General features: G+C 41.8%; 6 protein-coding genes and 1 long non-coding RNA gene across 9 annotated transcripts in view; 4 read left to right on the top strand and 3 right to left on the bottom strand.

The window, feature by feature from the left end:
- lratd2b (LRAT domain containing 2b) overlaps positions 1–749 on the bottom strand; it is a 1,699-nt gene extending 950 nt beyond the window's left edge. The window contains exons 1-2 of the mRNA XM_062464676.1: positions 595–749; positions 1–454 (exon numbers count right to left, since the gene is read on the bottom strand). The exon at positions 1–454 is cut by the window's left edge and continues 950 nt beyond it. Of these exons, the coding sequence (XP_062320660.1) occupies positions 1–247 (247 nt within the window). The 5' untranslated portion in view covers positions 248–454; positions 595–749. The remainder of the gene's footprint in view (positions 455–594) is intronic.
- Positions 750–22,159: 21,410 nt separating this feature from the next.
- LOC134023911 (uncharacterized) lies at positions 22,160–23,907 on the top strand. Its single transcript, XR_009930813.1, has 2 exons — positions 22,160–22,727; positions 22,973–23,907. It is a non-coding gene; the product is annotated as an uncharacterized LOC134023911 (long non-coding RNA).
- Positions 23,908–32,552: 8,645 nt separating this feature from the next.
- Positions 32,553–40,921, top strand: LOC134022935 (kelch-like protein 38). The gene is made up of 5 exons (XM_062464677.1): positions 32,553–32,724; positions 37,335–38,001; positions 38,092–38,778; positions 38,975–39,080; positions 39,271–40,921. Exons 1-5 carry the CDS (start codon positions 32,669–32,671, stop codon positions 39,564–39,566), a joined length of 1,812 nt encoding a protein of 603 aa, XP_062320661.1. The 5' UTR covers positions 32,553–32,668; the 3' UTR covers positions 39,567–40,921.
- A 2,030-nt stretch (positions 40,922–42,951) lies between these two features.
- fbxo32 (F-box protein 32) lies at positions 42,952–50,109 on the top strand. Its single transcript, XM_062464714.1, has 9 exons — positions 42,952–43,183; positions 43,621–43,736; positions 43,917–43,966; positions 44,067–44,159; positions 46,133–46,226; positions 46,568–46,752; positions 47,277–47,459; positions 48,619–48,762; positions 48,956–50,109. The coding sequence occupies exons 1-9, from the start codon at positions 43,071–43,073 to the stop codon at positions 49,043–49,045; spliced, it is 1,068 nt and encodes a 355-aa protein (XP_062320698.1). The 5' UTR covers positions 42,952–43,070; the 3' UTR covers positions 49,046–50,109.
- A 1,216-nt stretch (positions 50,110–51,325) lies between these two features.
- On the bottom strand, positions 51,326–112,576 carry prelid3a (PRELI domain containing 3A). Of its 3 annotated transcripts, none has more exons than XM_062464726.1 (7): positions 112,182–112,574; positions 101,864–102,032; positions 55,066–55,155; positions 54,866–54,936; positions 54,636–54,738; positions 52,169–52,245; positions 51,326–51,952 (listed from the first exon to the last, which is right to left on the bottom strand). In XM_062464726.1, exons 1-6 carry the CDS (start codon positions 112,211–112,213, stop codon positions 52,174–52,176), a joined length of 537 nt encoding a protein of 178 aa, XP_062320710.1. In that variant the 5' UTR covers positions 112,214–112,574; the 3' UTR covers positions 51,326–51,952; positions 52,169–52,173. The 3 variants fall into 3 exon arrangements, with proteins under 3 accessions (XP_062320710.1, XP_062320713.1, XP_062320712.1); XM_062464729.1 differs by lacking the exon at positions 112,182–112,574 and adding an exon at positions 111,493–111,506; XM_062464728.1 differs by lacking the exon at positions 52,169–52,245 and having other exon boundaries at positions 112,182–112,576.
- On the bottom strand, positions 106,508–107,402 carry LOC134023756 (uncharacterized). Its single transcript, XM_062466121.1, has 2 exons — positions 107,081–107,402; positions 106,508–106,857 (listed from the first exon to the last, which is right to left on the bottom strand). Exons 1-2 carry the CDS (start codon positions 107,349–107,351, stop codon positions 106,508–106,510), a joined length of 621 nt encoding a protein of 206 aa, XP_062322105.1. The 5' UTR covers positions 107,352–107,402.
- Positions 112,577–112,598: 22 nt separating the features above from the next.
- elovl4a (ELOVL fatty acid elongase 4a) lies at positions 112,599–118,107 on the top strand. The gene is made up of 7 exons (XM_062464716.1): positions 112,599–112,834; positions 113,801–113,883; positions 114,018–114,205; positions 114,548–114,628; positions 115,332–115,503; positions 115,764–115,891; positions 116,173–118,107. The coding sequence occupies exons 2-7, from the start codon at positions 113,817–113,819 to the stop codon at positions 116,491–116,493; spliced, it is 957 nt and encodes a 318-aa protein (XP_062320700.1). The 5' UTR covers positions 112,599–112,834; positions 113,801–113,816; the 3' UTR covers positions 116,494–118,107.
- Positions 118,108–141,000: the final 22,893 nt, after the last annotated feature.

The raw sequence follows: 141,000 nt of genomic DNA on the forward strand, positions 1-141,000 counted from the left end.
ACACGCACTCCTCCCTGTAGTATACCAAGCATTCGGGCTCATTCCGGTTGTCATATTGCCTCTCTTCCTGGTTTTGTTGATCACTGTTGGGTCCATCAATATTGTCCTCCTGTTCGTCATCGTCGTTTGAGAATATGTAGGACACTCCGATCCGAGGACAGTCATCTTTGGGCTCGAACCCGTTTGGGTCAGCGGTCGGAACTTCGGCATAACTTAAGTGTGTCAACTTTTCAACCTGGTTCCCCATACCACTAACAGGTGGACGGTAAGAAACAACTATCCACCTGTTCCAGGCGGAAGTGTAGTGGGGTGCGCTCACGCGGTAAACCTTGGCCTGCCCGTATGTAGCCTACAGTAGTAATATCAGCTGGAAATAACTCAAAGGCGAGGAAGGATTTTAATCCATAACCAAATTTAAAACGTCGGAAATGTGTCAGGAGGTCAAAGTGTTAACCTGTGAAGAGAAAAACAAACATTTTAGAAGAGTTTGACAGAATTCCCGTCAAAAATCGTGTTTCTCTAACAGGTGTAGGCTATAGGATACACCTGTGCTCTTTGAGCTCAGCTAAGTGCATTAGCAATAGTCAGACTCACCCGCAGTTCTTGCCCGTAGGCTAACCCTAAATAATATTCCCTACAACGATTATTCCAGTTGCAAATAAAGAGCTGTGTTAAGTTCCTTTGCCGATGTGGTGTCAGGTGGACTCAAACTGTATGTGGACTACAGCCCTTATTGCAAGGAGACTCACTTCCACGGATGTGGTCGTTTAAAGTGACAGTGTCCAATTTATTTCCACCAACAAGTTGAACCAGTGAAACCAATGATGTCCTGTCGTTTTGGTATCCTGTTTAAGACAACCAATGATAAGCCTAACGTAATTTAATTCAAATCATCACCTTTATAAAAACACACTTTATTGTTCTGCTCTTATAGGTCTGCTGCTACTCGAAGTGGGGATCTATGTAAATGTTTAAAACGACCGTTTGAATTCTAACAACAATGGGTATGGTAGTAGCCTATGTCTTATCTCTCCCTTTCATATAGGCTAAAGAAGGTTTTTATCTGATATCACATCACACCAACAGCTCATTCATGTTTTAATGTCAGTTTGACAGGGAAATGTATACTAAATAAATCCATAAATGTCTACTATTCAGGGGCGTTTCTTGCAAATCTGCCACCCGAGGCGAGATCGCAAGAAAAATATGAATGCCAGCTTTAGGGGAAATTCCACTTTGTATTTTACTATTATTTACAACCATCTCTCGATTTGTAAACAAAAATAATCTCACTCATAACAAACAAACAAGAAATGACTTAAAGATCCTGTAAAGTAAATTCCATGTTTTGCTTCTATATATCACTATATACGTGTGAAATGAGTTCCTGAAAGCATGTGCAAAGCGCTAAAACTTTGTCGCACTGAAATGTGGAGTTAGACCGAAGAACAGTTTCTCTTCCGTTTTCAGATCAGGTTTTAATGGGCGGAGCCAAAAAATGCCCTATCTACGTCATTTCGCCCTATCTACGTCAGATCACTGAATGGCTCCTCCTGCTGTACTGTTATTGTAGCCTACATCAGCTGACTAGCTAGCTTCAGGATGTCTCCCACCAACCGCAACTGCATCTTCCCTGGATGCAAGAACTCCAGCTGCGCTGCAACGCCATTTAAGTTCCCTATTGATAATTAAAGGAAAAATAGTTGGATAGATTTTGTGAAGAGCCACGCTGATGGAAAGCTTAGGATAAACTCCAACAGCCGCCTCTGCAGTGGATAAGAGAGTCTGCTAAATGACTAAATGCAGTGACCATTTCATAGCGGATAGTTTTAACATGGACCAGAGACAGACGGGGTTCGCGGACACACGGCTTCTCTTGCAGCTCGGAGCCGTACCGAGCATCGCCCTCCCGGCCGTTCCTCCTCCGGTCGCACCTGGACAATCCACCGCTGCCAGCAGTTCATCACTCTGTTCTGTGTGCTTGTTATAATTATACTAGATAACGTTTCCAGAGGTATCTCTGCTATGAGTTAGTGCAAACCGCTAAATTGATATTAGGCTACTCGGTGTAGAATGATGGTATTTTGGTGAAATGGTAGCTAATGTGTTAGAAGTAGCCTAGTTGGAGAGCTCACTGTCTGCTGTCTCCGGTGTCCATTTTTACTGTTACAGCTCAGGGTAACATTTCATTTATATGCATCTGTATGTTTCACTCATTGAACAAATAAATTCTAATTCTATATGGTTTTGTTCGGCTTGACATAGCGTCTATTATCTGGGTCGGAGGTAGGCACTAGGCAGCGAGGGGCGGAGCTTCAGCTCCTTCAGGCGACACGCCCCCCCAGTCTCAAGCAGAGAAGACTGCTGATTTTTTCACAATTTCAAAGCCTAATTTAACATACTTGTCGGTGTTATTTTTTCATTCGAATTTGGATGGGTAGTTAATAACACATTATTCTGTGGTGTGGCGAACTTAAAACTTGTTTTCAGGTCCACTTTACAGGATCTTTAATGTTTTATTAGTTTTAATTTTTACAATAATTAAAACGACATACCAAATTTTATTTTTTGAATGCTTATATATATATATATATATATATACTTTTATATACGCCCAATCAGCTCTTTTGTTTTATTTTACGCCCAATCGGCGCTCAACTGCAGCCTGGTGCCATAGGCGACCGCATAGTTGCCTAGGCTTAAAAACGCCCCTGCTTCTATGTACAGTATGCCTGTACATATAGAATGCTTGTACTTTTTGCAATACAAGAACGGTATTTATTCTGTGATAACTGACATTATAACTGACAATGTCAGTTATCTGAGTCAACAGCTGATCTAATCTCACATTCAACAGATCCTCATGTAGACAGACAGTCATCGAGACAGTCATTGCCATATTATTTAATAGTCCCAGAACTCTGCTTGCCTGCCAGCCAGCCATGGTAAACCAGAAGAAAGTTACAGTGCTGCTCTTCAAAGAACTAACTACAGGTTTCATCTCCAGAAAGCCACTGTAGTGATGAGTCCTCAGGTCTACCAGGCAGCTATCTCCAGGATAGATGACACATTCAAAACATTGGCTGCTGGCTGCTGCAGGTGGAATAACAATGCATTCTGCATTGCTGACTTACCAGGGCACTATATCAGAGACATCAAGAGAGGCCTGGCAGTCTGTTCTTTACCTGAGGTTATTGGGAGACCTCTCTCTGTCTTTCTGTACGAAAGCACCCAATAAACTATGACAGAATTCTGGAGGCCCCAGGTAAACAACATTTATGTTACCACCACAAAGCATTTTTGTGTTTCTGAGTGGCGTGCTCCTTACTCACATCATAAGAATTTTAAGCAGCTAAACGTAAGCTCTTTATAACCCCCCAACCACAGGTTTCACTGTGGACGTTACTCTCCATCAAAGGTGGATCAATGTTCTCAGTGTTGTACTGTACCAGGACATGTTTCTATTGTGTTTCCGCTGGATGAGAGAATAGCACTTGTTAGACCAAAGAGGTTTGAGGTTAGTGATCTAAGGTTTCCCACTGGTGTTGTGATTGCTTTGATGTGTTTTAAAAGAGGGATCATATGTATCTGCAAATTTATGCAAGATATTGATCTCATAGAGCATAAACTAAGTTGTGTGGGAACCCTGTTTACCCTAACAACTAAACAGCTGTAATCTTGCGTAATCATAAACAACACTTAATCCATTGTTTGTAAGTGCAAACACAAAGATAAATTCTCACAACAAACATTTTGTTTCTGTGGCTGTTTCTATTTCTAGCTTGAGAATTTAGAATAACTGACCTTGATAACCTCGCAACTATTACTGACCACAAGCTGTAGATTGGTACTCTTTGACTGCCATCTAGTGGATGCCACAATTGAAAACAGTAGGTTGTTGAAAACATTTGAATGTAGAGTGAGCTTTTGAATTCATTTAGAGACTAAGTCAAAAGAAAGACATAATATGTTAAATAAACCTTCCATTCCAAAATAAAACGGACAATCCCACCTTCTGCCCCTAAAATTTACTAAATGTAAAGTTCTTGAAGCACAAACATGGTAGAATCAAAGTTTTCTTGGAATAATTTTTTTTGTTGCCAGAAGACAAAAATAGGTCATGGTAGAAAAGTATTGTTCCCAGGATTCCTGATGGTTCAGTGAAGTGCATTATTCATGCTGAAATATACAGTGAAGTCTAAATAGAAGTGATAAACTTGTAAACTTGTTTTTGAATCAAACACGAATGTATTCTATTTTTATTTGGGAAGATAGACTTAAAATAAAAGGTTAGAAATAATTGGTTTCGGTGACTATCACGCTTGACTTTAAAAAAAATGTAGTAGTAATTATAGCTGATTCAACCCTACATTACTCCTTACAGTTTTTCACAATTGCTAAAACACATTTCTTCAAACAGTCACCCACTTTCTCAAAACTGTAAACACAAAACCTCATCTTCAAGCACTATTTATAAAACCTCTGAATCCTCTTGCAAAATGAAACTTTCGCCTCAAAACAGATTTACCTGTGCTCAAAATCAAACACTGCTCTCAAATCATAAACAAAGTGATCAAAATTATATACACAATCAAGCAGTCAGTAAACAATACACCAAAAAATAGAAAACACATTGTTCAAAACATTGTTCAAAACATTTTTACGTAATCTCAAAACAAATTTCATATTTATCCGTCGTTGTCTTTTGATTAACAAAAACATGTTATATCATAGTAGCTCAAAATTGATCAGAAATTACTACTCTGCTTTGCTCTTTGCAATTTTTTTGTTCTTTCTCCTCCTTATCCCTATACAGTACTGTACCCTTCATCTCACTACTCACAACTCACTCTTGTTCTTTGTTGATATGAACCTGCAACCAGTCAAAATCTATTGAGCAGTCAGTACTGTTACTGTAACAAATGGAAAGCACAATGTTCAGGGCCATACAATTTGTTCATTGTACAGTATACAGCCTACAATGCACTGTACTACAGTATACAATACTGAAAGGGACAAAAGTCTAAGGATTAAATACGTGATCAGTGTGCTTCTTCTTGTCTTTGGGCTGGGTTAGGCCAGAGAACTTTGTCGACATCACAAGCAATATTTTCCCACCTTCAACAACCTGTTTGCTCTGTGAACTGGCTTATATTGGTTGTAACATGTCATTGGTTGTCAATGACATGTTTTCTCTATTTGTACTTGATTGTTGCCATTTGTGTTTACCAGTATGGATGACATGTGCATTAGAGAGCAGAATGTGTTTTAAAAATGAGAATGTGTTTAGAGTTTTGCTGATCAGTAAGTGAGATCTGCAAATTGTGTTTTACCACGTGAAATGGTCTAAGGTATTGAAAACAGACAGGCACAATTAGCTACATGAGTTCAGGCAACTGAGAACTTTGTTCAGCCAATGGGTTTTAGTGTTTTAGCAATTGAGAAAAACTGTAATACAAACTGTTTCCAGCGTGTCATAGAATGGCTAGAAAGACTATCTTACCTTTAACGACACAGGGGAAGTGTCTGATTCAACGTTGTGGGAGTCACTTAAGGCGGTATTAAGGTGACAGGACACATAATCTCATATGAATATGAAAAAACAAAAGAGAGCATGCCTGAAGTCTTACTCAACTAGAACATTTACACGCAAACTCTGCCAACCCTGATGTGCTCGAAGATATTACAGTATTAAAACTAGAATATAATTCAATTCTCTCTAACCAAGTTAATAATATACTATTGAAAATAAAACTAAAGCAATTCGAGCTAGGGGACAAATCGGACAGGCTTCTCGCACGGCAGCTGAAGCATTCAAGTTACAGTTTTTCTCAATTGCTAAAACACTAAAACCCATTGTCTGAACAAAGTTCTCAGTTGCCTGAACTCATGTAGCTAATTGTGCCTGTCTGTTGTCAATACCTTAAACCATATCACATGGTAAAACACAATTTGCAGATCTCACTTAGAATTTTCAGCAAAACTCTAAATACATTCTCATTTTTAAAACACTTTCTGCACTCTAATGCACATGTCATCCATACTGCTAAACACAAATGGCAACAATCAAAAATAAATAGAGAAAACATGTCATTGACTAAACACAACCACTCAAAATTGATTTCACTTGTTTCAAATGATGTGACACAAACAGGTTGTTGAAGGTGGGAAAATTCGTTCATTTTGAACGAATCCTTACAAGGACTCGGGAGTAACGAGTCCTCTCAAAGAGTGATTAGTTCATTTTCTCGTGGCCGCGCATAGGGGCTGTTGCATAGGCTCGAAGGAAACGAATGATTCGTTCATTTCTCGACTCGGTTTTTCTACGAGTCTTTGGATCATTTTTCATGTGACCTGCATAGGCTCTGTACTGGTAGCTAGAGGAAACGAACGATTCGTTCATTTCTCGACTCGGTCTTTCTACGAGTCTTTGGATCATTTTTCACGTGACCTGCATAGGCTCTGTAGTGGTAGCTAGAGGAAAACGAACGATTCGTTCATTACCCAAATCGGTCTTTCTACGAGTCTTTGGATCATTTTTCACGTGACCTGCATAGGCTCTGTACTGGTAGCTAGAGGAAACGAACGATTCTTTCATTTCCCGACTCGGTCTTTCTACGAGTCTTTGGATCATTTTTCACGTGACCTGCATAGGCTCTGTACTGGTAGCTAGAGGAAACGAACGATTCTTTCATTTCCCGACTCGGTCTTTCTACGAGTCTTTGGATCATTTTTCACGTGACCCGCGTTTTATTTTTTAGTAGAGGAAACAGTTTCCTCATTCCCTTTCGCGTGGCCGCTGTTTTAGTAAGACGTGAATGATATTCGCTCAAGTCATCATACTGACTGGTTTTGTTATTTTCACTTTACATTTACAGTTTAGTGCAGTGTAATTGTTTGCCGTGATAATTAAATGCTAGTGTGATAATGAATGACCAAATCATACAAACTGTCATGATACATTATTTTAATGCAGGAATTTCTTTTAAAATAGTATCTGCTGGTGCACATGTCATGCACTAACCTACATGAGAATATGAAACGTGTTTGCAGTGGACGGATAGCCGCCCCCCCCCCCCCCCCGTTGAAATGAACGAATGACTCGAAAAAAGATTCGTTCATTTTACTGAACGAGATTCAAAGAACCGAATCAGTAAAATGATCCGAACTTCCCATCACTGTATACTGTACAATTAACAAATTGTATGGCCCTGAACATTGTGCTTTCCATTTGTTACAGTAACAGTACTGACTGCTCAAAATATTTTTACTGGTTGCAGGTTCATATCAACAAAGAACAAGAGTGAGTTGTGAGTAGTGAGATGCAGGGTACAGTATTGTATAGGGGTACAAGGAGGAGAAAGAGCAAAACAATTGCAAAGAGCAAAGCAGAGTAGTAATTTCTGATCAATTTTGAGCTACTATGATAGAACGTGTTTTTGTTCATCAAAAGACAACGACGGATAAATATGAAATTTGTTTTGAGATTATGTAAAAATGAACAATGTGTTTTCTATTTTTTGGTGTATTGTTTACTGACTGCTTGATAGTGTATATAATTTTGATCACTTTGTTTATGATTTGAGAGCAGTGTTTGATTTTGAGCACAGGTAAATCTGTTTTGAGGCGAAAGTTTCATTTTGCAAGAGGATTCAGAGGTTTTATAAATAGTGCTTGAAGATGAGGTTTTGTGTTTACAGTTTTGAGAAAGTGGGTGACTGTTTCAAGAAATGTGTTTTAGCAATTGTGAAAAACTGTAATAGAGCTGGCTATTCATTATCCTTAACGACAAATCCCTGAGACAATTAATGAATGTTTTAAGGAATTCTATGAAGTTTTGTCTGAATTCAAGACTTCCACTTTTAATTTATACTGCATAGAGGCACTAGACAAGGGTGTTCACTTTCACCCCTGCTCTTTGCCATCACTATCGAACCCCTCATGGCTGCTATTAGAAATAACCCACTTATTTCATCTCACGAGATAGGCCAATTAGACCCACCGCATATCTCTCTACGCCGACGACATTACTCTCTACCTTGTTGACCCAGAACGGTCCATCCTACCCTTATTAGATTTGCTGGATAATTTGGGGAAGTTTGCTAGTTACGCTGTAAACTGGCAAAAGAGTGAAATTATGACTGTAACTAACTATTTTGATCCAGGGTTCATACAAAACATACCTTTTAGAAATGCAGCTGATAACTTGAAATATTTGGGTGTTCTTAATGCCAAAAATATAAGCTAAAATATAGCTGCAAGCAGGGATGCGGGTTCCTTCGCAAAATGGCAAAATATTATAAACATGTACACTGTAGAAGATCGAGACTTGGACAACAAGAGAGCAAAACTACGTACTTAATGTTGAACTCATGAGCATAAGGTTACAAGTCAGTCTCTCTAGCCTCTCTGCTACACACCAACTGATGAGATTTTATGATTAGTAAGGGCTGAGTATTAACTTTTTATAGGATATTGAAACTCTTCTTGAGTTGATCTCTTTCCAGACTCTCAGTCAATGCACAACTAACAATAGTCATGTGGGCAACTGGGCTAGGGCAAAGCTCATATTCAGCTCCTTGCGAGAATAGCCTGAGACAGTACAGCAGCCGACTCTCTGGTCCCATTAAACTACACAACATGCACAATCAGGGTGACCAACAAGATTATATTAACTAACCAACAATAACATTACAAACATCTAACTGAACGAACACAACAACTGAAATCCCTCGCACGGCTGTTGTAACCAAACAATTTTCCACAAGTCTTTGCGTTTTTTGACATGCCGCACTGCATGCTGGGTACCCAAGGGTGCTGACGCTGATTATCTAGCTGTGCTCCGACTGCATGATATGAGTATTAGTTTTTGGTCAGCTTTGGGACAAAGGTTAAGAAACGGTTGACATTTCAAGGTGAAATTGCATGAAATTGCTCATGGTATTTCAGAATGATGTCTGCCTGTTTAACTAAACAAGTAATCAAAATTATGACAGGCCAAAAGACTGTGCCTGGATTTGAACCTGTGACCTTGTAGGACACCGTTTCAACCCATTGAGCTACCCTCAAGGATGAGAATAAGTGGTCAGTTACTTTACAAAAAAGGAAGCCGTTTCTCCTGTAGCACGGATTGTTCGATTCGGCCAAAGTTTAAACGGCTGTAATTCAATGATCTTTTAACATATCAAGGTGAAATTGCGCATGGTACTTCAGAACAATGTCATCCTGTTTAACTAAACAGATATTCAAATTTAAGACAGTCTCAAACACTGTGGCTGGATTCGAACCTACGACCTTATACTTTGAAGGTCACCGTCCCAGCCCATTGAGCTATTCTCAGTGTTGAATATTGTCATGTTCAGTTACTGTATGAAAAAGTAAGCTGTTTCTCCTGTGGTAAGCGTTGTTAGATTCAGCCAAGGTTGAAACAGCTCTAATTCAATCATATTTTGACACACCAAGGTGAAATTGTTTATGGTACTTCAGAGTGATGTCACCTTGAACCCTATTAGGTTTGAAAAACCATCATTCAAAATGACATTTGATTTAGTGACACAAACATATTGAGGCAATGTGTACATTTACATAAGTACAGCCCTTTCAGCCATTTTGTATTTGATTCAACTGTCTTAAGTAATGTTTTTATATACATCAATGATACATATCTGTTCAAAATTCCAAGTCAATTGGAACTTTGATTCAAGAGAAGAGGAATTTTGAAGGTTTTCCCAAATTATCACTGTACAGGAAAATCCATCATGGCGGACCTTATGGGTCCTTGAGGCTTTTTTGTTCCCCATGAGAAATGAAACATGTTCACCAAGTTTCAGAAGAATTGGAGCAATGGGGTGGAAATGCCATCACTTTGAAAATCGGACTTTAGGGCGTGGCCTGTGGCGCCCCCTACAGTCGAAAGTGTCCCATATTTGGTGTGGGGGTACCCACTCGGATGTAGTATCAATGTGCCGAATTAGAAAATTTGTTACCAATAACTTGTTGAGTTATTGTGGCGCAAGGAGAAAAAGATTAATAATACATGTCCAAATATTTATGGACCTAACTGTATGTTGACATACCAAGGTGAAATTGTTTGTGGTACTTCAGAAAGATGTCATCCTGTTGAACTAAACAGATAATCAAAATTATGACAGGCCAAAAGACTATGGCTGGATTCCAACCTATGACCTTATACTTATCAGGTCACCATCCCAGCCCATTGAGCTATTCTCAGTGTTGAATATTGTCATGTTCAGTTACTGTGTAAAAAAGTAAGCTGTTTCTCCTGTGGTAAGCGTTGTTAGATTCAGCCTAAGTTGAAACTGCTTGTACATTTCCTATAAAAACGGGACAACGGGATGACTGGGTTGCTGCTGTAAAGAATAACTTTCTCATCGTTTTTTTAACCCTTTCACACGTAGGTTCTAAATTCCTTGACTGGTCCCCCAGAGTGAGTTTTTTATGCGCGTGAGTTTGGATCAATCTCAACGTTCCAGAAATTGATTATGACGCATTAAAATCGAATTTCTATACAATTTAAGTATTTATCGGTTTGCATTTTCCATTGACCTAGTTTGCACCCCGTATTAGTGACGAATACTCCATTCATTGGTTGTTTTGTTTATCCACCTTCTCGTTACGTATTTCTTCCGCTTCAGGGGACTGGCGGAAACCTTCAAAGTAGATATTTTGGCTATTATTCTGGTGACTGAAGTATTTGTATAACTCAAATTATACCACCCATATAGTTTGCACGATACTGAGATGAAAGCATGAACTGTTGTATTTCACGAGGTGATGTTTTTGCCAAACTAGCTAGCTCGTAGTGTAGTAAAGAGTCAATCAACAAGTTAGCTGTTGCTAATTTACTAGGCTATGTTACGTTGTTTGTGTGGTCGGATTATAACGAATACAAAATAATTTGGATACATCCAGTCAGTCTAATTTGATTTCTATTCATCGTTTTGTTTTCTCTAGCTGGCTTCCATCTCGTAAACCTTCTGAGTTGGCAATGCAGCCAGTGTTCACAAGATAAGTTACTGGATGGAAGCCAGCTAAACGAAAACAAAACGATACATTACAATCCTAGTAATACGCTAGACTGACTAGATGCACTTGCATTACTTTGTTATAATCCTACTACACAAACTACGTAACATAGCCAAGTAAATTAGCAGCAACTGTTGATCGTCAACCAAATTGAGCTATACTGTAGGCGAGACTGGAACATGACTCCCAGACACCTCGGCGAAAGGCGATCAAGCAAGCTCATGCTGCTTGGATACCTTCAAACCTTTTTGGTTGGCTTCAATTTATCTGGGAAACTTTTCTGGTGAGTAGATTATTTATACCCACAAAATATACACATACCTGTGGCATGATATTGAGACGAAAGCATGACCTGTGGTTGTTTTCCACTATCTGATGTTTTTGCTAGCTAGCTCGTAGTAAAGGGTATTATTCAGGTAACTAGCGATTACTAACTTGCCATGTTTAGTCCAATTAAAGCAAACACAATAATTCAGACATCCATTCTATATTGATGGCTATGTTTTGTGATCTCTTGCTACCATCTACTGTCATTCATTTCCGTGTTGATAGAAAATGTATTCCTCATTTATTGTCAGGCCACAGTTCAAGCAAAAATGAGAGGCAAGTGTAATTTGTTTGGAAAATCTGGGCTAGGGCTAGTTGATGGACGACATGTAGAATAAACCAGACTTTATGCTTATTCAATCTAACAACCTATTGAAATGACAAGACGACAATGTATGACTGTAATGTTTCATAGGGTAATGAAACGCACCACTTGTCATACCACTTGATTGCCTGCTGTTGACCGTTTTCTATATCTTGAACATCTCCCTATAATTTTACAGGTGAATGTTGGCCCGCACAGGCCCCGTTCAAAGAAACATGACAGCACTGCTGTACAAATTGTCCATGTATAGTACATGGCCTTCTCTCAGGTGTCGAGCAAGTACGGTCAGCACAAAGTGACCATTCCTTGCTGAACATCAACGAGACCGTCAAACACCTAATTCCTTGATGTACCAGCAGCATGTTTATTTTTTTGCAAAGGCTGAAAGCCCATCTCCCATCCCACACCCTCACCACATTGCATAGAGGGACTGTAGAGAGCATCCCAAGGAGCTGCATCACGGCCTGCAGAGGACAGTGAGGACAGCTGAGAAGATAGTCAGGATCTCTCTGCCCTCCCTCACAAACATCTATACCAAATGCTGCATCCCCAAACCCACACGCATTGTGGACAAACCCATGCACCCCACACGCTCCTGTACATCATCAAACTCAATATTTTTGCATATTGCTGCTACCTCAATAACTGATGTCCATGTATTATGGTATTAGTATGTTATGTTTACATTCAGTTTCCCTTGCACTAGCTTACTTGTTTACATTCACAGTATCCCCACTTCTTGGTGTTTTGAGGCATTTGTCACAAATTTCATCTTGTCTTATTGGACCAATTTTATTGACCTAATTCCACACAGTTGTTGTAGTTGTCTAGGTTATGTCTAGGTCCTGGAAGAACGTTGTTTTGTTTCATTGTGTACTGTAAGTATATGATGACAATAAATACCAGTTGACTTGTCATGACAACAGATCCAGAAATCCCAAGCCCTTCATGATCCTGGATGTCCATAGTGGATCCTGTGTAAAGGATCATGTCCTAAACATAGCCAGTACATCACACAACTCAAACATGCTGTACCTTTTTGCCGATATGTTGACGGAAGCTTTGCCTACCCCTACACAGTGTCAAGGTTTTAAATAATTTTGATGTGATATTTTTTATAGCTGTGTGCTAATGATATTCATTGATATGTAACGTGACAATGACGAGATTGTACCCTTTCCTGGACATGTAATTAGCTACCTGAAATGAGTAAAAGGATACGTGTTAAAAATTAAGAAACGTGTTGGTGTGGGCTTTTTAACTTATTAAAATATTTATTAAAATAACTTAGTACTGTCATTACTGTTCCGATTTTTAAATATTCACACAGGCGAATCCACAGTGAATTGATATGATATATTATCGTAGTGTAGCTTTCGAGAAGCTAACTTGGCTAATGACGATAATGTAGGCTGCCATGTTTTTTGTTTTGATCAGTACTCTGCATTGTGGGTGTCAAATGGTCAACGAGATGACCTACTCTTCTCACGAGAAAATACTGAGGTGTACGGGGTCAAGGGGTACATCATCAAGGGTCATATTTGTTGCCGGAAGACAAAAAAATCAAAGATGGCCTCTAGTAGCTCAAAACGAGACGAAAGACAGACGAATGTCAGATGTTTTAGATGCATATTTGTGAACGTATATCTATTATTTCGATCTCTGGTTGGTTGTACAATAGTAAAATCTGTTGAAAGCGATAGCCAAGTCAAGGAAAACGGATAATATTATGGTTTACTAGGTGGCGTGAGTAAAGCGTGAGTTATTTTTGGTTAGCTGTTAGCTAACATTAGCTAAACTAAATTGTTTGAACGTTTTCTTATGGATAATAAAGGTAAACTTTCTCAAAATATACAGTAAATTGAGATTCATGTTTATAACATACGCGTAGGCTAATGTTGAAGAGTTTATTGTTACGTAATAAGCCAAACTGGACATTCTAAAGGACGCGTTCCAACACACCGGTGTGTTGGTACGCTCCAGGGACCAGCCAGGACTCAACACACCGGTGTGTTCGTACGCGTCAAAGGGTTAAACAGGTTGTTTGGAGTGCCATAACTTGTCATGGAAGGGAATTTTAAATCATGCCTAGCATCAGTGGGAATGTGTCCTGGCTTAAGTTACTGAAATGAATTTGTGCAACAGGCAAGGGATCCACCTGAACAGAGTTATCTCTACCATGCGTAGACTACAAGTAGCTAGCTGCTGTGGTGAACCTGGCTTGTTTTGCAGTGGTTTACACAGTCTCGCTTAACAGATGATCAGAGTGTTGTGATGGGCTCAAATAAACACGCATTGCTATGTTTTTACAACCGGAGGATTGATCGGAATACTAGAAACCGTTTTGTCAGAATAAAAAAATAAAAACTATGCCTCTGACTGGTATTGAACCTTGATTACCAGCACAACATCTCAGCCAATTGAGCCATTCCCAGGCATGGAATACACAAAGTTCAATAACTGGATAATTAAAAAAAGCTGTTTCTCCAATGGCGAGCATTGTCAGATTTGGTCCAAGTTCAAACAGCTGTAATTCAGTCATATTTTGACACATCAAGGTGAAACTTTGCATGGTACTTCAGAGGCATGTCACCTTAAAGCTTATTAGGTTTGAACCATCCTTCAAAAATACATTTGATTTAGTGACACAAACATATTGAGGCAATGTGGACATTTACATAAATACACCCATTTCAGCCATTTTGTACTTGATTCAATTGCCTTAAGTAACGTTTTTAAATACGTCAATGATACATATCTGTACCAAATTTCAAGTCAATTTCACCTTTGGTTCAAGAGAAGAGGAATTTTGAAGGTTTTCCCAAATTATCACAGTACAGGAAAATCCATCATGGCGGACCTTATGGGTCCTTGAGGCTTTTTTGTTCCTCATGAAAAATGAGGCATGCACACCAAGTTTCAGAAGAATTGGAGCAATGGGGTGGAAATGCCATCACTTTGAAAATAGGACTTTTGGGCGTGGCCTGTGGCGCCCCCTATGGTCCGATGTGGCCCATATTTGGTGTGGGGGTACCCACTTGGATGTAGTATCAATGTGCCAAATTAGAAAATTTATGACCAGGGACTTTTTGAGATATTGGGGCGCAAGGAGAAGAAAAATAATAATAAGAATACCAACAATAACAATAGGTTCCCTCCTACCGGAGGAACCTAAATATAGCTGCAAGCAGCGATGCGGGTTCCTCCGAAAAATGGCAAAATATTAACATAATATAAACATGTACACTGCAGAAGATCGAGAGTTGGACAACAAGGGAGCAAAACTACTTCATGTTTGGACAACAACAGGCTGAATGGGGATTTGAACTCATGAGCATAAGGTTACAAGTCAGTCTCTCGATCCTCTCTGCTACATACCAACTGTTGAGATTGTATGAATAGAAAGGGCAGAGTATTAGCTTTGGTCAGCTTTTGGACAAAGGTTAAGAAACGGTTGACATTTCAAGGTGAAATTGCATGAAATTGTGCATCGTATTTCAGAATGATGTCATCCTGTTGAACTAAACAGATAATCAAAATTATGACAGGCCAAAAGACTATGGCTGGATTCCAACCTACAAACTTATACTTTACAGGTCACCATCCCAGCCCTATTCTCAGTGTTGAATATTGTCATGTTCAGTTACTGTATAAAAAAGTAAGCTGTTTCTCCTGTGGTAAGTGTTGTTAGATTCAGCCTAAGTTGAAACTGCTTGTACATTTCCTATAAAAACGGGACAACGGGATGACTGGGTTGCTGCTGTAAAGAATAACTTTCTCATCGTTTTTTTAAACAGGTTGTTTGGAGTGCCATAACTTGTCATGGAAGGGAATTTTAAATCATGCCTAGCATCAGTGGGAATGTGTCCTGGCTTAGGTTACTGAAATGAATTTGTGCAACAGGCAAGGGATCCACCTGAACAATCAATTTACTTCATTAGAGATAACCATTAGAGTTATCTCTACCATGCGTAGACTACAAGTAGCTAGCTACTGTGGTGAACCTGGCTTGTTTTGCAGTGGTTTACAGTCTCGCTAAACAGATGATCAGAGTGTTGTGATGGGCTCAAATAAACAAGCATTGCTATGTTTTTACAACCGGAGGATTGATCGAAAGACTAGAAACCGTGTTGTCAGAATAAAAAATTTAAAACTATGCCTCTGACTGGTTTTGAACCTACAACCCATTGCTTACCAGCACAACATCTCAGCCAATTGAGCCATTCCCAGACATGCATGGCACAAAACTGGATAATAAAAAAAAGCTGTTTCTCCAATGGCGAGCATTGTCAGATTTGGTCGAAGTTCAAACAGCTGTAATTCAGTCATATTTCGACATATCAAGGTGAAACTTTGCATGGTACTTCAGGGGCATCTCACCTTAAAGCATATTAAGTTTGAACCATCCTTCAAAAATACATTTGATTTAGTGACACAAACATAGAGGCAATGTGTACATTTACATAAATACACCCCTTTCAGCCATTTTGTATTTGATTCAATCTCAAGTCAATTAGAGCTTTGGTTCAAGAGAAGAGGAATTTTTAAGGTTTTCCAAAATTATCACTGTACAGGAAAATCCATCATGGCGGACCTTATGGGTCCTTGAGGCTTTTTTGTTCCTCATGAAAAATGAGGCATGCACACCAAGATTCAGGAGAATTGGAGCAATGGGGTGGGAATGCCATCACTTTGAAAATTGGACTTTTGGGCGTGGCCTGTGGCGCCCCCTATGGTCTGATGTGGCCCATATTTGGTGTGGGGGTACCCACTTGGATGTTGTATCAATGTGCCAAATTAGAAAATTTATGACCAGGGACTTTTTGAGATATTGAGGCGCAAGGAGAAGAATAATAATAATAAGAAGAAGAAGAATACCAACAATAACAATAGGTTCCCTCCTACCGGAGGAACCCTAATAATAATAAAACTAACGAATACAATAGGTTCCCTCCTACCGGAGGAACCCTAATTATTTAGCAATGCTTGAGAGCTGAAAACATACTTTTTAAAGTTGGAGGACCTTCCCACTGTCTATGGTAGGTTGTGTGAATGCAGTCAAGATGGTGACTGCCCAGACTTCTATCCTTTTTTCAAAACCTTGGATCCAGTTGTATTGCCATTTGTTTGGGGCTATAAAGGGCACCATATTTCTAAACTACATGTATGGAGGTCCCAATGAAGGTCTCTGGGCGGATTAGGCTTGCCAAACTTACAGCATTATTATTGGGGTGCAAACTGCAGAGCTTTAAAATATTGGAAAAAATCCCACCCGATGGGGCCTGAAGGTTAGCCTGGCTCTGCCCTCCTACGTACTTCCGCTCAATTTTGATTTAGCTTCTGTACTAGGTCTGGCCATGAGGTAAGTAAGTCAGATGTCTCAGGTTAATTTTCTACCGGCCAATCAGCGAACAGAGGGAGTGGCTGAGAACAATGACGTTGATGTTAGTCAACGTCATACTAGTTTGTGTTGTAGTTCCGTAATGGCGGCGGAGAAAGATGCGAGCGAAGCCATTCGGTCCGTTGTGGCAACGCTGCTGAATATCTATAAGCTAAAGCCAGAGCAAGAACAAGTTTCGCTGAGTTTTGTTGGTGGCCATGATGTTGTGGCCCTCCTCCCCACGGGGTTCGGGAACAATTTGATTTTCCAGCTACGGCAGCTAGCTCTGTTACAGAAGTGGTGAAGGAATTGGTGAAAGCTAGCGATTGGTTATGGCAGATCAGAGTGGCTCTGGGCAGATCCAATAGTTTTAAACTTCAACAGAGTACCCACCTACAAGGAAGTCAACACTTGTCAATGGAGCGAGGCCAGACTCTCTGTACAAATGAAATGTACGAGAGTCTGGTTAGGACCAGGCTACCTGAAGGTGACATTCCATCTGAATGTCACAAACCATTCTCTCTGCTTTTTGCAGCGCCTGTGCCACCTACAAACTTAATACAAAGCAGCTCTCTTAAAATATGGAGTCAGGTCAGGAAAGCATTCAAGTTGCAATCTACCGCATTATCCTCTCCTATCTCTTACGCCTTTAAGCCATCACTTCAGGACTCCACATTCTCAGTCTGGTCCAGTAAAAGAATGGTCTCTATGAGAGACTTGTATGTGAATGGTAAATTTGTCACATTTTCTCATCTGACAGAGACATTTGACCATGGGCGTCGCCACAATATAACCAGGGGGGGTCACGTCCCCCCCACTTTAAAAAAAAGGTTGTTTGGACCCCCCCACATTTGCTATCAAAATATTAGTGCATGACGACAGGTCTACTAATCCAGCGTTCTTTCCATTGCTTCACAATCAAATCCGTTCCACTTTAACAGTAGGGGGAACACCCATAGCAATAGAAATCCATTCCGCGTTTTCCTGGTTCCTACAAATTAAACTAAATGCGAAAGTTTTGGGGAAATGTATAGGCTCATCTTAAGTGCCTCATTACCCCAATCAATCAGATCACATTTCTTTAATTGTGCCTGCTGGTATAGGCTTAATGGAAATTAATAATCGAATGAGATCTTGCTAGCGAAAATAATGATCTCAACTCTTTCAGAATAAGTAGGCTAAATAAAAACAAGGAAAGAGTATCTAATTGATACGAATTCATAGACAATTATGAGGATATATGTAGGCTACTGCGCTTATATCATGTACTATATATGTGTATATGCATGTAGGCATATGTGTAAATCCCTCTTTGACGTCATTGACTGGGACATGGCCAGGGAATATGATGAATTGATTCATCAGCTGGTTAAGCGCCAAGTACACTTTTCTTACAGCAACGCATGCTGCGGCTTTGCCAATGTTTTCTGCATCGCCTATACTGTATAAAAATGTAGCCTATAGCCTACCTGACGCAAAAAACCTCAAGGCTATGCAGTCTGAAGCACAGTTAAAGTTTCAAGTAGCTTTATTGTCAATTTCTTCACATGTCAAGACATAAAAAGGAATCGATATGACGTTTCCCACTCTCCCACAGTGAAACATATAAAAAGCACAGGCACAACAGGACAAGACATTTCGTAAAACATAGCGTTACATATTCACATACAGCAGCATAAGCTCATAATAAAGCATAAGCTTGCTGCGGCGTGTGATATTTGCAATGTGCGGCCCGAGAAGGTCTTGCAAATAAATGAGTCCATGTCGGCTTAATCGATATCGCTCAAACAAGAACTCATCCGTGTGAAATAAAGGATCTTGGCAATCGCGAAGAACTCTATTGGTATGGAAAGCTAATCGAACTAAATTATAGCTCCTTGGTCAACTGGGTCTCTCAAAAAGAGAGCTGCCATGTTATTTTCTGGGGGTGTGGCAAGCTTATCCAGCTACACTTACGTTAGCCTGCTCTGGAGCAGGTTAGTGCTAATTGATATGTTACTATGGTGATTTATCGAAAGTTGCTTCCACGAACCAAAAAGAGGGGCGTTTTTTATCTTAGCCTGAAAATTAGCTCGCTAAACCGCTTAGCGAGCTACGACGAATACCCCCCAGCTAGCACTCCAGGTATCGGCTGTTCGAGATGGACATAATACGTTTTTTTGTCGGAAGAGAAAAGTAAGTCAGAGTTGCCCAAATTTTCCCTTCAGTGGCCAAAGCACCCTTATGAGACATTCTCCGACTATAATAGCATTAAGTCACAAAGATCCTTCTGCAAACATTATGATTATAGCTAGCCTAGCTAGCTATTTACGTACAACTAGCACTAGGCAATACCATACTTTATTTACCCATTACAAGTGGAACAGCATTTGTTGATTTCTTAATCTAGGTCTGAAATATGTTGTGCTTTTGGCCGTGTTCAGACCTAGGCGTCTGTTTCTGGCAGAATGCGATGACAAGGATGTTTTTTTCCAAGTACCCAGCTAACACAGTTACGTTGCCCTTACGTTGCCGCAACGTCACTCGATGACCAAACATACGTTGCCGCAACGTCTTTGGCGACGTTGCGGGACCGTGCATCTGTGGGACGCCAGAACGTAACCGCAACGTAATCTTGTGACGTTGCCAGTCCGTAACCGCGACGTTGTGGCAACGTTATTTTTCCGACGTTGCCAGTCCGTAACCGCGACCTCCTAGCAACTTAATTTTCCGACGTTGCCAGTCCGTAACCGCGACCTCCTAGCAACGTAATTTTCCGACGTTGCCAGTCTGTAACCGCGACCTCCTAGCTAGTTATAACTACTAGTTATAACTAGTCTAGCTCTACAAAAAAAAATGCCATATATCATCTTAAAGCTTATACCCTCAGGATGTTATCTAATCTGAGACAAGAGACACGTCCTTCTCTCCATATTAGTATGCTGCCCATGCATAATAAATTGGGTATTGGTAAATGGAGTATATATGGCTGATACCTTTTTGGGCTGTGCCATTTAGGGAAACTGATTCAACCACCTAAACCATGTATTTTCTGAAAGCATCTCAGAAATCTTCATATGAACAATCTACATTGAGCTTATTTCAATTATCAATATGAAAGAATGCTTAATGCATACATGTCTCCTGATATAGGTGGTTGAGAGTGAGGCAGAGGCAGGGGCAGCATGCAGGGGCAGTGGAGACAGCTCTGTTGCTGAGGTTAGTGCTGAAAGGTGACAGGCAGTTAAGGAAGATGTCCCATTGCTTATTGGGAAGTTTAGTTTTCAAAATCTTTTAATGTCCAGTCCCTCAGTATATGTCTAACAACTATTGCACTATAAGGAATAATCTAGCATGCCTTACGTTTACTGTGAAATTATGAAAATTAATAATGAAATGCATAGCCAATTTAATTCATTCAGCCATTTCATCCATTTTCATTTCTAGGAACAAGAGACATTAGATAGGGGAGAGGGAAATATTGAGAGCACAGTGAGAGTGACCCATTCTGTTGGAGATGCAAGAGAGGGGGATGTTGAGGGAGACGAGGGTGAGAGGAGCCAGTCTGAGAGAGACGAGGGTGAGAGGAGCCAGTCTGAGAGAGACGAGGGTGAGAGGAGCCAGTCTGAGAGAGACGAGGGTGAGAGGAGCCAGTCTGAGAGAGATGACGGAGAGGATGTGTACCACAAGCCAAATCAGCCTGACCCAAGAGTCATTCCCCCCCAGCATCTGCTGAACAAGACTCTTACCTTTCAGGAAAAATGGTTTAAGGACTTTCCTTGGGTTCATTATGTGCCAAATGCAGGGGCGGTGTTTTGTTTCTATTGTAGAGAAGCATTCAAAAGGCAGGTAAGCCCTCTTGCTAAATGCACTGATGTAGCCTTTGTGGTTTCTGGTTTTAAAAACTGGAAAAAAGCCATTGAGAAATTTCGAGCACATGAAAACAGTCACACACACAAAGTTTCTATCACAACACACACACACTTTCACAGAAGCATTGAAACGCAGTTATCATCAGTTAAGATGCAGCAGCAAAGAGAGGCCAGATCATGCTTGCTGAAAATCATTAAATCAGTCCGTTTCCTTGCTCGTCAGGGTCTAGCATTACGTGGACATGAGAGTGATGGTGGAAACGTGGTTCAGCTACTAAAGCTTAGAGCAGAGGATGATGAGGTGCTGAAGCGTTGGCTCAGTAAGCCCTGCAACCATTACACAAGCCCAGAAGTGCAGAACGAGATTGTAAATATTATGGGCAACTCCGTTGTGCGTAAAATGTCAAAGGAAATACACGAGGTGTCCCCACTCATGTACTCCATCATAATTGATGGGGTACAAGATTTGTCTGGGAGTGAACAAGAGGCCATATGCCTATGTTATGTAGATCATGATTTGCTACCTCATGAAGACTTTGTAGGCCTTTATCAAGTCTCCTCAACAACAGGGAAAGAGTTGGCTCGGATGGCAACTGATGTCCTCCTTCGATTGAACCTGCCCTTATCGTGCCTTCGCGGGCAGAGCTATGATGGGGCAGCAAATATGGCAGGTGGAGCTAAAGGCGTTCAGGCAGTCATAAAAGAAACAGCCTCTTGCTCTTTACGTTCATTGTGGTCCTCATTGCATTAATCTGGTGACTCAGATAGTCTGTAGCACAAGCACTATTGTGTCTGATGCGCTGGATTTAGTCCACAAACTTGGCACTCTGTACCATCTATCTGGAAAATATAAGACAATCTTTAACCCTTGTGTTCTCCTCGGGTCGTTCTGACCCATCAGTCATTGTGACCCACCGTCGTATTGCGACAACTTTACCGCATACAAAAACAAAGTGAAGCATTTTCTTTTAACCGTCGGGCTGTCTCAGACCCCCCACATTGCGAAGGTTAAAAGAAAAGTATTTTTATTTGTTTTTGTATTGGGTAAAATTGGGTAAACACAATGATGGTTCGTTATGAACCTTTGGGTCATGTGACCCGAAGGCAGCACGAGGGTTAAGGAGGTTGCCCAGTCAGAAGCAGGGAGTTTCAGAACTCTGAGACCCCTCTGCCCCACATGATGGCTCATGAGGGTGGTAGCCATCCAGGCAGTTGTAGATCAGTATGAAAACATTTAGGTCAGTCTTGAGGAAATGGCAGCTGGTTCCTCCGACACTTGCATAACTGCAAGAGGGCTTCTGGAGAGGTTTCAGAAGGGGCAGATTTTGTTTAGCCTTGTTATGGCCCTTGAAGTTCTTAAAGAACTTGAATGTCTCAACCGCTCCCTTCAGAGCAAGACAGTGAGTGTCTCAGGGATGCTGGCTGCGGTTGATTGTGTGAAAAACACAATTCGAGTAAAGAGATCTGATGAAACATTTCATCATATATATACCAGAGCGTGTGATATGATCCAGGAGTTGGACATTGAGGCTATCCAGACTCCTCGCATCCGGAGACCCCCAAAGCGCTTTGCAGGAAATGCACCTGCATTTAGACCTACTTCCCCTGAGAAGTTCTACAGAATAGAATTCTTCAAAATGGTGGATGCAGTTGAGGTCCAGTTGACGAAGCGCTTTGACCAGAGCAGCTTCCGTACACTAAATGAACTGGAAAAGGTTTTAATCACTGGAAAGGTGGAGGATGTTGTCAGTTCTTACCCAGAACTAGACCGGTATTCATTAGAGGTACAGCTGGCAATGTTTAACCCTTGTGTTACCTTCGGGTCATTCTGACCCATCAGTCATTGTGACCCACCGTTGTATTGCGACAACTTTACCGCATACAAAAACAAAGTGAAGCATTTTCTTTTAACCGTCGGGCTGTCTCAGACCCCCCACATTGCGAAGGTTAAAAGAAAATGCTATTTATTTGTTTTTGTATTGGGTAAATACAACGATGGTTCGTTGTGAACCTTTGGGTCATGTGACCCGAAGGCAGCACAAGGGTTAAACTACAGTATCCCTGCAACACAGTAAGTGAAGTAGTAGATACCCTGAGAGCTATGCTGCCAGAGGTCTGTGGTTTATTCACACAAGTAGAAGTGTTAGTTAGGCTTCTTCTTGTTGTGCCATGCTCCTCAGCAGAAGCAGAAAGAAGTTTTAGTGCCTTGAGAAGGCTTAAGACGTGGCTCCGCTCTTCCATGACTCAACAGCGTTTGAACAATGTGGCTGTTTGCCACATCCACCAAGAAAAACTTGATCAAGTTGACATACGGGAGATTTGCCAGTCTTTTGTGTCTGCAAATGACAAAAGAGGTGCCACTTTCAGAGCCTTTGTATGATCTCAGCTAAATACTTTTGTTCTAATTATAAAAATCCAGCTGTAAGCATAATACAGAGAATAGGGTGTGGTAGAAGATATGTAAACAGAAAAACACTCACACAAACACCATCTTTTCACTGTGTGCCTCTCTATATCTCTCTAACACAAACACTATGCTCTATCACACTCTCTAACACATACACACACACTATGTTCTCCCTACCTCTCTCAAACACACACACTATGCTCTCTCTATCTCACTCTCAAAAACACACACACATTATGTTCTCCCTACCTCTCCCTCAGACACACACACACAGGCACACCATCCTCTCTCATGTGGTTGAAAATGGTTGGACAAAAAACTCATCAATAAATGTATAATGTGTAAATCCTCCTTTTAAGTCTTTTGCTCTCATTAAATGGAGAATAAAGTGCCAAAGCTGTCAGTGTCAGTCCTCTGTGTATTACACCAAAACATTATCCTGGCTATCACCAGACCAAGCTCAATCTTATTTAAGATTGCAGATCGAATGGGTTTACCCAGTCTACCAGAACATAATAGTAGCCAGTAATTGCAGACCATGCCGACTCCAAGGAAAAACAATGAAAGAGATTTTCTTTTTTATAAAAAAAAAAAAGGTAAATGCACCAGAATGCGGGAAATTGCATCTACATCTTTAAAAAAAAAATCTGGGGGAGAAACCCCCAGACTCTGCAAAATGTGTCCCCCCCACTTTCAAAATGCTGCTGACGCCCATGCATTTGACCTTTCAATATCAATTTCACTTAGATATTTACATTTAGCAGACACTCTTATCCAGAGCGACTTACAGTAAGTACAGGGACATTCCGCCCGAGGAAAGTAGTGTGAAGTCTCTTGCCCAAGGACACAACGTCATTAGGCACGGCGGGGGATCGAACCGGCAACCTTCTGATTAATAGCCCGATTCCCTAACCGCTCAGCCATCTGACCCCCTATATTTACAGCTGAGAAATTATGCATCCATCTCGCACTTTGATCTACTCACGGACATAAATGTAATATATCAACTACTTTCTGCCTCTTCCAATGCCCCTAATTAGATTTTCCATGTCCCATGTCTTTACTAGTCATCTTGAAGGGGTAATTGACTGTTTTTGGGGGGTATTTCACACTGTTCTTTAAGGTCTCCGAATAGGGTATGTAACATTGGTTGGGCTGAAAATGGCCCGGAAAAAACACTAAGTTTTCTCCTTTTATGATATGCTCATGAATAATGAGCATATCATATGAATGATATAGATGAGCTGCGCGCTGATTGGTTGGTTTACAACTAGTGAAGCTGAGCAAAGACGCAACACGGCCAACAGCACTCACTGAAACAAGAAGGTGGAGACTTAAAATAAAAACGTACAAATAAATCTATTGTGTTTACACAACACTGTTTTCAACAGATAGACTAAATAACATTTGAAATGATTACGTTAGTTGTTTCCAGTTCTGTTGTCGAAGCAAACAGGATCGACTTAGGTGGGTAACGTTAGCACTACAGCTTAGCAAACAATATCGTGATTCAACTCAGCTTCAGTTAGCTCTAGCTATCTTGCAGAAAAATATATCTGGATAAACATGCATCTTGAATTGTAGATTTACATGACAACACAGGTTATTTATTTGAATGAAACACAGTCAGGAACATGAAATAATGTTAGCCCTGTTGCCAATAAACTAAATCATCACACATTCTACCGATGCTAAATACAGGCAGGATACGTTAGCATTGCTAATAACTGTTAGCGACAACATCATACTACAGCTTGCGGTTGGGATGAACATAAGGTCGGAACAGCACCTCTTTTCAGCAACAGCTTCATAGCAAATCCTGCTTTACATTGTCCCAGGTTTTCAAAACTGTCCTCTGTGAAATAGTTCGAGCAAATGTGTAATTGAGGGTCAAACTGCACAGGGATCTTATCATAGACAAACATCACAGCCCGTCGAGTGTTTGGTTCCTTAGGAACCTGGAACACTGCATTTATCACCGTAGTCCATTTTCAATATGCTAGAAAAACGTTCTTCTTTGTAATTCTGTGGAAGTACACAGAGCAGCGCGCAACAAATTTTGGGGCGTGACCAAGGTAGGCCTACAGACCAGAGCCAAAAAAGGTGAAGCCACCGAACTGACTTCAGTCACTTTTTCAAAACCTACCGTTTTACAGGTACATTTTTTAATTGTGAGATTTGCATAGGAAAGATGTGTCAATGGAGGTTCACTGTATGTCCATTTTACCCACTGAACTGTCGTTATTCAACTGTGACAAGGTAAATTCGGTTCTACAATCAATGACCCCTTTAACATATCTACGATTCCTGGGAAAAGGATTTATGTATTCAGACAACCAACGAGGACTGAATAGAGTTTATTAATACATGTTCATAAATACATGTTCTATTAACTCAAGGCACCAACTAATTGGTGCCTTCATGTTACGTGTCCCACCCTGTTTGGTGTGTTGTGCGTGTGTGTGTTCTGTCTGTGTTTTCTTAGGCGATGTGGGGAGTGGCCTATACCCAGCAGCGAGTCATCATCATCACGTCATCACCAGCTCCCACCTGCATCCACTAATCATCCGTCACCAGTCAACCAATCGCATCCGTTTGTACTATGATTAAATAGGGCTGTTTTCTTTGGCAGTGGGGGGGGGGAGGGGGAGGAGGGGGGGGGGAGAGACCAGAGGCCTGTTCCATAAAGCGAGTTTACCGAATAAGCCAGACTTATGTCAGTTAGTCGGACTCATTTCTAGTTCATTCGGTTCCATAAAGCTAGCTCAACGTAGTTCAAACTCGGTTACTATGGCAACTTAGGCTGCGAAACTAGTGTGGTCCGGGGCAGGTTAACTGTCAGGCTTAGCGTACCTTGGTGCTTAACCAGACCTTCCTGTAACACTGACCCAACGGGAAAACGATGATTTACCACGGATAGTCTCATTTTCTTATTCTCATCAGTTCAATATGTTCAACATTGATAGAAAATCAACTTAAATAGCCTACATAGGCTACAACATTTAGCCTAATGTATTAAACGATGATGAACAATGATTTGATACACGCCTTGTTAAACGTAGCCTATGGCTAGCCTAGTTTGTGATTTCAAATGTTAAGGCATCAGGGATAGGCCTATCTAAATTATCAGAGTATACTTATCATAGCTATATAGTTGTTAACAGTAGTCTAAAATTGCAAAACAAACCTAAATCCATAGGCTACATCTATATCCTCCATTTTCCCGACACAACCATGTTAAAAAGTTAGGCTACTGGGTAATGTATTGATTAATAGTAGGCTATTTATTTAAAACAATGTCAAAAAAGTAAATTTACATGTGTTTAGAGGGTGTCTGTTTTTTAATCAACGAAGTGAAGGTCTAAAAAAGGACCTCGACCTACGTAGCCTATCGTTCACGTCAATCATGGCATGTCGTTTCATTTTGATGAAGCGATGGATGAGGGAGCTGTCATAGTACAAGGCTTAAAGGGAACGTTCTTTCTGGAAGAAGTCACGTGTCCGTGTGCATTGCTTTTGCCGTGGTGGATTGTATGATCCATGTTTTACCTCTCGGGCTGCTTAAGAATAGGGTGCACGCACAATTAGCTTGACTACTTAAATCTGACTTGAATTAGTAGGACTGCGTGAGCTGAAATTGGCCTTTATGGAACCGCTTTAGCCCCGCTTGACTTGTTAAGCTAATTCAAGTCTGGTTTGGGACTTTAAGTCCAACTTATTTGAGCGGCCTTTATGGAACAGGCCCCAGACGCTACACGTACTTTGATTTTGGATACACACACTTCAGCACACATCTCTAGCAGACACTGAGATTTTGATACATCCATTTCCTGGCAGGCTCATATCCTTTTTGTTTTGATCCATGTCGGTCTTTTTGGTCCATATGGGTATGTCCGTCTTTGTGTAGTGTGTCTTCGGTCCGTTGTTTTGTTACCTTGTTTGTTTGACTGTTTGGTCTGTTTGGCCTTTGTGTATACTATTTGTTTCCTCGTTTGTCCCAGGGAAAAGGGGAAAGCAACCCGGGAGTGTTTAGGCTAGGGGCCCCGGGGCTTACATCACCCGTAGCTAACCTCTGTCTAAAAATACTAGGTGAGACTTTGGCGGACCACCCCCTGTACTTATTTTAGGTAGTGAGCCTAGCAGGTACTGCAGGCTAGAAAGCTTAGGGGTCTTTTGAATCTTTAATTTCTTTGCTTTGGTTCCGCCCAGCCCATTTTCCCATTTACCGTGTTTTGGTTTGTAATAAACCTAGTTCTGAACGGTACCCCCTTGTTTGTCTGCTTGGTCTCCCGCACCACCTCAACCACATTGTAGAGTGCCAACGTGTGGCGGCGCGTTACGGTGTCCTCCGTCAGAAGGGGAGTGCGTAACAGATGGGGGCTCGTCCGGGATCGTTGGATCCCTTACCCGCCACTCTAGGCGCTTGAGGTGTGGTTGTTTGTGGGTGTGCATTGCGGGATTCAGTTTCGGATTGTGTTTGTTGTTTATGTGGGCGTAGTGCCGTGTTGGGTATGGCGGCTTCAGCCTTGTCCCGTTTCCTAGAGGCACCCACTATTAAAGATTTGGTGGGGTTTCGGAAGGCGGAGTTAAAGGCGATAGCTGTACACTTCCAGATCCCTGTTTCCAAACAAGCCCTTAGAGCTGAGCTGTTACAAAAGGTCAGGGATGGTTTAGTGGACAGGGGAGTGATGTCCATAACAGAGGAGGAAGTAGGGGCTTCAGGAGGGGGGACAGGTGGACCACCTTCTGCATCGTCTGAGGACGGCAAAGAGAAAGGGGCTCCTCGTACTCCCTTCACTTTGCCCCGGTTCGACCCGTTGTCTTCTGAAGGCACGGCTAGGCTCAAGGTGAGGCTGGCCCGGCTGGAGATGAAGCTAAAGGAAAAAGAGAGCATTCGACAGAGAGAGTTAGAAATTAGGAGACTGGAGATAGATAAGGAGATAAGAATCCGACAACTGGAGATACAGGCTGGCTCCCGTGTAACTCCGCCTCCTACCCAGCCTGAGGCTCGCTTTGAAGTGAGTAGGCATATTGCTCTAGTTCCTCCATTTAGGGAGTCGGAAGTCGATTCTTATTTCTCGCCTTTTGAGCGTGGCCACCGTGCTGCACTGGCCACCTGAAGTTTGGCCGCTTCTCTTACAGTGCAAATTGTCCGGGAAAGCCCAGGAAGTTGTTGCTGCTCTTTCCCTGGAAGACAGTCTACAATATGAGGTGGTTAAAGCCGCGGTTCTTAGAGCGTATGAGTTGGTTCCCGAAGCTTATAGGCAGCGCTTTAGGAACCACAAGAAGGCCGTGACTAAAACTTTTGTTGAGTTTGCACGAGACAAGGAGTCTCTTTTTGATTGCTGGTGTTCGGCCAGCAATGCTACGGATTACGCAGGTATCCGTGAGTTAATGTTGTTAGAGGATTTTAGGAACACCCTCCCCGATCGTATTGTGGTCCATTTGCACGAACAGAAGGTGGCCACGTTGGCACAGGCCGCAGTGTTAGCAGACGAGTACACGTTGACACATGAGTGTATTCCCTGCACCCCGTTTTGAGAGTAGACAGTGTTTTCCCTGCACACCGTTTTGAGGGTAGACAGTTTGTGCCGTCAGTGCCTCGTCCGGCTCGCCCTTCCTCCAGCGGACCATCTCCTACAAAGGAGGTACGCGAGTGTTTCTATTGCCACCAGTATGGTCATCTGATCGCAATGTGTCCGGTTTTGAGAAACAAAGACCGACATCCCATGCCTCTCGTCAGTAAGCCAAAAGGGGTTAACTTGGTTTGTTATGGTAAACCATTTACACCCCGTTTCTGTTAACTGGCTTGGTCTCCCTGACGGGGACACAAGCTGGTCACCGGCCCATACAGATCCTAAGAGACACCGGTGCGGCGCAATCAGTTATACTTACAGATCCGCTGCCTTGGTCTGCAGAGACGTATTGTGGTTCACATGTTATGCTGCAGGGTATTTAAATGGGGACAAAGTCGGTGCCCTTGCATTGGGTCCATTTGACGTCCGACTTGTGTCAGGGTGTTTCCGTGTTGGAGTCATGGACAGTCTGCCTGTAAGAGGGGTCGCGCTGCTGTTGGGAAACGACATAGCAGGTGGTGGAGTGACACCAGTATTAGAAGTGTTAGACAAACCAACCCCTGAGGCAGAAGAGGAGGACCTGTCGAAGACGTTTCCATATGTTTTCTCGGCTTGTGTGGTTACCCGAGCTCAGTCCCAAAGGCTCTGTGATGTAGTGAATCTGGCCGAGACCATTTTGGCCGAGATGCCGTAAAGGGTGAGGAGCCATGTGTCCTCCCTGAGTCGGCTGGTTTGAACCCGGCTGACCGAAGAGGGGACGCAGTAAGCCAGCCCAAGTTAGATGCGTTTCTTGTGTCGATCACCCCTGAGACAGTGATTGAACAGCAGAAAGACGATGTGACTCTTTGTAAATGCTTTGCTTCTGTTGTGTTGCTGGAAGAAGCGAGAGATGAGGAAACAGCCTACTTCTTGGAGAAGGGGGTTCTTATGAGAAGGTGTGCAGCACATACGCCAGACAGAGCTTGGAGCGCAGTATACCAGGTAGTAGTCCCTACACCGCTTCGGCAGCAGGTGTTGTCCCTGGCCCATGATCAGGATTGGTCAGGCCACCTAGGGATAACGAAAACGTATGATCGTCTCCTTCGGCATTTCTTTTGGCCGGGGATGAAATCCGACGTAGCTAAATATTGCAAAACCTGTCATACATGTCAGTTGATGGGGAAGCCTAACCAGACTATACCTCGGGCTCCTCTCCACCCCATACCTGTGATCGGGGAGCCATTTGAAAGAGTAATAGTAGATTGTGTCGGCCCATTGCCCAGAACTAGAGCTGGTAATCAGTTTTTATTAACTGTGATGTACAGTGCTACTAGATATCCAGAGGCTATTCCTCTTTGAAAGATCAATGCCAGGGCTGTAGTCAAAGCATTGATCAAGTTCTTTTCTACCTTTGGTCTACCCAAAGTGTTGCAAACAGACCAGGGAACAAACGTCCTATCTCAGTTGTTTGCAAAAGTGTTACAGACGTTGTCCATAACCCACAACATATCAAGTGCGTACCACCCGGAGAGCCAAGGTGCCTTGGAGCACTGGCACCAGACCCTCAAAGCGATGCTGCGCAAATATTGTGCGGATGCCCAGAAAGACTGGGACGAGGGTGTCCCACTAGTGCTGTTCGCCATACGCGAGACAGTGCAAGAATCCTTAGGGTTCAGTCCAGCGGAGCTTGTGTTTGGACACACGGTTCGTGGACCCTTGAAAGTCCTGAAGGAACAAATACTGGCTCCTAACACAGTAGGCTCTGCTAACAGAAGCATGGTAAACTACGTCAGCCAAATGCGTGACAGGCTGCATGATGCATGTGCGGTAGCCAAAGAGGCCCTGTCTGCCTCACAACAAAGAATGAAACACCGTTATGACATAAAAAGCGGCCGTGACTTGAATCCAGGGGATCAGGTTTTAGTCCTTTTGCCGATCCCTGGCTCTTCTCTGTCGGCACGTTTTTCTGGTCCCTACGTAATCGAGAGAAAGATTGGTGAGACAGACAATGTCGTTAAGACCCCAGACCGGAGACGTTCATCCCGCGTTTGCCATGTGAACATGTTCAATACCTACCATGTTCGAGAGTCCCCTTTTAGAACCTCAGGTATGTCGGCCCACCCAGCTGTCGTGCCTATGGCTCACGTAGGGATTAATACAGAGCCTATAGCAGATGATGAGCAGGAGGATGGGTTGGTGGTGCGTAACACTCTCCAGCAATGTGAACGTTTGTGTAACTCCCAGATGTTAAGGGCTCTCCACTCCCAGTTGGGGCATTTGGAGGTGGAGCAAACAAAGGACCTTATGGGTTTAATCACTGGTTTTCCCAGCCTGTTTGGGGATGTCCCTAACTGTACATCTGTTTTGGAGCATGACGTAAATGTGGGGAACGCTGCTCCGATCAAACGGCATCCCTACCGAGTGAACGCTGTGAAGAGAGCCACAATGAAAAATTAAGTTGGTTACCTGCTAGAACATCAGATGGCAAAACCTAGCATCAGTCCCTGGAGCTCCCCTTGTATTTTGATACCCAAACCCGACGGTTCCTTCAGGTTCTGTACGGATTATCATCGGGTAAATGCAGTCACAGTGCCCGACTCGTTTCCACTACCACGTATTGACCACTGCGTCAACACGATAGGTGCTGCAGCGTACGTCAGTAAACTTGACTTACTAAAGGGGTATTGGCAGGTGCCTCTGACCTCTCGTGCCTCTGATATTTCCGCCTTTGTTACTCCTGACGTCTTCCTACAATACACGGTAATGACGTTTGGGATGCGCAACGCCCCCGCCACATTCCAACGGTCAATATTGTGTTAGGCGACGTACCCAACTGTACTGCGTACTTAGACGACTTAGTCATCCATTCCGCCGCGTGGTCTGACCATATCTCCACCTTAACAGACGTGTTTCAGAGATTGGAGAAAGCATCCTTGACCCTCAACCTGGCTAAATGTGACTTTGGCAGGGATACGGTCACCTACTTAGGCAAAGAGGTTGGACGTGGACAGGTGCGGCCCGTGGCTGCCAAAGTGGAGGCTATCGTTGACTTTCTTGCCCCTATGACCCGTCGCCAACTACGCAGGTTTCTGGGGATGGTAGGCTACTACCGTACGTTTTGTCGTAACTTTTCCACTGTGGTAGCCGCTCTAACCAATCTGCTTAGCCCCAAGACACATTTTCAGTGGTCTCCCAGTTGTCTTTTTTTTTTTTTTTTGTGCGTAACACTTCATTACTCCAGGACTAAGCTTAATAAATTGTACCCCTCCTTTCCCAACACCATGTTCATAACAAACATGGTGTCTTGTTGTTGTGACATGAGAGCCTCACTACCCGTTTCAGTCATCTGCAGACATCTGTTTACCATGCTGCCATGGTAACACAAGCCAGGTCCTTTTCTGAGCGGTTCATGGACAGAACCTCCACTAACATAGCTGTGGTGTGTCATCCTAGGCTCTGACTGTCTGTAAACACTTTGATGCATGGGACAGAAGAAGGAGGGAGGATGAAGGGGGGTGGGGGACGTTCTGAGAAAGATGTGGTTACTTGAGAGAGGGGGGAAAGGTGGATGGGAAGAGAGAGCAAACAAAAGAGAGAGAGAGACTCACGTGTGAGTATTGCTAAAGAGTGCTCCTATTTATAGGGAAGGAATGTACACAGAGGCCTCTTGGAAAGAGATCATAACAACAACACCCTGTAACACGTCTACAAACACACAGCCCTGAATTCATCGACATAAAGCACCGACACCAAAGAGTGAAGGGTGAATTATGAATTATGCTGATTGCTGAGCCAAGAGACACCTTTGGAGCCATTGATAGCAGAAAGAAAAGGTAAGGAATACCATGCACTTCTGTATAGACGTACAGTATTTCTAATGATTTATTTGGTCTAATTGTTTCTTTCGAAAGCAAAATACATACATAATGTACATAATGTTCCGAAGACGAAGCTAGAAATGATCAATATTTGAAGCAGAGACAACTTCTGATCTCTTGAGTTAAAGAGACAACTGATGTTTTGTCGCTGTCATTGATGAAGAAGAAGATTCCTACATTCATTAAAAAAATGTGGCACACACAGAGACACATGCAGGGAGTGGCAACATGGAGCTGTACCTAATTCAGTTATTGTTACCACAATATCCTACTGTATGACTTTTTTTTATTACATTTTGTTAACGTAGCAGATGATTTATCCAGAGTGACGTACAAACAGTCAGTTATCTCAGACATGAACACTATTATTGGTTTGCCAACCAATCCATCTGACAACCGTGATTTGATGTGTGCATCAAATCAGTGCATTGTCCAGTATGTGCTTTGTAAAATAAAAAAAGTACTGTTTTCTACTGTCTGTCACTTGAAGCAGGCTGCATTAGTTCCACTGTGTGTTGAAGACCAGGCTATACCCTACTAGCTTAGTTTATGCTTCTGCGGGTCTGCATTCTTAATGTCATGTGCGGAGCTCAGCATTTTTGAAACTTGAACTTGAAACTTTTTAGTTGTGCAGCCTTGTTGTGTAGATAGACAGAATATTTTTTGCACTAGGTGGTGCTGTTGAGCAAAATGGTGGTTTGCTTTGCAAACCTTTGGGGGTTTTGCCAGAAATCCCTACTCTGTGTAACCCCTCCCTCCGCCATCCAACCAATCATTGGGTGTGCTTTGCCTTCGGCAAGGTCACAACCTTTTGTTCTCTGTCATATATATAACTAGAGAGGGTACAATTTCTGGGGAAATTGTAGGGTGTGCTTGCTTGCGTCGTTTGCACAGGGGTCAGTTTTTTAATGAAATTTTTACAACTGATATTTCTGTATATTTTATATAAAAATGCATAGGGCCTACTTATTATTTATAAAGATTACATAGATTTAAAAGCATCTTTTTTTTGCTGCTCATTTACAACTCAAAATACGATTGAAGTGTAGAATGAAATATGATGTTTTCTCATTTCCCCTGCAAGAGGCAGCCTCATAGCTGAATCAAAACGAATAAATTTGGCAGACCGGTGTAAAAATGGACCTAATCTCTATGACAACGCAACGCAAAATGCGATATAGCCCTGTGTGGAGAAGCTGACAACCATATCCATCCATGTTGACAAAAAGCAGCTACCTTATTGGTGTAGAAGGATCACATGAACCGTGCCACCAAAATCCTATTACGCTCTGAAGAAACTAGTTCTGCATAAAACATAGACGCATCGACAATTGACTGGAATTTCAGCGACAAACTTTTTTTTGGTAGCTTAGCAGGACTCGTTCTTTTTTATGAGCTAAAGATTGTGTAGATGCCAGACTGTGGAGCGGGTTGAAACGATAACAGGGTTCACCTTACAGCCTATACTACAGTACTAGACTACTGCTGTTTTCGTCTTGGTAGCGATTGCGTTGGTTGAATTCGATGTAACGTTCCGTTGTACGGTTTAGGCAGAAATTAATTATTTTCATGAACAGATTGACAAAGTTTAGGCTGTGGCAATGAAGTTCAGGTTAGTAGTCAGATAGTTTCACCTATTGAAAGACTTTTGATTTAAGTAAGGGGAGTGCCGAACATGTTCTGTTGCCGTTTGACTTCCTAAACAGCTGTGTAGATGTTTTTGTAGTGTGTCTCGCGTAGGCTACAGCGTTGCAGTGAGCAACACTGGTTTGAAACCACAGGTAATGATAATTTCACCAACAAATCGTTTACTTGTAATGTAATGTCATAATAAAAACTACAACGAAAATTTATTTGTGAGGAATGTTTATTTTAACGATTGAAAACAGATGCATCATAGACCACTGTAGTATGTGTTGCCCGGGCAACAGAGGCTTATGTCATGCTAATGCTTCAGTGAAATAGTAGACTACCGTTTCCGAAAGTAGATGTGGGCCTACTTCCTTAATAATATCAGCTAATATTGTACATTACATTTCACAATTGTGTTTCACATCACAAAGTAAAATGAGTAAAATAGTTATCACCCTGGCCTCTTTGCTTGTGGCGTTTCTGCAGCTGCCTTGCAGTAAAGCTATAGTTAGCCTAGCTATCCATAGATATATATATCTATGTAGCTATCCCCCAAGTTAACAGATGCGAAACGAATGTTCTGCTACAGGTAGTCACGCGTGTTTTCGTGACGTAGTGACGTTAGTAACGTCAGTGACTGTGGCTAGCAAATTAGCCACCGTTAGCTTCACTTTTTGCCACAAAAACTTAACTTGAGCCTAAACCATGCAACTGAACGTAAATAAAAATACAAGCAACTCAATCGCTACCAAGACGAAACTTTTGACACCTAGGAGCCTAAACCATGCAACTGAACGTAAATAAAAATACAAGCAACTCAATCGCTACCAAGACGAAACTTTTGACACCTAGGAGCCTAAACCATGCAACTGAACGTAAATAAAAATACAAGCAACTCAATCGCTACCAAGACGAAACTTTTGACACCTAGGTTGTCTATGTAGGCCAAATATTGACGAAGATTTAGGGGGGCAAAAAGAAATAATAACTAGAGAGGGTACAATTTCTGGGGAAATTGTAGGGTGTGCTTGCTTGCGTCGGTTTCACAGGGGTCCGTTTTTTAATGCCATTTTTACAACTGATATTTCTGTGTATTTTATATAAAAATGCATACTTATTATTTATAAAGATTACATAGATTTAAAAGCATCTTTTTTTTGCTGTTCATTTACAACTCAAAATACGAGTGAAGTGTAGAATGAAATAGATATCTTCTCAAGATATCTATCAAATATCAAAACGAATAAATTTGGCAGATCGGTGTAAAAATTGACCTAATCTCTATGACTTAAACGTCCTTTTAAGTTTTTCCCTTCTCGTGATATTTTCAGTCATTTAGCCTACTCATATTGCATTCATTCATTAATAAAGAACCCCCTTTGAAGATTATTCTACGACGTTACCGGCAGTAGAAGATGGAATCGCGATTCAAACAGTACCATCTGCTAACTGAAAATATGCCCCCAAAAACGTAAATAAGCTTGACATTTATTTAGTGGAAAATCGCTCATTCATAAAAAGCTCACTGGTAGCGATCATTGTCAGTAACAACGCAAAATGCGATATAGCCCTGTGTGGAGAAGCTGCCCCGGTAAATTGTACTACTACAGTATAGTACTAGACTACTGCTGTGTTCGTCTTGGTAGCGATTGCGTTGGTTGAATTCGATTTAACGTTCCGTTGTACGGTTTAGGCTGAAATTAATTATTTTCATGAACAGATTGACAAAGTTTAGGCTGTGGCAATGAAGTTCAGGTTAGTAGTTAGATAGACTTTTGATTTAAGTAAGGGGAGTGCCGAACATGTTCTGTCGCCGTTTGACTTCCTAAACAGCTGTGTAGATGTTTTTGTAGTGTCTCGCGTAGGCTACAGCGTTGCAGTGATACACTGAATTTAAACCACAGGTAATGATAATTTCACCCACAAATCGTTTACTTGTAATCTAATGTCATAATATATCCTACAACAAAAATGTTTATGTGAGGAATGTTTATTTTAACGATTGAAAACAGATACATCATAGACCACTGTAGTATGTGTTGCCCGGGCAACACAGGCTAATGTCATGATGCTAATACTTCAGTGAAATAGTAGACTACTGTTTCCGAAAGTAGATGTACTTCCTTAATAATATCAGCTTATATTGTACATTACACATCACAATTGTGTGTCATATCACAAAGTAAAATTAGTGAATAGTTATCACCCTGGCCTCTTTGCTTGTGGCGTTTCTGCAGCTGCCTTGCAGTAAAGCAGTTAGCTTAGCTATCTCCCAGAAGTTAACGAGTTGCTAAACTAATATTCTGCTAGAGGTAGTCACGCGAGTTTTCGTGATGTTAGTGACGTTAGTAACGTCAGTGACTGTGGCTAGCAAATTAGCCACCGTTAGCTTCACTTTTCACCACAAAAACTTAACTTGAGCCTAAACCATGCAACGGAACATAAATCCCAATAGAAGCAACTCAATCGCTACCAAGACGAAAATTTTGACACCTAGGTTGTCTATGTAGGCCAAATATTGACTGAGTTTTAGGGGGGCAAAAAGAATAATAAAAATAATAATAATAATATATATGTGAGAGAACAAAGGTTGTGCCCTTGCCGAAGGCAAAGCACACCCAATTAAGCTTAGGAAGTACAATGTGATGGTACATGAATAGCAGGTCATGTGTGCCTACTCAGTAATGATCCATTAAATATGCAGTTGTCTCCAGGGTAATCATACAGTCAAAAGCCAGGGTTGAAGGTAGCACAGTTGGATGGTGGCATGAAACATCTGCTACTGTCAAGGAGGAAATTACTATCCCTGCGCTTAGCTGAAACTGAACAGGGATGTGTCCACTCAGATAAGCTACAATATACAGCTTCATCAGGAGCACCACCGAAAATACGTTTGATACATCTTATAATGCCCTGTGTTCTTCTGTCTATAGCATCATGGAGTTCCCAGTTCAGGAGGTCTTCCATTATAAGGACCAGGACCATTTCCCTCAGCTGCTCTTGCAGCTCAACAGTTTGAGACAGGAGAGGGTCTTCATTGACTTGCTCCTTTGTTCTGACAACCAGGAGATCCCCTGCCACCGCAACATACTAGTCTCAAGCAGTCCCTACTTCAAGGCCATGTTCTGCAACAACTTCAGAGAGACCCAACAGAATAGAATCAACTTGAAGGGGGTCTCTGCCACCATCCTAAGCTCCATGGTGGACTATGTCTACACAGGCCAAATCACTATCACCATGGAGAACGTGCTGCCGTTGATGCAGTCAGCATCCATGCTGCAGTACGGCCACCTGTTTGAGGCCTGCTCCGTGTTCCTCCAGGGCCAGCTGAGCCCAGACAATTGCCTGAGCATGGTGCGTCTGTCTAAGATCCTCGATTGCACCAGCCTGAGGGAGAAGGCCAGGGAGATGGCCATGAGGAGCTTCTCTGATGTGGTGGAGTCGGAGGACCTGCGCGAGCTCTCGCTGCCGGAGCTGATGGGCTACCTGGAGGACGACGGCCTCTGTGCCGAGGAGGAGCAGGTGTTCGAGGCGCTCCTGGCTTGGATCCACCACGACCCCTTCTCACGACACGGAGCCATACACGACCTCTTCAAGAAGGTGATGTATTGCTTCTCGTGTGTTGCAACCAGCAACTGCAAATTGGTTGACAACTGAGGCGTTAATTACTAACACTGATCTGATATCCAGGTTCGTCTTCGCTACATCCACCCCACTTACCTGTTCCAGTTCATCGCCAGCGACCCTCTCATTCAGTCCTCCAGCTTATGCACTGAGGTCATCGAGTCCGTCCGCCGCCTTCTGTTCTCCGTCAGCTCCCTGGTTGCTGGCGACCTGAATGCCCTGTGGGGAGCTCCACGTCGTTACGCCTGCTGTGAGACGCTGGTCCTGGTGGGAGGAAGGAAGAACAACGAGCAGACTTCCAGGGAAGCCATTCTCTATGACGAGCATACTCAGCAATGGCAGTGGCTGGCTAAGCTGCCTGTCCCCCTCTACAAGGCCTCCTATGTCAGCATCCATAGCATTTTATATGTGCTGGGAGGCCTGACCATAAACACACAACCCATCCAGGTCTGCACAACCGTATACACGCTCTCCCTCAAGACCAACCACTGGAGAGAGGCTGAGCCCTTGCTGGAGCCACGTTTCGCCCACCAGAGTGTTTCCTACCTACACTTCATCTTCGTCCTGGGGGGCATCTGTCCAGACAGGAAGGTGTGTGACTCAGTGCAGAGGTACAACAGCATGTTTAACCAATGGGAAGCCGTGGCGCCCATGCCTGAGGCTGTGCTCAACCCGGCTGTGGCCGCCCACAATCAGAGGATCTACATGTTTGGGGGAGAAGATGCCATGCAAAACCCTGTCAGGATGATACAGGTACTTCTAATGGCATTTGCAATGTTTTACAAAACTCTCGCCTGATATGGTCAATTTACTCTAGAATCTACTCCATAAACGATAATTAATCAGCGAGTCAACCAATCAATGCAGGGAAATTGCAGAGCAAATACAGTTTTTAATTTAAAATGCAATTAACGATGTTCCATGTAAAACGTGTTTTTGTTTTCTCCAGGTGTACCATATTGCCCGAAATCTATGGTCTAATATCGAAACCAGAACAGTGAAGAATGTTTGTGCCCCTGCCACTGTTCTAAATGACAAAATCTACATTATTGGAGGTAAGTGGGATTAGGTGTACATTAGATTACGTGTTGGTGTGTTTGTGAATGTATGTGTTGGTGGTGAATGAGACTCTACTGAGCCAAAGAAAGACAACAAGGCATTGAACATCAGACTGTGGCTCAGCTACTAAACCAAATAAGCTTAACAAGACAATAGATTTTTCCTCATAACGTTGTCCTGTTGCAGGTTACACCAGGAGAATGATGGCCTACGACACCAAAGCCAACCGGTTCATCAAGTGTGCCAACCTGAAGGAGCGAAGGATGCACCACTCTGCTGCTGCCCTCAACAACAAGCTCTACGTGACAGGGGGACGCTACATTAATGGACAGGATGTTATCGAGGACTCTGACAGTTTCGAGAGCTATGACCCAAAGACAGACACATGGACCTCAAAAGGGACACTCCCCTACAAACTATTTGACCATGGCTCCCTGTCCATGATATCTATCTCTGACAAATCAAACCCTTCAAGGGTTTGATTTGCCTGTCAGACAGTCAGACAACACAGTGATAGCTAGCATTAGCTATCACATAAATCATTGCCTGTTATTTGAGAACGCCCGTTATTAATTAAACATTCCTCTTAATTTATGTTGATGACATTGCTGATCTTACAGTTAGCATTCATAGCTTACTTGATTATTAATTTAAAAATGAAATCCACTAAACAGAAATAGCACATGGATAGCATGAGCAGAAAATTGGTTATTACTGCATTGTTTGCTACCTTAGCAAACCTCTTTGTGTTGCCTCATAGATTTGGGGTGTTGTATTTATTCATTGATGTGATTTGGTATTTTTGTATGTATTTTCTGATTAATAAAAGCAAATTTCACCCCTAAGACTGTGATGGTAAGATATTGTAAGCCTTTCAACTCTAGCTATCACTGTGTGGCATAAATCATTGCCTGTTATTTGAGAACGCCCGTTATTAATTAAACATTCCTCTTAATTTATGTTGATGACATTGCTGATCTTACAGTTAGCATTCATAGCTTACTTGATTATTAATTTAAAATGAAATCCACTAAACAGAAATAGCACATGGATAGCATGAGCAGAAAATTGGTTATTACTGCATTGTTTGCTACCTTAGCAAACCTCTTTGTGTTGCCTCATAGATTTGGGGTGTTGTATTTATTCATTGATGTGATTTGGTATTTTTGTATGTATTTTCTGATTAATAAAAGCAAATTTCACCCCTAAGACTGTGATGGTAAGATATTGTAAGCCTTTCAACTCTAGCTATCACTGTGTGGCATAAATCATTGCCTGTTATTTGAGAACGGCCGTTATTAATTAAACATTCCTCTTAATTTATGTTGATGACATTGCTGATCTTACAGTTAGCATTCATAGCTTACTTGATTATTAATTTAAAATGAAATCCACTAAACAGAAATAGCACATGGATAGCATGAGCAGAAAATTGGTTATTACTGCATTGTTTGCTACCTTAGCAAACCTCTTTGTGTTGCCTCATAGATTTGGGGTGTTGTATTTATTCATTGATGTGATTTGGTATTTTTGTATGTATTTTCTGATTAATAAAAGCAAATTTCACCCCTAAGACTGTGATGGTAAGATATTGTAAGCCTTTCAACTCTAGCTATCACTGTGTTGTCTGACAGGCTCTTTGCAGTCAAGTGACACAAGAGGAAACTTGAGAAGCACATAGATCTCACATCCGAAGGCGAACCACTCGTGCTATTCATGCCCAGATGGGTTTAAGTGATATTGCAAAAAATCAAAATATGTGGAAAATGTAATATGATAACAAAACTGTAAAACAAGTAGCAGATTATGTATTCATACAATACACATTATACATAAATGGTCCAGCCCTTTTTATTATCAGCCTAAACCAAAGATTTACAAGATACTCCCAGTATTATTATGAATGTATACTTAACTTTTTTCAATACTTTATACAGTTTTAACTATTGTGCTGACAATGCTCATTACTTTAGCTTAACTGAATTGAGTAGCTACATGTTGGCCAGATAACATTACACAACCCTGTAAACATGGCTTTCATATCAAATGGAATTTGTTTAAGGGAAACGACAACGTGTCAGAGCACTAGTTATTAGTGAGAAGAGTTGATTTCTAGTTCTTTGGAACCCAGAACATACTCTACTAAAGTTTGCCCTTCTGAAATACTGTAGAAGGTGAAAGACGATGTTGTGTGTGTATTAGGGGTTACTGGAAATTATAGGTGATCCAATGTTATTTTGGGAAACAAACAAGGTATGAACATAACACCACATAAATCATGTGTCCCCACCAGTTGCTGCGCTGGCTGGCAGATGCACGAAGCGGTGAGCCTCATAACCTGAGCCTTGTTTCACAAGACAACCTGTGATAATTATGAAATTGGCCTAGGGACTGACAGCAACAGGTGTGTGTGTGTTAGTGGCTGTGCTATATGTGTGTGTGTGTGTGTATGTGTTTGTTTGTGTGTGTTTGTGTGTGTCTGTGTGTATGTGCACATGGGTGGGGACTACAGCTGCCTTCTGACAATCATAACAAAAACTCTAACATTATGACATCTGACAGTTATGCTTCAGTTTGAAACTGAAGTCTTTCTCACATTGTTACTGATTGCTTGTTGGGACTAAAAGTACCTCCTGGAAATAATTTCAAATAGACCCCAGGAGGTGCTGGACAAAGTACTCTCACATAACTCTCTTTCTACACATGCACTTAATCAGAATACATGATTTATTTAAATTAGATTTAAAATAGAATCATTTCAAAGTATTGGTGCTCTAGTCCAATCTCATATATGTTTACGTTTATCTTGACTTTGTAAGTAGGTGTGTATGTGACCTTTGACCTTTAATTTTGAACCAGAATAATCCATTGGCTGTCCATATATGAGGCAGTTAGTAAGGCACCTGCTTTGGTACTCCAGTTATGTAGCATCTGGCTGATGAGGCACTGCTCATTTGCTCCGCAGTCAGATACCAGTGGAGCCACTTCAAAGCACTACTTGTAATACTTTCAATTAGGCTATGACGTCATAAACATCTGCAGTGAGACAACAACAACAAACAAACAGCACAAACTCAAAACTGTCTATATTTGACACTGTTTTGGCTGCTTTGTGTTAAAACTTGAATACGGTTGATCTACACTTGAAGACAGCACTGAGAGACACTCAGTGTAGAATCAATTTGGTGTTTATTACATGATGTTCTAGGATGATTTACATGCATTCAAAACATTTTGTATGATTATTTATCAGCTCAAAATCATATCTCCAATAACACAATGTGACTGTGGCAGGTCAATCAGATATTATAGTGTAGGAGATACTTTAATGAAGGATTTTGACATTCCACTCTCTTTTCCACATCCAGTGAGTAAACAGATACTAGCTAATTTCTTCATAACAAATGTAATACAATTTTGACATGTGGTATGCCCACAGTCCACACAGGCCTCCTTATCAATTATACAGTACTGCCATATTTAAAGTTTCCACTGTGAAACTCTGCTCTCCTGCTAAATCCTCAGAAGAGTTTGGACTTTATTTTAAACCTCAATGATGCAATGATTCACTGGATTCTCAGAAACGAAGCCTTGACTGATATATTTTTTTACTTGAGATTAGTTAGAAATAGATAGGAAATGCTTTACTTGGAGAACTGATCAAAAGACAGAATGAGCACTTTTAACTGAGTTAATGAATACGACAGACAATGTTTTCCCTCAAACGGCATAGGGTGATAATATTCCTTCACTGGACAGTTTTGCAATACTGAAGATGATAAACAAAGCCACGTGTTGATGGATAGTTTCCAAAGAGGGTGGGCCCAAAGTATTTCCGGATTCTTCGCTGTAGGATATAAGAACAGCTGCGTATGCTGAGCATCAGACGAAACGTTCAAGACAATAGAGCAAAGGGATACATTTTAACAAAAAGCGGTCTGCGATACTGTCATCTGTAGAATTTTCTAAAGACATTCAGCTGAAACATGCCTTTTCTTGGACAGGATTGGAGGTCGCCTGGACAGAGTTGGGTTAAAACAGGAGGAGGATGGAAAAAAACATCAAATGAAGAAAAAAACAACAACGTTTCAGACGAGAGGTCAGTGAAGAGAATAAAATGTAGTGTTTCACATACATTCAGAGCGTCATCACATTAAGAAGCAACTCGACATCGAAAGTTTCATATAACCACAACCATCCAAGATGCTTTTATCATACTCCAGGAAATCGCTCTGCCGAGACTGCTATGGTGTATTTATTTTAAAACCAAAAGTTACCAAGGGTTTCCACAACAGCTGTGCGTTTTTGTGTGTGTGGAATTATCTGCCTGGAAATAATTGTGCTATTTATAGCAAAACAACAGTGACGCTAGTATTAACGGAATTGCAGCCATATTTAACATACCGGTACACATAACAATCGATGTATACTTTTCCCCCAAATCAAGTTCAACATATTTCAATGTAATGTTGAACAAAACATATTTACAAAAGCTTTAGAGATGTTGAAAATGTAAACTTTTGGCTTCCTCTCCAGCTACTGCAAAGTAGAGAAGGAGTGCTTTAAGGAGAATGTGCTGTTGACCATTAGTTACGACATGGCAGCCAAGAAAAGAAAAAAGGATTTAATCAACAACAATTCCAAGGTTCCCTGTAAGTCTAGATGCATAACAATCATACAACACAATACAGCAGAACTTAAAAGTTTTTACTAGGGACCCAAATTAGCATAATATAAATATGGAAATTATAATATATGATCATTTTATAATGCATACAAATAATAAACTGTTATATGGAATATTCAATATGTTTTTCAATGCCTCACTTTAGATTTCCACAGAGAAAAATGGATCTATGTTCACAAAGGAAGCACCAAAGAGGTAAGACGATTTTCCTATATCATCTCTCTCAATGTTTTATCTCTCTGGCCTGTACCCTGGACTACGGGCAATGATGAACTAATTCCCAATTATCATATAGCGTCATGGATATTGTACGCTGGGAGAAGCCTTCAACCGCTTGGATTTCTGCAGCGCTATCAAAGACACCAGGCGATTTAATTACATCGTTCGGGTAAGTTCCCTCTTTTACCCCGTGTCAGGTGGCACATCCTCTGTGGGAGGGTGTAGTTAGCTTTATCAGTAAAACTGGGTGAGCAGAGGCAGCAGGAACAAGTTAAAGTACAGCCTCATGGTGGGTTGGCTTTTTTCAAGGCCCTTATCACCTCACTACAGACTAGAGGAGATGTTCTGTCTCTGGTATTGGCTGTGTGTGTTTGTGTGCGTGTCTGTGTTGCTGTGTTTGGTGGTTTGTTTATGTAAAGTTTCTAGAAACAGAATGCATCGGCTGTCCGAAGGTTTGTTCATTTAAGCTAAGTTGTTCACCTCTCCTTATGTAAGTTTGTAGCATCCCTTGTCAATACATTTCCATTATCATAAAGTTCTCTGTTGAATATATTATAGTTGATATTTACAGAAGTGTTTATGCAAACAGGCTTACAGTACATCAGTTTTATGCATTTTAAAGGTCACATGTCCCAGTGAAATATTTCAAATCCAAACTTTTGACGTTGCCACCGATGTTACCACCGACGGAACTGTCCAGTCTCCCAACATGTACCTCCATGGGTACTCGTGCAGGATATATAGGGGGTACAGGCATAGACATACACCATTTAGAAGGCCATGAGGATGAGGAGTAAGGTCACTGACTAGGAGGTCTACACTCCGGTAGGTGTGATTGGAGTTTACCAGTTAGGCAGCCAGACAGTATTGGCCCCTCCTCATGCACCCTTGTTCACTCCCTCTCACTGATATGATAGGGCTGGGTATCTGTTTGCCCAGCTAGATGGTGATTGAGGGCCACCACAGCTCAGATATGCCCCAGTCAGATCTGTGGGAAGGGATGAAAGGTGACGGACATCTGTGCAGTGGGGTGAAATCACAGGCCCGGCCCTAATGAAACTGGACTTGAGTTTACTCAGTTTCTCTACACACCTCTACCCACTAGGCTCTCTACAACCCCCCCCCCCTCTCTCTTACTGGATGTGCAATTTCTGGGCTGCAAATGCAGAGTGTCAGAGGTACAATGGCGACTGTAACAGTAGACCTAGGTCTGGATGCATTGAACCCAGATTACTTATCCCTGGCCTCATTGCGTAGTTGAGGTTCTTCTCAGTTACACTGATTAGGTTTTCACTGTCAGTCAGGGCAGAACACATACACCGTTACTGTGAGGACATGTTATAACCTCAGTGGAAAACTTGGTGTGGCGTCATACTGCAGAGTTGGCCTCTGCAGTGTACTATTGGAAAGTGCATTACATTAGCCAAGTGGAAGTATAGTGCTGGCTCGATGGCTAAAAGTAGACACATGTCCCAGCCTGCTACTCCAGCTCAACACAGGCACAGGCTGGCAGACTATGCCACTTGATGGGATGAGAGGGGCTTAAAAGAGGAGGAGGGAGAGAGGGTGGTGAAGGTGTGGAAAGGGGGCAGAGACGGGTGGGCCGGGGGTTTTCCAAAGGGTGCTGACAATATTTTGTCACATGGTTGAGCAAAGTGGGGGTTGGGGTGGGGGCAGTGTTTCTCCATGATGTCACCAACTTTGTTGTTACATGCCATGCATGCTTGCTAGGGCCCTGGGGGCTCAGAGTTCAGACACCCATGCACACTAGAAAGCCGCCCCAAGCCCCTCATGTTATCTACTTCAGGTGTTATACAGTATGTATAGTACAAAAACTAACCTGAGACCTACCGGGATCTTACATAACATCTTTCTATTGGTTTCTTTGCGAATAACAAGCACATAAATGCATGTCTAGGCTGATGGTCCAATCAGGAATATTGTGCTTCCTACCCAGTGCATCTCCAGAGAGTTTTATCCAAATGGAGAAGTTCCAACCAGCTACATGGCCATCGTTAGAGGCCGCGATTTGTTTAGAATGGAGCCTAGAAGAGAGAAGCATAACAAGTGGTAACAAATGGTGGAACGGAAAGTCTCAGGGTCTGACTGCTTGATATTTATGTCTCTGTTTCTCTCTCCTAGCTGCTGGAGCTCATAGCCAAGTCCCAGCTCCCTTCCCTGAGTGGAGTAGCTCAGAAAAACTACATGAACATCCTGGAAAGAGTAGTGCAGAAAGGTACGCTTTCTCCATCTCTTTAAATTGCACTTGTCTCTCCTAGAGAAAGACTTTGCATCATACCGGCCATGCATGCAACAACTTTAAAGAGATGTTTGTGTGTTAGATCCAGAATAGCTTCTTGATGACTGTGGTAACAGATAATAGTTGTTGCATTGACAGAGAGGTTATTACTTGCGTAACAGTCCTTTTTTAAAATTGAGAACAACAGAACATTTTATTTTTTATTGCATTTTTCAAATAAAAGAAAAGTCAAATAGCCCCTGTCCCGTACTGTGTATAATCTGACTAAGGCTAGAAGGCTAGGACTTCAACAATTGTTCCATCTCTCCTCCCTCCAGTACTAGATGACCAACAAAACGTGCGTCCCATCAAGGAGCTGCTCCAGAGCCTTTACATGTCGCTTTGCAGCCTGGTCCAAGACATGGGGAAGTCTGTTCTGGTGGGAAACATCAACATCTGGGTCCACCGCATGGAGAACATCCTGCAGTGGCAGCAACAACTGGACAACATCCAAATCAACAGGGTGAGGACACTGGGGGTAGCTGGATCCATATTTAGCTCTGAAAAAATGACCACTGCACCTTTTTCTTTCATTTAAAAAAAAGTTGAGAAGGACAATTTTGAGTGAGGAATAGAAGGGTGAAATTGGCAGCGGCCTCTTAAATTTTACCCTTCAATTCTTCACTCAGAATTGCCTTCTCAACTTTGAATTGGTGCAGTGGTCTCTCAATGTTTTTCCAGAGCTGTATGTCATCAGTGGAGAGGTATTCTAATGAATCCATATGAAATCCATGATTTATGTTGGACTATGTTGCTTCAGCTGGACAACATTCAGATCAATAAGAGGACGCAGATGTACCTTAACATGATGTAGGTTGCAGATGTGCAGATTGACTTCAAGATCAAAGGAGAATTTTCAAAAAAACTGTGTGACAAAAAAATCAATAGATCAAAAAAATCTATTAAATGGAATAGAAGAAACACCCTACACCCATTAAAGCAGCTTCGTAGTTTTTTGTGACCCAGTGCATTTGTGTGTTGGCCCAGCCTGTGTCCTGTGGGATGAACTTGACTGACCTGCCCGCCAGCCTGCAGCTGAACATCATGCAGTGTCTGTCGGACGGACAGGACCTGGTGAGCCTGGGGCAGGTATGTCCAGACCTGGGGACCCTCACTGAAGACCGGCTTCTCTGGAAGAGTCTCTGCCAGTACCACTTCACAGACAGACAGGTATGCTGATAGTGAGAGACTTTGATTACACCATCTTAGGGCTGGGCGATAAATCGATAAAAAATATTATCGAAGTAATGACTTCCCTCAATAAAGATATCGTAACATTAATTCATTTTCAATAATGTCGATAGAGAATAATTAGAAACAGCAGTCCATTTAACTTCTGTGATGCAGCAGAGAAATGTTATACGCCCACTAAAATACACTGAGCACCTCGAGTGGAGTAGGTAATATTAACCGCGGAAAATGAGTCTTGTTGCCGAAAACAGTGGCAGCGATAGCCATGGCGAGGGAGCAACTTCCAATGAATAAAGTATTGATAAAAAGGTTAGTCTTTTTCAGTTATTTGGAGGTGGTTTGGCTTTTTGAAATCCAACAAAGAGCAGAGCAATGTTCGGTGCAAATTGTGTCGTAAACAGGTGGCTACCAAGTCTGGTAATAGCCTACGACAAACCTTTTTTTACCACCTCAAGCAATATCACTCGTTGGAACATGCAGAAAGTGTGAGTTTGCGCCAAGGTATTGATAAATAGCAAGGTTTTAAAAAGCTTAAGTTACTTGACCCCAGGTACGTGCTCCCTGGCCGCAAACATTTATCTCGAACCACGCTGCCTTATGCCGAGTGTAGGGAAAAAGTTGAGGAAGAGACTTATTTTGCTGCTACTACGGATCTGTGGTCTATCGTCTTAATTATCGTTATCGAATGGAAATATAAATATCTATTGTGATCATTTTTTACCCATATCGCCCAGCCCTAAACCATCTCTTTCTCACACACACACACCCACACCCACCAAGTCGCTGGTATTCCTACTAGTCCTCAGCCACAGTTAACCACACAAAATGCACTCCCCCTGACACACACAAAAGCTCAATTCATGCATTAGAAACTATGTTCTGATTGAACAAACACCTCAGTCCTGGAGCTTAACTTAAATCGAGCAGCACTCATGAAAAGCTAAACATAGCTGTTTTTGTGTGTGAGCTACCTTGAATGACTACCATGGCACCAATTTAATAGGTCAGCATCTCACCCAGCTAAGTGAAGACATGGGTCAGATTGTGATATACTTGTTCAAATTAAGCATTTCACAGGGGTCCATGTAAACCGGAGGGACTGGCTCATCCTTTACCAATCCTCTGTCAACCTTTACAGATCCGCAAGCGCCTGATCATGTCAGACAAGGGCGGTCTTGAGTGGAAAAAGATGTACTTCAAGCTGTGTAGGTGCTACCCACACAGAGAGCAGTACAGTGACACCTTGCACTTCTGCACACACTGCCACATCCTCTTCTGGAAGGTACAGACCCCAATCAGTGTCTTGATTTGTTTCATCACCCTGACGTCTCTCCATGCCTTAATTTTTATGTTGATTACAAGCTCTTCCCCGTCTCCCTGGGTTAAAGGTATATTAAAAGTGCCCTACAATATGTGAGCCTTAACCACTGTTCCTCTCTGCCTGTCTCTCTTTTTCCTTCCATCTCTGTTTCCAGGATACAAATCATCCCTGCACAGCCAACAACCCAGAGAGTTGCACCATCTCTATCTCTCCCCAAGAGTTCATCAACCTCTTCAAGTTCTGAGACATGAACAGCGGAACCTGACTGATGGATTGTACATACTGTACATACTATATTATTGTTGATTTCTCAAAAGGATTCCTGGACTGACAGACTGTGGGGAGTGGGACAGGGGATGTAATTAAGTACCTGCTCGAAGAGCGGAGCATTCTGGGGAGCTTTTCAGCAGGAAATGAAATTAATATCGTAGAGAGGGTGAAAATAGAGATACAACATGGTAGCAAAAGAAAACAAAGGTACTCTCAAGTTGATAATAGGTTAAAGAGTGGTTCATGACTGTTTGATTTGTTATTAATTAGAAATGTTTTTGGGATACATTTTTGAATTTCTTGGTGGAACATTAACTTGAAATTAAGCCAAAGGTATTTAATCAGTATTTCAAGAGTTGAGAATGTAATTGTCGGGTGCTCTGAGAAACTTTGCAAAATGTCCTTTTGTTTTGTCATATAGGGACAAACAGGATTGTGTAGATATTGAATAGATTAAATAGGTGATAGGAGTTACCATTTTGATACTCATTTATAGGATGACCTATCTTTTCTTAATTTATTTTTTTGCTTTTTCACTTTTATACGTTTTGATATCTAAAAAGATAGTGTATGAATGTGTTTACGTTTTCATAGCTGTAAGTAGTTACAACAGTATCACAGTATTACCAAAGATAGAATAGAAATACAAAATAATAATAGTGTGCCTTTTATATCATGACTGATGACAGTTAACTAATGTAGGCTGTTTCACAGGTCACTATATTCGTTCACATTTTTTTATAATAACTTAATTGACAACCTAAGATGGTACTGTCTCTAATTCAAGTTCAGAGACAAGATGGAACTTTAATAGCTTTAATAATTTTAAGATGTTTATTAAAGGCAACCTGCATGATAGTAACTTTTTCACCCACATTTTGTTCTGTGTTCTCATGTTCATGGGTATGACAGCGAGGAACTAGATCTTAAATGGTGCAATTTTGACTCAAACCCTCCCTCTGCTTTCACGTGAGAAGTCGAAGGACATGCTGTGCAATTGTTGTGTCATATCTGATAAATAAAACCTTTTAGAAAATACTATTCATGATGAAATTGCTCACCAAATCTCCAGTCCTTTACTGTAAATTCATATTTTAGATAAACTAAAATATGAAAAATAGCTGAGTAGCTATTTTATTAGGTACAGTACAACACCAAAAATGATGTCATCCAAGTATGAGAAATACTCCAAGACAAACACAATTTAAAGACAAAAATAAATTTAATTATGAAATTATGACAAAATAAATTATATTTCAAGTTCATATCTTAGAAATCTTTGAAAGAAAACCAGCAGATGATATGGTTTAGAACATGTTAATGCCTGCTTAATGACCTTCCCTCCTCCCACTGTCATGGCCGCGACACTTTAAAGTTTAGATTATGCATAGTGTGATTTACCTGACGTTTGCTTGCTCCTCAGTGTTAAAAACCCTCCACAAAAATATAAGCGGGATTGCACTTTTTTTTTTTTTTTTTTACAAAATGTACACAATCATTTCACAGTACAAAATATGTAGTACATCACCTTAGGTGCCATAATGTGGTAAATGTTAACTATTCCATCAGTTACTCCTATTAAACCAAGATAAGTAAAACTCAGGTTTACAGATGTCAGATTGTGAACATGCAGCCAACCAACCAACCACAGTTATGCTAAGTTGTGTCTGATGGCTCAATATTGTTGCCATGAAATGGTTTATCAAATAAACAATTGCAAAATAATTCAACATACTAACTGACTAGGAGTCATAACTTAATAGATACAAAGTGATTTTCTATAGTAACTGTTTCCACATAATAGTGGTAAATCATTTGAGGCAGCACATGGATTTCAAACTGCAGTATCTCATACTGCACCACCTTCATCGTCAGGGTTGGGGTCCTTCTCTGTGATTAAACTCTGGGATACACGTATGACCTTCAAAGCCATTTTGATATCTGTGGTGTTCCTTACTACAAAGCTGCAGGGTTACATAGCGGCTTCTTCCCTTTAAATTAGTCTTTAAAAGTTTTTTCCTATCTACTTATTTTACTATCTACACTCAACACAGCCTGTTATGTAGACCTGTCTGGTAACTCAAGCTCACATTCTGTTTCATTTAAAAGGGAAACAACATGAATGCAGGGGTCAGATGGCTGAGTGGTTAGGGAATCATGCTATTAATCAGAAGGTTGCTGGTTTGATTCCTGGCAGTGTAAAATTACATTGTGTCCTTGGGCAAGGCACTTCACCCTACTTGCCTCGGGGGGAATGTCCCTGTACTTACTGTAAGTCGCTCTGGATAAGAGTGTCTGCTAAATGACTAAATGTACTTGACCAGGCTACATCTAAGGTGATACATTCATATATACCCTCATTTTTCTAAGCTATTTACATGCAAACACGTATTTGGTGTGGAATGTCTCAATGAAAGCCTCTCTCTTGGTTCAACAAAAGGACAGAGTAGCACGTTTCTCATGATCAGGGAATGTCATGCTTCCAATGAGTGACCATACTTCAGAGACGCACCGTACCAAATGAGTTACGAAAAATAAAGATCAGTAATGGCTGTTGGTCTCTATAACACTGTTTCATCTTTTCAAAACACTGACTAGTGTTTGGTTACACATATTAACTGTTGCATGTACTGAAATCTGCTGTTTGGTGACTTGGTTGCAGATATTGTTTTTTGCATGATAACGCACAAAGAGTCCAGTACACATGTGGAGATAGAGACCCAGTTGTGCTGTACTCCAAGGCGGAGTTCAGAGTCCCAGCAAGTGGTTTGGTACAGTTGTCATCCATGATGTCTTGAGACCCTCTGAACAGGTGAGTGAAGATACCAAGTTGCTAGAAAGAGCTGTGGGTCTCTGATGGTGTTGTTGTCCTCATGGCAGCCTGATGTTTTAACAGATAAAACATGCGATTACTTTAAAACATGCGATTATTTTTTTGTGTGGTTGCAAACATGCAACCACACAAACATACAGTGAAGCCCCCACACATGTAATCCATTGCACAAACACACACAGCAGCAAAGATGAAATTATGTGCTGAAATGAAGGATAACAGGGGGTGCAAGATAAGGCAGCAAAGAAAGACTGAGGTAGTTACCAGAGTCAGTAGAGGTCACACATAGGTACGTTCTCCCTCTCAGAGTTCTTAATGATCCACTCAATAGCATCCCAACCCTACATTCACATGCAGAGAAGAAAAGGAGGACCGGAGAAATAGAAACTACTGTGTCATACATACACTATTAAGGGACAATTTCCCAAACACAGATCTTGCAAATCCAGACCTAACCCTGTAAGACCCCTTGTTGTAATATTACAACGTCACCTTTAGCTCTCCAAAAAACACATTTTCCCCCCCAAAAATTGGGGAAAGACCACATTTTCATAGCCATTGGGTCTTATTGTATTGCCTTGCAATGCCATTGGATACTAAATGTGTATATAGATCTGGCTATAAGGCCATGAACTCATTCCACCAGCCAACTTTCCTGGAAGCGAATCTCCTTGTTTCATTTGACTGGATATATCATCATTGAAGTAAATTCCATGAAATATTTTTTGGGGTGATTTTTAGAATATGTAGTTCATGTATATACTAAGTTATTGTGGAATTCATGCATCACATTTGATTTTCAGCTTGTTTTGTCTTTGTTGTAATTTTACAACGTTGGGTCAAAATGGTAGCTAAAATAGCAATTGCACCTTGCACTCTACATGGAGACATTACACTTCTCGAATGTTCATATACAGGATACATACTTACAAAAATATAATGTATTTGATGATTCACACTTTACAAATGGGTTATTTGTTATAATTTTCAGTTTAGACCAGAATTGAAGATTTCTAAATCAATGTTATTTCTATGTTAGCAGTGAAATATAGTCAACAGTTTTTTTAAATCTGGACTTTGCTTGTTTGCCCAAATATCTGCTTGTTGCACAAGGCAAATACTGTTTGTGGAATGCTTTCGAGGATGGTTGTTCAGGGAAAAGTGTAAATGTTTTGGAATGTGGGGGTTGCATGTATGGTGCATTGTTCAGGGACAGGTGTGAATGTTCTGCAATATGAGGATGTAAGAGGTCTGAGGGGTTGTATCTTCCTTTTAGAATGTTAAGTAGAGAGCACATTAGGCTAGCCAGACAGTATTGTGTGCCTTCAGTGGAATGTATTGCATGAATAAGATTCATTTGCATTGGCAGTCACACTTGTGTCATCCTTTGCTGGCATTGATCCTGTGCAAAAGATTCAATGCTCGAACTAAAAAAATCCTACATTGAAGTTGAGAGACCTCATATCGTGGGTGCATACAACAAATACATGGGCGGTGTGGATTTGCTGGACTCGTTTGGAGCCAAATACAAGTTCCTCGTGAAATTGCGCCGCTGATACAGTTACATCTTCTGGCACACTATTATCATTGCTGTGATCAACGCCTATCTCCTCTACAAACGGGACTGCAAGGCTCTCAATATTCCCAAGAAAAAGATGTTGAACAGGAGACTGTTTCAGGCGCAACTAGCTTCCTCTCTCATCCTGACAAACACAGCTGTCAACACACCAAGGAGAGGGCGGCCATCTTCAGTCAGTGGGAGCCCTTTGACATCGATAACTGTGACACCTCAGACACCTGTGACTGCTCAGAAGAGACCATCCTAAGGTAATGGGGGTCCACCAAATGGGGTTCCAGCCAAGAGGGCATGTGAACCACCAACGGATGTGCGCAGGGACATGGTCGCACATTTCCGGTGAAGACAACAAGAGGACACTGCAGACACTGCATAAAAGGATACTCTAATACGCTCTGCAGAAAGTGCAATCTCCGTCTCTGCTTTTCAGAGGAAAGGAACTGCTTTTGGGACTACCATTGAACGTGAACAATGGACCCCGGGGTCTTTGAAGTTTTCATTCTGTTTTTATAATATTTATCCAGTTTTTATTTTCTTAAATAAATTCTGATTCATCAAAATATGACTGTTGGGTGATTATTATTAATGAAATTTACTGTTATAGGGCTATGTAAGCAATCCACACTTCAAATTAACCATTAGTTGTTTTGTGTATTTGTTCTGACAGTTTGAGAGCAAATGCTGAAATTCTGCTCCCAACTAGGCCCAACGTTGCATTATTACGTTTCCCTAAAAACTTACAAAAACATATTTTTTTAATTCTTCATTATCTTCATCAGAAGACTATTGCAACATCATCTGACGAAAAAAAAATAAAAAATTATGTTTGGGTCTTACAGGGCTAAGACATAATGTGAGTTTCTGGTTTGTTACAGAGAAAAACTACACAGAGAAACACATTACATGACACAACATTGTAGGAAGCTACAAAATATCTGTGTTTCTATATCAACTTCATTCTTTGATAGAGACAAGACTCTACCGACAGTTTTCTCTTGAGTGGTGCAACCTATCTTCATGTAAGATGATCTCCCATATTCAAAAATAAGATCAGGATAAATGAATTTGTGTTGCATCCAATTTATTGTTGCATGTTCTAAAGAGAACATACTAAGAGAACATGCTCTCTGTGCAATATAAAGAAACGGTGTTCACTTTTCTTGCGTTGGCTGACATCCTCATGGCCATCATGCCCTCCAGATAGCTGCTTAGACTGACACCCTTCACTGTAATAATGGCCTCCTGGGTCAATATGGTTCTGCAGACAGAAAGACAGGTACAGTATTTAGTATGTGCGAGTGACAGGGAGATTGGTTAGTTATATGTGGTTTAAAAATATCTTATTTACACTTTCTGTTATATTTTTGTAACAAAGCCATACTTACACTTCAGGATTGTCTGGGTGAGGTCTGTAAACTAGTCTCTCATCAACAGAAACCAGATTTGTCAGAGTTATCTGAAAAAAAGGATTCATATTTGGATAGTAACTTTAAAACAATTAATGCATGAATATTCCAATGTATACTTCAAGTCAATTATAATACAAAGTTGCTATATAAAGCGGTCATTTGTGTCACTAACTCACATTAGTTGAGTAAAGCTCCATTTTTTTTCCCTCTGGGTCAACTATAGAATGTTCTTTCACATACGTGAGAGTCTGGCTGGTCCCCAGTATCTGTGGAGGAAATAAAGATGATGACTTAGAAGCATTCATGAACAGGAACACAGTGTATTCATTATAAACACAAGAGACTAAGAAGTTATTAATGTAAATCCTATTGACCTCTCCCTACTTGTATCAATTTGAAACATTTAATTAAAAAATTCAGTGTACTATTTAGCTGCTTTCAAATATCAAAAGATGTGGGTTAGGGTTAGGCCCCCCCCCCACTCTCACATATATATTATATTTTTTATTTCTTTTCCCACCCCTAAGGATCCCTCAATATTTGGACTACATAGACAATGTCGGTGTCAAAAGGTTCGTCTTGGTAGCGATTGTGTTGCTTGTATTTTTATTTACGTTCCGTTGCACGGTTTAGGAGCCTACAATGTTTTTGTGGCAAAAAGTGCCTTGTGTGCACCAAGGGACCTTAGTGCTAGCCTAACGTCACAACATCAGCACACGTTACACCGTGTCCTAACTGGATGCAAGCGTACGACTGTCGCGTAGCATCGGACGCTCTCTGTCCACACTGAATCCGTCAAATTCACTTCTGTACAAGTACATGTACAATAACCACGTTACTATGACTTCATGTGCTACAGAGCTTTCAATGCGAGTGACAAAAAATACATAAAAACAGGCGTCCGACAAAAAGTTCAGCGTCCAGTTAGAAAATGTAAACAGAAAACAAGGCAATCGAACTGCTCGCGCGTCTCGTCGCTCTCGCGCCCCGTCGCTCGCGCGCCCCGTCGCTCGCCGAAAGTTATCAGAACGTCGCAAGGGAACGTCCCCATTACGTCTTTTTGTAGGGTTCCCTAAAGGTCCTAGGGACGTCGCAGACAAATGTCACCGGGACGTCCATGTAACGTCCTCATAACATTTAGGGGACGTTCAGGGGACCTCCCCAGATTTGGTAGCAGAGGTTATGCTGGGGATTTTCACATACCAAATGCAGGATCAATTTCTCAACCTTAATTTATAGTCACATTTATGCATTTAATGGATATTTTTTGTAAACAAAGTATATAATGCATATTACCTAGTAAATTGTAGCCTATAGTGCAAAACTAAACTGAATGTGTTCAATTAAACTCAACAATTTAATTTAACTTCTTTATTTAAAATAAATCAACTTAAAGTATAACAGGCTGCTGCTAAGTATTGTGTATTGTAACTTATTATGTATATGCTTGAAAAAGAAAAAACACGATTTAAAGTGTAAACAAACACTTTATTGAAATGGATTTTAAAACCTGAATTAATTTTCTTATATTTTGATTGTGTCAACCCCTCCCCCTCCTCCACTTCGTCCTCGTCCTCCACCAGTTTGTCCGGATCAACACCTGCAACAATTAGCTACAGTTAGACAACAGAGCAATTTGAAATGCTTTTACCTAGTGAGAATTATAATGTAATGCAATAGTATGTTAACATGAATGTTATCTTATTGACTCTTATAGCCTACTTAAATTTGGTAAATAACGCAATTTGCAATAACGGATTTCCATATTCTGCTTAATCAACATCAATCAACTGTTGCATCAAAATTAACACAATCGAAACTAAATCGGTCGCATGGCAATAGCTGTTACGGGGTGGTGGTGGTGGACCCAAGTGCACAACACAGACGATAAAAAATTGAGAGATGGTTCAGAGGGGTTTAATGTTGGGGTAAGTGCAGAGGGGAATGATGGTGACGGAAAACACAGGACGGCAGGGTAGGCTGTGCAGGGTTTGGCTGGGAGGCAAGGTTGGTGATCCTGGAGGCACAGGCAAAAAAAAAATTCATCACTAAATGGTTTCACACAAAAAATACTAGGTCTTACAATCTCTCTTTGTAACCGGGAGTATACTACCAAGGGTAGACGAAACTATTATCCGGCGATGAATGACGTGAAAACCAGGGTTGATAAACTGCAGGGCTGATGAGTTGATGGGGGACAGGTGTGGAGACTGAGGCAGTGAGGCAGTGAGTGGATAATTGGAACTGGAGACCATGGCCACACCCACAACCGGGAAACAAACACAACAAACCGCCACTAGGGGGCAGAGGGCATGACAATAGCAAAATGCATTACAACGTTGCTATACATTTGCACCACTCCACCCCCTTCAATTGACTGATCCATACATATGTATGGATGAGTGTATATAATATGTGTACTGTATACTATTAGTTTATTTCCTCCAGAAACACAATGACACTAATTGTAACTGAGTTAACTACTTGTACCCGCTGTAAATTATATTATTGTTGCTTGCTTTACTACAGGTACACTCTTGCACTTTTGAGGTTCATGTTGTTTAATTTGTAACTTGTTTAACTACTTGCTCTTATGTTTCTTCCGATTGGCACTTGGTTGCTTATCACAATGAAAGCTCTCTCTTGGAAGTCGCTTTGGATAAAAGCGTCTACTAAATGAATACATGTAAATGTATATACCTGGTTAGTTGATCTGCGGTGGGGAGCACGTTTCAGCGTAATCAGAATGGCCTCCTCCAACTTCTGGCAGTCCACATTGGAAAAGGAACAACTGCAAGCACCTAAACAAAAATATTCATATGACAGAAGTAGCCTAGTTGGAGAGCTCACTGTCTGCTGTCTCTGGTGTCTATTTTTACTGTTACAGCTCAGGGGAACATTTCATTTATATGCATCTGTATGTTTCACTCATTGAACAAATAAATTCTAATTGGGTGTGCTTTGCCTTCGGCAAGGGCACAACCTTTGTTCTCTCACATATATATTATTGGGTGTGCTTTGCCTTCGGCAAGGGCACAACCTTTGTTCTCTCACATATATATTTGGGTGTGCTCAAGCCTTCGGCGAGAGCACAACCTTTGTTCTCTCACATATATATTATTATTATTATTATTATTTTTATTTCTTTTTGCCCCCCTAAAACTCAGTCAATATTTGGCCTACATAGACAACGTAGGTGTCAAAAGTTTCGTCTTGGTAGCGATTGAGTTGCTTGTATTGGGATTTACGTTCCGTTGCCACAGGCGACGCCCAAATGTCCGATTTTCAAAGTGATAGCATTTCCACCCCATTGCTCAAATTCTTCTGAAACTTGGTGTGCATGCCTTATTTCTCATGGCGAACAAAAAAGCCTCAAGGACCCATAAGGTCCGCCTGATCGATTTCCCTGTAGAGTGATAATTTTGGAAAAACTTCAAAATTCCCCTTCTCTTGAACCAAAGGTCTAATTAACTTGAGATTTTGTACAGATATGTATCATTGACGTATTTAAAAACGTTACTTATAGCAATTGAATAAAATACTAAATAGCTGAAAGGGGTGTATTTATGTAAATCTCCACATTACCTCAATATGTTTGTGTCACTAAATCAAAGTTCATTTTGAATGATGGGTTTTCAAACCTAATAGGCTTTAAGGTGACACGCCCATGAAGTACCATTAACAATTTCACCTTGATATGTCAAAATATGACTGAATTACAGCTGTTTGAACTTGGACCAAATCTGACAATGCTCGCCATTGTAGAGTAACTGAACATGCCAATACTCAACACTGAGAATAGCTCAACGAGCTGGAACGGTGACCTGCAAAGTACAAGGTCGTAGGTTCAAATCCAGCAACACTGAGTCTATCTTAATTTGAATACATGTTTAGTTAAACAGGATGACATCGTTCTAAAGTACCATGCACAATTTCACCTTGATATGTCAAAATATCATTGAATTACAGCTGTTTAAGCTTTGGCCGAATCGAACAAGCCATGCTACAGGATATACATCTTTTTTTCGGGGGACAGAAACTGATCAGAATTTCTCAGCCTTGCGGGTAGCTCAATGGGTTGAAGCGTTGTACTGCAAAGCATAAGGCCACAGGTTCGTTTCGAGGCACAGTCTTTTGGCCTGTCATAATTTTGATTACTTGTTTAGTTAAACAGGCAGACATCATTCTGAAATACCATGCGCAATTTCACCTTGAAATGTCAACCGTTTCTTAACCTTTGTCCCAAAGCTGACCAAAAACTAATACTCATATCACGCAGTCGGAGCACAGCTAGATAATCAGCGTCAGCACCCTTGGGTACCCAGCATGCAGTGCGGCATATCAAAAAACGCAAAGACTTGTGGAAAATAGTTGGTTACAACAGCCGTGCAAGGGATTTCAGTTGTTGTGTTCGTTCAGTTAGATGTTTGTAATGTTATTGTTTGTTAGTTAATATAATCTTGTTGGTCACCCTGATTGTGCATGTTGTGTAGTTTAACGGGACCAGAGAGTCGGCTGCTGTACTGTCACAGGCTATTCTCGCAAGGAGCTGAATATGAGTGCTGCCCTAGCCCAGTTGCCCACATGACTATTGTTTGTTGTGCATTGACTAAGAGTCTAGAAGGAGATCAACTCAAGAAGAGTTTCAGTATCCTATAAAAAGTTAATAATCAGCCCTTACTAATCATAAAATCTCAGCAGTTGGTGTGTAGCAGAGAGGCTAGAGAGACTGACTAGTAACCTTATGCTCATGAGTTCAAATCCCCGTTCAGCCTATTATTGTTGGCCAAACATGAAGTAGTTTTGCTCTCTTGTTGTCCAAGTCTCGATCTTCTACAGTGTACATGTTTATAATATTTTGCCATTTTGCGGAGGAACCCGCATCGCTGCTTGCAGCTATATTTATTGTTTATTTTCGCCCCCCTAAGGATCAGTCAATATTTGGACTACATACACAACGGCGGTGTCAAAAGGTTCGTCTTGTTAGCGATTGCGTTGGTTGTATTTTTATTTACGTTCCGTTGCATGGTTTAAGTAGAAATTGCGTTTTTGTGGTGAAAAGTGAAGCTAACGGTGGCTAATTTGCTAGCCACAGTCAATGACGTTACTAACGTCACGAAAACACGCGTGAAACATTCGTTTCGCATCTGTTAACTTGGGGGATAGCTAGGCTAACTATAGCTTTACTGCAAGGCAGCTGCAGAAACGCCACAAGCAAAGAGGCCAGGGTGATAACTATTTACTCATTTTACTTTGTGATGTGAAACACAATTGTGAAATGTAATGTACAATATTAGCTGATATTATTAAGGAAGTAGGCCCACATCTACTTTCGGAAACGGTAGTCTACTATTTCACTGAAGCATTAGCATGACATTAGCCTCTGTTGCCCGGGCAACACATACTACAGTGGTCTATGATGCATCTGTTTTCAATCGTTAAAATAAACATTCCTCACAAATACATTTTCGTTGTAGGATTTATTATGACATTACATTACAGTAAACGATTTGTTGGTGAAATTATCATTACCTTTGGTTTCAAACCAGTGTTGCTCACTGCAACGCTGTAGCTTACGCGAGACACTACAAAAACATCTACAGTACACAGCTGTTTAGGAAATCAAACGGCGACAGAACATGTTCGGCACTCCCCTTACTTAAATCAAAAGTCTCTGACCACTAACCTGAACTTCATTGCCACAGCCTAAACTTTGTCAATCTGTTCATGAAAATAATTAATTTCAGCCTAAACCGTACAACGGAACGTTATATCGAATTCAACCAACGCAATCGCTACCAAGACCAACACAGCAGTAGTCTAGTACTGTACCGTAGTAGAATTTACCGGGGCAGCTTCTCCACACAGGGCTATATCGCATTTTGCGTTGTTACTGACAATGATCGCTACCGGTGAGCTTTTTATGAATGAGCGATTTTCCACTAAATAAATGTCAAGCTTATTTACGTTTTTGGGGGCATTTTTCAGTTAGCAGATGGTAATGTTTGAATCGCGATTCCATCTTCTACTGACGGTAACGTCGTAGAATAATCTTCAAAGGGGGTTCTTTATTAATGAATGAATGCAATATGAGTAGGCTAAATGCCTGAAAATATCACGAGAAGGGAAAACTTAAAAGGACGTTTAAGTCATAGAGATTAGGTCAATTTTTACACCGGTCTGCCAAATTTATTCGTTGATTCAGCTATGAGGCTGCCTCTTGCAGGGGAAATGAGAAGACATCATATTTCATTCTACACTTCACTCGTATTTTGAGTTGTAAATGAGCAGCAAAAAAAAGATGCTTTTAAATCTATGTAATCTTTATAAATAATAAGTAGGCCCTATGCATTTTTATATAAAATATACAGAAATATCAGTTGTAAAAATGTCATTAAAAAACGGACCCCTGTGCAACCGACGCAAGCAAGCACACCCTACAATTAACCCAGAAATTGTACCCTCTCTAGTTGGGTGTGCTTTGCGTTCGGCAAGGGCACAACCTTTGTTCTCTCACATATATATTATTATTATTTTCTTTTTTTCTTTTTGCCCCCCTAAAACTCAGTCAATATTTGGCCTACATAGACAACTTAGGTGTCAAAAGTTTCGTCTTGGTAGCGATTGAGTTGCTTCTATTGGGATTTACGTTCCGTTGCATGGTTTAGGCTCAAGTTAAGTTTTTGTGGCGAAAAGTGAAGCTAACGGTGGCTAATTTGCTAGCCACAGTCACTGACGTTACTAACGTCACTACGTCTCTAACGTCACGAAAACACGCGTGACTACCTTTGGCAGAACATTCGTTTTGCATCTGTTAACTTGGGGGATAGCTAGGCTAACTATAGCTTTACTGCAAGGCAGCTAATTTGCTAGCCACAGTCACTGACGTTACTAACGTCACTACATCACTAACGTCACGAAAACACGCGTGACTACCTTTGGCAGAACATTCGTTTCGCATCTGTTAACTTGGGGGATAGCTAGGCTAACTATAGCTTTACTGCAAGGCAGCTGCAGAAACGCCACAAGCAAAGAGGCCAGGGTGATAACTATTTACTCATTTTACTTTGTGATATGACACACAATTATGATGTGTAATGTACAATATAAGCTGATATTATTAAGGAAGTACATCTACTTTTGGAAACAGTAGTCTACTATTTCACTGAAGTATTAGCATCATGACATTAGCCTGTGTTGCCCGGGCAACACATACTACAGTGGTCTATGATGTATCTGTTTTCAATCGTTAAAATAAACATTCCTCACATATACATTTTCGTTGTAGGATTTATTATGACATTAGATTACAAGTAAACGATTTATGGGTGAAATTATCATTACCTGTGGTTTCAATCCAGTGTATCACTGCAACGCTGTAGCCTACGCGAGACACTACAAGCTACGCGAGACACTACAAGCTACACAGCTGTTTAGGAAGTCAAACGGCGACAGAACATGTTCGGCACTCCCCTTACTTAAATCAAAAGTCTATCTAACTACTAACCTGAACTTCATTGCCACAGCCTAAACGTTGTCAATCTGTTCATGAAAATAATTAATTTCAGCCTAAAGCGTACAACGGAACGTTAAATCCAATTCAACCAACGCAATCGCTACCAAGACGAACACAGCAGTAGTCTACTAGTACTGTACCGTAGTAGTACAATTTACCGGGGCAGCTTCTCCACACAGGGCTATATCGCATTTTGCGTTGTTACTGACAATGATCGCTACCAGTGAGCTTTTTATGAATGAGCGATTTTCCACTAAATAAATGTCAATCTTATTTACGTTTTGGGGGGCATATTTTCAGTTAGCAGATGGTACTGTTTGAATCGCGATTCCATCTTCTACTGCCGGGTAACGTCGTAGAGTAATCTTCAAAGGGGGTTCTTTATTAATCAATGAATGCAATGAGTAGGCTACATGCCTGAAAATATCACGAGAAGGGAAAAACTTAAAATGACGTTTAAGTCATAGAGATTAGGTCCATTTTTACACCGGTCTGCCAAATTTATTCGTTTTGATTCAACGATGAGGCTGCCTCTTGCAGGGGAAATGAGAAGACATCTATTTCATTCTACACTTCACTCGTATTTTCAATTGTAAATGAGCAGCAAAAAAAAAAATGCTTTTAAATCTATTTAATCTTTATAAATAATAAGTATGCATTTTCATATAAAATATACAGAAATCAGTTGTAAAAATGTCATTCAAAAACGGACCCCTGTGCAACCGACGCAAGCAAGCACACCCTACAATTTCCCCAGAAATTGTACCCTCTCTAGTTGGGTGTGCTTTGCCTTCGGCAAGGGCACAACCTTTGTTCTCTCACATATATTATTATTTTTATTTCTTTTTGCCCCCCTAAATCTTCGTCAATATTTCTCCTACATAGACAACCTAGGTGTCAAAAGTTTTGTCTTGGTAGCGATTGAGTTGCTTGTATTTTTATTTACGTTCCGTTGCATGGTTTAGGCTCAAGTTAAGTTTTTGTGACGAAAAGTGAAGCTAACGGTGGCTAATTTGCTAACCACAGTCACTGACGTTACTAACGTCACTACGTCACGAAAACACGCGTGACTACCTGTAGCAGAACATTCGTTTCGCATCTGTTAACTTGGGGGATAGCTAGGCTAACTATAGCTTTACTGCAAGGCAGCTGCAGAAACGCCACAAGCAAAGAGGCCAGGGTGATAACTATTTACTAATTTTACTTTGTGATGTGAAACACAATTGTGAAAACACGCGTGACTACCTGTAGCAGAACATTCGTTTAGCATCTGTTAACTTGGGGGATAGCTAGGCTAACTATAGCTTTACTGCAAGGCAGCTGCAGAAACGCCACAAGCAAAGAGGCCAGGGTGATAACTATTTACTCATTTTACTTTGTGATGTAAAACACAATTGTGAAATGTAATGTACAATATTAGCTGATATTATTAAGGAAGTAGGCCCACATCTACTTTGGAAACGGTAGTCTACCATTTCACTGAAGCATTAGCAAGACATTAGCCTCTGTTGCCCGGGCAACACATACTACAGTGGTCCATGATGCATCTGTTTTCAATCGTTAAAATAAACATTCCTCACAAATACATTTTCGTTGTAGGATTTTATATGACATTACATTACAAGTAAACGATTTGTTGGTGAAATTATCATTACCTGTGGTTTCAAACCAGTGTTGCTCACTGCAATGCTGTAGCCTACGCGAGACACACTACAAAAACATCTACAGAGCTGTTTAGGAAGTCAAACGGCGACAGAACATGTTCGGCACTCCCCTTACTTAAATCAAAAGTCTTTCAATAGGTGAAACTATCTGACTACTAACCTGAACTTCATTGCCACAGCCTAAACTTTGTCAATCTGTTCATGAAAATAATTAATTTCAGCCTAAACCGTACAACGGAACGTTAAATCCAATTCAACCAACGCAATCGCTACCAAGACGAACACAGCAGTAGTCTAGTACTGTACTGTAGTAGTACAATTTACCGGGACAGCTTCTCCACACAGGGCTATATCGCACTTTGCGTTGTTACTGACAATGATTGCTACCAGTGATCTTTTTATGAAAGCAATTTTCCACTAAATAAATGTCAAGCTTATTTACGTTTTTGGGGGCATATTTTCAGTTAGCAGATGGTACTGTTTGAATCGCGATTCCATCTTCTACTGCCAGGTAACGTCGTATAATAATCTTCAAAGGGGGTTCTTTATTCATGAATGAATGCAATATGAGTAGGCTAAATGCCTGAAAATATCACGAGAAGGGAAAAACTTAAAAGGACGTTTATATCATAGAGATTAGGTCAATTTTTACACCGGTCTGCCAAATGTATTCGTTTTGATTCAACTATGAGGCTGCCTCTTGCAGGGGAAATCAGAATCAGAATCAGAATGGGATTTATTCGCCATGAAAGTTTGCACAGACAAGGAATTTGCTTTGGCAGGAAGGTGCATACAATAAACATATACCTAAAATTTAAATATGTGGACTATCTATACTAAGGGTACATAAACTAGCAGTACTAAGTGGGATTAGAATATAATTAAATATACAATAAAATATAAGTTGCCGTAAATTACAATATAAAAATACAAAAATACAAATATTACAAAAAATACAAATGTACAAGATACCATTTTGTAATGCAGTGCAAAGCAGTGTGTTTTAAGCAAGAAGTCATTAGAGTCAGTGTGGTCCCTTGGCCTTGTTGAAGAGGCCAACAGCGGAAGGGAAGAAACTGTTTTTGTGGCGTGAGGTATTGGTCCTGATGGGCCGCAGCCTTCTGCCGGAGGGGAGTGACTGAAACAGGGAGTGTCCAGGGTGGGAGGAGTCGGCCACAATCTTCCTCGCTCGCCTCAGGGTCCTCGAGGTGTGCAGGTCCTCAAGGGTAGGCAGATTGCAGCCAATCACCTTCTCAGCATTGCGGATGATACGCTGCAGTCTGCTCTTGTCCTTGGCAGTGGCAGCAGCGTACCAGACGGTGATGGAGGAGGTGAGGATGGACTCAATGATGGCTGAGTAGAAGTGCACCATCATTGTCTTTGGCAGGTTGAACTTCTTCAGCTGCCGAAGGAAGTACATCCTCTGTTGTGCTTTCTTGATGAGGGAGCTGATGTTCAGTTCCCACTTGAGGTCCTGGGAGAGGATAGTGCCCAGGAAGCGGAAGGACTCCACAGTGTTGACTGGGGAGTCACACAGGGTGATGGGGGTGAGTGGGGCTGTGTTCCTCCTGAAGTCCACAACCATCTCCACTGTCTTAAGAGCATTGAGCTCTAAGTTGTTCTGGCTGCACCAGGTCACCAGGTTGGCCGCTTCCCACCTATAATCAGACTCGTCTCCACCAGAGATGAGCCCAATAAGGGTGGTGTCGTCCGCAAACTTCAGGAGTTTGACGGACGGGTGACTGGAGGTGCAACTGTTGGTGTACAGGGAGAAGAGCAGAGGAGAAAGGACGCAGCCCTGAGGTGATCCGGTGCTGATGGACCGGGAGTCAGAGACTTGTGTTCCCAGCTTAACGCACTGCTTCCTGTCAGACAGGAAGTCTGTGATCCACCTGCAGGTGGAATCAGGCACGTTCAGCTGGGAGAGCTTGTCCTGAAGCAGGGCGGGGATGATGGTATTGAAGGCAGAGCTGAAGTCCACAAACAGGATCCTGGCATAGGATGCTGGGGAGTCCAGGTGCTGTAGGGTGAAGTGGAGGGCCATGTTAACTGCATCGTCCACAGACCTGTTGGCTCTGTAGGCAAACTGCAGGGGGTCCAGTAGAGGGTCAGTGATGGATTTAAGGTGTGCCAGCACCAGGCGCTCGAAAGACTTCATTACCACAGAGGTCAGGGCGACGGGTCTGTAGTCATTATGTCCTGTTGGCCTTGGCTTTTTGGGCACAGGGATGATGGTGGAGGACTTGAGACAGGCTGGCACATGGCATGTCTCAAGGGAGGTGTTAAAGATGTAGGTAAACACCGGAGACAGCTGGTCAGCGCAGCGCTTGAGGGTGGCTGGAGAGACAGAGTCCGGCCCAGCTGCTTTGCGGGGATTCTGCCTCTTGAAAAGTCTGTTAACTTCACCCTCCTGAATGGAGAGAGTCGTCACTGTAGAGGGGGGGAGGTGGGAGGCCTCCTGGGTGGGAAGGGGTAGTTCAGGACTGTCCAATTGTCTTTCAAATCTGCAGTAGAACTCATTCAGGTCGTTGGCCAGGCGGGAGTCGTTAGTGGAGTGGGAGGCTCTGGGCTTGTAGTTGGTAATCTGCCTAAACCCTCTCCAGACAGAAGCAGAGTCGTTTGCAGAGAATTGGTGTTTTAGTCTCTCTGAGTACAGTCGTTTAGCCTCCCTCACCGCCTTGCTAAACCTGTTCTTCGACACCTTGAAACTTTCTTTGTCCCCACTCCTAAACGCAGCCTCTTTCTCTGACCTCAACCTTCTGAGTTTAGCTGTAAACCAGGGTTTGTCGTTGTTGTAGCTTACCCTGGTGCGTGTTGGTATACAGCAGTCCGTCACAGAAGCTGATGTATGATGTCACAGCCTCTGTGAGCTCATCCAGACTATTGGTAGCAGTCGTGAACATGTCCCAGTCAGTGCAGTCCAAGCACGCCCGCAGATCCTCCATAGCTTCACTGGTCCACTGTTTTGATGTCCTCACAGCAGGCTTACAGCGCTTTAGCTTCTGCCTGTATGCAGGAATCAGGTGGACCATGGCGTGGTCAGAGTGACCCAGTGCTGCTCGGGGGACCGCATGGTATGCTTTGCTGATTGTAGAGTAGGAGTGATCCAAGATGTTTCCTTCTCTGGTAGGGCATTTGATGAATTGTCTATATTTTGGGAGTTCTTGAGTGAGATTGCCTTTGTTAAAGTCGCCTAGCACAATAACCAAGGAATCCGGATTTTCATGCTCCACACTCAGTATCTGGCTGGCGAGCACACGTTTAGCCTCGTTGACGCTAGCCTGCGGAGGCATGTAGACGCCGACCAGAATGAATGATGCAAACTCTCGTGGCGAGTAAAAAGATCTACAGTTAATAAAAAATGATTCCAGATCAGGAGAACAGTGCTGCAGAATCACTGTCACATCTTCACACCAGCCACTGTTAATGTAAAAACAAATACCACCGCCTTTCGTTTTGCCAGAGAGCACAGGGTCACGATCCGCTCTCAGCAGTTTGAAACCTGCTAGCTGTAGCGCAGAGTCTGGGATCAGTTCACTCAGCCATGTCTCCGTAAAGCACAAAACGGAAGATGAATGAAAGTCTCTGTTTTTCCACACCAGTAGCTGAAGTTCATCCAGTTTGTTGCTCAGTGAACGCAAGTTGGAGAGAAATATCCCCGGTAACGCTGTGCGTTCCCCACGCCGACGGAGTCGCACCAGAGCACCGGCTCGCTTGCCTCTCCTACGGCGCTTCGCTGCTAGGACAAAGCCGAGGGCGGCTTTGACTATAATTCCCACTAATTCTGCCGCTGGAAGCAGAAAAGTGGGAAATAAATCCACAGGAGTTGTAGTCCTGATGTTTAGAAGTACTTCTCTAGTTAGAGAACCCCGGAAATCTTAGCAGAACACTGAATTAACAGACAAAACAAGACAAAAAAGAGCGCACCTAACGACCGAGGCAGCCATCATCGGCGCCATCTTGGATCACGATGAGATGATGATAAATGAGAAGACATCTATTTCATTCTACACTTCACTCGTATTTTGAGTGGTAAATGAGCAGCAAAAAAAAGATGCTTTTAAATCTATGTAATCTTTATAAATAATAAGTATGCATTTTTATATAAAATATACAGAAATATCAGTTGTAAAAATGTCATTAAAAAACGGACCCCCCTGTGCAACCGACGCAAGCAAGCACACCCTACAATTTCACCAGAAATTGTACCCTCTCTAGTTATATATGGTTTTGTTCGGCTTGACACAGTGTCTATTATCTGGGTCGGAGGTAGGCACTAGGCAGCGAGGGGCGGAGCTTCAGCACCTTCAGGCGACACGCCCCCCCAGTCTCAAGCAGAGAAGACTGCTGATTTTTTCACAATTTCAAAGCCTAATTTAACATAGGACTACTTGTCGGTGTTATTTTTTCATTCGAATTTGGATGGGTAGTTAATAACACATTATTCTATGGTGTGTCGAACTTAAAACTCGTTTTCAGGTCTACTTTAAAGGATCTTTAAGCCCCATTGTACCGAATTTTGTTTCAGTTCCACCAGAGTTCCATTGGGAGTGATCGCGGTTGAGTGCAAAGTGAATAGGAGTCTATGGAGCTAAACATTTACATTTATGCATTTAGAAGACACTTTTATCCAAAGCAATTTCCACGAGAGAGCTTTACAAAAGTGCATAGGTCACTGATCATAACAACGAGATAGCCCCAACAACCAAAACATGAAGCATACATTGTGAAAAACCAAATAAGTGCCAAAGGGAAGAACCATAAGAGCATGCAGTTAAACAAGTTACAATTGAACAACATGAAACTCCCCACAAGAGTGTACCTGTAGAAAAAACAATCAACAGTAAAATATTTCACAGCGAGTACAAGAATTTGAAACCGTTACAACTAACCAACAAGAGCAACAAGTCTCTCAATAAGAGTCATTGTGATCCTGGAGGAAACTAACATCAGGCCCAGCCAAGCATTCCTAAGTGCCGTTGTACTCCCGGAACAAGTGTGTCTTGAGTCTTTTCTTGAAGGTGGGGAGACAGTCAGTGTCCCTGATGGAGGTGGGGAGTCGATTCCAAAATTGGGGTGCCAGACAGGAGAAGAGCTTGTGTTGGGACTGGGCGCTCTTGAGCGGTGGGACCACCAGACGGTTGTCAGAAGAAGACCGCAGGTGGCGGGTGGGGGTGTAAGGCTGGAGGAGAGACTTGATGTAGTCGGGTGCAGTCCTGTTCACCGCTCGGAAGGTCAGTACCAGAGTCTTGAATCTGATACGGGCCGTGATGGGAAGCCAGTGGAGGGAGATGAGGAGCGGGATAACATGGGAGCGTCTGGGTAAATTGAAGACCAGACGGGCCGCTGTGTTCTGAATCCTCTGGAGAGGGCGGGTTGCGCATGCTGGGAGACCGGCGAGCAGCGAGTTGCAGTAGTCCAACTTTGAGAGGACAGGTGCTTGGACTAGCAGCTGGGTGGAATGCTCAGACAGGTATCTCGTGATCTTCCAGATGTTTTAGAGGGTGAATCTACTTGACCGGGAGACCGCAGCACTGTTTGCTGTGAGGGAGAGCTGGTCATCCATGGTCACCCCGAGGTTCCTGGCAGAGGATGACGGTGTCACCGTCGCAGATCCCAGGGTGATTGAGAGATCTTGGGAGATGGAGGGTTTGGCCGGGATGATGAGGAGTTCTGTTTTGTTCAGCTGGAGGTGGTGCTCGGTCATCCAGGCGGAGATCCCCGGATCGGTCGAGGGGAACGACAGGTACAGCTGCGTGTCGTCAGCGTAGCAGTGGTAGGAGAAGCCATGGGAGGTGATGATTGGTCCAAGCGAGGTGGTGTACAGGGAGAAGAGGAGGGGTCCAAGGACGGAGCCCTGTGGGACACCAGTGGAGAGCTGACGTGTGCCTGACACTTTGCCTCCCCAGGAGACCTGGTAAGATCTTCCCGACAGGTAGGATGAGATCCACTGAAGTGCAGTGCCAGTGATGCCCATCTCAGAAAGTCTAAATTGGTCTCTTTCACCTGATTGTCGTTGAGAAATCTCAGATTTGATTGTAGTGTTTGCATGTTCAACATGAATTACAGGTCGAAAGTTGAATGAACGAGTACTTATGTTCTTTCGATTTCTTACAGGGTATGTCGTTGTTGCCCATAACACGCTAGCATTCTGCTAATGAATGCTGATTGGTTAGTGAAGGACTGACTACGACCAGAGATCCCGCTTGATGGCATCCGAAGCAGAACCAGAATGTCAGAGCATTAGCATCATTAGCAACAACATTAGCAAACCAAAACTCTTTCTAGCATGTGTTTTGACAGGGAGAGCCTCCCTTGTCAGCTGTGTTGTCGATGCCTCGAGAGAAAAATGGAAGTGACCAGAGCTTGCCATGAAGCAGTATCTCTGGCCGTACAATGTGTATGACGTCAATGACATTTTCAAAGGCTTCTTAGAACAGAAAGGCGACTTTTAAAAAAAATCACCCGGCAGTGTATATTTTTTTTGCGTCCCCTTTCGAATTCAGAATTCAAATTACTATCCTGAGAAAAGTGGATTTTGAGGGGTATAGCTCCATAGACCTCCATTCATTCTGCACTCGACCGTTAGCGCCCTCACATGGAACTAGAGTGGAACTGCAACCGGTTCAGAACCCGGAAGTTTCCCGAGAGTGGCAGTTCTCCCCATATTAGACATTCTCTGGTTCTAGCTAACTATCGGTGCGTTCGACATCGACTGCATGAAACGACCGTCGAGAGTTGCCGCTTGCAGTCGGGGAGGGGTTAAAAACGCCTCCTTAAAGTCGGACATTCCTGCTTCTCGTGGTTTGCTGCGTTGACGTCAGTCATGGCCGATCAAGCGCTGTTTGCTTACTTTACTTTATTTATAATTAAACTTAATCTTTCCGTTAGTGAAGAGGCGGACTAAAAGCCTTTCTTAAACACATTTTTAATTCAATTAAACTGTTTGGTCTGGATTTGAGCATTGACGAAACTGAAGGTGTCAGAATAAATACAAAACACACGTCATAGTTGTCGTGTGTGAGTCAAATAGCTCAAATCATCAAATAGCTGTGTCGTCATTAGAACCCGTGCAGTTGCTATTGAGAAAATGTCTACACAGCCGGCAGTTCTCGAATCGATCTCACGGTACTTTGATGGCTACGTCACAGTGACCTAGCCTCGGCGCTGTCTCAAGTCGGACAAAAAGTCTAACCAGAATTCACTGTTTCAAGTCAGCCGCCTGTAGCCGGCTGCGGCACTGCATGAATTCAGTCCATGTCGAACGCACCTATTTTAACCAATCACGTGAAGTTAATCACGCGAGACCCACTCATAGTTCGGTAACACTTTAAGGTCAAACAGTTAAACAGTACAGCTATCTACACAAACAGTATTATTGTAAATGAAGGATGCGGGATCAAAAAGTTTCGCTGTATTCTCTCAACATCTTCACTAAACAACAGGGTTCACGAGCGGTGACAGTTGGAACCCAACCAAGTAACCAGGCAGGTCCATGAGAGATGTGCTGAAGTAGGCTAGTATGGAACATTTCTAGAGACGCAGCTGCAGCTGGTGCTTGGATATACTGGATCCAGCGCATGTTTTGTTTCAGTGATGGTACATATGGGTTATTTTTACATAAGGACATTCACTTGACAACAAACCATCTAAGGAACAGCCCGAAAACAAAGCAGCTGACGTTTCGTCTCTGGCTTCCCAGCTAACACATGACGTTGGGCAATGTTGCCAGTAAGTGCTCATTTAGTCACCTGTGACATTGCCTTCTGGCAACGTTGCCGCGACGTCGTAGCAACGTTATAAAGTGGATGTTGCCAGTTGGTGCCATGGACAACGTTGCCGCGACGTCGTACCTTGGTCAACTGGATACCTTATTTTGCCACGATGTCGTAGCAACGTTAGAAAGTGAATGCTGCCAGTTGGTGCCGGGGACAACGTTGCCGCGACGTCATACCTTGGTTGGCTGGATACTTTATTTTTGGTCCTGTGGACAATGTTGCCGCAACGTTGTAGCAACGTTAGAAAGTGAATGTTGCCAGTTGGTGCCGTGGACGTTGCCGCGACGTCGTACCTTGATCAGTTGGATACGTAAATTTCGGTCCCAGGACAACGTTGCCGCGACGTCGTACCCTGGTCGGCTACGTTAATTTTGGTACCATGGGTTAGGTTGCCGTTACGTCGCTCTTTGGTCGTAGGACAACGGATTTTGAGTGCATTATCAGTGGTTTATCCAGAGCTGGAGAGATCACACTGGACTTCTCTGAGTTCTGACACTTTTGTAATGTAGCCTAGTCTACATGAATTTCAATCACACACAATATTAAATGTTGCATCCTAGCACATATAAATGTAGACAATGCATGTAATTCACGTGCAACTCAGCCCCAGCATGTCATTGGTCATCAATTTTCTCATATGCAGAAATGTATGGAACGCTGAGTTAGTCACAATTAAATAAATAAATAGATCGGTAAATAAATAGATAAATACATAAATATGGCTATGAAATAAACCCTGAAATTCAAAAAGATGGCAATAAATATATAAATATAGCATCATATAATTATATAGCTGAATCCATTTACCTACATCAATAAATAAATAAATACATTTATTTATTTCAAAATGACGTTTTTGAAAAAACAACATTTATTTATTTCATGGGACTTTTATTTCCTAATGCCACATTTATTTATTTTTTGAGACTTTTATTTCCTAACGCCACATATTTCCGAGCACCACATTTATTTCTGTGCTGTATTTATTTCCAGTCTCACATGCAAACGAGAGGGGCGTGGTTATCTTCAGACCAATGCAGCTGCACAAGATCGAAGGCAGATAGGGACACCTAGATTTGATAGATGATGGAAGACATTATTTGTGTCAGCGATCACATGCTGGCCCTTATTGATCAAATTGATCAGCATGGCTTGTCAGGATATATTATTTTGGCACATTGTAGATTTTGTAGAGGTTGGGCGGATAGTGCTCTACAGAACAGACATTGACCACAAAGTCTTAAATGGTTTGAGACTTATCAAGCACGGTGTTTGTGTGCAAGACGGCAAGTGTAGAAAGCCACAACAAGAATCTTAGGGTTTTGCGTATTTTGATCGTAACCTATTGTCTGGGTTCACAGTGACGATTTAAGTAATTTGTAAGATGTAGTTTCATAAGGGGCTGTGGTATCCTGGGAAATTTGGCTATTGCCTCAAGACAATACGCGATTAGCCTACACATTCTGGTATTTTCTGGTGTGCCCACAATAACCAGTTGTTTTCGATGAACAAAAAAAAACTGAAAATGTTGCCTAAATGCCAATAAATTTGTGACTAAAAGCTCCTTTCATCCATGAGCCTGAATAGCTCACATTGTATAGCAATGGACCAACAATCATGTGTTTTTTCTCTAGTGCGATCGAATCCCACTTCATGCCAGCTTGCAACTGTTTTATTTTCTTAGCCTACAGCAGCAAATATGAAATGCGACTTGAAATTCGCCAATAATGTTGAATGTTGTGTGAATTTGTGATGAATCTGGTGATAGAGGCCAACGGCAGCTGCTGCTGTTAGGTAAACGCACAGCTCGAATGCTTACGGAAAACAGCCCAGCTAACACATGACGTTGCGGCAACGTTGCCAGTAAGTGCTCAGTTGGTAACCCGCGACGTTACCTTCTGGCAACGTCGTGGCAACGTCGTAGCTACGTTATAAAGGGAATGTTGCCAGTTGGTCCCATGGACAACGTTGGCACGACGTTGTACCTTGGTCGGCTGGTTACGTTATTTGTTGGTCCCCTGGACAACGTTGCCGCGACGTTGTACCTTGGTCGGCTGGTTACGTAATTTTTTGGTCCCCTGGACAACGTTGCCGCGACGTTGTACCTTGGTCGGCTGGTTACGTTATTTTTTGGTCCCCTGGACAACGTTGCCGCGACGTTGTACCTTGGTCGGCTGGTTACGTTATTTTTAGACCCGTGGGCAACGTTGCCGCGACGTCGTACCTTGGTCGGCTGGTTACGTTATTTGTTGGTCCCCTGGACAACGTTGCCGCGACGTCGTACCTTGGTCGGCTGGTTACGTTATTTTTTGGTCCCCTGGACAACGTTGCCGCGACGTTGTAACTTGGTCGGCTGGTTACGTTATTTTTTGGTCCCATGGACAACGTTGCCGCGATGTTGTACATTAGTCGGCTAATTACCTTATTTTTAGACCCGTGGACAACGTTGCCGCGACGTCGTACCTTGGTCGGCTAGTTACGTTATTTTTTGGTCCCGTGGACAACGTTGCCGAGACGTTGTACCTTGGTCGGCTGGATACATTAATTTTGGTACCATGGGTTAAGTTGCGGCTAAGTCGCTCTTTGGTCGCAGGACAACGGATCTCGAGTGCATATAGTGGTTTATCCAGAGATGGAGAGATCACACTGGACTGCTCTCAGTTCTGACACTTTTGCAATGTACCCATAGTCTACATGAATTTCAATCACACACAATATTAAATGTTGCACCCAGCACGTATAAATGTAGACAATGCATGTAATTCATGTGCAGCTCAGCCCCAGCATGTCATTGGTCATCAATTTTCTCATATGCAGAAACATAGCTTTAATAAATAAGACTGAATCTGGAATATAATTTAGTCTTTCATTCTTTACTATAAACATGTACAAAAGCAATCAATGTGTGATGTGTAACATGATTAAGCAAACATTCTTTGTATAGCACACCAAAGCTGTATGACACACAATGCAAATTTGTGCTCCAATAATTTTTGTGATACAAAATTGTTAAATGTGACCAAAAGGTAAGCGACTCTTAAGAGTTTCATTTCCAAAGACAAGTCATCACAGAATATTACAATTCTTCCTTAGCAAACCTGCCCCTCAGTCTGCCCCTGAGCAACAACTTTGCGCATGCCCATTTCAACGCATCGCTCAAATTGGGGTTTCAGAAGAGATTTTGCAGGGGTTCAACACCGTCTTGTACGCATTGGATTTCAACTGGAAATTAGCTACTTCAAAGGTGAGTTTCTTTACAGAAATATATAAACATATTTTAAGAAATTTGATGGGGCATACTTATACGTATATGTTTGAAATGTAGGCCATTTAGCCTGTTTATGTGCTATCAGATTCACATTGTTTACGTTAGGATTTCGATAGCTACAGTACAGTAGAGGTTAAACCCTCCAGAAAGTTATGTTGAAATACTGAAAATGCATAGGCCTACATGTTTTCAAAGTTTAGCTTCTCACAAATCACCCACAAAAGAATCAGTGAAAATAAACGTTCAGAACTGTTAAAAAACCTTGTCCCAAAATAGTTTATTTAGCCCGGAATTTTCAAAGACTGTGGAGCTAGCGTGGCTGATCACGTTTTAATCACAGCAATGGCGTCTATAAAAGTATCATGTCACTAATTTTTCCAATTTGTACATGACATCTTTTTTTGGATAAGTTTATTCGTTTTAACCTTTTAGATGCGTGAGTTTTAAATATTTCCGACGCTTCCACCAGTTATTTTTCCAAAACGGCAGCTAGGTTGCTTTAATTAGCTTCCGTTACCTAGCAACCTAGCATAATACTCGTAGCAATGCTACTACCTGCTAGTGTTACTTGTTAGCCTACTAATTGTAAATTTTGAAGCCATACTATAGCGTTTGTCATATAGTTTTTGTCTATCGGAAAACAGTCGGTTGGAATGTTCAGAATCACACATGTGCGACGCTACGATGTGGGGCCCTGCTTTCGAACGATCACATATGTGCAATGCTACTCCTTTTATATCAATATGCTATAACTATGTACATAAACTACATTCCATTTTCATTTCTGTACAGATTATCCTACCACCGTCACACGGCCTAGCACTGTGTCCCTGGGAAATGATGGTAAAGTAATGAATGACCGTTTAAAACAGTGACAATAATTGGATGAGCCATGGCAACCTAAAGGCTATGTTTTGAAGCAAAAGCATGACTTAAAACTTTTGCATCACCAGATTCCATACCCCTAGATGTCAACTCTGGTCTGGTGGAGGTGAACCAATTGGGGGCCCAGGAAAACAGCTGGCAGCCAGGCAAGTGCAAATATAAGACACTCAAAAAAATATATGCTTTGTATACAACCATTCAAGGTAACATTTGTTATTTACATAAATGTTACAGCTAATCTAGAAGAACCACAGTGTATGGGTGGTTGACGTGACGCTCCATTTTTGTGTTCATGGTGACAAATATAAATACAAATTTATAATATTTCATTAAAATATCTGTTTTTATATACAGTTTAATCTTCCAGAACTAATACATCTGTAATTAATGAGCATTATAATTCAAATATGTAAATATTTTGTTTTAAACATGACATTTGTCCACTGGCGTGACTGTCCGGGGTAGCGTTGCTTATCTTAAAACTACTTGAATTAAACGAAACATAAGTATAAATACATTAAAGTACTTGAATAGATGTTATAGTAGTGTTAACTTAATGAAACTAAAGGTTATAAGTCTTAAGGTCCCCATTTTAGAATAATTATGACACTTTACATTTTGTCCGCAAAACTGGTGTCCATCTGGTGTGACGCTATTCTGTAGATATAAAACGGGCATTAATTTGGGCACCCTATTACTGAGAGGGGCCCTTCTTCATCCAGGAAGTACAGTAGACCTCACTGGAGCACATGGATTGCACACAAGGTGAGTTCTGTCTAAAATATTTTCATAATATTGCTATTTCTGTGCACTGTTGGAAATGGGATCCATTATGCAGTCCTTTGGTGTGACGTAATTTAAGTATTGATCTGAAAATTTTCATCAATTTATATTGATTGACTATTGAAAATAATGTAAACCTTAACTGTTAGTCAGGATTGAAGACTGTCTCTCATATAGCTAGGCCGCAAACTGACCTTGATCTTGAAAACGTCCACTGGTGTGACAGCACTGTCCTATAGTGTGACATGAAATCAGCAGATTGCCATATATAATCCAGATGATCGGGCTAGATGGGAACACTGGGCAAAGGAAGATGTGGTGGTAGGAGACAAAACATACAAAAACTGGGTGAAGAAAACTGAAAATGGTACAATGCGAAAACTGGTTGAGGATTTCAACAAAGAGTTGGAGGGTATTGCCATCCATCAATTCAACTGGCTTCACCAGGCCCAGAAATTCAGGCATCTTAAAGAAAATCTAAAAGACAACGAAATGGTTCTGCATGTGGACTTTTCAGAAAATTATGCCTGCAAACTGAACACAGAAATTCAGTCATTTCATTTTGGAGGAAACCGGCAGCAGGCATCCATCCATACAGCAGTGGCTTACACATCCACAGGCTCACAATCCTATGCCACAATCTCTGACTCTGTCAGCCACAACGAACGTGCTTTGTGGGCCCATCTCAAACCAGTGGTACAGGAAATTATAGCAAACTCTGGCCACAAGATTGACACGCTTCATGTGTTGAGTGATGGCCCAGTCACCCAATACAGAAACAAGGCAAACTGTTACCTTTTGAGCAGTGTACCCTACACATGGAGGCTGAAGCGAATCACCTGGAATTACTCAGAGAGAGCCCATGGGAAAGGTGCACCCGATGGAGTTGGGGGATCAGTGAAACGCATGGCAGACAATCATGTCCATGGGGGGCAAGACATACAAAGCCCTAAGGACTTCTATGAGTTCCTAGCCCGAAAAGAGGTCCCAAACATAAAATTCAAATGGATCGACGAGGCAGATATCCAGGTGTTCGACGAGATGTTGCCACCGTCTGTCCCGAAAGTACCTGGCATCTTAAACACACACCAAATACTTTCCTTCTCTGCAGGAGAGATCTTCTATAGGGCTCTCAGCTGTTTCTGCCGCTACCCAGAGATGTGCGACTGCTTCTCTCCAAGCAAGATGAGGCCAGACAATCGGTCAAAAGATTCAGAGGAACCGCTTGCCTGTGAAGTCCAAGAGACCCAGCCTGAGAGTCCCAGTAGTGGAGAGGAAGAGAAGGAAGAGCTTGATGACAAGTACACTGTAGGGAAATTCGTCATTGTCCGCTATGACAAGAAGCCATTTGTTGGACAGATCACACAACTAAATGCTGAGCACACTGAGGTCAATTGCATGGTGCAAATTGGTGGGAAAAACATATTCAAGTGGCCTGCTAGGCGAGACTGCATTATGTACAGCAAGGACCAACTTGTCAGTGTCATCTCTGAGCCAGAGCCCTACCAGCGTGCAGCCCAGCTCACCAAATATGACTGGCTGCTGTTCAATGAGGTGTGAAAGGAGGAGGATGAGTCCTTAAACACTCTAAAACACTACTGCTTTTTTATTTTGTTTGTATTTCATGGTGTACTCTGTTGTACAGCACAGTTCATGAAGAAAATTATCAATTATAACAAACTATGAATTATTTTTAAGAACCACAGGATGTTTTGCTGTTTTATGAATGGGTTGTTTAATGAATTTTACCCAAACAGTAGTTTGTTTTTTAGGTCCATTCCATGTATGGTTATGAAAAGTGAGAATTAGGCCCTATGGCTATTTAATTAAATTTGAACAAGAAAAGTAATAAGCCAGGTCAATTTTGTTTACACGTTCATGTCATATTGCTAAATGTTACGATGGCTCCCAAGTCTTTTTTATGGGAATGTTGGTTTCTTCTTCTTTCTTCTTACTTTATTGTACAAAAAACATTTGAACTTGAAGTTGTAACTTTATTTTAATGATTTTTTAAATTAATTTGAACAAGAAATAATAAATGTGACTTTGTACAAAACAAGGGTGTACCGGTACTTTGTGTTGTCCAATCGTGTGACGGAATGTCCTGTGGTGTGACAAACTGAATTATAAGTGGAAAAGGCATTTTAATGCACAAATTAATGTAAAAAGTGTTGAAAAGTATAATAATGATATCATCACTATGCACATATAAGGATGGAATGAAGATTCATTAGGTTTTATACTAATTATAATGAATATAATCCAGACGTAATGGTAAAGTCCCTATGTGTACATCTTATAGTAGGATAATAACATGATTGTGAATTTTTATTGGTTATTTTTGATGTGGGAATATAATTAGGACAAATTGATAAGGATTGTGCATATTTGTCTTATCTGTCACACAATCTCTGAATTAAATATTAACATTAAAAATGGTGTCACACCGGTGGACAATATTTGGGACTACCACACAAAAAAGTTAATAAAATGCAAAATAAATAAGGAATTAGAAAGGGACACGTTCAGTTTTGAGTTATTCACATATTAAGCAATATAATTATATGGCATTTGACACACATTTTAGAAATATATTTTTTTCCACTTTGGATTTGAGTTCACGTCAACCACCCGTATACCAATCATGCTAACTCTTGTAAACTTGTTTTACTTGTCTTTAATGACAGACACATTACAGGTTATGCTCCGGAAGATGGAGACATTGGAGGAGAACCAGCGAGAGGCTCTCCTATTCAGGCGACTACAGGGCAGACACACTGCCAGTGCCAGTGATGGACCTACAGGTGGCCCAAACACAGGCTGAACTCCAAGACGCCTTAAGCGAGGAGCGCCTTAAGGTGCTGGAGTTGCGAAAGAGAGTGGTAAGTGTTTGGAGATGCCATGAACTATGGCTTACACGCAGCGTTCAACGTTCACATTGGTGCTGACAATAAGTTCATGACTTCTAATTCCAGACGCTGTGATGAAGTGGAAGACGGGACTGGGAGAGAAAGCTGTGGAGCTCCTCATAGAGGAGACACTCAAACACAACCCGGCAGCCCGTTCAAAACAAGCCAGGTGAATGAATCATGATTGCAGCTTCCATATCCAACCTTTCACATGGCTATGTGACACAAATCTAGAATCACATGTTTTTTTGATGATGTATATTATTTTAGATGTGATTTTTTTATGACTTGTATAGCGCCTTTTTACACGTGCAATTATGTTGATAGAACACTAACTTATTTTGTGCTTCATTGTCAGGGCCAACAGACAGGACCTGTAGCGGGGACTGGCAGAAGATTTTAATTCACTGTTTGGCACTTTGTTTGAAATAAAATGACAATGTTACATGGAAATGCTGCCTTGTTTATGATTAGCTGGAGTTAGGCTACACATCACACAAACCTCCTAAAGTTGGCTACCATGTAGCCTATTATACAAGAACAAGTAGCATTTTGGGCAAATGAGGTCTGCATATGAACCGCCCCAATATAAGCAGTAGAATTGAGAAATATAGGTTACTTAGTTAACGTTGCAGTTACGGACTGGCAACGTCACAAAATTACGTTGCTAGGAGGTCGCGGTTATGGACTGGCAACGTCGGAAAATGACGTTGCTAGGAGGTCGCGGTTAGAGACTGGCAACGTCGGAAAATGACGTTGCTAGGAGGTCACGGTTACGGACTGGCAACGTCGGAAAATGACGTTGCTAGGAGGTCACGGTTACGGACTGGCAACGTCGGAAAATGACGTTGCTAGGAGGTCGCGGTTACAGACTGGCAAAGTCGGAAAATTACGTTGCTAGGAGGTCGCGGTTACGGACTGGCAACGTCGGAAAATGACGTTGCTAGGAGGTCGCGGTTACAGACTGGCAACGTTGGAAGCGGCAACGTCACAAGATTACGTTGCGGTTACGTTCTGGCGTCCCACAGATGCACGGTCCCGCAACGTCGCCAAAGACGTTGCGGCAATGAATGTTTGGTCATCGAGTGACGTTGCGGCAACGTAAGGGCAACGTAACTGTGTTAGCTGGGAGGTAGTCTGGAAACCAGGGCGATATGATATCAAAGTTTAGCGTCTCACAAATCACCCACAAAAGAATCAGTGAAAATAAACGTTCAGAACTGTTAGAAAAATGTGTTCCAAAATAGCTTAGCCCTTAACTTTCTAAGACTGTGTAGCTAGCGCATGGCTGATCACGTTTTGAGATGGTCGGTCATGGAATACACAGCAATTGTGCTATAACACTGCGTTGTCGCTCTTGGGAAAGTGTAACCACCTGATAGGACTGCTCTAAACATCCACTATTCCAGGGTATTCAATTAGAAACCCAAAAGGTCCACTCACCAAATTTCCATTCAGTCCAGGGTCCGGAACAGTGATGGTTTATTTTTCAGGCCTTTACCTCAGAGTTTTGGGGGTAATTTTGTTCAAAGTGTGCTTTGTGTCATAGTGACGTTTCACGTTACCACTTTTGACAAGGGCAACCGTCTCATTGCAGATTAAACACATCGGTTTTGTGCATACTTTGTGCATACAGACTGGCAAAGTCGGAAAATTACGTTGCTAGGAGGTCGCGGTTACGGACTGGCAACGTCGGAAAATGACGTTGCTAGGAGGTCGCGGTTACAGACTGGCAACGTTGGAAAAATAACGTTGCCACGACGTCGCGGTTACGGACTGGCAACGTCACAAGATTACGTTGCGGTTAGGTTCTGGCGTCCCACAAATGCACGGTCCCGCAACGTCGCCAAAGACGTTGCGGCAACGTATGTTTGGTCATCGAGTGACGTTGCGGCAACGTAAGGGCAACGTAACTGTGTTAGCTGGGAGGTAGTCTGGAAACCAGGGCGATATGATATCAAAGTTTAGCGTCTCACAAATCACCCACAAAAGAATCAGTGAAAATAAACGTTCAGAACTGTTAGAAAAATGTGTTCCAAAATAGCTTAGCCCTTAACTTTCTAAGACTGTGTAGCTAGCGCATGGCTGATCACGTTTTGAGATGGTCGGTCATGGAATACACAGCAATTGTGCTATAACACTGCGTTGTCGCTCTTGGGAAAGTGTAACCACCTGATAGGACTGCTCTAAACATCCACTATTCCAGGGTATTCAATTAGAAACCCAAAAGGTCCACTCACCAAATTTCCATTCAGTCCAGGGTCCGGAACAGTGATGGTTTATTTTTCAGGCCTTTACCTCAGAGTTTTGGGGGTAATTTTGTTCAAAGTGTGCTTTGTGTCATAGTGACGTTTCACGTTACCACTTTTGACAAGGGCAACCGTCTCATTGCAGATTAAACACATCGGTTTTGTGCATACTTGTCAGTCCACTCTGTCTGAAATTAGCGATTTTTCGGAATCAACTTTTGCTTTTTGTCAGGTTTTGTCTCACCATGATTTTCGCTAAGGAAAAAACAGGTACCGTTAGCAAATCGATTAGCCTGCTTTGTTGCGAATGACACACACAACCTGCATGACCCACAGAAGTGGCGGCCAACGGTGAGTGAGTTGTCATGGTGATTACAGTTATTACAGCTCCTGATTGGACCTTTGGATTCGACACGGAAGATAGAAACCACTTCTAGTAGGAAAAAAATGCGCAAAATCACGCACCAATGAAAACTTGCTTGGATCATGACTAAATTAGAATGTTGATTTTGGCTTCGGTCCAAATTGTATTGCGTCTGGGTCCGGATCCGGACCGGAGTCCGCCTATTGAGTACCCCCGACTGTTCTTTCAAGAGCACCTCGCCGTTCATCCACTGCATGCTTTAGTAGAATAATAGATTACGCAGGGAGGGGACCGTTTGGAATTTACAAGGTGGTTACGTTATATAATAACCAACGAAGGACGTTGCTGGAAGATCCCCTGAAAGTTTAAAATTAAATGTCTATAACTGACTAAATTGTGACCTTTTAGGAACTTTAATAACGTCCAAACAACGTTCTAAGGACGTCCTAAGGATAACGTCACGGTATAACCTATAGGGGACTAGTGATTTGTAGTATTCTACCTCAGACCACTAGGTGTCAGTAATGTTACTGATATAACAGGATAGCTACTACCGTTGGCGAGTTAGTAGAACAACACATGGATCTAAGAAAGAACAGCGTTGTAATGTGATTCCCGTCATGGAAATAAAAAGATAATATAAAAATACAGTTCTTTATTGAAGAGAACAAAACATGGTACCAGGAGTGAAACAACTGTGAATACGGAGTCTGAAGATTGAAGCGGATTGTGAAAAGCGACATGATGGAAAGTTTTAAGCCACCAGCGCACCTGAAGGCAACTGGGAATGTTGACAGCAATTGGCGTGTCTTTAGGCAGCGGTTTCATCTATATTTGGAGGCCATGGGACTGGATACAAATTAAAGAATATATTGTGCTTATTAAAGTTATGCATTGTGCTTATTAAAGTTATGAACTTAGAAGTGTGCTCAGGCTTAAACATTGGGTCTCACACTGGGTGTGGGAAGCAGGCTGTTCTTTGTGTCTCTATCTCTTCATTTTCAGAAACAACCTTGAAACCGGGTGGAGACGGCACCCGAGCAGGTGGGACGCGGAGGCAAGAACAACTCCCTGATGCACGAGAGAACAAGCTCAACCCTTTTTTAATACTTGTGTTTCAATTGCGCTGTATAAATATATGCTGGGGAGGGAAAGATAGCCAGTTGGACTTCGTGAACCAGCCCAAACTCTGTTGCGGGTAGGGAAACGTAGACAAACCCAGAGCTCTGTACTTGTTGATTTCCAACTGCTGCATTAAAGCTGATATTATCGGACCTCTGCGACTCCAGACCACTCTTTCTAGAACACAGATTTGTGTCATTGAATACCATCATTACATATTGGAATAGACACATTGAATAAGAATCCTTCAAATGGTGACCCCGACGCTGAAAAGAGGGAGTCCAGAGGGTTCCGGCCCGACCGACAGATCGGGAGAGAGACCCATACACCGGTACGAGGAGGCAGACGTAATCGTCAGAGGCGCCTCAACATTAAAAAAAAGGTAAGCAGACACCTGTTAATTCAAAGTACTGCTATTCGGAACTGAGAACCAAATTTAGACGATTACTATGTTTCATCGTACCTAGTCAAACCAACAGTGGTGGGAAATCAACCATTTTTGTGTTTTGTCCTTGTCCAAGGGGAGGTTAGAGTCCCTAAACTCGTTGTCCTTGTCCAAGGGGAGGTTGGAGTCCTTTCCAGGGGTTAGAGTCCCTAAACTCGTTGTCCTTGTCCAAGGGGAGGTTGGAGTCCTTTCCAGGGGTTAGAGTCCCTAAACTCGTTGTCCTTGTCCAAGGGGAGGTTGGAGTCCTTTCCAGGGGTTAGAGTCCCTAAACTCGTTGTCCTTGTCCAAGGGGAGGTTGGAGTCCTTTCCAGGGGTTAGAGTCCCTAAACTCGTTGTCCTTGTCCAAGGGGAGGTTGGAGTCCTTTCCAGGGGTTAGAGTCCCTAAACTCGTTGTCCTTGTCCAAGGGGAGGTTAGAGTCCTTTCCAGGGGTTAGAGTCCCTAAACTCGTTGTCCTTGTCCAAGGGGAGGTTAGAGTCCTTTCCAGGGGTTAGAGTCCCTAAACTCGTTGTCCTTGTCCAAGGGGAGGTTAGAATCCTTTCCAGGGGTTAGAGTCCCTAAACTCGTTGTCCTTGTCCAAGGGGAGGTTAGAGTCCTTTCCAGGGGTTAGAGTCCCTAAACTCGTTGTCCTTGTCCAAGGGGAGGTTAGAGTCCTTTCCAGGGGTTAGAGTCCCTAAACTCGTTGTCTTTGTCTTTTTCACTGTCTATTTGTGTGGAGTCGGGTTGAGCTGAACGGTATTTTAAACAGATCTGTTGTTCTTTAAAAAATAAAATAAAAAGATCCTCTAGGTGTCCTCCAAGGACCATAATTGCCTTCGGTGCAAAGTCTAACAAGTTTTTAAATTGTGAAATCACTCACTTTTATCAATCTCGTGCTTTTTTCTTTGACCAAGAAGTTACAGAAATCCCGAGGAGAGTTGGAGAAAGGTGGGGGCTAAAAGAGTCCTGTTACTTGAGATCTTACAAAGGTGATCCCAGAGGGTATAGTTCTGCATAATTATGTGAGTATTAATGCTGATAGATGTGTTCGTTTAGATGAATCCCAAGTTTGGTGGTTAACAAATGCGTGATCAACATTTGTTATAATTCCTAGCCAAACAGGGAGGGGTTTTTTTTTGTGAAGCCTTTCCGACCAGAACTTGGATTTATAGGCGGAAAATCTGTGATGTGTGAGGGTATTCAGTAAAAATGCAGAAATTGAACCCCTGGTTTATAAATTGGTTCTAATACAATTGGAAGAGTTATACTAGAGCAAACCAGCTGTGTTGGTCAAAGAATGGTTTGAGGAAATGTATGTGAAAAATTATGAGGAAGCAATTGGAAAGGTATATGGGATAACATTTTAAGTCAAAATAGTAAAATCTAGGTTTTTTAAGAGTTTTGATAAAGGTATTAGATGTAATTTGGTTAAAAATGAGAAAGAGAAAATAACTAAATGTACTTTTATTTGGAGTTTAATTGTAATTTGGTTTTAAGTTTTATATGAGAGTTTTATCAAAGCCTGGCATACTGTTTGGGATAAACAGTTAGGCTGTGATAATGTTGTATTGATAAATGGTATTAGTGCATGAAGAGGATTATTATAACATTCAGTTCTGAAATAATTTGGGAAGACTCATAAAGTCTGATAAATTGTGGTTATGATGGTTTGAGCTAATTGGCTCGTTTTGAACTGCAGCAAAACGAGTTATGAAGTTCTACCTATCTGACCTTTATAGAAAATATATTTGGGAAAAATGTTTGGTTAATAGCTACATTAAGAACATTATTTGGTCTATATTTCATTTAAGACGCATACAGATTCTGGGTTGGCATAATGAAAATTGCTTTTATCATATCTTTGATAAAAAGAGCTGTGATTTGGTAAAATAGAGAATCTAAAACAATATTGGTCTTAAACTTAACTGTTTTAACAGACAGAAAAGGTTTTTTGGAGTGAAAGAAATTAGACTACCAGTTGATTTTCTAAAGAAGGGAACAAAGAAATTGTCATTTCTAGGCATGACTAATAGTGGGGGCTCGTCCTGCTAAATTCTGTTCCAGGTGAAGCAGTAAACCAAAGAGTGGAGGAGTCAAACGAGGAGATTGGGTATTGATTAAAGTTATCAATGAAAGGAGGGATCTTATGAGAACTTTAAAATATCCTGTCTAATTTCTGGTTTTTCTATTTGTTTCGAATTTAGTTTATTTTATTGCAATTCTAAAAGCTTGGCTAAAGTTGTATGTATGTGGTGAAGGGGGCCTGTGAGCATGTCCAAGTCTGCCGTAGATACATGGATGTCGAATGTCCACTCTGGAGTGACGGTGGGTTTTCCCCTATAACATCATTAGGGTTTTCCCACTGTGTCCAGTGTGTCCACACCACTTGGCTATAACGCTGCATAGTCTCATCATTATTGTATGTCAACATTGTGTAATCGGTAATGGGATATTTTTTGAATTTGGGTTTGTTGTCACACCCTATAAGGGTGTGAAAGGAGGGATTTATTTGAACTTTAAAAATATCCACTTTAAATCCTGAAATGGGTTCTTGATTTCAATATCTGTGTTTAATCATTGGTGTTCGACTGTTTGCATCTCATTTGACTCAGTTACTGCTTGATCATGGGAGATAAGGTGATGCTGGGACTGTAACTCTTTTCTGCTTCAGGACGAGTCAGACCGGCGGGTCTGACTACCTAACCCCTGTTCTAAGGCCCCATTCCCCTGGAGACCCTGCCCCATCTGACCCTATGCCCCATCAGACCTAGGAGTGGTCTGGCCCCCCCCTTCCCCTTGAAGACCCTGTCCCACCTGCCCCAATACATCATCAGATGTTCGGGGAAGCCTGTTGTACATTTATGGACAGGACCATTCAAGGTCATCGAGAGAACCTTGCACGCCCTAAGGGTGCTGGGGAAAGGAAGTACGTGGTACCACTGGAGCATGTGTTGTGCTGCTCCAGAATCCAGCCGTACGTTGCAGGAGTTGGTGGAGAAGGGCCAGTGAACCTTTTGCTATTGCTACGAAGAGAGTCCAGAAAAGAGGGTTACGACTAGGTCAAGAGTGATACTGCTTGATCACACTAGAATTGTACTGGACTAAGAAGGTTTCCGCTATTTTACTTAAGAGTGTGCTATATCAATATCAACATGATTGTTGCTGTATCCCATGTATCAGGGTCCCTGTGTAACAGGATCATTGTCTCGGCTGAGGAGAACCCGACGAAGGGGTTCCAAATGCCGTTGCTGGGGCTGGCTGACCAGGACGAGGAGGCGGTGGTTGGTCCGGGCTATGTTGATTGATCTCTGGTGTTTTCAGAGATCAAAAGAGGGATTAAAGAATATATTGTGCTTATTAAAGTTATGCATTGTGCTTATTAAAGTTATGAACTTAGAAGTGTGCTCAGGCTTAAACATTGGGTCTCACACTGGGTGTGGGAAGCAGGCTGTTCTTTGTGTCTCTATCTCTTCATTTTCAGAAACAACCTTGAAACCGGGTGGAGACAGCACCCGAGCAGGTGGGACGCGTAGGCAAGAACAACTCCCTGATGCACGAGAGAACAAGCTCAACCCTTTTTTAATACTTGTGTTTCAATTGCACTGTATAAATATATGCTGGGGAGGGAAAGATAGCCAGTTGGACTTCGTGAACCAGCCCAAACTCTGTTGCGGGTAGGGAAACTTAGACAACCCCAGAGCTCTGTACTTGTTGATTTCCAACTGCTGCATTAAAGCTGATATTATCGGACCTCTGCGACTCCAGACCACTCTTTCTAGAACACAGATTTGTGTCATTGAATACCATCATTACATATTGGAATAGACACATAGAATAAGAATCCTTCAAAATCCGGATGCCAGAAGGGTAGCATTACTGCTTACAATAGCTGGACCAGAAGCCGTCAAAGTGTACAACACTTTCGTTTTTGATGAGGAGGGTGATGGTGCAAAATTGGATAAAGTGCTGAGTAAGTTTGAGGCTCACTGTTCTCCTAAGAAAAATGAGACATACGAGAGATATGTGTTCCGTTCTAGAATGCAGCAGCAAAGTGAAAGTTTTAATAGTTTTCTGACTGACCTGAAGATAAAAGCACCGTCATGCAATTTTGAAACACTGAGGGACTCGATGGTGAGAGACCAGATCGTGTTTGGCATTGGAGACAAAAAGGTCAGAGAAAGGCTACTAAGGGAAGCAGGGCTGACGTTGGAAGCAGCCATCAAGATTTGCCATGCAAGTGAGTTGTCCCAAAAGCATTTAAAAACTTTCAGTGAAATGGGAGTTGTTAACGTGATGACGTGGATGTTGGTGCCATCTCAAGACGTAATAATGCTTGTCACAGTGTGCGCAGCAGAGAAAAGATGGACTCATTCTCCTGCAAAAGATGTGGCGCACAGCACAAACCAAGGCAATGTCCTGCTTTTGGCAATGCAGTAACTGCCAGGGAAAGAACCATTTTGCAAAACAGTGTTTTTCAAAAAGAAATGAGAAGCAGAAAGGGAAATCTGTTAGTGTTGTGGGGGACACTGATTTGAGCGACACATTTTTTGTTGGCATGGTGAACTGTGAGGAGAAACCAGAAGATCGGATATTTGCTGTTAAAGAGGATAACTGGATAGTACCACTACACATAAATGTGACTATAATTACACTGAAATTAGATACTGGTGCAAAAGCAAATCTGATTAGCATGTCTGACATCAAAGCAATGAGAGAAAGACAAAAACTACAAAGAAAGACACTTGCACTGAAAGATTACAATGGACAGAACATTGAGTGTTTAGGCACCTGCAGGCTGCAAGTTACAGTGAAAGACCAAATGCACCACTTACTTTTCTCAGTCTTTCCTGAAGGACTTGATTCACTGCTTGGTGATAAAGCCTGTGAAGATTTACAGCTTGTGAAAAGAGTGTATCGAATCAACACTGACGTGGGAGCCTCATCTGACACTGTTGACTCAATAGTGCAGAATTTCTCAGATGTCTTCAAAGGTTTTGGTGTACTGCCATTCACATACAAGATTCAGCTTAAATAAAATGCACACCCAGTTGTGCATGCTGCGAGAAGAGTTCCAGTAGCATTAAGGGACAGTTTGAAGAAAGAACTAGAACGAATGACCACGCTTGGTGTGATAAGGAAGATTGAGGAACCAACAGACTGGGTCAACTCCATGGTCTGTGTGAAGAAAAAGAATGTAGAGTTGAGAATATGCATGGATCCGAAAGATCCAATGAATTGATCTCAATGAAAACATCAAGCGTGAACACTATCAGTTATTTCTATCAACATTTCTCAAAACTGGATGCGTCACAAGGTTTTTGGCAACTTACGCTGTATGAAGGTAGCACCAAATACTGCACTTTTAACAGACCTTTGGCAGATATTGTTTCCAGAGGTTACCTTTTGGAATTATATCCGCCTCTGAAATATTCCACAGAGCGATGGAACACATCATGAGGGACTAGAAGGTGTGCGAGCTTATGTTGATGACATCATTGTGTGGGGATCAACACCCCAACTGCACAATCAGAGACTTACAAGAGTTCTGGAGCGAATACAGAAGTATGGGCTAAAGCTCAATAAAAGCAAATGCCAATTCGCTGTTCAGGAAACAGTTTTCCTTGGAGATAAGCTGTCAGCACAAGGCATACAACCTGATCAAGATAAGATCAATGCGATACTCAACATGCCAAGGCCTACAGACAAAGCAGGCGTACTACGCATAATGGGAATGGTGAATTTCATAGGGAAATTCATACCCAACTTGTCAACGAAGACATCATGCGCTCGTGAACTCCTGCACAAGAATTATGACTTCAAGTGGAATCTTCTCATGAGAATGAATGTCGAGAGCTCAAAAGCACACTGACCACTGCACCTGTACTGACATTCTTCGACCCAACAAAGAGGATTAAAGTGTCTACAGATGCATCAAAGAATGGAATTGGTGGAGTGCTTCTACAGGCTGAAGGCAAGGGCATAGGTTTGCATAGGGACCATAGGGACTAGTCACAACCAAAGTTTGGGAAAGACACAATCGTCCCCACTAATATTTTGTTAATTTTGGAGAAAAAAAAATCTATTTGCAAAACTCATTCGTATTATTATCTATAGAATCAGAATCAGAATCAGAATTCGGTTTATTCGCCATGTATGTTATACAAACACGGAATTTACTGTGGCAGGGAGGTGCAAAACACTAAACATATACAGATCTTAAATTAAGTAAAAGTACAAAAGTTTTAACTATTTCTAAGAACTAAACAATCTAAGAATACAACAATTTAAATATAAAATAAAATATATATAAAAATAAGAATAATGAGCAGCGTGAATGGTCAACATTGTGCAATCGGATACTGAGATAAAGTGGCTTATGCATACTGAATTGCCATTAGATGGACTTATAATAGTTAAATAAGTGAATGAATGTCAATGGGAGTTCTTGGCCTTGTTGAAGAGGCCAGTAGCAGATGGAAAAAAACTGTTCTTATGGCGTGAGGTTTTGGTCCTGATGGACCGCAGCCTTCTGCCAGAGGGGAGTAGCTGGAACAGGGAGTGACCAGGGTGGGAGGGGTCGGCCACAATCTTCCTCGCACGCCTCAGGGTCCTCGAGGTGTGCAGGTCCTCGAGGGTATATATACTATACTATGTTCGTTGCCAAGAAAAGTGAAAAATACATTTCAAAGTTAACCAATGCGCCCTTGAGCCTGCGAGACAAGATGATGTCCAGTGTTGCCAGTTCCGCAGTTTTCCCGCGGAATTGGGCTACTTTTGAAGTGTTGCCGCGGGTTTAATTTTGTGTCCGCTGGTTCGGGTAGACCTATTTTGCATGCAAATTGCATGAATATCTTTATATAAAAACCTCCTGAAAACTGCTTTTAATGCTGGCATTCTAAACATTTGGTGTTACTTTGTAGATATTACAATACATTTGGCAATTATTGGACTTTAAAAGCAGTGTATATGGTTTGGCAGGGGAATATTTTGAGTTCTGATATTGGGCTGTTTTTGGGGCTGGTTTTATTGGCCATTGGGCTGGTTTTGTCACACAGACCTGGCAACCCTGATGATGTCATTTAAGTTAATTGGCTGAAGTGGCAGAGTCAGAAACACTTCGTGAATCGTGAGTTGCAGAAAGAGAGCTGGCAGTACGCCAGGAAATCATACTAGTATTTCGCTTGGTCTCAGCATTGATATTTTTGACCCTTTTGTGCTTTATAGATAGGAAAATGTCACCCAAAAAGAAGAGAGATATCAGAAGTTTTTTCACCACCCAGAGAGTAAGTAGCTATATAGAAGGTCGTTGTAGGTTAGCTAGTAGGAAAACTACACACACAGTGCAAACCTGCTAGCCTTACATCGCCACCCATTGGAAACATGTTTTGAAAGTTATTAATGTAGTAGAGCATGTAACTTTTGCTTGTATTAAATCTATCCCTAGCGTCTGCAATCTTTCGACCAGTGTGTTCTTGTTGAAGCCAGAATGATAAAGCTAACCTACCCACATAATGGGACCGTGCTAGTTTAGCCTAGTACCAGCAGGCTAGCAACTCAAAAGTGATATTAACTGATAATAAGTAGGCCTATATGATCCCTTATAGTAATATGCCTATCCCTGTAATCTCGACCAATGTCAGAAGTCAAATAAGCATGGTTAGTGTCTGTATTAAATTGACAAATTACTGTGCATGAAAAACAGCACCCTGAAGATACAGATGTAGAGCAGGTTGGTGTTGAATCAGCATCAGGGGTTCAGGTGAGAAGTTGAATTGTCCATTTTGGTAAAGATTGCATTAAATTGCAGTTTTTTAAGGGATGTTTAGACAATGTTACCCATGAATGTTACCTGTCACACTTCTACTTGTAGATAGTAAAAAGGTGCTATAAATTGGTATGCCCAAATGTATGCATCATATATGATTTCATTGCTCAGAAGTCCAGTACAGATGATGTAGGCCTAGTACAGCTCCATAAAACCTGAACCAATCACCTACATATATATATTAAAAAGTTGTCCCTACCAAAGCTGAGACCAAACCTACGCCCTTGGCTGAAGGTGAGCATTGGAAACCAGTAGCATACACATCCAGATCCATGACAGAGACTGAATGTAGATATGCTCAGATGGAGAATGCCTGGGATTAGTGTTTGGACTGGAAAAGTTCCACAGCTACATTTATGGCCTTCCCACCTTCACTGTAGAGACTGACCATCGCCCACTAGCGTCCATCATAAAAAATAATTTGAAATATAGCTGCAAGCAGCGATGCGGGTTCCTCCGCAAAATATTATAAACATGTACACTGTAGAAGATCAAGACTTGGACAACGAGAGCAAAACAACTTAATGTTTGGCCAACAACAATAGGCTGAATGGGGATTTGAACTCATGAGCATAAGGTTACAAGTCAGTCTGTCTATCCTCTCTGCTACACACCAACTGTTGAGATTTGATGAATAGAAATGGCAGAGTATTACCTTTGGTCAGCTTTGGGACAAAGGTTAAGAAACGGTTGACATTGAAATGTCAAATTGCTTGAAATTGCATATTGTACTACTTCCGAATGATGTCATCTCGAAGCCAATAAGGTTTGAAAAACCATCAGTCAAAATGATATTTGATTTATTGACACAAACATATTGAGGCAATGTGGACATTTACATAAATACACCCCTTTCAGCCATTTTGTATTGCATTTCTTATTCCATTTCACCCTATATAAAGACACATCTGCCCACACACAACTTCCATCCATGCTGTTTCCCTCTCTCCCAGCGCAGGTCATGCCAAGGCAGAAATTCTGCAGCGGCCACATGAGGTTTAGAGATAGTCCAAAAACATGGCTCCCACAATTGACACATTTTAACCACAGTACTCTTTTCAAACTTTCCCCAAGATGGCTGAATAACCACAGATATTGTGACTCTTCTTGAGTTGAACTCTTTCAGTCAATACACAATTAACAATAGTCATGTGGGCAACTGGGCTAGAGCAGGGCTCATGTTCAGCTCCTTGCAAGAATAGCCTATGGCAGTACAGCAGCCGACTCTCTGGTCCCATTAAAATACACGCACAATCAGGGTGACCAACAACATTATATTAACTGATAAACAATAACATTACAAACATCTAACTGAACAAACACAACAACTGAAATCCCTCGCACGGCTGTTATAACCGCACTATTTTCCACAAGTCTTTGCCTATTTGACATACCGCACTGCATGCTGGGTACCCAAGGGGCGCTGACGCTGATTATCTAGCTGTGCTCCGACTGTGTGATTTGAGTATTAGCTTTGGTCAGCTTTGGGACAAAGGTTAAGAAACGGTTGACATTTCAAGGTGAAATTGCACATGGTATTTCAGAATGATGTCATCCTGTTTAACTAAACAGATAATCAAAATGATGACAGGCCAAAAGACTGTGGCTGGATTTGAACCTGTGACCTTGCTCCTTACAGTGCACTGTTTTAGCCTACTGAGCTATTCACAGTGTAGAGAACCATTGTGGTCGGTTACTGTATAAAAAAGTAAGCTATTTGTCCTGTGGTAAGCATTATAAGATTTGGCTAAAGTTTAAACAGCTGTAATTCAGTGATCTTTTGAGATATCAAGGCAGGGGCAGGCAGGCAGGGCAGGCCAGCTTGAATCCAAATGTGTTGGAGACCCATGCAAAGTTACTCAAAACACGGGTTCGATTCCAGGCTCTGGCAAGAGTATTTAGCTCTAAACTGGTCAATATATACACATCTGACAAAAGACCAGGGGCCCGTTCTCCGTACGTCGCTAACTCAGTTAGCTGGATTTGATTGTTGACGATTTGTCATTATCTTGGATTGTTCGGTTCTTCGAAGCTCATCCTGGACTTGCTGTCATAGCAACAGGTCCGTAAGCTTAAACCTGCTCGGGAGCAGGTTTATTTTATGTAAACACGATTAGATTGAGGCTTTACAAGCAGAGGTGATACAGGAAGTCTGTCACAGACATGTCTTGTCCGTTTTTACTACAGGAACCTGTTGCAGAAGGTGCAAGAATAATTAGCAGAATTTAACATGAAACCGAATTAATTGCTCATTGCGTGATAGATAGGTTCCTTAAGCACAGCGCGATATGCTAGCCTATACTTTTTGAGAGGATAGCCTATCGTTTTTTTTGTGAGGGTGTCATTTACATGATACATTTGTTGAAACCACATCATATGACATTAAAGATGATAAATGAAAATATGAAAATAAAAAAAACATAGGCCTATAGCTTACTGTAATAAGCGATAAAACGCGTCACTCCTCTACATTTAATTTGGTCTGCTACTTTTTGCCAGCCCTCTTTCTTGGATTTTGCAGACTTTGAGGTGTTCCCTGGCGTTCTGATAAAATCTTCAAATTCGGAGTAACCTTCGAGCAAGCTGTTGCTCTGTTGGCTCTGTTGCAGAAAAAACAGGGCGCTCATTTTGGCCACGGTGAGCAGCCATAGACTTATGTGAGCAGCCAATAGCAGCGTTGCTGATCAAGGTTTCTACTATCGATACATACCCCCTTTTAGACCAACGTATAACTCAATCCAGCTATACTAATCATAAACAACAAGTGTGTTCGAAGAACCGAATTAGCCAGATCATGATAAGCAAGATGATGTCATCTTGGATGTGTCATTTGATCTCGGATGTAATAAGCGATGTACGGAGAACGGGCCCCTGCTCGACCTTTGCCTGTAAACAGTGATTCTGACTGTCAGAGACCTTTAAATAGCCTGATTTACTGAAATTGGCAAAACTAGCCTGGCTAACGTAGGTCGCTTTCTCAGGGCATATGACGAATGAAACAGGCTCGCCTTGAAAAATCAGATATACTGGCTATCTTTAGCAGGCCCTTGTCTACAAAAAGCAGTCGTCCCTGACATTTTTGGAGTAGAATTTAGTGAAATACAAAATTGTTTACACACTGCCAGTGGGCGAGCCGAGTCTGACTCTGAGGCTAACGTCAAAACAATGTCGACCCGGGACGCAGTATCACTCCAATTGCAAGTCCACAAATCACAAAAATAATCGGAGCATCTGGCTAAAAGCACAATTCCCACATCTACTAAAGGCTGCCCTCCTCGACCTTTTTCGTGTAGACCTAACTGTAAAATAGTGAACTTATGAACATGACGCGACCAAAACATGGCTGCGGCCTAAGCCTATGCGGTCTCCCTGGCGCATAGGCTTATTACAAAGACTTTCACGCCCCAAATAAAAATTCTGAGCCGACAGGTCTGTGGGGAATTGCTTTTTCTCCTAAAGGCTGCCCTCCTCGACCTTTTTGATGAACAATTCGCAAAATGACTCACTAATTAAAAACACAGAGGAAAAAAGCTAGAGCTACAGTAGCTACTTTTCGAGTTCGGTTTTCCGTCACTTCAGACTCACGATCTAAAGGTCTAAAAGTGCTAAAACCTTCACCATAATTCAAGAGTAGTGTACTTTCACGAAACCAATCATTGATTCTAGCTTAAAATGTGTAAAAATAGGACTTACCGAACGTGGCTGCCTACAGCCACGTTCGGTAACACTATCATAGGCGATTCCAGTTGAAAACAACAATGGCCGCCGAAAAATAATTTATATTAGTAACGGCGAGCTGCGATTGGAAGCGAAATGAAACAGGAGCTGAAAACAGAGGGTGGGGGCTTGAAAAATGTAAAAGAAGGGCAAGAGAGACTGTGTTCTGGCCTGGAATAAACAAAGACATTGACAAAATGATAAGCAAATGTGAAACATGCCTGACATACAGGTACAAACAAACTAAAGAGCCCATGACTGTAACTGATGTACCAACAGCACCATGGTACAAAGTAGGGATGGACTTGTTTCATCTGAAAGGAAAGGACTACTTGGTAGTCATTGATTATCTCTCAAATTATCCTGAAATGGCATTACTATCAAGTACTACTTCCAGCTATAACTCATGCAAAATCAATCTTCGCCAGACATGGCATTCCACATACAGTAATGAGTGACAATGGACCATGTTTCAACAGCAAAGAGTGGCAAGACTTTGCAAAAGTTTTTTTTTAAATCATGTAACACCCAGCCCTCTACATGCACAGTCCAATGGAAAAGCTGAGAAAGGAGTCCATATCCTCAAGCAAATCCTGAAAAAGGCAGCTGAAAGCAGCTCAGATCCTTAGCTTGCTCTTCTCAGTTACAGAGCATCACCTTTGGAGTGCGGGCTGTCACCTGGTGAACTACTGATGAAAAGGAAACTCAGGACAACACTTCCAAGCTACTCGAAGCAAAAGAAACATCCTAAGCTGGAACAAAAGCTAAAACAACAGAAGATGATGCAAAAGACTTTCTATGACAGAACAGCTAAGCAGCGGAAGCTGCTTAGCTGTCAAGGAATGACCCAGTCAGGATTTAAGTCCTGAAGGATGGACAACAAAAGCCACTGTTCTTCAAGAAGTTGCTCAAGAAGTTGCTTACAGTCCTACACAGTGAGAACCAAAGGACAATATAGGATAATATAAAAAAACAGTTCTTTATTATATTACAACGACAGTACGAGCATTCTGATTGGCTAATGGGTAGTCATGCCAGCCGCGTATAGAGCTCTGGGAGTTAACGTCACGCAATCCCAGCATGCACCGGTCATCGCCATTTTGGCAGGAAAGTGGAGAACCAAATGGAGCGCCAGAGTGTACATACATATATAGGAGTCAGGTGGCGGTGCGGTTAGGGAATCGGGCAAGGCACTTCACCCTACTTGCCTCGGGAGGAATGTCCCTGTACTTACTGTAAATCGCTCTGGATAAGAGCGTCTGATAAATGTAAATGTAAATATATACTTCCATACATATTATACATAGTTTAATTTCCTACCTATTTCTGGGAGTCAGGTGGCTGAGCGGTTAGGGAAGCAGGCTAGTAATCTGAAGGTTGCCAGTTTGATTCCCGGCGGAGCCAAATGACGTTGTGTCCTTGGGCAAGGCACTTCACCCTACTTGCCTCGGGGGAGAATGTCCCTGTACTTACTGTAAGTCGCTCTGGATAAGAGCGTCTGCTAAATGTCAATTTCAATAAACGTTGATTCAACATGGTGGATAGCCGCTGTGCGCCGGGATGCCTGACCTCCTCGCCAGTCTGATACGGACCCTTATTGCCCTCTGACGTATTACTTTACTATCCAGATGATAACAAAGACATCAACAGCGACAAGGAAATTCTTAACTTTCTAAAACAGCAGAAAAGTGTGAACACAGAGAGAAAAACGACAAGCGCTAGGCAGATTGCTAGGTTTGGTTGCTCAGATTTCAGATTGGTTGCTAGGCAACACCTGCAACACACCGTGAGAAGACTTGAGAGCTGAACTAAACAACATGTTTTCTATTTACAATTACCATTTATTTTCATTTACAAAATGAAAAGAGCTAAAAATGCCATATAATAAACAACTTACTAACCTCGACCATTCGGTCATGCCGGGAAATATCGGCATGACCGCTATCGCTCGGTCGATACGTTAAAGCCTCAGTTTGATATTTTCCGGCATGACCTCACTCGGTTAGTAAATCATTATTATGGAAGAGAACAAAACAGGGACCATAGGAACGTCACCGAATGTCCCCAGGACGTCCCTTGTTAGCTGGGTACTTACCCGGCGTCATGGAGCCAAGCAGCTAAATACTTATTTAGCACTAGCGTTGTTAGCTACTGCATCTCTGTGTTTCTTATAGTGCAATAATTGGACCAATACGCTGTTCCTATTGGTCCAGAAGACGTTCTCAAAAGTTCATAAATCCGTTTATATACCTCCTGAAAGTTCGCAGAGGTAAATAAACGTTTTTACGGACCTAGCAACAAGCGGTTGCCTTGGAGATGTAGCCATTGACCTTAACAACGTGGCATCTGCTCGGCAACAAAGTAGCCTAAATTGCCAAAAAAAATAACTAAAACAACCAAATATGGTTTTTGCACAGGTCCGCAAACGCCCCGCAATCGCTTCCCGTTTTAAAGAACGGGAAGCGATTGGGAGTCAATTGGGAAGCGGGAAGGTGGAGTCAGTTGGCTGAGCGGTGAGGGAATTGGGCTAGTAATCCGAAGGTTGCCAGTTCGATTCCCGGTCATGCCAACTGACGTTGTGTCCTTGGGCAAGGCACTTCACCCTACTTGCCTCGGGGGAATGTCCCTGTACTTACTGTAAGTCGCTCTGGATAAGAGCGTCTGCTAAATGACTAAATGTAAATGTAAAGAAGTATCTGGACAGAAGATGAATTGATGTTGTTGATATGTTGCCTTGGAGATGTAGTGACGTCACCAGTGCAAGTGCAGCTGATTGCTCTGACAACATGGCGTCTGCTCCAGATTCGACGTGTTTGATTTGTGATCTTCCCACGTATTGTTGTAGTATATAAGAAACCAAATGTTTACTCCTCGACAGGTCAGCAAACGCTTTGTCGCCTCGATTTGTTAAAACGTTTGTTAACCGAGACCGTAGGTCGAGGTTTACAAACAAATCGTTTTACAAATCTCGGTTTACAAAGGCGTTTGCAGACCTGTCGAGGAGTAAACATTCAGTGTTTGTGCTGTTGCTCAGCAAGTATCGTGCCGTGGTGTATGAGAACTGATACACAAGCGCATCATACATTTAAGCAATTTAAGACTTGCATGCACAGTACTGTCGGAAAAGTTAAAGATGTAACTGTTATCCTGTATAAGAATAATTTTGTGTTCAGTATTCCTGGTGTGCAAAGAGAGGCCTAACCCCAAATCTGAACTCTGGATAACACTAGGCTTACGTAAACAAGGGGACCTGGGCTTGACCACTATCTTACTGGAGAGGCCATAAAAGAGTTGGTCAATTAGAGGGGTCAGAGAGTGCACACACTCAAACACGCACACACGCGCGCCAGGTCTATGCATGGGAGTCAATGAAAGAACAGCCATGGGACATTTGCATGCATTTGATTTAGACAATCACTGTAAAGAGCAGGTCTGTTTAAATAGGTAGCTAGCACAACATGCTAGCAGACAAACTTTGTAGCACAATAGCGTGTGATGTTTTGTCTTCTTGCGGCCACAAGCAATAAAGCTTTCTTAACTTGTTCACCGACTGACTGCAATGCTTGATAGATTAATATTGCTGAGTAGGCCTACGTAGTAGCCTACTCAGGAAGTACGTAATGTCACATTAACCCTTGTGTTATCTTCGGGTCGTTCTGACCCATCAGTCATTGTGACCCACCGTCGTATTGCGACAACTTTACCGCATACAAAAACAAAGTGAAGCATTTTCTTTTAACCGTTGGGCTGTCTCAGACCCCCCACATTGCGAAGGTTAAAAGAAAATTATTTTTATTTGTTTTTGTATTGGGTAAAATTGGGTAAACACAACGATGGTTCGTTATGAACCTTTGGGTCATGTGACCCGAAGGCAGCACGAGGGTTAAATAATATACAAGAACTCGAGCTTGTGTGGTCGGTCGCTGTACAGAATCGTTTAGGATTATATTAGACTACAGTAAGTAAAATAATACAAGTCTCGTTCAGTACAGAAGTGAAATGAACACCATTTTGCTACCTGTATACCTACAGCTGACAAAAAATACAGCCCAGGCTGGTGTTATCGCAGGAAACGTGGTTAAAATGCAAAACTAATTGGCTGTGGTAGCTCTACTTAGCCTCCCTATTTTTCCACCTATAAAACTTCAACAATTTTTGCACTACATACACAATGGAGATGCAAAACATGTAGCTGGTCTGTTTCCAGGCTGTGATATCAACACCCTGTATTTTTGTATGCCCTTCGACTGGTTAGCTCCTGTGATTCCCACACAGCAGTAGTCTAGTACAGTGGTTCTCAACCCTGGTCCTCAAGTACCCCCTGTCCTGCATGTTTTAGATATTTCCCTGTTCCAACACACCTGATTCAAATGAATGGTCGTTAGCAGGCTTCTGCATAACTAGATAACGACCCATTCATTTAAATCAGGTGTGTTGGTGCAGGGAAACATCTAAAACATGCAGGACAGGAGGTACTTGAGTAGCCTGGTCCTAACCAGACTCTCGTACATTGCATTTGTACAGAGAGTCTGGCCTTGCTCCATTGACAAGCGTTGACTTCCTTGTAGGCGGGTACTCTGTTGAAGTTTAAAACTATTGGATCTGCCCAGAGCCACTCTGATCTGCCATAGCCAATCGCTAGCGTTCGCCTTAGCCAATTCCTTCCCCACTACTGTAACAGAGCTAGCTGCCGTAGCTGGAAAATCAAACTGTTCCCAAACCCCGTGGGGAGGAGGGCCACAACATCATGGCCACCAACAAAACTTGTTCTTGCTCCGGCTTTAGCTGTTGGATATTCGGCAGCGTTGCCACAACGGACCGAATGGCTTTGCTCGCATCTTTCTCCGCCGCCATTACGGAACTACAACACAAACTAGCGCACAACATCAACGTCATCGTTATCAGCCACTCCCTCTGTTCGCTGATTTGCCGGTAGAAAATCAACCTGAAAAATCTGACTTACGTACCTCATGGCCAGACCTATGTACAGAAGCAAAAATAAAATTGAGCGGAAGTACGTAGGAGGGCAGAGCCAGGCTAGTACTTGAGGACCAGGGTTGAGAACCACTGGTCTAGTAGTTGGCTAGCTAGCTCATAGTACAATTTACCGGGGTCAGCTTCTCCACGCAACTGCGACTAAATGGTTGCATTTTGCATTGTTACGCTTCCAGTAAACGTTTTTTGAATTACCCGTTTTCCCCAAAATAAATGTCAAGCTTATTTATGATTTTGGGGGCATATTTTCAGTCAGCAGATGGTACTGTTTGAATCGCGATTCCATCTGAGATACTGCCGGTGACAACGTTCCTCTGAAGAAACTAGTTCTGCATAAAACATAGACGCATCGACAATCGACTGGAATTTCAGCGACAAACTTTTTTGGTAGCTTAGCAGGACTCGTTCTTTTTTATGAGCTAAAGATTGTGTAGATGCCAGACTGTGGAGGGGGTTGAAACGATAACAGGGTTCACCTTACAGCCTCAGTTGAAAAGTTGCATCAAAACGAAGAAATTGGGCAATCCGTTGTAAAAGAAAATGGCCCAAACTCTATGACTTAAACGTCCCTTAAGTTTTTCCCTTCTAGTGATCATTTAAAGCATTTAACCTACTCATATTGCATTCATTTATTAATAAAGAACCCCCTTTGAAACAAGCTTGTTCTAACAACGTTGTCACCGGCAGTATCTCAGATGGAATCGCGATTCAAACAGTACCATCTGCTGACTGAAAATATGCCCCCAAAATCATAAATAAGCTTGACATTTATTTTGGGGGCATATTTTCACTGGAAAAACTTAAGGGACGTTTAAGTCATAGAGTTTGGGCCATTTTCTTTTACAACGGATTGCCCAATTTCTTCGTTTTGATGCAACTTTTCAACTGAGGCTGCTATCCTATATCACCATTCCCTCTTGCAGGGGAAATTAGATGACATGAATTTATGCAATCTTCATAAATAATAAGTATGCATTTTTATATAAACTATACAAAAATATCAGTTGTAAAAATGTCAGTTAAAAAACGGACCCTCCTGCAACCGACGCAAGCACACCCCACAATTTCCCCAGAAATTGTACCCTCTCTAGTTAAATGTTGTAATGCGTGTGTTGCAATTCAGAGTGTAAAACAGACAGAGACCAAGGTCTGTTCCGTAGGTCAGACTTTAGAACAGTACTGTGGACCAGGGAAAATCAAAGTGGAGATTCCTGTTCCGTGTAGTTCATAGGTGTGGGTTTAGGGGCGGACAGAATGAACATGTCTCTACCAATATCATGCACAAGATGCACAATGCCTCACACAGAACAGAACTATGCCCAGAGGTCAGATTGTATACAGGACTGGAGGTTGGACTGATCTGTTGGTAGATCTAACAACTCTGTCAGAGGGCTGTTGTCTGAGACTGTCTAACCGGGATAGCCCACAGGGACAAATCTCAAACAGGACAGGTCTGCCTATAGAATAAGGTTCTAACCGTTCTCACAATCCCTGGGATGCCCCACTCTGTGCTGAGTAGCCTGTGGCTATGCAGACGTCCCTCCGGATCCAGCTTCCTGTCCAGTACGTCAACGCCCACCACACTGGGGTTCATGGGATTGGGGTATTTCCTCATCGCCGCCTTGATCACTGTCTCCCATGGATAGCTGATAGTGGACAGATCATGCAAGAGAATGAGCAATCAGAGAATGTCTAATATGGTGTCTAATGTCTAATAATTAGGACTGGGCGATAAAAATATATCGATTTATCGAATTAATGACTTCCCTCAATAAAGATATCGTAACATTAATTAATTTTCAATAATATCGATAATGTTGATAGAGAATAATTAGGAACTAGTGGTGTCGTTCGTGAACGATTCGTTCATTTTGAACGAATCCTTAGAAGGACTCGGGAGTAACGAGTCCTCTCAGAGTTTCGTTCATTTTCTCGTGGCCGTGCATCGGGACTGTTGCATAGGCTCGTCCAAGTAAACATAAATGATTCGTTCATTTCCCGACTCGGTCTTCGGGTACGAGTATTTGGATCATTTTTCACGTGACCTGCATAGGCTCTGTAGTGGTAGCTAGAGGAAACGCTAGAGGGAACGATTCGTTCATTTCCCGACTCGATCTTTCTACGAGTCTTTGGATTCATTTTTCTCCCGAGCAGGTTTAAGCTTACGGACCTGTTGCTATGACAGCAAGTCCAGGATGAGCTTCGAAGAACCGAACAATCCAAGATAATGACAAATCGTCAACAATCAAATCCAGCTAACTGAGTTAGCGACGTACGGAGAACGGGCCCCTGGACTTGCTGTCACAGGTCCGTAAATTTAAACCTGCTAGGGAGCAGGTTTATTTTATGTAAACACGATTAGATTGAGGCTTTACAAGCAGAGGTGATACAGGAAGTCTGTCACAGACATGTCTTGTCCGTTTTTACTACGGGAACCTGTTGCAGAAGGTGCAAGAATAATTAGCAGAATTTAACATGAAACCGAATTAATTGCTCATTGCGTGATAGATAGGTTCCTTAAGCACAGCGCGATACAGTATGCTAGCCTATACTTTTTGAGAGGATAGCCTAGCTTTTTTTGTGAGGGTGTCATTTACATAATACATTTGTTGAAACCACATCATATGACATTAAAGATGATAAATGAAAATATGAAAGTATGAAAAAAAACATAGGCCTAGCTTACTGTAATAAGCGATAAAACGCGTGGTCACTCCTCTACATTTAATTTGGTCTGCTACTTTTTGCCAGCCCTCTTTCTTGGATTTTGCAGACTTTGAGGTGTTCCCTGGCGTTCTGATCAAATCTTCAAATTCGGAGTAACCTTCGAGCAAGCTGTTGCTCTGTTGGCTCTGTTGTATGGAAGCAAATCGTTACCAAAATTCAAATGCATTTCCAGAAATGCATTTGCATTTTAAGAATGTGGCTGCATTATTTGACTCATAAATGAAATTAGTAATCAATCATCCTATTTGCATTTTAATTTTCTTCTTCAAGAGTGCTCAATCTTTCACTTAATTAAAATGAAAAAGAAATAGACATTTGAGATTTAATTTTCAAAACATGCCCCAGCAAATAGATACAAAAATTCCATTTGAAATGTAAAATTTGAAAATTAAAATGCATTTCCAGAAATGCATTTTCATTTTAAGAACGTGGCTGCAAAATCGTGACCACAATTCAAATTCAAATGCATTTCCAGAAATTCATTTTCAAGAACGTGGCTGCAAAATCGTGACCAAAATTCAAATGCATTTCCAGAAATTCATTTTCATTTTAAGAACGTGGCTGCAAAATCGTGACCACAATTCAAATTCAAATGCATTTGCAGAAATGCAAAATGAACGAAAAAGCATTCTGAGCGGCGCAGCAGAGTGACGTCAGTGCTCTTCTTCAGCTCCCTGCTGACCGAGCTACCCATCTTGTTCGGTAGGGGGCGGTGTGCACATCTGCATTGCATTACATTGCAAATGTGCCGGGAAATTGATTGAATTGCCGGGTCTTTAGAGGACGCATCACAGACTGAGCAACTTGATGTCAAACAATGACTAAAACAGTGGCAGAGCTACTATTAATGTGTAAATCTGTGACGGCAGAGTATGCAGCCAAGCTCTCTATGACTTGTTCTACTCGGTCACGGGCATCAGACTCAGATATATTATTAGATTATACCTGCTCAGCTAATTCTAACAGTGTTTGCACAATTTGAGGGAGCACCATGATCTGTGATGCGTCCTCTAAAGCAGCGGTCCCCAACCTTTTTTGCGCCACGGACCGCTTTCATGTAATCGGCTGCAAGGTGAACCACGAAAAGTCTTTTAGAAAATGATTCCCACTCCACAGTCTGGCATCTACACAATCTTTAGCTCATAAAAAAGAACGATTCGTGCCAAGCTACCAAAAAAAAGTTTGTCGCTGAAATTCCAGTCGATTATCGTTGCGTCTATGTTTTATGCAGAACTAGTTTCTTCAGAACGTAATAGGATTTTGGTGGCACGGTTCGACACGTGATCGTTCTACACCAATAAGGTAGCTGCTTTTTGTCAACATGGATGGATATGTTTGGCAAATAGAGGATGGGACCTTGCACGTAACAGAAATTCGGCCCCTGACAGTGTGTTGCATGTGATACACTGCGGCTGCAAAAGTGCGTGTGAGACAGGCAGATGTTCATGTTTTTCTGCAGGACTGTGTTGCACACTTATGTCGTTGTTGTAATTGTGCCAACACAAAAGAAACCGAGGAACTGGAAGATAACTGTCCTGACACTGACAGTGAGGACTGAGTGTCCTTAATCTGTTATTCCTTATTCTGTTTTGTACAGTTTTATATATCATATTTCATGTTTTTCATTACGATTGTTTTTATGGGTGATCAGTGTTTTCATTTGTGAATGAATGAATGAATGTTACAACAACGACATAAGTCGTCATTGTCGTCGTCCCCCCCCCCAGGTTAATGTAATAGCCTAGTTTAATAACTAATGTAATATTGCACATATTTTCGTACTATTTCCCCTAAAGCAATAAGGTTAGGCTACTTAGAGACCTTCCACTCATAAAGTATGTTCTAAATGGCATAAATGCTGCCAATTATTAATTGACGTATTAATAATTGACGTTGGTCAGTAGCCTAGACTATCGATTAAGGTACTCGAAAGCATGTACACTGTCTGCTTCATTTGAGCTTGATAGGCTAAGCATTCTGTAGCAAATAATAACAATAAACCCACTATTTATTAATTAAAACTACTTCTGCATAGTAATGCACCGAAAATACAAACGTAAGCAAAGGCAGCAATCGCTATGTGCAATTTAGCTAGCAGGGGAATAATACAAACAACGAAGATCACCAGTTAACTTAATTTAAATTAGCAAGAATATAGAGTTGCTAATTTAGCTATACGACTTCTCAAAGACGCACAATATCACCTGCTGTGTGAAGCGCGTATCCATGCTATTCTCCGACATGCACTCTAACAATCACATAGACGTCCTAAAATTTTGTACAGCCCTATTTCTGATACCATGGCGGCAGAAATTGAGTCGTGGCAGGCCGCCACGGCAAAATAAACTTAGAGGAAACACTGTAACGTGCAAAGTCCCATCCTCTATTTGACAACCATATCCATCCATGTTGACAAAAAGCAGCTACCTTATTGGTGTAGAAGGATCACGTGTCGAACCGTGCCACCAAAATCCTATTACGCTCTGAAGAAACTAGTTCTGCATAAAACATAGACGCATCGACAATCGACTGGAATTTCAGCGACAAACTTTTTTTTGGTAGCTTAGCAGGACTCGTTCTTTTTTATGAGCTAAAGATTGTGTAGATGCCAGACTGTGGAGGGGGTTGAAACGATAACAGGGTTCACCTTACGGCCTATAAGACATATTTTCACGGACCGGCAGGGACGGACTGGGAGGAAAGATAAGCCCTGGACAGCTGCGCTGCTAATCAGTGGTGGAAGAAGTACTGAAGTTTAGTACTTAAGTAAAAGTACAAGTACGCAGGAAAATAAAAGTAAAAGTACTACATCAACAATCCTACTTAAGTAAAAGTAAAAAGTACTTTTAAATTTACTTTAAGTATTAAAAGTAAAAGTACTCACGCAAATGGGTTGTCTCTCCATGTCTAGGGCTGTACCATTTTGATAAAGAAGGCAGATATAGCTACTGGTAATACTTATGCCTCTACAGAAGTCACTAATAGTAATAATTATAAGCAACAACATTTGTTTATTGGAAAGGTTGGCGTACTTATTGTGCTTACCCTCTGTAATACTTCTCACACTCTATCTTACAATTCTGCGGATGACAAGTTATCTACCAGGGATTATCTGCAAAATTAATACCATTAAGCCAAACCGATGAAGACAACATGTTATATCTTTAAATATTTTATTTTATTATAAAAGTGTAAAAAACGGAAACATGGAACATGAAAAACAAGTGTAAAACTGGTCAGAACAAGGCAGTTCTTAGAACGAGAAATTTAAATTAAGGACCTGAAATGAAAATGTTACCATTGGTCAGGCAGCCAAAGGTTAGTGCAAAAAAAATTGCCATAAAAAGAAGATGGCAGTATAAGTGCCATTCAAAGTCCTTTCATCAACTTTGCATTAACAGAACCTTTTGTTCAATTTCAACAATAGTTGATTTTCCAAAACATTTGACCCTATTCTGCCTCTTTTTGTAGAAAAAATATGCCCTGCTGTACTAAAGAGCCGTTCACATGCCGCAGAGGCAGGCAACGGCGTGTTCAGTTTAAGGGGCAAATTGGCAACTGTGGGCACTGCCTTTAGGGTGTCCATGGAGGTAGCCGAGTTTGCCAGGTAGGCATCCAGTTGTTTCGTGGTTTCCTGGACGTTTCCCTTCATAAGGCCAAAGAAGTCCTCCTCCTCTGACCCGGAATTGCTAACTGGTGATGGGACCGGATCCTCCTCCATGTTTCTCTTGATGTAGTCCATGCCTACACAGAACAACCCAAACACAGAATAAAGGAAACATTATTTTAAGAGTACTGTTTGTCTTTATAACCATCATGATAATCGTGATAACTATGGCTGTGGTATTTTTTCTCCTAGTGACTATAACATATTTTTGGATCAACTGTCTGGAACAGGGTAGGTCCTTTGCCAGGCTTCCTTTCCAATTGAACACTTGCCAATTTAATAACCTTTTAAATGACTTACCCAGCTTCAGCAAGTCCTCATTGCTTGTCCACGATGTCCGAAACTTCGGAAGTAAAATTGCTGCAGCAATGAGCTCAGGGTCAGCAAGCATGTCTCCAAACCATCGCTGTATTCCTTCTTGAAGGGCAGTAATCAGTGGCTGGCAGAACTTGGATGATGTTCTGAGGCGGTCAAGCTTCACAGTTAGGAGGGTTATAGTGGGCACCAGCCATCCCATGTGAACATCCACCTCTCCCTGCAATATGTTTAGTGCCTTTGAGATTGGGTTCATGGTTGATGCATATTCTGTCAAGAAAGAAAGTTCTGCAGGGCTGAACCTGTAATACACAATATCAGAATATGCAGAATGTCATTGAGATATATGAGAAATATTTCACATACCTAGATATACACAGTGTTATTAAACAAGTGAATATTCAGCTATTCTGGGCGGATGAGTTGCAGCTTGCACTCCTTTTCAACTACCTCTGCAGCAGTAGATGAGCGGGCAGTCTTGTTCCAGAGAGCTGAGCACTTGGCAAATGCTGCGCGGGAGATCTTCCTGTAGCCATCCTTTGACTCTGCTTTTTTGGCATCCACTGTTGATATCAGATTCAGCAGATGACAGGCACAACGGTGATGCTTTGGTAGTTGGTATTCAGAGCACTCATCTTCTTCTTCCATTAAAGCTTCCACTTCAACGGCCTCTGTCTCCACCTCCAGATCTTCATCATCCTTCTCACTGTCATTCCCATTTTCCCTCTCCTCTTCAGTTGTACTTCCCTCTTCACCAGCATAAACCCTGAAGGCCTTTATAAAATTTGAGGCATTGTCAGTCGTGGTCCTCACAATTTTATCCCGAATGTTGTACTCGGTGTGGATGTCATTAAGGGCCCGGGCTAGTACATCGAATGTATGTGCTCCTTTAAGCCTTTTGCAAGCCAGAGCAACAGAACATCGCTCTAAGCCATCAGGCTCGATCCAGTGGGCAGTGACTCCGATGAAGCTCTGTCTATGAGCTGTCCAACAGTCTGTGGTTGTTGCGATGTATTTGATGTTTTCCATCGCATTTGTCACTCTGGCTTTCATTTGCTTTGTGTTATTTTCCATTCTGTCCCTCAAGGTTGTACGTGACATCCCTCTGTAACTTGGCAGAATATGCTGCATTAAAGCAATGAAGCCAGGCTGCTCTACTACAACAAAAGGGTGCAAACCCTGGACAACAAAGTTCAGTACAGCCAGATCTGTGCTCTTCTGAGAGGCTTTGATGTCCTCAAGTTTCAACTGCTTACTTGTTGAAGGACCCTCACCAGCAGGCAATGTCCCCTTCCTTTTGGTTGAGTTTGCTGTCAGGTCATTGTAATTCCCAAGAAGTGTTCTGTGCTTTCTCTATAAAAATAGTAACAATAACAATAATATACTGTTAATCTTCATCATAATTTATTTAACCTGTAACTCAAATTCTCACAACCTAATTAAAAAAAATTGCAGGGACAAGACTAATTTAATAGCACCATATAAGCAAAGTTCATTAACACTTATCTAACAACCTAGAAAGACAAGGGCCGATGTTACGTGGTGTCTTGTGATCACCATCTCTAGTGAAAGACGAGCCACTGACCATGAGACAGGCGGTAAGCACCACTGTACCAAGCAGACCATGAGGTCGAGCTAGCACGCTAGCTTGACATAGCTAACCTACCAGCTTTATCTTACCACTACGTTAAATAAATAGTAAAGGTACAATCATGTTATTTAGATGCTATTACTGTATGTCAACATGCATTTCGCTAGATAACAGTATAATATCATGTCAGTAACCGAATTAAATATATATATTCATTTTCAAAAAGTCAGGGACATTACTTAGCATAGCAAGAACTCTGCTTACCTCGATAGGCTTCTTTAAATTCAAAGGCGAATTCTTGAATGCTAGCAACTCCTTTTTTTGAGGTAGACAGGAAAGGCATTGAAATATCCACGAGTCATTCTTGGGGCCTTTGAAATCGAACATGTTTTTTAAATAGGGCCAAGGGTGGCTCATATCCGAGGGCTCAGATGAGGCTGACTCTGGATCCATGTTGAATAGGCAGTTACTAACTGCCAGTTAGTCAGGCTGTTACCGCTAGTGCTGCTGCCAAATGCACACTCTGCTGTCATTGGAGCTGATAGAGCCACCTGATTGGTTTAAACTTCCAAAACAGCAACGCAATCCATATTTTTGTGTAGCCAACATTTTGGCGAAACTGTGTTCATAAAATGTAATGAGTAACAACACATATTGTAGAAATGTAGCGGAGTAAAAGTATAGATAATAGCTGCAAAATGTAACGGAGTAAAAGTAAAAAGTATGCACTATTATTTTTACTAAAGTAAAGTACAGATACGTAAAAATTTACTTAAGTAATGTAACGAAGTAAAAAATACTTCGTTACATTCCACCACTGCTGCTAATGCATGCACATTCTGGGTTTGATGTGATCCTAGTTAGTGACTTCCACACCTAATGCGAGTGCGCGGAGCGCGCGAGAAAAATAGTTTAGCTGATTTGAGCGAAAAATCGTTTTTGGAGTTTTATGTCTAATAAACAGCCGTTTTTTCAATTGACAAAACCATGTCTAGTGAATGTGATGTATTTTTGTCTCTTAATTTTTCAGCCCCATCTTTAAGTTTCTTAGCCTGGTTTTCCATCGTTATATTGTTACTAGCTAGCTTTTGATGTGTCAGTCCCACTGTTGTGTGTGACTATAAGCTACGACAGTGACACCCGAAGTGCGTTCCTTATATCCAGTTTAGGCCTATTCCATAATTTTGTTTGATTGCTGTCACGGCAGAAAATCCCGCTTGATGTTGGAAATGGAAGCAGGGTTTTCAGTGCTTTAGTGGCGATCTCAGGATAGCCTTCATCCAAAACACCGATAGAGTTGTTGTCTCAAACAGGCTTCATTGAGTGGTAACTATCACTTGTCATGTGTCAAGAGGAAGAGACGCGCATAATACCGCTAAATAAAGCCCACAAACTTGCTAAAAAATGAGTAAACACACGTCTTTGCAGAGCTTTTTTGGTCAGGGGAAAATGCCCGCGGAGAAGGAGAGAATCAGGTCATTTTTCAGAATAAAACGTCTTTTAGACTCTGATAATCAATTAAAAGGAAATAATGTTATTAATTCTTTTTTGTGCGGCCCGGTACGAAATGACCCACGGACCGGTACCGGTCCGCGGACCGGTGGGCACCGGTTGGGGAACGCTGCTCTAAAGACCCGGCAATTCAATCAATTTCCCGGCACATTTGCAATGTAATGCAATGCAGATGTGCACACCGCCCCCTACCAAACAAGATGGGTAGCTCGGTCAGCAGGGAGCTGAAGAAGAGCGGCTACTGACGTCACTCTACTGCGCCGCTCAGAATGCTTTTTCGTTCATTTTGCATTTCTGCAAATGCATTTGAATTTGAATTGTGGTCACGATTTTGCAGCCACGTTCTTAAAATGAAAATGCATTTCTGGAAATGCTTTTGAATTTGAATTGTGGTCACGATTTTGCAGCCACGTTCTTAAAATGAAAATGCATTTCTGAAAATGCATTTGAATTTTGGTCACGATTTTGCAGCCACGTTCTTGAAAATGAAAATGCATTTCTGGAAATGCATTTGAATTTGAATTGTGGTCACGATTTTGCAGCCACGTTCTTAAAATGAAAATGCATTTCTGGAAATGCATTTTAATTTTCAAATTTTACATTTCAAATTGAATTTTGGTATCTATTTGCTGGGGCATGTTTTGAAAATTAAATCTCAAATGTCTATTTCTTTTTCAGTTTAATTAAGTGAAAGATTGAGCACTCTGGAAGAAGAAAATTAAAATGCAAATAGGATGATTGATTACTAATTTCATTTATGAGTCAAATAATGCAGCCACATTCTTAAAATGCAAATGCATTTCTGGAAATGTATTTGCATTTGAATTTTGGTAACGATTTGCTTCCATACTGTTGCGGAAAAAACAGGGCGCTCATTTTGGCCACAGTGAGCAGCCATAGACTTATGTGAGCAGCCAATAGCAGCGTTGCTGATCAAGGTTTCTACTATCGATACATACCCCCTTTTAGACCAACGTAACTCGATCCAGCTATACTAATCATAAACAACAAGTGTGTTCGAAGAACCGAATTAGCCAGATCATGATAAGCAAGATGATGTCATCTTGGATGTGTCATTTGATCTCGGATGTAATAAGCGACGTACGGAGAACGGGCCCCAGCAGAGCAATGTTAGGTGCAAATTGTGTAGCAAACAAACAGGTGGCTACCAAGTCTGGTAATACGACAAACCTTTTTTACCACCTGAAGCAAAATCACTCGTTGGAACATGCAGAAAGTGTGAGTTTGCGCCAAGGTATTGATAAAAAGCAAGGTTTTAAAAAGCTTAAGTTACTTGACCCCAGGTACGTGCTCTCTGGCCGCAAACATTTCTCTCACACCGCGCTGCCTAAACTTTATGCCGAGTGTAGAGAAAAAGTTGAAGAGACTTATTTTGTTACTACTACGGATCTGTGGTCTATCGTCTTAATTATCGTTATCGAATGGAAATATAAATATCTATATAGATAATTTTTTTGCCATATCGCCCAGCCCTACTAATAATGTCTAATATCCATAAACAGGCTCTGGAGCAATTGTCATATCTGGATATTATTAGGATGTAATTAATCAATAGACAATGGCAAAAGACAATTTGGCTAGCCTCGTTGAGAGCCTAGAGGTAAATGTAACATTGTACCATTCGTCTCTGGCTCTCCTCTCAGACTCAGTGGCAGTTGTTATCATACAATGCATCATCACAAAAAAAGAAGAGACATTCAGTAGGCTAAATGTATCACGTTTTACTTTTACTCGTGTTGTAAAAATATGCAATAGAAAATTCGCTTCATAAAAGAGACTGTCCGTGTCGTGTCCATAGTGCATGTCAAGCGTCCCCGCTAAAATGAATCTTGGCCTTCAACTAAATAACAATATTATATTTATTATTTAAAACAACAGTACAAGAAACCGTTCTTCTGATAGCATTTATGAGGCTGTTTTGAATACACTGTAAAAACGATGCTGATGCACATCGCAGCTAACCTGAAAACATGTTCCGTGCTCCAGATCTTCATCTTGAATATACAGTAGGCATATACTGTCGATCGTTCAATAATGTAGCATCCAAAAGATCTTTCACTTTAACATCGCGTTTACTGATAGGAAAGGCTTTTACACAGTAGCCTATTGCGCGACGGAGTAGCCTAAATCAATGGAAAATATATCAATCGACCATCCGAGGGATTGCGGTCTTGTATCCAAATGTGTTCCCGCATATCAATTCTACGTAAGACTGCGCAAAATATCTATACAGCACAATGGGCTATGGAGATATAGAGTATACGCCATCGGCAGGGTGCAAGGTATGGAACACTAACATTTCTAGTACAAATGCCGGTAACAGCGTAGTATCCTTGCTGCATCCGTCGACTTCAGTGCGCATGCGTACACTCACCACATATCCAGCCATCCATCAAGTGGCTCAAGCACCATAGGACGCAGTGAAGAGGGTTGCGCGGTCCCTCTGTAAGGGATTTATGAAATCGTGGGATATAAAATTGGTAATCTGGTTGAGTCCACAAAGTTGCGTAATAACGCAGTTCTATATACTTCACAATACTCAACACTAAGGAATATTTCATCCGGCTGACCTTGCACTGAATGTCATTATAAAAGGATTGTTATCTGCGGACACGGTAAGATGAACAGCATCTTCATTCAATGAAAGTAGGTTTGGCTATTAGTACGCAAAAGTCTTTCCAGTCTAACTTTTATTTATGTTATGTGAATTTGCTTGATTGTTTAATTTCGAAGCCTTAATTTCAAGTATATGCTCCATTCTAATAGGATCGAATGGTTTATCATCGAGGCATAAGGGCCAGATGAGCAATGCTATGTTGCAAAATGTAAATCAGTCACCATCAAGTAGGCCTATATGAAATAAATGTGACGAAAATAATAAATGAAATTATGATTTTTATTTGTTATGCATCCTCTTTATCATAATTACGCGGAAGGCTTTATTCATCGAATATTATCCAGCGCTTGCTATGGCAGATGCTGGTGCATCGCTTATCGTGTGAAAGAAGAGGACGCGTCATTTTTTAGGATGATTAAATCACGTTGTATTATGCGTTGGAGGGTTTATGCGTCTGTCTGGCACCTAATATACAATGACCTGTTATGATGTAAAGTTGAAAAAGCCCTGTACCTCTGAATGACGGTTACTGTTTCATCAGCTTTGGCCAAAAACCTGCTGACACATGCTCCTTCTCTTCATGTGTAGCGTACAAGGACCTTTCGGGGGCTCCGCGGATCCCTCCTTGTCTGTTGGCCTATATTTAAAGGCTATTGTCAAGCATCTGGCCTAATACAGAATGCTCAATACATTTTATCCAGTATTTTCCATATCCCAGTAATGCCATTAATTGGTAAATGAATTAATTACATAATATAGGCCTAACAGTTGATTTAATGGTTAGGGTTAGGCAGACATTATTCACACAATACACAACCCTACCCCTCATCTAAACTACATTCAAATTAAATATTTAAAATGTACCTCAGCAATGGAGAAAAACAGTTACAGAGAAAATAAGACATTTAATTTACTTGGCTGTCATCTGCATTTGACTGACTTCCCTTATAATATCTGTCTGCAGGATACTGGCCACAAACATGGAGATTGTCACACATCTCATAAATGACACCATTGAATTCTACAAATGGGGCCTAACCATAGCAGGTGAGATTTGTCAGAAGGATGTGTCTGTGTGTGTTTTTGCATGCTTGCATACATGCATGAAATTGAATCAGAAAGACTTAGAAATAGAAGTGAAAAACAGAGTTCCTAATGTGGACATGTTCTATGTTCAACAGACAAACGAGTGGAAAAATGGCCGCTTATGGACTCTCCTCTGCCCACACTGGCAATCAGTTCATCCTATCTGCTCTTCCTATGGTTGGGGCCCAAATATATGAGGAACCGCGAGCCTTTCCAGCTCAAGAAGACCCTCATTGCCTACAACTTCAGCATGGTCTTCTTTAACTTCTTCATCTGTAAAGAGGTAGGCTTATCATTGTCCTCAAGGCACACAAAATAAGCATCTCAGTTCCACCTCTTGTCCATATATCTTTTTCAAAAGGTTTAATCAAGGTTGATTAGTCCAATACATTTGTTATTCACACAAACTCTCTTTTTTGAAGCGAAGCCCAGTGTGCTTAAAAAAATGACCAGGTTTTGAACCTTGAGAGACCATAGTATCGTCTATTAAACTGTAGCTTCAGCAATATCCCTTCAAAATAAGCGTCCATTCAGAAAGACGTTTGTTTCATCATGAGCTAGTTTATGTTTATCCTAATGTTTCCGCTTGCAGTTTATATCAGTTGTGATTGTGTTCTATTTGCAGCTCTTCATGGCAGCACAGGCAGCCAGCTACAGTTACATCTGTCAGCCAGTAAACTACTCCGACGACCCCAACGAAGTCAGGGTGAGTATTTGTAAAAGAGGTTGTTTGGTGACTATGTCTGTTTCACTGAAATAAATACAGATGATGTATCTCTTACACTTCATGAATGGTAGTTTAAGAACTGAGTGAGATCATGTTGTCAGTGCCTTTAACTGTAATTGGTTGAGGCAGTCTTGGAGCCAGGGTGACCAAAATGTTAACCTGGATTGGATAATAACGGGGTCATGCAAGCCAGCTGGTCCAATCAGAGGCTGCAAGGATGTCATTAAAAACTAGTTCCTTTGGAAAAGACATGGAGAAACATGATCAGACGCTATTTGTCTGAACCAACCCTGTTGTGAGATGGGGGTGGGGTGGGGTGGTGGTGGGGTGTGGGGTGGTCATTTTCTCTTCACTTGATGACGTTAACCCCCGACACATCGTCTGTTTTGAATGAAGGCTAAGAGGTGAGAGATCATGTTAATTGACTTTCCAGACATTTAAGATGTACTGTAACCCCAAATTAACAGCTCTCAAGAAGCAGATTTAGATTTTCTTTTTTTTTGTAGAATTTACTGAACAGGTTCTCAAATACTCCAAAGTACCAACATATTTCTTTACGGTTCAGTTTTGGTATCAAATCACAGATTTTCATCAATATGGACCAACATAGAGGCCAGAATCTTGAAGGTTTTGTCAACGTTTCCCGTACCTCTTAACTTTTGCTCTTTCTTTCTTGAAACAGATAGCAGCGGCGCTGTGGTGGTACTTTGTGTCTAAGGGGGTGGAGTACCTGGACACAGTGTTCTTCATCCTCAGAAAGAAGTTCAACCAGGTCAGCTTCCTACATGTTTACCATCACTGCACCATGTTTACCCTCTGGTGGATTGGTATCAAGTGGGTTGCAGGAGGACAGTGTGAGTACATCACTTTTTTTAATCTCTTCCTGTGAGGGTTTACTGTACCGTTAATGGTATGACACCTGGAGAACACTGGAATTCAAAACAAAACATATTAAACATTTTTTTTATGGGATTGGATATTAAAAATAACAATAAAAGGTGTCCCTACTGTACATGTTTATAAAGCTAAATGATTTAACAATAATTTAATTTCATTAAATGTCATTTTTACTCCATCTTCTTTGCTTATATTATCGTCTTTGTTGCTCCTATAGCATTCTTTGGGGCACACATGAATGCCGCAATCCATGTGCTGATGTACCTGTATTACGGTCTTGCCTCGTGTGGGCCGAAGATCCAGAAGTTTCTGTGGTGGAAGAAGTACCTCACCATTATCCAGATGGTATGAGATCTGTTGTTTGCAGAATCTTACTGAGTCGGATACGTTCACAAACCTCCAACCTGCTATAAATGCTTAGTTGGTTTTTTTTATCAACACAATGATGCCTGTAATGTTTACACAAACCCTGCTGAAGTTCATCATTCATGAGTCACGCAGAATAACTGCTGGTAATTACAGCATTACTGTAAAATAGCATACGTTTCTGATACTGGGTTCCAATTATTGACTGCAATTTTCACTGTATTATTTTCTGCCAAGTAATGCGTGTATGTGTGCTTCAGATCCAATTCCACGTAACTATTGGACACACGGCCCTGTCTCTCTACATGGACTGTGACTTCCCCCACTGGATGCATTACGCCCTCATCTGCTATGCCGTCACCTTTATCGTCCTCTTTGGAAACTTCTACTACCAGACCTACCGTCGTGTGCCTCGTCGCGACCGTGACAGCTCCAAAGCTGCCAAGGCCCTTGCTAATGGGACCGTTAACGGGGTGAGCAAGGTGGCCAATGTAGCGCAAATGGCAGGCAAGGTGGATGAGAAGCTGGAGAAACAAGAGAACGGGAGGAGGAAGAGGAAAGGGAGGGCCAAGCGTGACTAGAGAGATGAGAGGGGTAATGCGAGAGGGAGAGACAGAGAGAGAGAGAGGGAGAGGGAGAGGGAGAGAGAAAGAGATTGTGGTTAATGCAGGCTGGCTCTGACTGGTCTGGCTGTTAAGAGAGCTGGGGAGTATGGGACCCTGTAGTGTGTTGGGAGTTGAAGAAACATGGATGTTGCTGTGTGTGAGAGAGATGTCTGTGTCAGTTATCTGTTTCAAACTGATCATAACATGATCAGTGTACAGCTATTACAGTTACTCTCTGGTATGGGAAACATGGTTCCTGTCTGTGCAGTGGTACTTTGCAGACCGGAATGTATTTTTGATTTTTATGTCTAATAACACTTTGGGTGTGTTTATTGAGATTGTTCTATGTGCAAGACATCAAACTGAATAAGCTCTACAATGGCAAACCATGTCAGATAAACTAAATTAAGCACACCGAATATTGCTGAAAGGAAACTTAATTTGAACTTCAGATGAGAACTGCTGTGGAGAAAGGAACACCACAGCCACACATACAGTTATGACAGTTTGTCTTTGGGCTTTATGTGACATGTGTCAATGTCGTATGTCTTTTTAACAGAAAATGTCTCACAATAATGTGGATGATTTTTTGTCCTTGATCAGGTTTTCGTCCATGTTACATTTTGCCTATTCTATGCGATGCCATGAACTGAGAAACAGAGAGAGAGAGAGAGAGAGAGAGAGAGAGATGGAGACAGGGAGAGTGGACAGATAAGAGAGAAGGAGAGCAGAAACATGCCCGTCAGTCACCCTGTGAAAATACTGGATAAATAATACAGTTGTATTTGAAAATGTCTGTGACCAGTTATTTTCTAATTACTCCGTAATGAAGTCAATCACGCTGAAGACTTTACCTCTTTCTATTAAAACAAAACAATTACTTCTTAAACAAACTTCTCAAACTCTTCTAAAATTAATCTGTGAAAGATTATATTGGAATAGAACATCATAGAATATGATCTCTTTTCTGAGCTAAATATTTTTACATCGTTTCTATCTTCCTTGAGACGTGTCCCTGTCACTGATGAGCAGTGACAATCAGTGATGTTAAGGCTTTGTTTCTGGAAGTTTCAACAAATTTACGTTATCCAATAAAGTGTTATCAAACAAATATATATAGAGAGAGTTTTTTTCCATGTACCTTAATTTTGGGACATGAAGGTACAATTGCAAGTGAAAGCTTCCGTGGAATAGCAATGTATCCATAGCTACAACAGAGAATGGTTATGCTCAACCCATAAAGAGTACAGAACAGCTGAACAGTACTCTTCTGCATATCAATCAATTATCTATCAGACAATGTCATGGAATGTTATTGGATTTATTTTGTATTTTGGTTGTTTAACTGTAAATAAATACTATAAGTGTTAGTTTATGTGTGATGTCCTTCAACATTCTTATTTTTTATTTGACTTGAGAATTGTACATACCGGATAATAAATGCTGTGAATATGTTATGACATTTTGTACATTGGGCATTTGGGAAAGCATGCTTGTCTTATGGAGACAGCACATTTCTCTGTAAAACATCTTTTTTAGATGATCATAACTTCTTCAGACTCCAAAAACAAATTAAAACCAATGCCTGTCCCTTTGTCATTGTGTTGACTCTTTTACACACATATGATGTGATGGTAACTAAGACAGTTTAATGTAATGTGTATCATTGTATTTTTTTGAGTTAGATAGGAGCTCACAGCTCCTCCCAATCTTCAAATCCCAGTTGCATCACACATACAGATCCCCATCCATAGATGACCATATGAGTCTCCTGCTTCTCTATGACACTTGTGTGTTTCAGCTTGCATCTCATCCTCTATCCTCCTCCCTACCCCCTCTCCTGCTCTCCTTTGAGCTATCCAGGAAGCTCTCTGGTTTTGTTTTGGATGATTGATAAAAGGGTCCAGAAGCTAAATGTAAAGACAAAAAACACAAACCATCTATACTATTTTGCAGCTGGTCATTGCTATACTTCTAGTAAACACTTGATGGCATGATGGTCACGTGTTATTCTCCATTTCAAATACATGTAGAGCTTTATTTTATTTTAAAATACCTGATATTCGCAGTTTTTAAATAGTTATTGTTTCACATTTTATAACTCCAGTCAATCAGACTAACTCTTACAATAATATGAGTCTATTACAAGATACAATTGATAATCAGCATAACAAATCTATAATTTAGGCCTACGAGATGTTTTCTGTGGTCTAGAGATGGCATCACTCTTTCTCCACCCACTCTTTCATTTCTCTGGCCAGCTTTCACCAATCAGGAGCCTTCTTCTTATCCCTCTCTCCATCCCTCCGATTAGTGCAGACAAAGGTTTCCATGGTAACCGTACACAGCTGCTGTGAGTCTAATGAGGCTCGGCACCTCCCTGCACCAGGATCAGCTGGCCTCCACGGGGGCAAGAGAAAGAATGTGTGTGTGTGTGTGTATGTTTGTACACTTGTGTATGAGGATCTGTGTATGTGTGCTTGTGCGTGGTCACACAGAAGAGTTAATGAGTGGGTGTATTCTTATGGTAGAGGAGGGTATAAAATGCTATCTGTTTATTTTTTTTTGATCTAAAGCAACACATTCCTAATCCAATACAAAAGAGAATAAATAACATGCTCCCATTGTTTATTTACACATGTTTGATACTGTAATTTTCAAAAGACACAAATTGGTATCTGGAGAGATTCTTTTGCTCTTTGGAACACGTATGTGAAGAATAAGCTTTTCTGACTGAGATATTCAACCCTTGTGTGCTGTTGGGTGTGATAACCAGTACAAATGTTTGCTAAAGGTGATGCAGTTAATTTTTTTTTAAGGAAGAAATTTGAGACTCATAAGTCTTGGCTCAAAATCTATGACTAACATGTAAAACTATAGAGAATAACATTTCTGGGGAAATTGTGGGGTGTGCTTGCGTTGGTTGCAGAAGGGTCAGTTTTTTAACCGACATTTTTACAACTGATATTTCTGTATATTTTATATAAAAATTAATACTTATTATTTATGAAGATTGCATAGATTGAAAAACATACATTTGTTGCTGCTCATTTACAACTCAAAATAGAGTGAAGTGTAGAATGAAACGGTTGTCATCTCATTTCCCCTGCAAGAGGGAATGGTGGAACCAGAACCGAACAGTACCATCTGCTGACTGAAAATATGCCCCCAAAAACGTAAATAAGCTTGACATGTATTTAGGGGAAAATATCTCATTCAAAAAAAGTTTACCGGAAGCGTAACAATGCAAAATGCGACCATTTGGTCGCAGTCTAGAGCCCTGCGTGAAGAAGCTGACCCTGGTAAATACTATGACCTAGCTAGCTAACTACTAGGTTAGACTACTGCTGTGTGGGAATCACAGAAGCTAACCAGTCAAAGGGCGTACAAAAATACAGGGTGTCGATATCACAGCCTGGAAACATACCTAGCTACATATTTGGCACCTCCATTGTGTGTGTGAGACCAGAGGCCTGGTCCATAAAGTGAGTTTACCGAATAAGCCAGGCTTATGTCAGTTAGTCGGATTCATTTCTAGTTCATTCGGTTCCATAAAGCCAGCTCAACGTAGTTCGAACTCAGTTACTATGGCATCTTATGCTTCGAAACTAGCCTGGTCCGGGGCAGGCTAACTGTCAGGCTTAGCCCGTGTTGTTGCTTAACCAGACGTTCCTGTAACACTGACCCAACGGGAAAACAATGATTTACCACGGACATTCTCATTTTCTCATTCTCCCTCAGTTTAATATGTAGGCTACATTTATTGAAAATCAACGTAAATACATTTAGCCTAATGATGAACAATGATGAACAATGATTTCAGAATTATACAAACCTCCATAGTCTACGTTAAATGTATGGCTACATGGAAGTTTGTGATTTCAAATGTTTAGGCATCAGGCATATAGGCCTATATCTCAATCCAAATTATCCCAGTATAATTATAATAGCTACATAATTGTTAACAGTAGCCTACAATTGCAAAACTAACCTAAATCAATACATCTATCCTTCATTTTCCCGACAAAAAAAAACATGTTAAAAAGTTAGGCTACTGGATAATGTATTGATGAGGCTATTTATAAAACAATGTCAAAAAAGTCAATTTAATGTGTTTAGAGGGTGTCTACACAAATATTCAAATCTCTACGCTTTCAGGTCTGTTGAGCAATTTGCAATCATGACTGCAGCATAAAAGTTCCTTGAGCCTCTGTTTTGTTTGGTGAACAATGGAGAACTTTGAAGAGATCGACAACCAGAGAAGGAGGTGAGAGTGAGAGGAGGAAGAGGAGGACAAGAAGTAGGGGGACAAGGGGGAGGAGGAGTAGCAGGTAGAGGAGTAGGAGGACAGAGAGGAGGAAGAGGAGGAGGAAGAGGACAAGGATAAAAAGGAGGACAAGGATAAAGAGGAGGACAAGGAGGAGGAGAAGGACAAGGAGGAGGAAGAGGAGGACAAGGAGAAGGAGAAGAAGAAGGAGGAGGAGAAAGGAGAACGGTCGTCTCTAATGATATTCGGGCTACTGTGGTAGACCATGTGCTCAACCATGGTTTGAGCATGAGGGAGGCTGGCCAGAGGGTCCAACCAAATCTCAGCCGCTTCACAGTTGCTGCCATCATTAGAACCTTCAGGATGGAGAACAGGTACGAAATCTATTAGCCTTGTGTACTGTAATACTGCATATCAATAGAATACAGTGTGCTCACAGTTTTTGTATTTTGCAGGACTGAAAGAGAACTACACCTGGAGGAAGAACACCCACTTTCACAGCCGAACAGGAGACTGAAATTGTAAATATAGTTTGTGAGAACAACTCTATCACACTCCGAGAAATACAAACTAGGATCCTGGCTGACAATGCTACATTCAGGAACGTCCAGACCGTCAGCCTCTCTACATTGGACCGTATTCTTGCCGCAGGAATGCCATGCGGATGAAACAGGTGTACAGGGTCCCATTCAACCGGAACACAGACTGCATCAAGGAGTGTGGATGAGACAGGAACCGGAGGCATGATGCCTAATTCATTTTTGTGAACGGGGTGGGGGGAGGTTGAGCAGGCCGGTGTACAGTACTGTACTGTTCTCTGTGAATAATCTGTGTTGCTGCATATTTGTGTGCTATTTTATGTTTGACTATGAAAAAAAGTAGACCTACACTGAGACATTTTACAAAAGGTGAAATGGCTCATTCTCCAGAGTCATTGTCATTCATATGGTGTGTTCCATTTCTATAATTCTGTTTTCAATTTTGCACTTCAGTGTGCTGTAAAAGCTTGGTAGTGTGCAGACAAATGCTTAGTTGTGTGTACTCAATGAATGGTATGTGTGTGTCATTTGAAAATATGGCTGTGTGTACCAAATGAAAATATGGCTGTGTGTACCAAATGAAAACACAAGTTCCATTTTGTGACAGTTACAGTTTTTCTCGATTGGTTACACACATTTACTGAAAGCATGCCTCATACTCTCAGAACTCAACACACAAATCAAAAAACACACACACAATGGGCAAAACCCCTCACTTCTCCTGCAAAATGAAACTTTACATTCAAAACAATGTTATTTCTTCTCAAAATGGTATTTTGTTTTCAAATGACACACACAAACCATCATATGAATACACATTTATAAGAACCAGTTGAACACTGATGTGCTCAATGTAAAACACTGATGAATGGAAAACACTTCTTCATTCATCATAGTGAGTTAGGCCTTTTTTGTTCAGTGTTACACTTACTACAGACAGTACATACATAAGTGTGTTGTAAAATATTTGAGAATATTGTTTTTATACTCAGAACACACAAATACACGGTAATAAATATGTACCCAAAAAACAATGTACACAGTGTACATCCCAACCAACACAAAGTTGTACATACAGTGGTCTACATACAAAACAACAGAAGAATTTACTGTAAATTCAGTTTCCTGTTTAGGAGACAGAAGACGTTCCCGACCACCTTGTGTTGGTAATCTTTCAGTTCTGCCAAACAAATAGTAAAATACTGTAAATACTGTGTAGGAATACAAAGTAGGGATACATTTCCCAAATACTTGAAACATATTTTATTTTTACAGTCCTACAGAACAGTCCACAGGCAATACCGTGCTACTGTACTCATTGAGTACTGTATTGATATGCAGTAGGCCTACTGTAATTTTCTAGTGAGAATAGATTTCTTACCTATTCTCATTTCGGAAAGTCTGTATGATGGATGCTACTGTGTACCCGCTTAAATTTGGCTGTACTCTTTGCCCAGCCTCCCTCATTGTTAGACCATGGTTGACCACATGGTCAACCAAAGTGGCTCGGATCTCATCAAAGATTACGGTCTAATGTTGTAAGTTCTGAAGCTGACAAAGAGTGAAATTATGAACTCTATGAAAGTCCAAACCGGTTTGCCCTTAAAAAAGCTTGGGAATTCAGCAAGAACTGTCTAATGTTGTAAGTTCTGAAGCTGACAAAGAGTGAAATTATGAACTCTATGAAAGTCAAAACCGGTTTGCCCTTAACAAAGCTTGGGAATTCAGCAAGAACTGTTTCCTTGCGGCACAAGCTTAACACAAAACAAATGTTTATTGCCAAGTCACAGCGCGTTCGGTCCAAATTCTCTCAGACTCATCCTGGCCCTTGAGACACACGCAAGCTTGACGAGATGCCACACATCCTTTCTGGAAAGGGTGGGCTGACTTTGGTTTTTACCGAAGGCCCTTGTGGATTTTGGTGTTATTGCATTTCCGATTCTGTATGCAGTGGTAAAAAGTTGTCCAAACCACAAATGGCCCACCATTGCCCATATGTGGCGCTACAGGCCACGCCCCAATGTGTAGGACACATATGCTACTTTGAGACCACAATAGCTATGGAAATAAGAGTGAATGCAATTAGGAGGGCGGCTTTGTCCACATACAATTTTTTGTTTATAATATGAATATAAATGTGTACAGAACAATTAGTTCCAATCAAGTAGGTCTACTTTCATCGGACAAGAGGCATTCCATGAGTGCTGACATTTGATGGCCACAGACAGCATGAGTCTTCCACTGGGCCTCATGAAAAGGCTCTTGTCTTGATTTGCAATGCAGCGAGGGCAGGTTCTAGACCAGGGGTACTCAGTTAGAAACTCAAAAGATCCACTCACCAAATTTCCATTCAGTCCAGTGTCCGGAACAGTGATGGATTATTTTTCTGGCCCTTACCTCAGAGTTCTGGGGTAATTCTGTTCAAAGTGTCTATGCTTTGTGTCATAGTGACGTTTCACTATGCTCTTCCACTTTTGACAAGGGCAACCGTCTCATCGCAGATTAAACACATCGGTTTTGTGCTCCCCACCAGCAACACAAATGCATACTTGTCAGTCCATTCTGTCTGAAATTTGCATGATTTTTGCTAAGGAAGAAACAGGTAGGCTACTGTTAGCAAATCGATTAGCCTGCGTTGTTGCGAGTAACACACACAACCTGCATGACCCACAGAGGTTGCGGCCAACGTTGAGTGAGTGAGTTGTCATGGTGATTACTATTACAGCTCCTGATTGGATCTTTTGATTGGACACAGAAGAAAGAAACCACATCTAATGGGAAATGTAGGCGTGAAATTACGCACCAATGAAAACTCGCTTGGATCATGACTAAATTAGAATGTTGATTTTGGCATCGGTCCAAATTGTATTGCGTCTGGGTCCGGATCCGGACCGCGGTCCGCCTATTCAGTAGGCTACCCCCGTTCTAGACCATGGGGGTCCAAGCTGGGGCCAGTTTTTCTGTTGGCATACATACAACGTGATAATTGATATGTTGTCAACCAATCACAACATCAGGATGAGTATACGCACTTTGAAGTCACGTTTGAGAGAAGCAGGGTTGTACACAGGGGCGTCTTAATAGCACTTGAGGCCCCTGGGCTATGGACTTAAATTTCATTTTTTGAGGCCCCCCACCCGCTAATCGCACAATCAATTTATTTTTGCCCCCCTAAGGATCCGTCAATATTTGGACTACATAGACAACGTCAGTGTCAAAAGTTTCGTCTTGGTAGCAATTGAGTTGCTTGTATTTTTGTTTATGTTCCGTTGCACGGTTTAGGCTGAAATTGAGTTTTGTGGCAAAAAGTGCCTTGTGTCAACGAAGGGAACTCAGTGCTAGCCTACGTCACAATGTCAGCACACGTTAGCAACGACGCATGGATACAACGTGCATTGCTGTTGCACAGCAAGTATCGTATCGTGCCATGGTGTACTAGCAGCATTATACATTTAAGCAATTCAAGACTTGAATGTACAGTAAGTAATGTCACATTAAATAATGTATTTAAACTCAAGCTTGTGTGGTGCGTCGCTGTCTTCAATGCCACAGCCTAAACTTTATGTCAAAAGAAATGTTTTTCATTTCCGGCGCATTCAAACAATCCCCTCAGTGTAGTTTGGCTAGCAACAGCAGCTAGGCTAGCTTGCTCGTAGCACAATTCAGCTTTTCCACGCAGGGCTCTAGACTGACCAAACAGTCGCGTTTGGGGGCAGATTTTCAGTTGGCAGATGGTACTGTTTGAATCGCGATTCCATCTGAAAAATACTGCCAGTGACAATGTTGTTAGAATAGCTTATCTCAAAGGGGGTTCAGCTTGTTTCATATTAAATGGACCCATCTGCAACCGACGCAAGCAAGCACACCCTACAATTTCCCCAGAAATGTCCCCAGAAATTGTACCCTCTCTAGTTTTTGTTACATGTTGTTACATTTTGTTTAGATAAGGGGGAGGGGGGGGGGCTCCCTCCACCTCCACATCCACCACCAGCTGCCACTGTAGAGCATAATGACACCGTGAATACAGACGTTTATCATCATTATTATTTTGTATTATTATTATTAAGAGGCCCCTAATTGGTTGAGGCCCCGGGCTTAAGCCCAGGTAAGCCCGTGCATTAAGGCGCCACTGGTTGTACAGAATGAAAAACTATTCACAACTGTATGAGGTGAGACGTGCCATCCTTACAGAGCTGCGTGGACCAGGACAACTATTCGGCTATCGATCGGCTTCTGTACAACCCTGCTTCTCTCAAACGTGAATTCAAAGTGCGTATACTCATCCTGATGTTGTGATTGGTTGACAACATATGACCTATCACGTTGTATGTATGCCCTGCATCAAAATAATTCTTAAAAATAACGGAAGTATCTTCGGGAGTACTCATGTTTTCAAAATAGGCTCTTTGTCTTTTAACAGGAAGGAGAGAAAGACAGGCTGTCTGTCCAATCAGGAGGGTCCGTCCTCTGCTAGATAAGCCCTACTTTTTCCGGTAGAAGTTTCTGCCGTTGTGTTTTCCTATTTGCTGTCGTGTTTTCCTATTTGCCGTTTTGTTTTCCTATTTGCCATTGTGTTTTATGATTTGTTGAAATGTTTTCCTATTTGCTGTTGCAATTTTCTATTTGCTGTTGTGATTTGCTCTTCAGGGTCAGACATAGCGACGTAGCGGTGGCAGTGATTGTCTGCTTTGTAGACATAGCGGTGGCAGTGATTGTCTTCTTTGTTAGGCGTAGCAACGGTTGCTAGCTTTGTTAGCTAACATTAGCTAACAAATTAACATTAGCTACCTGGCACTAATCACCCCCATACTACCTGTACATCTTGCACACGAACACGGAGCTCGATTAGTCTCAAACTATTTAAGACTTTGGGACCTCCCCGGGAGCGCAATTCGGGGTGACGCCCCCCAACCACAACATGGATATATGACTTGGCGCTCTCTGCTGGTGGTGCGGGAGGGTTAATTAATGGATGCACTTGGGAATTTGCCGCCCCCTTCTTCATGCCGCCCTAGGCGGCTGCCTATGTTGCCTATGCCTAGGACTGGCCCTGTTCTGTAGAGCACTTATCCGCCCAAGTACCTCTACAAAATCTTCAATGTGTGCCAAAATGATATCCCCTAACAAGCCATGCTGATCAATTTGATCTACTAAGGCCAGAATGCCATCTCTAACACTACTTATGTCTTCCATCATCTCTCGAATCTAGGTGTCCCTATCTGCCTTCGATCTTGTGCAGCTTCTTTGGTCTGACGATAACCACGCCCCTCTTGCTTACATGTTGGATTGGAAATAAATACAGCACAGAAATAAATGTGGTGTTCGGAAATATATGTGGCGTTAGGAAATAAAAGTCTAAAAACATAAATAAATGTGGCATTAGGAAATAAGTCCCATGAAATAAATACCATTTGTCTTTACAAAAACGTCATTTTGAAATAAGTAAATGTATTTATTTATTGATGTAGCTAAATGGATTCAGCTATATAATTATGTGATGCTTTATTTATATACACTACCGGTCAAAAGTTTTAGAACACCATTTTTTCAGTTTTTATTGAGTTTACGCAGTTTAATGTCTCAATGTACTCTGAAATTAAGCATAGAACAAATAAACAATTGGAGATAAAAAATAAATAATGGAATCGTTTATCAACATTAACATTTAATCTACATTTTTGACTCATCAAAGTAGCCACCTTTTGCAGATATAACAGCCGAACACACTCGTGGCATTCTTTCTCCAATGGAAATCAAATGTTGTTTGGAAAGTTCTGACATAGCCTGGAGGTATGTTTTGGGTCATTATCTTGCTGTAGGATGAACCCCTGACCAACTTGGCGTATACCAGAGGGTATTGCATGGCGCTGCATCTGCTCTGGATCCAGCAAAAGAGCCCCAGACCATCACGCTTCCTCCTCCATGTTTGACAGTTGGTGTCACACACCGAGGAACCATTCTTTTGCCTACTCGACGGCGAACAAAAACCCTGCGTGATGAACCAAAAATTTCACATTTTGATTCATCGGTCCATAAGACCTTCTTCCAGTCTTCAGTGGTCCACATGCGGTGCTTCTTGGCCCATGCAAGCCTCTTTTTTTCATTTTGCCATCTTAGCAATGGTTTTCTTACTGCCACTCGACCTGTCAAACCTGCAACTCAAAGTCTTCTCTTCACAGTTGAAACTGAGACTGTCTTACTTTGACCAGTGTTAAGCTGTGCTTGAAGCTGTTGTCCTGTGAGCCGCATATCACGTAAGCTGTTGACTCTCAGAAACTTGTCTTCTGATTCTGTTGTGGCTTTGGGTCTGCCAGACCTCTTCCTGTCAGAGTTTCCTCCAGTTTCCAAGTGCCTTTTGATGGTGTAGGAAACTGTACTCACTGACACCTAGGCTTTCTTTGCAATTTCTCTAAAGGAAAGACCTACACTTTTAAGGGTTATAATGGTCTGTCTGTCTTCCTTTGTTAATTGCCTTTTTCTTGCCATTATGAGAGCAATATACTACTCCCTGCAGTACAATACTGTCCAAATAATGCTTAAGAGGGTGTAGTAACACGGTCTGTTCCAACACTGCTTTTATACAGAGGGTTTGTAAGTAAGTTGGGACACCTGTAGGAATTGTTAGCATCAACATACAAGGCTTAAAGATCCTGTAAAGTGGAATTGAAAATGAGTTTTAAGTTCATCACACCACAGAAGAATGTGTTGTTAACTACCCATCCAAATTCGAATGAAAAAAAAAACACAGACAAGTATGTTAAATTAGGCTTTGAAATCATGAGAAAATCCGCAGTCTTCTCTGCTTGAGACTGGGGGGGCGTGTCGCCTGAAAGAGCTGAAGCTCCACCCCCTCACTGGAAGGCGCCGTCTGTCTCAAGTACCTAAGACCCAGATAATTTATTTGTTCAATGAGTGAAACATACAGAGGACCTCTTATACAAATGAGCTACAGGGTTTTATACCGTTTCACCGGGTGAGAGGAGGAGCCATGCAGTGATCTGACGTAGATTGGTCAAAGTGAAGTAGATCGTCATTTTTTGGCCCCGCCTATACAAAACCTGAGCTGAAAACGAAAGAGAAACTGTTCTACGGTCTAACTCCACATTTCAATGCAACAAAGTTTTCGCGCTTTGCACTTGCTTTCAGGAACTCATTTCACACGTATATAATGTACTGAGAAGCAAATCATGGAATTTGCTTTACAAGATCTTTAACCTGTTTACGCTCCTGTTTCGCCCGCGAGACAAAAATGCTGCCTCCCCCTTCCTCAGTTACGACGCACTAAATTCTAAAAAATATATTTTTTAGACGCTACACATGTTATACATCGTTGGAAAGCTACGATTCTTGTGCTTCCATTGAAATAAACCAATTCAAGATCAAGTCGCAATAGCAAGCAAAGTCAACGTCTTTTTCCGGTGAACATTCCTTCAACAATGCCAAAGAAAAAAGTTGTACTCACCCTAAGTTGTTCAAATAGGTCCAGGTGTGCAAATCATGCCATCAAAACTTGATCTGCGTAAGTCCCAAGGGTTCAAAGTATCTAACCATGTAAAGTAATTCGTCCAAATACAATGTTTTACGTTCATGAATAGCCATTATCCTTTGTTTCATTATGCAAGTTAGCCGAAGGAAGAAACAACTTGTTCACATAAAAGTGTTATTTTCTCCGATTTATCAACGGAGTATTTACAAAATGAAGGTCTCAAAATGTCCGTTGAACCCTCCCCTTTTGATTGACACCTTGTTCGACCCAATAGGAGCTTCCATGCCCCGTTGACAGCCCTCTAAAGCCAACTAGGTCTGTGCGTCCTGCCCCCCCCCGCCCCCCCCCCCCACACTCGTTCTAAACAAATTTCTCGAACTGGCTTCGACTGGCTCTGAAATTAGCTCGTTAGCCTTGTAGCTGACAGCTAGCTGAAAATGCCAATACCTCATTTGTATGCGTCTGTGGAGCCTTCAAAATAACAGTCGATTGCGCAATATGGTTGACAGAATCAGTGTTCTTTGTGCGCCAATCCTTGGAATCAGATAAAGCACTCCAATGTGTTCATGCTTCAGTTTTTGTGTTTCAGTATTACTAATTAGGGATTTAGCTATTATATATGATATTTCTAAGTACCAGAGATGGGCCAGAGATAACAATTATGAAAAATAATACCTTTTTATTTGACCTTGACCTTGGTTACAAAGGGTCATTTTGGAGTCTCCAAAAGACCCTTTTAGAAAATTCCTGGATGTACTCTTATAAAAACATGTGTCAAATATGAATATATTGTGGTATTATGTTTGACTTTTGATTTGAATTGGGTAAGGCTTCAACCTGTGGTCCAATTTAGTCTTCCAGATAATACCTACCACCTCTAGGCCTCTTCAGGCCTCTGTTTTCAAAACAAAATCTAGGCGGAAATAGAAATTTTCACTTTCCTTGTGTTCAAGCTTCTATTACTCAACACTAGAAGGACTGACAGGGGTCCTGACAACAGGGGACATAACTTCAGAGTGTCAGCTTTCAAAAGAGATCATTTACATGCATGTACTCCAAATGGTTCAAGAACAGCTTCCAATTTACTTTGGGTATGCTGTTTAGGCGTTTTCAGGCAAATTTAACAGGAACATGAAAAGGTTAATTTACTTCCATTGCTGCAGAACCGCTGTAAGTTGTTAACCCATTACTTGTTCCTTGAAAAAGCCATTTTTGTATAACTCTGAAATGTACATTATTTTTCAGTTTTTGGGCACCTAAACTATATTTTTCAACCTCTGGCAGTTTACTGCTTACCTTTGTACCATTTCAGGTTTTCACTGGACTTGAACTGCTTAAATTTCAATAAAAACTGGAAAAAATGGGGGTTTTCTAAAACTTGACCGGTAGTGTATTTATTGCCATCTTTTTTTAATTTCAGGGTTTAATTCATTGTCCTACTTTTGACACTGTTTATTTATTTATGTATTTATCTATTATTTACCTATATATTTATTTAATTAATTTTGACTAAAACAGCATTCCATAGGATTCGACATTTAACAGACATAAATTTCATAAAACTCAAACAACCATAACACAGTACATATGGTGTACAGCAGTCAGATTTGGCGAAATTGCTAGCTTGGATATTATCTTTACATATACATTGTCAGCTATATAATCATATTGTAGCGTCAGTGCCCTTGGGTACCCAGCATGCAGTGAAGCATGACAAAAAAGGAAAGAGTTGTGGAAAATACTTCGGTTAGAAAAGCCATGTGAGGGATTTCAGTTGTTGTGTTCGTTCAGTTAAATGTGTGTAGTGTTATTGTTTGTTAGTTAAGATAATCCTGTTGATCACCCTGATTGTGCATGTTGTGTAGTTTAATGGCATCAGAAAGTCTGACTATGAGATGATGCTTTAACAACGCTCTACTATCACCAGTTTCACTCGGGAGCAGCTGAATCTGTGATCTGACCTATCCACCTAGGGAATCAGGTGGCTGAGCGGTTAGGGAATCAGGGGTGTGTTTCCCGAAAGCGTCGTAAGCCTAAGTTGATCGTAGAATCCATCGTAGGATCTTAGTTTTACGGGCCGTTCCTAAAGACATCGTAGCAAAAGTGTCTCTTGAAAATTCGTAACTCTTGAAAGTGCATAGATTAGCCTACTTCTTACGAGCATGTTTGGGAAACGCATGTAAGAAATATCGATGGTTTCGTTTTTTGCTCGATCGTTGCTACGATCCATTGTTATCGGGAAACGCAGCCCAGGCTAGTAATCAGAAGGTTGCCGGTTTGATTCCCGGCCGTGCAAAATGAAGTTGTGTCCTTGGGCAAGGCAATTCACCCTACTTGCCTCAGGGAGAATGTCCCTGTACTTACTGTAAGTCGCTCTGGATAAGAGCGTCTGCTAAATGACTACATATAAATGTATCCCAGTTGCCCTCATGACTCTTGTCAAATTTGCATTGACTGATATTCTACGAGATGAACTCAGGAAGAGATTCAATGACCGTGGATATAAAGCTAAATCAGGGATCTTTGAAAACAGTGCCATGGGTGAAAATGTACAATGTATGTATTTGGGCTACTTCTAAACCTTATGCGGCAGCTGCATTTCTGCCTTGGGGTGAGCTGTGCTGGGTGAGAAGGAAATAGCACTTTCATAAAGTAATTGTTGCTCTGTGTCTCTGTTCGGTGGTGATAGGAAGTGGCATGATTAAATAATTTGTTCTATTAAACCAATGAAACGTGAGAATAGCAGAAAACAAGGAAAATATTAATTCACCAGTCATTTTTACATTGTAACTATAGAGGCATCTATTGGATAAATGTAGTAACTCCACCCACAAATATTGGGCTAGTTTTCAGGCATTTTGGGCTGGTTTTGAGCACTTGTTGGGCTCGAAATCTTTGCCGGACCTGGCAACCCTGAACTCAGGTTTGATGACATTCCCAGTCCTGAGTCAAAACTTTTAAAGAATGGTTCAGGCAGGAGGACTCAGTAGTGTTGTTTACTTCATACTTTTATTTCACACGATACAATACATTATTGTAATACTTGAATTTGGCATATGGTTGTGCTCGCAGCGGCTCCCTGCCACACCCAACTGAGAAAACATCTCCTGAGACACCGTCTCGACATCCAGGCAGAGAGCAGCGAACGCATTCCCCCTGGAAAAGAAGAACACAGACAAAGGGAGGAGGCCCGGGAGGCGTAGGCCGCAGGAAGACTGAGAGCATCTGTGTCGCACTAGCAATGCAAGTGCCGGGATCCCTGCTATATACCCCACCCTATTATTCATCAAATGCCCAACCAGAGAAGAGAACACTCTGGATCACTGCTACACTACAGTCAGTAGAGCCTACCATGCCGTCCCTCGTGCAGCACTGGGTCACTCTGACCATACCATGGTCCATCTGATTCCTGCATACAGGCAGAAATTAAAGCTCTGTAAACCTGTTGTGAGGACATCAAAACAGTGGACCAGTGAGGCTATGGAGGATCTGCGGGCGTGCTTGGACTGTACTGACTGGGATATGTTCACGACTGCTACCAATAGTCTGGATGAACTCACAGAGGCTGTGACATCATACATCAGCTTCTGTGAGGACTGCTGTATTCCAACACGCACCAGGGTGAACTTCAACAACGACAAGCCCTGGTTCTCAGCAGAGCTCAGAAGGTTGAGGTCAGAGAAGGAGGAAGCATTTTGGAGTGGGGATAGAGACATATTCAAGGAGTCGAAGAACAGGTTTAGCAAGGCGGTGAGAGAGGCTAAACGACTGTACTCAGAGAGACTGAAGCGTCAGTTCTCTGCTAACGACTCTGCTTCTGTCTGGAGAAGGCTCAGGCAGATCACCAACTACAAGCCCAGAGCCCCCCACTCCACTAATGACTCCCGCCTGGCCAACGACCTGAATGAGTTCTACTGTAGATTTGAAAGACAATTGGACAGTCCTGAACTACCCCTTCCCACCCACGGGGCCTCCTCCCTCACCCCCTCTACAGTGACAACTCTCTCCATTCAGGAGGGTGAAGTTAACAGACTTTTCAAGAGGCAGAACCCCCGCAAAGCAGCTGGGCCGGACGCTGTCTCTCCTGCCACCCTCAAGCACTGCGCTGACCAGCTGTCTCCGGTGTTTACCTACATCTTTAACACCTCCCTGGAGACATGCCATGTGCCAGCCTGTCTCAAGTCCTCCACCATCATCCCTGTGCCCAAAAAGCCAAGGCCAACAGGACTCAATGACTACAGACCCGTCGCCTTGACCTCTGTGGTAATGAAGTCTTTTGGGCGCCTTGTGCTGGCACACCTCAAAGCCATCACAGACCCTTTCCTGGTCCCACTGCAGTTTGCCTACAGAGCCAACAGATCTGTGGATGACGCCGTTAACATGGCCCTCCACTTCACCCTACAGCACCTGGACTACCCAGCATCCTATGCCAGGATCCTGTTTGTGGACTTCAGCTCTGCCTTCAACACCATCATCCCTGCCCTGCTTCAGGACAAGCTCTCCCAGCTGAACGTGCCCGACTCCACCTGCAGGTGGATCACAGACTTCCTGTCTGACAGGAAGCAGTGCGTTAAGCTGGGAACACAAGTCTCTGACTCCCAGTCCATTAGCACCGGATCTCCTCAGGGCTGCGTCCTGAGGAGTTCACTTTCAAAAGGGTGGCATTTTGACCCCATCAGGTCAAGATGTCTGAAAGTTGGTAATCATGCCTTATTGCTCATGGGGAACAAAAGTCTCAAGAACTCAATGTCGACAGCATGGATTTTTCTCAGTGACAATTTGTGAAGAATTAAAAAAACAAACATAAAATTAGTCATTGCTCTAATTGTCTTGAAATGTTGTGTACATGTATGAAATACATGTCTGTGTCAAGTCAATTTTGAAATGGTTTGCAATGTTGAGGAGGAACCCGCCATTGCTGCCTGCAGCTATATTTATATTTCAATTTATTTCAATAAATCATTGTGTATCATTTTTACTTGCGTAGTAATCTATCCCCTCACGTTATTTGATCCGCTCACTTAGAACAAATTCATTCCTTCGGAAGATTATTACATAGATCCTAGGTTTCCCAGATGTCCTAACTCAATATCAGGGTGGTGCCCCCTCTAACTAAATAACTGATTATAGATCAAGTATATTTATTGTTAAACGAGCAAACCCCGCTGCAACCGACGCAAGCACACCTCCCAATTTCCCCAGAAATTGTACCCTCTCTGGTTTTAATACATAATTTAAAAATGAAACAAACTTTTACATTATTCCCACGTTTTATTTCTAGACCCTTTCTCTGGTTTGTTCCAAATAATGCCTTTGTTGAGCTAATCGTAAATTATTTTTTCATGTCAACTGTATGACTTTGGTAATCTTTTCATATATTTTCACGTCCCTCGTGGTAATTGAGTTTGTGTAACAGTATTGCATTGTGTGAGATGTCAAATATAGAGCACTGTTACCACTGTGGCTAATTTATGTTCGAAAACATAAATTGTTTAACTTAAACCAAGTGTCTGAGAGTTAAATACTTCACATATACTTTATCAAAATCAAGCTCAAACATTTTCACATACAAGTGCAGCAGGCTCTTCTTTTGGGCTTCATAAAAATGAGACTTTTTAATATGTTTATTAACACTGTAGTAATATAATGAGCAATGGACCCAGACTCGCACGAAAGGTAGGACAATATTTTAACATCAATGCTACATGGTGATTAAATTATTGAAAAAAAGGCAAGCCCTGGCTTAACCCTTGTGTTATCTTCGGGTCATTCTGACCCATCAGTCATTGTGACCCACCGTCGTATTGCGACAAATTTACCGCATACAAAGACAAAGTGAAGCATTTTCTTTTAACAGCTAGGCTGTCTCAGACCCCCCACATTACAAAGGTTAAAAGAAAATTATTTTAATTTGTTTTTGTATTGGGTAAAATTGGGTAAACACAACGATGGTTCGTTATGAACCTTTGGGTCATGTGACCCGAAGGCAGCACGAGGGTTAAACCAACCTGGGGTGCGGTTCCCGAAAGCGTCGTAACAGTGCGTTCACACTGCAGCGGAGCGGGCGGCGCGTGGCGTCGGCTTCCAATTCATTTTCAATGAAACCAGGCGTTGACGCTCGCGTAGGGCATTGTGGGAAGGCGAGCGGAGCGGAGCGTTGCAAGTTGGATTTTCTCAACTTTATGTAAATGAGGAGCGTGAAAACGCTAGCGTTGGCCAATCGGATTGTTTTCTTGTTTCTTGTAACGTAGCAACCTTTGGTCATGATAAACATTTCTAGGTTTCACAATTTCAAGATGGAGGAGAAACTTTTCGTATGTGTCTGCACACCCAGTTCTGTTCAGAACAAAGTTACTAATGTGACGAGCCTGAATTTAAAGATTACATTAAACTAATAATGCATGGTGCATGGTTGCCGATGTCGTCATTGTTCCTAGTGTGTTTTTATAGCCTACTTTTAAATTCAGTCTCGTCACATTACGTGACTGTTCTGTGCCACTGCTAGCCCAGCCTACAAACGACTGGTTGAGTGACCGGTGGCGTAACATGTATTCAACTGTAATCTTGCACTAGTAAAATCTTGCACTTTCATAAATGTTGTGTAAAAGTGGTATTTTGATCGATATTGTGAGTACATGAACCCAAATCTGCACGCTTGGCCATGACTACAACAGTGACCTTAGAGAACTACAACTCTGTATTAACTTGTCTAACACGCCCCCGAGCGTGGTGTACTGTGGGAAGGCAAGCGATGCAGAGCGTTAAAAAACGCTGCAGTGTGAACGCACTGTAACAGTGCGTTCACACTGCAGCGGAGCGGGCGGCGCGTGGCGTCGGCTTCCAATTCATTTTCAATGAAACCAGGCGTTGACGCTCGCGTAGGGCATTGTGGGAAGGCGAGCGGAGCGTTGCAAGTTGGATTTTCTCAACTTTATGTAAATGAGGAGCGTGAAAACGCTAGCGTTGGCCAATCGGATTGTTTTCTTGTTTCTTGTAACGTAGCAACCTTTGGTCATGATAAACATTTCTAGGTTTCACAATTTCAAGATGGAGGAGAAACTTTTCGTATGTGTCTGCACACCCAGTTCTGTTCAGAACAAAGTTACTAATGTGACGAGCCTGAATTTAAAGATTACATTAAACTAATAATGCATGGTGCATGGTTGCCGATGTCGTCATTGTTCCTAGTGTGTTTTTATAGCCTACTTTTAAATTCAGTCTCGTCACATTACGTGACTGTTCTGTGCCACTGCTAGCCCAGCCTACAAACGACTGGTTGAGTGACCGGTGGCGTAACATGTATTCTACTGTAATCTTGCACTAGTAAAATCTTGCACTTACATAAATGTTGTGTAAAAGTGGTATTTTGATCGATATTGTGAGTACATGAACCCAAATCTGCACGCTTGGCCATGACTACAACAGTGACCTTAGAGAACTACAACTCTGTATTAACTTGTCTAACACGCCCCCGAGCGTGGTGTACTGTGGGAAGGCAAGCGATGCAGAGCGTTAAAAAACGCTGCAGTGTGAACGCACTGTAAGCCTAACAGTGCGTTCACACTGCAGCGGAGCGGGCGGCGCGCGGCGTCGGCTTCCAATTCATTTTCAATGAAACCAGGCGTTGACGCTCGCGTAGGGCATTGTGGGAAGGCGAGCGGAGCGGAGCGGAGCGTTGCAAGTTGGATTTTCTCAACTTTATGTAAATGAGGAGCGTGAAAACGCTAGCGTTGGCCAATCGGATTGTTTTCTTGTTTCTTGTAACGTAGCAACTGTTCGTCATGGTAAACATTTCTAGGTTTGACAATTTCAAGATGGAGGAGAAACTTTTCGTATGTGTCTGCACACCCAGTTCTGTTCAGAACAAAGTTACTAATGTGACGAGCCTGAATTTAAAGATTACATTAAACTAATAATGCATGGTGCATGGTTGCCGATGTCGTCATTGTTCCTAGTGTGTTTTTATAGCCTACTTTTAAATTCAGTCTTGTCACATTACGTGACTGTTCTGTGCCACTGCTAGCCCAGCCTACAAACGACTGGTTGAGTGACCGGTGGCGTAACATGTATTCTACTGTAATCTTGCACTAGTAAAATCTTGCACTTACATAAATGTTGGGTAAAAGTGGTATTTTGATCGATATTGTGAGTACATGAACCCAAATCTGCACGCTTGGCCATGACTACAACAGTGACCTTAGAGAACTACAACTCTGTATTAACTTGTCTAACACGCCCCCGAGCGTGGTGTACTGTGGGAAGGCAAGCGATGCAGAGCGTTAAAAAACGCTGCAGTGTGAACGCACTGTAAGCCTAACAGTGCGTTCACACTGCAGCGGAGCGGGCGGCGCGCGGCGTCGGCTTCCAATTCATTTTCAATGAAACCAGGCGTTGACGCTCGCGTAGGGCATTGTGGGAAGGCGAGCGGAGCGGAGCGGAGCGTTGCAAGTTGGATTTTCTCAACTTTATGTAAATGAGGAGCGTGAAAACGCTAGCGTTGGCCAATCGGATTGTTTTCTTGTTTCTTGTAACGTAGCAACTGTTCGTCATGGTAAACATTTCTAGGTTTGACAATTTCAAGATGGAGGAGAAACTTTTCGTATGTGTCTGCACACCCAGTTCTGTTCAGAACAAAGTTACTAATGTGACGAGCCTGAATTTAAAGATTACATTAAACTAATAATGCATGGTGCATGGTTGCCGATGTCGTCATTGTTCCTAGTGTGTTTTTATAGCCTACTTTTAAATGTAGTCGTCACATTACGTGACTGTTCTGTGCCACTGCTAGCTCGCTAGCCCAGCCTACAAACGACTGGTTGAGTGACCGGTGGCGTAACATGTATTCTACTGTAATCTTGCACTAGTAAAATCTTGCACTTACATAAATGTTGTGTAAAAGTGGTATTTTGATCGATATTGTGAGTACATGAACCCAAATCTGCACGCTTGGCCATGACTACAACAGTGACCTTAGAGAACTACAACTCTGTATTAACTTGTCTAACACGCCCCCGAGCGTGGTGTACTGTGGGAAGGCAAGCGATGCAGAGCGTTAAAAAACGCTGCAGTGTGAACGCACTGTAACAGTGCGTTCACACTGCAGCGGAGCGGGCGGCGCGTGGCGTCGGCTTCCAATTCATTTTCAATGAAACCAGGCGTTGACGCTCGCGTAGGGCATTGTGGGAAGGCGAGCGGAGCGAGCGTTGCAAGTTGGATTTTCTCAACTTTATGTAAATGAGGAGCGTGAAAACGCTAGCGTTGGCCAATCGGATTGTTTTCTTGTTTCTTGTAACGTAGCAACCTTTGGTCATGATAAACATTTCTAGGTTTCATAATTTCAAGATGGAGGAGAAACTTTTCGTATGTGTCTGCACACCCAGTTCTGTTCAGAACAAAGTTACTAATGTGACGAGCCTGAATTTAAAGATGACATTAAACTAATAATGCATGGTGCATGGTTGCCGATGTCGTCATTGTTCCTAGTGTGTTTTTATAGCCTACTTTTAAATTCAGTCTCGTCACATTACGTGACTGTTCTGTGCCACTGCTAGCCCAGCCTACAAACGACTGGTTGAGTGACCGGTGGCGTAACATGTATTCTACTGTAATCTTGCACTAGTAAAATCTTGCACTTACATAAATGTTGGGTAAAAGTGGTATTTTGATCGATATTGTGAGTACATGAACCCAAATCTGCACGCTTGGCCATGACTACAACAGTGACCTTAGAGAACTACAACTCTGTATTAACTTGTCTAACACGTTAAAAAACGCTGCAGTGTGAACGCAGCGTTGATCGTAGAATCCATCGTAGGACGAATCTTAGTTTTACGGGCCGTTCCTAAAGACATCGTAGCAAAAGTGTCTCTTGAAAATTCGTAACTCTTGAAAGTGCATAGATTAGCCTACTTCTTACGAGCATGTTTGGGAAACGCACGTAAGAAATATCGATGGTTTCGTTTTTTGCTCGATCGTTGCTACGATCCATCGTTATCGGGAAACGCAGCCCTGGATGACCAAGAGATCCACTACAAGGATATTAACAAAGACTAATTGTTCTGTTTTTGGTCAAGCAAAGCTGAAGAGTTGGTCAATCTAGACTCAATCTCATGGCTGTCCCTACCAAGATGAAGGCAGAAAAAGCAGCCACGCTTGCTGTAGCGAGGAACACTTTACTTCTCAACTCAGGACCTAGAAGAGCGAGTGGGAGCAGGAGGAGAAAGGCAGAAGAAAGTGCTGGGCACAAGCCAAGGTAGTTTATTCATATCCAGGTGGATGTGTTACCATGTGTTTATCAGAAGACATCTGTCAGACATCTGCCAGGAAGGAGGACAGTTGCTTTGGCCCCAAGCTTTGCCAGAAAAGACCCAGGAATACAGAGAGGGATGTAAACACCTCCCCTAACCACCCTCGTCACTACCTTCCTTATAACCCCAAATTTTCTAAACTCAATTTTCTTTTACCACAAGCCATTATAACCTTCATTTTAACATGTTTACCTTGTAATTGATTTCATTCATTTGCAATGTTATTCAATATCTAATTCATTTGACTGACTTTGACCATTCTTGATCTGTTTTAACCCATAGACTCAAATAACTGCAATTCCAGCATATTTGGTTAATATCAATACACTGTTCAGTGTACTCTCTTCCTTTAGACCTAGGGGAATAGTTTTAGTTGTTTGGACAATAATGAAACCCCCTACAAATGTGTGTGTCTATGAACTGGACATACTCATTTAGTTGTAGTGCCCAACTCAGGGAATCATTTAAAGCAATGTTATAAAACTCCCTCTAAATATGTCATGTCTTTTAGAGTGGAAATGTTCAAACCACTGAACACGCTCATAGGCTTGACCTGGAGTTTCTAATGAATTCTGAAAAGCAGCATTTAGTTATTGTGCTGCACAGACATGGAATGAACAACAGGACAGCCTCAGTCTTGAGTCATCAATTTCTTTTGATAGTTTTTGCATACAATTGCACTTGTTTGTCAGTTACATGAAGGGAAACTGCATTTTAAATACATTTTATTAAAGATTCTTTGTCGCTATGGTGCCAAATGGTAGTAATTCATACAGTACAGTCAAGGTCTAAGGTATTGGCAATGACACTGACACTGCCACCAACACCCTGTTATCCAAACTACCTGCATCACTCGACACTCTCTGTCCCCTGTCAACCAGGCCTGCGTGATCTTCTCCCTCCTGCCCGTGGCTCACGGATGTTATTCGTGATGTTATGCAGTTAGTGTGGCTCTTATGGTTCTTCCCTTTGGCACTTATTTGTTTTTTCACAATGTATGCTTCATGTTTTGGTTGCTCGCATTGTTGGGGCTATGTCGTTGTTATGATCAGTGACCTATGCACTTTTGTAAAGCTCTCTCATGGAAGTCGCTTAAACTTAAAGTCGGATAAAAGCGTCTGCTAAATGCATAAATGTAAATGTAAGAACGGTCCATCCTTCGGGCAGCTGAGAGTAGATGGCGCAAGTCCAAAGACGGTCTGGACCTCGATAAGTATCACTCCCTCCTCAAATCCTTCTCTGCCCGCATAACTGATGCTAAAACCAACTACTTCCTGAACAAAATTAACTCTGACTCAAATCCTCACAAACTTTTCTATACCTTCTCCACCCTTCTTAACCCACCTCCCCCACCCTCCCCCTCCACCCTGAGAGCAGACAACTTCTCCTCCTTCTTTGAGAAAAACGTTGCTGACATTGGCCGCGTTTCCCAGATTCGTTAAGAGCTTCTTAGCGCTAAGAGCTTCTAAGGAGCGCTTCAAAAGAGCGCTCCTAAGAAGCTCTCTACGCGGCCATTAGCAGTCGGTTCCCTAAACCCACCTTTCCTACCCACTCACCCTCTATGACTGACCCAACTAAATGTCTAAACTCTTTCTCTCCCCTGTCCGAGGCAGAGATCTCTGACCTCATTCTCTCTCATCGCCCCACCTCCTGACCCCTTGATCCAGTCCCCTCCCCTCTCTTTCAAACCATCTCTCCCTCCATCATAACTTTTGTTCTCCATGTCCTTAACACTTCTCTTACTTCCGGCACTTTCCCCTCTGCCTTCAAACAGGCCAGAGTTAGCCCTCTACTCAAATAACCTTCCCTTAACCCAGCCATCCTCCAGAACTACAGACCAGTATCACTGCTACCCTTCTTTTCAAAAACAATTTAACGCGCTGT

This window comes from Osmerus eperlanus, chromosome 7 (genome assembly GCF_963692335.1).
Source record: "Osmerus eperlanus chromosome 7, fOsmEpe2.1, whole genome shotgun sequence".
NCBI lineage: Eukaryota > Metazoa > Chordata > Actinopteri > Osmeriformes > Osmeridae > Osmerus > Osmerus eperlanus.

What these genes read in the sequence shown, in the direction of transcription:
- fbxo32 (XM_062464714.1), top strand. Translation starts at nt 43,071, where the DNA reads ATGCCTTTTCTTGGACAGGATTGGAGGTCGCCTGGACAGAGTTGGGTT. An exon ending in AACAACGTTTCAGACGAGAG is followed by an intron (nt 43,184 to 43,620) that starts GTCAGTGAAGAG and finishes CTTCCTCTCCAG; the next exon opens with CTACTGCAAAGTAGAGAAGG. An exon ending in GATTTAATTACATCGTTCGG is followed by an intron (nt 44,160 to 46,132) that starts GTAAGTTCCCTC and finishes TCTCTCTCCTAG; the next exon opens with CTGCTGGAGCTCATAGCCAA.
- LOC134022935 (XM_062464677.1), top strand. Translation starts at nt 32,669, where the DNA reads ATGCTGATTGCTGAGCCAAGAGACACCTTTGGAGCCATTGATAGCAGA. An exon ending in ATTGATAGCAGAAAGAAAAG is followed by an intron (nt 32,725 to 37,334) that starts GTAAGGAATACC and finishes TTCTGTCTATAG; the next exon opens with CATCATGGAGTTCCCAGTTC. An exon ending in TACACGACCTCTTCAAGAAG is followed by an intron (nt 38,002 to 38,091) that starts GTGATGTATTGC and finishes TCTGATATCCAG; the next exon opens with GTTCGTCTTCGCTACATCCA.
- prelid3a (XM_062464726.1), bottom strand. Translation starts at nt 112,213, where the DNA reads ATGAAGATCTGGAGCACGGAACATGTTTTCAG. An exon ending in AGCACGGAACATGTTTTCAG is followed by an intron (nt 102,033 to 112,181) that starts GTTAGCTGCGAT and finishes GTCCACTATCAG; the next exon opens with CTATCCATGGGAGACAGTGA. An exon ending in TGTCAGCCAACGCAAGAAAA is followed by an intron (nt 52,246 to 54,635) that starts GTGAACACCGTT and finishes ATGTGAATGTAG; the next exon opens with GGTTGGGATGCTATTGAGTG.
- LOC134023756 (XM_062466121.1), bottom strand. Translation starts at nt 107,351, where the DNA reads ATGAACCCAATCTCAAAGGCACTAAACATATTGCAGGGAGAGGTGGAT. An exon ending in TGAGGACTTGCTGAAGCTGG is followed by an intron (nt 106,858 to 107,080) that starts GTAAGTCATTTA and finishes TGTTCTGTGTAG; the next exon opens with GCATGGACTACATCAAGAGA.
- elovl4a (XM_062464716.1), top strand. Translation starts at nt 113,817, where the DNA reads ATGGAGATTGTCACACATCTCATAAATGACACCATTGAATTCTACAAA. An exon ending in ACTTCTTCATCTGTAAAGAG is followed by an intron (nt 114,206 to 114,547) that starts GTAGGCTTATCA and finishes TTCTATTTGCAG; the next exon opens with CTCTTCATGGCAGCACAGGC. An exon ending in ACCTCACCATTATCCAGATG is followed by an intron (nt 115,892 to 116,172) that starts GTATGAGATCTG and finishes TGTGTGCTTCAG; the next exon opens with ATCCAATTCCACGTAACTAT.